We start from the raw sequence: 121896 nt of genomic DNA, 5'->3' as shown, positions 1-121896 counted from the left end.
ACACTCATGGATCCCATGGACAGGGTCCATTTCTGGAAGCAGGTAGGGGCTGAGCTCAAACAGGTGCCTATGTTCTCCAGGACCAAAGCTCAAACTGTGTTTTAGTAAAAGCCTCTCATTTATTGGGTTTGAAGAATGAGATATGATAGTATTCCTCTTAAAATCAACATTTGCAGCGGTTACCTTATTGCTATAGATTAGGAACATAAGCAATTACATGATATTAGTCTACATCCCAAAACTGTAAGGAAGCTTGTGTTCTATTTGCTGTTGACTACGTTTTCCATTGGAAGTTACTGAACCAGATTAAAAGAAACACACAAACTTCGTTCTGTTTACTGCAGTCTAAATTAAACCCATTGTTTTTGTTACTCAGGAAATTTTCCTTTTTTTTTTTTCAATACAGAGAAAAGAGTGTTTGTTAACTGGTTATTTATGATTCCTTACCAGAATCTTAACATTTCAGCAGAATGGTTTTGGAGAACACCTGTACAACATAAAATTTAGTATTATCAATAACTTGATGACTCTGTTCAAGAATTCAGCGCATGTACTTCCTCTGGGGTAAGGAAATAGGAATTTAATCTAGTCTGAATCACAGAGATGCGTCTTGCCTTTGGTGCTGGAAAATCTGTATATATAAATTCATGTGTTATGTGGGCAGTATTCATATTCAAAAGCATAGCTAATTTCCCTACTATAACTTTCTTAAATTTATGAAGAGGTATAACAAGGTTTACAAAAATGATTACCTGTAGATGTTTACAAATATTAATTCATATTTGGTATCTTATGCATTTAAATGCTTTTACTTCATGTCCTCTGGCCTAGGAATGAGTCAAATTTGTTTTACTTTTTTTTTTTTTCCATTATAGTTTCTTATCAGCTACTTAAATTTTGCATGGTAACAGCATTCTTGCTGCAATAGGACCAGAAAGTGTAACGGTGGTTTTGCTCATAGCGTTTCTGGTATTTTTAACACAAAGCCGGGGTTTTAATGGAAATACCATAGTGCGTTCAATTGAGACACTGACACAAAATGACACATGTATAATGACAATGCTGGTTCTCTAAGCAACAACATATGGAAAACCCAGTGAATCTTATTTCCTCTTGATTGAGGTGGAGAACTTTCAGTGAAGCTTGCTTTCCTCTTGTTCTTTCTTTCCCAGTGAAATGTCTTCATTTCCCTTGTGTGACCCGAACTGAAAAGATATTTTAATTTATGGAGCTCCAATCAAAGGACCCAACAATTCTTAGTAGCAATTTCCTGTAGTTAATACTCCCTTTCTCTTCTTGGTCTGGGGGTAGGGGTGGGGGGGGCCAAGTAAGCTCTGACCTGGAGGGACACTTAGGCAGACCCTCAAGGTGTACAAGGGCTCCCACACGCGTTCGCTGTCAATCTAACACAGAGGACGGGGCAGGGCGGACACAGCAGTTGGGGCGTCGGAAGTTCTGCAGCATGGACTGGAAAACGCCGTGCTGCCTGCCCTTGAGCTTCTTATTCGAAGAAGTCTCCGAGGAAATGGATCTCCGGGCCTGGCTGCTCTGCGCTTTGATGGATTTCTCGTGTTCCCGGATTTGTCTCTGCAGATGGTTCTGGATGGCGACGCCCAGCGACTCCGGGTCCAGGGAAGCGCCGTACACCTCCCAGGTCATGCCCTGCTCGTCCCACACCACGTCCCTGACCCGCTTGGACTGTTTCAACGGCAGCTTGGAGTCGGCGCCGAGCTGCTTTTTCTTCTCTCCTGGCGTGAGTCCCACCTGGGCGGTCACGTTGAACTCCTTGAGGAACTCGCTGACCCGGCTGGCCCGGCGCGGGCTGGCTTTGACCGAGCGAGAAGGGGTCTTCTTGCCCGAACCAGGGCTGGAGTCTCCCATGGATTCAGACGGCAGGCTCAGGCTGGTGGCCGGTTTGGCCGGCCTGTTTTCTTCCCCGGCGCCCTCCTGGTTATTTCTAACTGGGGAGGGTATGGGACTGGCTGCTGACCCTGAGCCTCCACTTTCTTGAGATTTAGGATTGAGCAGTAGGGATTTGGCCTCTGCCCTTGCTTTCCCATCCAGGAGACTCGTGCCTTTAGATTCTTGTTCTTTTCCTATCGGAAGAGATGCAGGCTTCTTCTCTCTTGCATCTCCTTTATCCGTTGGGTCCAAGCCCCCGAACTGCTCAGTTTTGCTGGCAGGGCCACAGGAGTCGGAGAGTTTGCCATCAGGGTCTGTTTTGTGGCCACTTGTGGTTTTCACTGCAAGCTCCGATGGCCTGCTTTCCAATGTCCCCAATCCGTGACTGGTTTTATCTTGACTTCCTGCACTGGTGGAAATCTGGTCAGTGAGGCTAGCTTTCAGGGAGCTGGAATTAGTAGAAAGCTGTTGAGAGGTGGGCTCCGCCCTCCCTGGGGTCATCCCTGCTGACCTCCCATCCTCAGTACATGTATCCTGAACATTGCTGGATGCCTCATTGATTGATGAGGTCTGGAGGACCTCCCCTGGCAGGCTCACCAATCTACTGTCCCCTTGGGACGCTGTGGAGACAGCTGCAGCTGCCTGGATGTGCACCTCTGGCATGATGCCCGGGCACTGCCCTGACTCCTGGGGGGATAGCTTGTTGACTGACAGCTCCAACGTGGGGCTCCCACTGCCGTGGCAAACGACACGCAGCTGCTCTTGTTCCAAACGCTCAGGAGCAGGGGTTCCCTTTAAGAACGCAGTGAGGATGCTGGGGCTGGTGGAGACGGATCTGCTCTCGACACTGGCCACGGCCTGCACCTCCGCATCTTGCTGAGCCCTGTTGGGAACTTCCTTGATCTCATTTTCAGCCTGATTGGTCATCGTACTTGCTTCTTTGAACCTTGATACCTGATGCTGTGCTGCTAGCAGCGTCTTCTCTGGCTCTGGAGGCAACGCCGAACCTTTGCTAGTGAGGTGGGATGGTTGAGGTGTCACAGAACTCACAGCCTGGGTGTCTGAGGTGGTGGCAGAGGGCTGTGTGTTCCCTGAACATCCGTCTTCTCGTGCTGGAGAGTCACAGGCCCTCGTCTTGGAGTCGGAAATGGCTCCCTGCCTTTGCCCTTCAGGCCCGCCTGCAGGAGGGGAGGCGTGACTGAGCATCCTGGGCGCTGGGTTTGCAGTCTGCACGATTCCCGGGATAGTGTCTTGAGAAGGAAAATCACAGGGCACTTGATCTTGGCTGCTGCTACAAGTGCCTCCCACAGGACAACTCGGCGTCTCAGATTGTTCTCCATCTGAGGTTCTCTGTGATTTCCCCAGGGCATCTTCAGATCCTGAGGCGGCGCTGGCATTGGGCTGGTCCCCTGGGATGGCCTGGTGGGTGTGCTGACTGGCTGGCATGGTACATGCTGTGTGTATGAGATCCTTGACTGCTGCAGAACACGGGGTTGGTGCTGTGGGCTTGCTGTTTCCTGGCTGCTGGGTATTGCCAGGGGAGTTGAGTGTGGGAGATGCTTTCTCCACCTCATTGAAGATGCCAGGAGAAGACATGTCTGGCCGAGTGGCCTCATGCTCACAGACCTGCATCAGGGCCTCAGAAGCTGCCCTGGGGCTGAGGGCGGGTTCCGGAGGCTTGCTGGAAAGGCCATCGGTGTTCTTACACAGGAGGGCTGGTTGAGGCGGAGGTGAGGCAGCCGGTACCTCTCCTAGGTCGTCTTCTTTTCCAGAAGCTGTGATCAGGGAAGTTTTAGCTATTATTAGAGGGTCAGGTACAGTCCCCATGGAATTTCTCTTCAGGGAAACCTCAGAGCTCTCCCCTGAGCAGTGGTCCCACTGGGAAGCTGTTGTAGGTCAGAGTGAAAACACGATCAGGGATGATTCCTCTGAAGGACTGATCTGTGAATCAAGGAAACAGAACTATTAATATGACATAGAATTTAAGGATTGAAGACACACCTGTTACTTGTATAAGGACTCATAAGTGCATTAAAAATCTTTCCTCTCCAAATCTGTTCGTATAAAAATACATAGATCATGGAAAGTAGATTTTGGAATTTTTTTTAAACTATACAGGTGTTATTTTGATATATTAGTTTGATTTTGCATTCCACTGCTGTCTAGCAAATATGTTTTTAATGTATTTGCCTAAGCATTTGATAACTACCTTAAAATCATTTGTGTAATCTGATTTACCAGATATCAGAAAATTTGAAAATCCTGTAAAGCTACTGTGATCAAATCAATAAGTATTGAGTATAGGGCCTAAACAGACGTGTGAAATAGAATATCTAGAAATAGATCCACATATAAATGAGGATTTGATGTAGAACAAGAGAGGCATTTCAATTTAGTGGCAAACGGATGGATTACTTAATATTAAAGGACTGTCAAACTATTTATTCATCTAAAAGAAAAGAAAACTAGGTCTTTATCTTACACCAATTCCAAAAAGAAATCCTAGGTGGATTTAGATGGATTAAAGGTTAAAATAGAAAATAAACAAAAAACAAAAAGATAGATCAATCAATAAATAAATGTCTTATAAAAGAATCTAGGAACCATAAAATAATCTAGGGACAGGGATGGTAAACTTCCTTTGGAAGGCAGAAAATACAGCAACTATAAGAAAAATATAAGCATAGTTATCTAAATAAAATAAAAAAATTTTGTGTGGCAAAGATACTATGAACAAATACAATAGATTTGAAAAAAAAATGCTTGTAGCTCTAGGAGACAGGAAAAAATATAATACAGTAGAAGCTCTTAAAAATTTATAAGGAGACAAAATAGCTCATTGCAAAAATGAGTAAAGAATATGAAAATGCAATCTACAAAATTGGAAGTACAACAACCAACAAGCTTATGAAAAGATGATCACATTCATTTGTAGTCAAAGAAATGCAAAAAAGTGACAATTAGATTTTACTTTGTACCAACTGCACTTAAAAAAAATTTAAAAAACAGTTATAACACTATAGCCTGGGGAGACACCTAGCTAAAGAAAGTATTTTTATTAACTGTAGGTATGAATGTGTATTGTTACAACTTTCTTAGGAAAGCAGTTTAATGTTTATAACTAAAAATAAACATATCATTGACCCAGTGATCCCAATCGAAACAAAATACCAGGATATATATATTTAGGTACAAGTATGTTTACTATTTGTAGAGGCAAAAACTGGAAACAAGTTGATCTCCATGAATGGGGGAATAGCAAAAATAATCAAGACATATATCTACTGTAGAACAGTATGCAACCATTAAAAGAAACCATTGCCCTGACCGGTGTAGTTCAGGGGGTCGGAGCATTGTTCCTTACACCAAAAAGTTTGGGTTTGTTTCCTGGTCAGGGCACATACCCAGATTGTGGGTTCAATCTCCGGTTGGGGTGTGTACAGGAGGCAACTGATCAATGTTTCACTCTCACATCAATGTTTCTCTCTTTCTCCTCCTCTATCTTCCTCTCCCTAAAATCAATAAAAACATACCCCTAGATGGGGATTTAAAAAAAAAATAAAGCTAACCTTCCCCCCCCAAAAAAAATATTAATTAGGCTATAACTTTTCACTTGAGATTTCCCCAAGTATGGTTGAATGAGAAAAGCAAGGTACAGAGAAGAGTATATAAGTTTTTATTTTTGTAAAGCAGTGACCTAAAACACTACATATGTATGTGCTATTTGTATGTGTGTGTGTGTACAGATATGTTTGTATGTGATTATATTAATTCTAAAAATATTCAGAAGAAGACATATTAGGTATTAAATAGAAGGAGTGTGATGAGTTGGAGACAGAGAGAGTTGGAGGTACCCAGAGGTGGGAAAATACTAAATTTTAAAAAGTATATCTAAAAATTTATTTGTGTGCCTTTATGCATAAACATTTTTTTTTATTTAAGAAAAAGATAACCAGGTAATGTGAATAAAGCAGTTTCAGAAACTAGTGGATGACTATGTTTTGGTATTACCTCTATTTCTCATAGAGTCTATGACCTCAGGCTAATCACTTAATCTTTCTGGACTCCCAATTAACTCATTGGAAAAATAAATTATATTATTTCAGAGGACCTCTGTTGTATCGAAATTCAAGAACCTTACATATTTGCATGTGATAGATAATAAATCAAATAGCACACTATTGACTCATGCTATAAAGGGTCAAAATAAGGCAAAGGCAAATTTTGTTGGGCCCAGATTTCGAAAATACATAATTTTATCTCTTAGTTTAATGTTATTTGTTTGACCGATAATCATATGAAATCTAGCAGTGAATCCAACTTATCTTCTCCCCTAAATCAGCTCTTCCTGCTAACTTTATTACTAATGATAATGGGTTGAATATTTCCCCATCTTTGGTTTTTACTACTTCCTGCTCATTCAGGCCACGTCTTCAGTTTTTGTTTGTTTATTTATTTTATTTATATTTAAATGTATCTTGTTGAAAGTATGACAGTCCCCCCACCTGAGGTTTATATTCCATTTCTTCCTTACTGCAATTCTCTATTCACTTGCTGTGCCCCAACCACATCTTTCTCTCTCCTTCTTTTTTATCTGTCTTTATTATACCCTTCCTTCCACTCTCTGCCCTCCCTCTCCTGAAAAAGCTTATTTATTCTTCATGGTCCCACTTAAACCCCACTTACTTTACTTTCTGAAGGCCTCTAAAGCCTTCAAATCATAAAGTCTCTCTCTCTATTTTTTGTTGTTAATCCTCACCTGAGGATATTTTTTTTCACTGATTTTCAGAGAGAGAAGATGGGAGGAAAAGAGAAGGAGAGAGAGAGAAAGAAACATTGATGTGACAGAGACACATAGATTGGTTGCCTACTGCACCCAACCCAACGGGGGTGGTGGTGGTGGGAGGGGGAGCGTGGGGGATCAGAGTGGGGATCAACCTGCAACGTAGGTACATGCCCTTGACCAGGAATTGAACTCATGGGTGCACAGGCCGACACTCTTAACTATTGAGGCATGCAAGTATCTCTCTCTTTTAAAAAGCCTATAGCTATGCTAATATGTGTCCTTTGTATTATGCTTTTACTGCAGTTTTTGTACTGTTGTTCCTTGTATAAATGCCTTATTTATCCCAAAGTACTTTAAGCCTCAGGAGGGAACGGGACAAGCTTATTGATTATTTTCCATTCACAGGACACTGCAGGATCTTGTGCATAAAAAGGTATTAATTGACCGAGCTGGTGTGGCTCAGTGGTTGAGCGTCGACCCATGAACCAGGAGGTTGCTGTTCAGTTCCTGGTCAGGGCACATGCCCGGGTTGCAGACTTGATCCCTAGTAGGGGGTGTGCAGGAGGTAGCCAAACAATTATTCTCTCTCATCATTGATGTTTCTATCTCTCTCTCCCTCTCCCTTGCTCTCTCTGAAATCAATAAAAATGTATTTTAAAGAGGTATTAATGGATCCCATTTCTTTCCAAAATAGCCACTATTAATGTCCTACCAAACTTCAAAATAATAGTAAATTTAAATCTATGGCATGAAATAGAAATGAAAACACAATAAAAGAGTACTGTGTTTGGAAGTAAGAAAATAGTTGTATCTTATTTATTAAATTTTATGTATCTGCAATGTAGGTTTAGACAATTAAAGATAAGTACATTGGACACCTGCTACAAAAAGCTGGAAGGTCTCATAAAGCCAGGAATACAGAATGCCTCCTATATCATACCTTGGCCTAGAGCCAAGAAACCTGGTTTGCCAAGAGGACTATAAATTTTGAATTGCTCAAAGTTCAGCAACTGAAAGTTGAAAGATTTAGAAAAAGATGAGGGATTTCATAAAACTCAGTCCTTGAACTTACTACCATTATCCTACAGATAGCTAATTGTACTCGTTTAACTTTGAAAGGGTGTTTTCCTTTGGTTGCTTTGTTAATTGAGGTTAATTTATCCATCATTTAAGGAATAAAGATGGAAAGCCCAGATTAACACCTGTAATTAAGAATCTCTTGATTTATGAGCAGATAGGAAGTTAACAGCACTGGATTACATAGACGCTGGTGTAATTTCCACAGCATCTCCACGTGCTTGGGAGAGACTGCCTACGTTTTGAGACAATCTTCCCTCCACAACCCTCCCCCTCCTCACCCCACCCTGAGCATTTTCCCCTCCCTCACCCACCAAATAGCAGAAATCCTTAGCCTCCAATAAATTAGACACATAAGACATTTAAAAAGTGTAATTACTCAGTAGTTTAGAATGAGAATACGTCTTAAAATCAACCAGAGTAAAAAATAAATATCAACCAGAGTCCAATAAAAGATTTAACTTCTAAAAATTTAGAGGTTGAAAACAGGTGGCCCACATACTGACTGAATTCCTCCTGCAGGTGTCTGAGTGTGTGTGTGTGTGTGTGTGTGTGTGTGTGTGTGTGTGTGTGTGTAGGAGAGTGTCCTGCATGGTTTTAACTTCCATTCCCTTTCTTCCCTTTTCTTTTCTTTCTTTGTCTTTTTGAATTGAAGAGAACTTTCATAAAAATCCAGATTTCTCTCTTTAAAAACTTGGAAGGTATGCATTTCCAGAAAGTAACACTAGATGGCGTTGATAAGGGCTGTTCCCCTGGAAGGCCCATTCCCCACCTGCCCTGTTCCACTCCTTCACATTACTTACCTGGGCTCCTGTGGACAGCTGAGTTTGAGAGCTTTGCTCCAAAAGCACTGACAGAGAGAATTCCCAACCTAACCTCTGGTCCTCTGAAGGCAGTTTGGCATTGCATTTAAGAACATGGAAGCAGGGGCCAGAATCCCTGGGTTAGAGTATCAGTTCCACTCCCTAACTCTAACTCTACGTATTTTGGCAAATAACCTCTCAGAGCCTCAGTTTAATCTATAAATAGGGGATAACAGTCATAGGACTGCCTCACTGAAATGTTGTAGGGAACAGGTTTAGCCTTTAGAACAAATAGCGTCTTGTCATATTAAGCACCTGGTAAGTGTTAGTCTCCTTAAAAGTCTCAATATTTAAGCACTGATCTGTGTTAAAGATTGATTCTGACACTTCTTAAAATGGTAAGGAAGACTTTAGTTAGAACTAATGTGATAGGTGTCAAGACGATCTCAGGAGGTGAGTATGTTTAGTATTTCATTTTATGGCGGACTATAATTTCACGACTTTATACCCTCATAATTGAACTGTTGTACTAAGGCATATGTATTTATTTTAGATGAGAAATTGATCAGATATTTAAACTGTTTTAAATAGTATATCAAATAGATAAATAAACGACCATGTTCATTACAGTCTTATTTACAATTGCCAAGCTATAGAAACAATCTCTGTGCCCATCAACAGATGAATGGATAAAGAAAAGATGACATATACACACAATGGGATATTATCCAGCCATGAAAAAGAAGGAAATTCTGCTATTTTTGACAACATGGATGAATCTTGAGAGCATTATGCTAGGTGAGATAAGTCAAACAAGGACAAATACTGTGTAACATCATTTACATGTGGAATCTAAAAAAGCCAAGCTCATAAAAACAGTAAAATGGTAGTTATATGGGGATGGGAGGACTCGGGGGGATAGGAGAGATGATGTTTAAGGGTACAAACTTGGAATGAGCAGTAAATAATCCTACATATCTAATGCACAGTATAACCCTAGGGCCCCCCCCCCCCCCCACACACACACCAAAGGATGGCGGGTTTGATTCCCAGTCAAGGGCACATATCTGGGTTGCAGATTCATTCCCTGGCCCTGGTCAGGGTATGTGTGGGAGGCAACCAATTGATGTGTCTCTCTCACATCAATGTTTCTCTCTCTCTCTCTCTCCCTCTCCCACCCTCCCTCCTTTTCACTCTTTCTAAAAATCAATGGAAGAAATATCCTTGGGTGAGGATTAACAAAACAAAAAATACATGGTGGGCAAAAGTAGGCTTACAGTTCCAAGTATGCAAAACAGTTTATTCTTGTAATATTATTTATTAATTATTAAAATATTTTCCATATGAACACCTGTAAACCTACTTTTGCCTACCCGTGTGTGTGTGTGTGTGTGTGTGTGTGTGTGTGTGTGTGTGTGTGAGTACGCATGCAGGGCAGCCTGGATGGCATTAACACCGACGATGATGACATTCACAACTGGTCACTTTATGAAAGGCCCGGCTTGTTGAAGGCTGACACCACCAGGGCTCATTCTGAAAACAGTGGGTTCCACTACTATGCCACACTGCCTGTTTTCCTAACAGACACCCACGCTTAATAAGACAGGCAGCAGGGAATCCCATCCCTTTGTGACTGCACCAAAGCTGCTCTGGTGGGAAGAGCGATGGACAGAAGGGCTGGAGAGAGGCTTGGCAGTCCTGGACTGGCAGGATGCTGATCCCTGCAGGTCATGGCAGTAGTCCTGTGGGCAGCAATTACCTCTGCCCACTTCAGGCCTGCCACCTTGCTAGGACAAGGGCTCCCAGATGTCATCATATTCTTAGTAATGTTACGCAAGTGTTACAGGCACCTAGGCGTCTCCAGCCATCTGACAGCAGCGTTTAGCCTTCAGATGGATGGTGCAAAGACCCTGAGAGAACAGTGAGGCAAGAGAAGAGACTATTAAAAAACGTTGTCTGCCATCCCGTTCCATTCCATTTTATTTGCTCCCTTTAACTGGGAACTGTTGCCTAGATCATTTGCATTCTGAACCCAGCAGGTCCTGGCAGTGTAGTTTTAAGGAGAGGCGATTCAACCCTAGGAAGCACCCACAGGCTACAAAAAGCAGTTCCTACTTTCTTAAAAAAATCACACCCTCACACTAATAGCTGCCTCAAATGCACTTTTCAAAGTTGTTAGCAGAAAAATTGGTTCTTCCTCTCAAACTGAGTGTAACGCAAATCAGAATGGCTGGAGAGAAAAGAAGGCTGCTTTGCTGAGTGCCAGGAACAGTGTCCTGCGGACGTTCAGTTATAATGGTTACTTTAATGAGGGCTCATGAGACAGGATCGGCGTCCCTTCTCCTTATCCTGTTCTTCTTTTGTTCAACACTGTTCTAGAGAAATGAATGCATGGCCTGTTATCTCATTGAATTCCATTGTAAGCAGGACTGGACAAAAACCAAGAAATAGAAAAGGGCTTTGAGAAGCACGAAGACCCCAAATATATCCTCCCTCTTTTGTAAAATACAAGTTGAACAGACGGCTTCTAAATTCACAACAGATTGGAATCATATGGTACAGCAAGCACTTATTTATTACTTTCTAAGTTCCAGACGCTGTTCTCCATGTAAACTTATTTAATCCTCAGAATAACTCGATGAGGATGTACCTCCCTGAGTTCCACTTGGCAGATCTGGAAACCGAGGCAGGTCACGCAAGCAGGAAGTGGTAGAGACCAGATACTCTGGCTCCAGAGTCCATATTATTAACCAATTTTACACGAGGGAGAGGCAGGGGCATTTCTGTGTGTGTGTGTGGGGCGGGGGGGGGGGGGGCGGGGGGACAAGCTTCATGACCTGGCAAGAAGCATAATCAGACAATAAGGAAAACAACAAAAAACTAAAAAAACATAGCTTTGCCTTTACAAATTCAAGCTAATACAGATAATCCAGACAGAAGTGGCTGCTCTTCATAATGATGAATCCAGTGTGGATGTTTAAAGGGTCCCAGATGCTTCTGAGAAGCTGATGGAAACTATGAACCTTCTTTCTAGAAACGCAGAAGTGCACACACCTATGTGCTTGCAGTTAATTTTAGGGAGTTCATGCTTGGAAACCTTTCCATGACCACACATGAATATCCTGCCTCGAAATGTTGGTATAAAGCTTAAATGAAATAAATTAGATACTTACTATGGTTTTTGGAAGATAACAAATACACAATCATGAATTATTATTTTGACATCACTTATCTAAGAAGGCAGGATCTATGCAATAGGTTTTATAGAGAGCCCATCTTTACACCGTCCAACACTTAAATAAGTTTACATTCTCCCACACCCACCTAAAGACTATCATTTATATGACAGAAGAAACTTCTAGCTAACTTGAAGATTAACACAATAATGAGCTCTATTTATTTTGGATCAGGTGGGAAATGTGGACTTTTGTTTTTTTCTCTCAGCAAAATAAAGACTCAGGTTTTAGTAAGGGTAAAAAATAACCCTTCAATAGCTCCATTTGCCTACCTGTGGAGATAATTCATGGCTAAATATCAAAGCTGCTGTTTAAAAGTGCCTAAATAAGTTATTTTCTTAAAAAAATTGAACTCTTCTAGAGAAGAAATGATTAATATAGTTTTGTTATTTTTAACCTTCTCCAATCAAGCTGGCTCTTATCAATTACCTGGTCTACCTGACAGATATTAGAATGTTTTGCTTCTTTTGCAACTGAGGCTTGAAGGACAACTGTAAGCTTATCCTAATTGCAAAGAAATGCACAAGGATCTCAGGGCTAATCAGTGATTTAAAAAGCCATTAGAAATAGACTAAGCATTTCTACACTGGCAATTTTTTTTTTTTGCATTTGCATTTTACAACCCTGTGTTAAATATGATCAAAGCTGCCCTGCATCCCAATTTTCTGCAGAATATATTTAGCGCCACTCAACCTTAGAAAAAGTATTCTTGACCTTGCTTCATTCCTCTCTGACCTTGCTGATCTGCTGCTCTTTTCCCTGGCTGCCACACTCCACCCCACACCATGGGGCTCTCAGCAAAATTAGGTCTCTGCTCCACCTGCCTTTCTTCCAGCAAAGGTGGCTCCGAAGTAGAGAGGTGGGCACCTAAGCGGAGACGCCTGCTACCTGGCCTCAGGTGAAAGCTTGTTAGTCATTTCTGCTTTTCACTCATGTCAGGCACCAGCCAGTCCCTGCTCCGGTTCCCACACTTGGGTCCTTAATCGTGTTGAATGCTGGGAAGGTGTCTGGTGTCGGTACTTGCAGTGATGGATGTGATGGATATAAATGTACACAGGGAGCTGGTCAGTTGGGGTTCTTTCACTTCGAGAGAACTCAGGGAAACCTAGAGAAGGCAAAGTTATGAAGCAGATAGATTCCTCAGAGCTTGGTCTGGACCCTCTGCGGGGTTACTATTTTGCTCCTTGTAAGGAGGACCTGAGTGTCTGAGAGAAAAGGGGGGAGGGCTCTGCTCTTGAGAATGAATAGTTTCTTTGTGAGGTCCAGATCTTTGGGTTTGGCCTATGAATTGTGATTTAAAAAAGAAACGAAAAGAAAGAGAATTAAACAACCTATCACTCTCCTTGCTTTATAGTCTGTAAAACACTAAGTCGTCAGGAAATACTTAAAAGTTTTGATTTTTTGCATGTAAGGAGATTGCAATCCATTGGATGAGACAAGACAAATTCAATCTGAAGCTCCCCATGAGCAAGATAGTATACAATTAAGTGACTGATACTGTGTAATAAACTACAGTTTATTATAGAAGTTCAAATATTTCTTATTCATTTGACATTTCCAAAAGAATAGTCTCTGATTAAAAAATAAATAAATCCCCTAAGTCGTCACACTGAGACACTTACGAAGCACTGTTAACCTCTATTCATTCATTTAATAATTAAGTGCATTCTTTGTGCCCGATATTCAGGATACAAATATAAATTAATACACATTCATGTTTTGGAGGAGCTCACAGTTCCTGCAAATATTTAATTTCAGTACAATATAAATGTGGTAAAAGAAACAAAATACAAATGTGCTATGAAACACAGAGAGAGGACTTGTTATTTTACTTGAGAATCTTAAGCTTTGTAAGATGTTATTTAATGTGATCAAGAGGAATCTTAAGCTTTGTAAGATGTTATTTAATGTGATCAAGAGGTTTTCTAGGGCAGATTTTCTCACCTCCACACTACTGACATTTGGACCAGACAATGCTTTGTGGAGAGAAAGAGGGGTGTACATTTCACAGCACCACGGCCCCTGCCCACTAGATGTCCACCCCAGGTGTGACAATGGAAGATGTCTCCGAATAGACTGTCAAAACTCAGAGGGCTGGCAGGGACGGGGGCGCGGGTGGGAGGGAAGAGATCAACCAATGAACTTATATGTATATATACATAACCCATGGACACAGACAATAGAGTGGTGAAGGCCTGGGGTGGGGGGTGGGGGTAGGCTGGGAGAGGTCGGGGGGGGGAGGGAAAGGGGACATATGTAATACTTTCAACAATAAAGACTTAAAAGAGAAAGAAAAATGTCTCCTAACATTGCCAAATATCTTCTGGGAGACAAAATTGTCCCCAGGCGACAACTGATCTAGGAGATGAGTATATTCACTTTTGATAGAAAGAAAAACCCTTAGAATGACAACTTGTGAGTTGATGTAAGAGAGTTTGAACTTACTCCACCTAGATAGCAACTGATGATACAGTTTTCAGCTCTCAAGTCAAAGATAGTGCTCTTCATAATCTATATGTGAGAATGCAAATTAGTACAGCTTTTATAGAGAACAATTTGGCAGTATTTGTCAGATAGATGGTCACACACAGCTTGACTCAGCAACTCTACTTAAGACTATTCATTGTATGAAATAAAAAAATGTTAGAAGCAATCTAAATATCTATTAATAGGGAGAGGGTTAGCTACAAAAATACAAAGCCTATTAATAGGGAGGGGTTTGTTACTTCCATAAATACTAATAATATACTATGCAGCTGTATTTAATAATGAGGAAACTCTCTATGTACTGATATGTAACAATCTCCAAAATATATTAAGTAAAACAACAACTAAAAAAAAAAAAAAAAAAAAAAAAACAACCACAGAAACCAATGATAATGATAAAAAAAACCCTAAGATACAAAGCAGTATGTTTAATAGGTTACCATTTGTATTAAAAAGGGAAAAATGAATACCTTTTGCTTGTATACACATAAAATATCTCTGGGAGGATAAATAAGAAATTGCTCTCAGAGGAGGGAACTGGGAGTGTGGGGGATAGGATACATGGAAGACTTTTCACTCTACATCTTTTTGTGCTTTCTGAATGTTAAACTATATGAATATATTGCCAATTCAAAAATAATAAAAATTTGGGAGAAACCAAGATGGCGGCATAGGTAAGCACCTAAACTAGTGCCTTGCACAACAATTTCAAAACTACAACTAAAAGACAGAACGGACATCTTCCAGAACCACAGGAAGGCTGGCTGAGTGGAAATTCTACAACTAGAAGGAAAGAGAAAAGCTCACAGAGAATCAGAGGAGCAGCAAAGGAGGGCTGAGGTACGGAGACGCGCGCAGAGAGGAAGGGTGGCTGAGTGCCTGGCTGACTTTCTCTGGCGGGAGGGGGAAGGAAGCCCCCGACTGCACTGAACCCCAGTTCTGACTGCACTGAAACCCAGTTGCGGGCGAAACCCCGTGGACCCAGGCTCATACAGGGCGAGTCTGGACTGTCAGGTAGAGAGAAAGGCACATGGAGACTCGGAGACCCGGGGGAGACCCGGGGGAGCAGCGGCGGGTCTGAAGGCACGTGCAGGCGAGTCCTCGCAGAGAAAGCTGAATGCAGAGGCTACTGCAGGCATTCCCTAGCGAAAGGGAGTCGGAAGCTCCTGACTGCACTGAACCCTAGTTCTGACTGCATTGAACCCCAGTTCCGGGCGAGCCCCTGGGGACCCACGCTCTTACAGGGGGAATCTGGAGTGTCAGGTGGAAACTCAGGGGAGTCGCAGAAGGCAGAGGTCTGGAGGCGCGCGCGCAAGGGCAGGGCTGACGGGAAGCCAAGACTGTCTGCTCCGCCCTGAGACTCTGCCCCATCCAAGCTGAGCACAGAGGCTTTTGCAATTTTGCAAGTCTGATCCTATAAGGCTGTCTCCAGCACCGAACTTCTCCCAGCATAGACACAGCTGATCCTCACAGCCAACTGGCCTGGAGGTCTATTCCTCCCAGTGATACCAAAAACAATCAAGACTTAACTACAACAAGGCTGTACACACAGTCCACAAAGGGGTGCACCAAGAGTGTCCACCTCAGGTTAACTGGGGAGGCCGACCCACTGGGCCATATAGGAAACCTAGCACACAAAGCTACCCTACCAACTCAGGGAAGCAGTGAAACTGCGGAGGCAAAGAAACAGATCACAAACAAAAGAAATGGAGGAAAACAAATGACTGGATATAGAATTCAAAACCACAGTTATAAGGCTTTTCAAGAATATCCTAGAAAAGGCCGATAAATTTAGTGAGACCCTCAAGGATATGAAAAAGGACCAACTAGAAATTAAACATACACTGACTGAAATAAAAAATATTATACAGAGACCCAACAACAGACTAGAGGAACACAAGAATCAAGTCAAAGATTTGAAAAACCAAGAAGCAAAAAACACTCAACCGGAAAAGCAAAAAGAAAAAAGAATCCAAAAAGTTGAAGATAGTGTAAGAAGCCTCTAGGACAACTTCAAGCGTACCAACATCAGAATTATGGGGGTGCCAGAAGAAGACAGAGAGCAAGATATTGAAAACCTATTTGAAGAAATAATGACTGAAAACTTCCCCCACCTGGTGAAAGAAATAGACTTACAAGTCCAGGAAGCACACAGAACCCCAAACAAGAGGAATCAAAAGAGGACCACACCAAGACACATAATAATTAAAATGCCAAGGGCAAAAGAGAGAATATTAAAAGCAGCAAGAGAAAAACAGTTAATTACCTACAAGGGAGCACCCATACAACTGTCAGCTGATTTCTCAACAGAAACTATGCAGGCCAGAAGGGAGTGGCAAGAAATATTCAAAGTGATGAATAGCAAGAACCTACAACCAAGATTACTCTACCCAGCAAAGCTATCATTCAGAATTGAAGGTCAGATAAAGAGCTTCACAGATAAGAAAAAGCTAAAGGAGTTCATCACCACCAAACCAGTATTATATGAAATGCTGAAAGGTATTCTTTAAGAAGAGGAAGAAGAAAAAAGTAAACATAAAAATTATGAACAACAAATACATATCTATCAACAAGTGAACCTAAAAATCAAGTGAATTAAAAATCTAAGGAACAAAATAAACTGGTGAATATAATAGAATCAGGGGCATAGAAAGGGAGTGGACTGATAATTCTCATGGGGAAAGGGTATGGGGGTGCAGGAAGAGAGTGGACAAAAATCATACATCTATGGATGAGGACAGTGGAAGGGGAGGTAAGGGCAGAGGATGGGGTGGGAACCGGGTGGAGGGGAGCTATGGGGGGAAAAAGGAGAAATAATTGTAATAATCTGAACAATAAAGATTTATTAAATTAAAAAAATAAAAATTTAAAAGCTGGTGGTCCTCACTCTGGCAAAACTGAATATGTGTGCACCTTCAAGCTCTTCTAGCAATGGTGATGGATTTATGCTGGTTTCTCCTTCCACACCCTTCCCCTCTGCTCTTTGCTATGCAAGGGAGTCAGCCTAGCCATTCGACTAGTAAAAGGGAACCATGATTTTCTTATCCGTCTAGGTCAGTGGTCGGCAACCCGCTGCTCGTGAGCCACTTGCGGCTCTTTGGCCCCTTGAGTGTGGCTCTTCCACAAAATACCATGTGCAGGCGTGCACGTACAGTGCGATTGAAACTTCGTGGCCCATGCGCAGAAGTCGGTTTTCGGCTCTCAAAAGAAATTTCAATTATTGTACTGTTGATATTTGGCTCTGTTGACTAATGAGTTTGCCGACCACTGGTCTAGGTTATCTACAAGCTAAAAGCTAGGCACTGCAATTATTTTTCAAAGTCAACAGCTGAGAAATTCTTTTTAAAGTGATATCTGTTGGGTCACAAAATAGTTTACTTAAATTGCTTTTTCCTAGACTCTCTGACTCCTGTTTATCAGTTGATTTCTCTCCCCCGCTTTCTATTCTTGGCAATTCTAGAAGTTGGTCCTCAAATCATACACCCCTCAACTAGTAAATCTAAGGAAAAGCCAAGCTCTATGAAATTGGGGTAAGACATCAATAAAAATGATTAAGAATAATTTATTTATTTTGTCTATATTTTGAGAATTGACTGAATGTCTAGATATAAAGTTTAGAAACATATTTTAATTGCTAGTTATCAAATCTACCCTTTCTGTCACCACCAGGCTTAACTGAATTGATCATAACACGGCAATATCATACCACTTGGTCTTGCAAGGTCAATTCTGAAGAGTTGTTGCTAATGTCATCTTTCTAAAACACACTAATATGTCCCTTATCTGTGCAAAATAATTGTTATGGTTCTCTATTACATTCTCCTTAGCATGGTCTAAAAAATGTCTTTCACTATCTGATCCATTACTTTTTCAAGACTGGTATCCTCCCTCATTGTCATTTGCCTGGTCTTGTATGTTACTGTTTTTTCTTACAAGCTTCAAAGAAGAATTACTGTCTTGTTTTATAGATGAGAAAACCGAGGCTCAAAGAAATCCAGTTTGCCAAAGTTGCACATGAAAAGTTGAAATTCAAAACCAGGTGAGTCTGATTCCCAAACTCTACTGCTTCCAAGAGGACAGAATGGGAGGTTAAAAGGAATTCATGATGTAGGCAGATAAAAGACAAGCCAGCAAGTGGGGTAAATCTGAAAAGCATTTTTGAAAGAGAATTCTTTCCTCAGCCTTTTCTGTTTACATCAACAACAAGCAATTGTCCTATCTCTCATCTCCAACAGCAGTTTTTTTTTTTTTAATTGTTTTACCAACATCAGGGTGCTTCTCACATTTTGCGGTATGCTTTGTTCTCCAGGCAGATAGCATAGTTAGGGCAAAGGCAGGAACTTGTGGGCAGAGTGAAGAGTTCAGCATGGCAGCAGGAGCTGAGCAGCAGGGGAGGGTAGAGAAACAAGGTGGAGGCATCTCACAGGGCTTCTGTAGGTCTTCACTCAAGTGTCACTTCCTCAATGAGGTCCTTCCAGATCAAGCTACTATTAAATTGGATGTCCTCTGACTTCACTCTCTGTCACTTCTTTTTCATAACACTAATCAGCTTCTAAAATACCAAAACATTTACCCACTTACTGTGAGTATTGTACATTGACGTCATCCCCTGCTGGAAGGCAGGCTCCGAGAGGGCAACATTTGTCTACTTGTGCTCATAGATGTACCGGAAGTGCCTAGACACTGAATGGCTCCTACTAAGCTCTGAGGAAACTTGTGTTGAATATTGCCTTATTCATTTTAGCCTGCTTTCACAGTATGCCATGGTTTCTATGATTTCATTTAGCTTTTGCTGATTGCATTTAAGGATAGGTTTTTCCTTGAGGACTTGTATAGGCAAGGTAACCATACATTCTGGATGTTTTATGGATAAGTGTAGTTCAAACTACTGAATTATATATAAATAAGCCAGTCAGAGAAAGATCAGTATCATGATCTCCCTCATATGTGGAATCTAATGAATAAAATAAACTGATGAACAAAATAGATCCAGAAACTTAGAAGCATGGAACAGACTGATGAATTTTAGAGGGAAGGCATGAGAGGGTGGGTGGGTGGGTGGGGAGAGATTAACTGGGGAACTTATGCATACTAGAGGCCTGTTGCATGAAATTCATGCACGAATAGGGTCCCTAGGTATGACTGGTGATCAGGGCCAATCTGTGGGGCGACCAGTGGGGCGATTGGGGCCCCTGCTCACACCTGTCTTGGCCTGGTGCCATCCACTCATCTGCTCCACCATCCCACCGTGGTCCCAGTCTCGTCGGGGCCCATCCAGGCTGGCAACACCTCCACTGCCACCCACTGCCAGCACCACATCACTGATGCCTGCCATGTTCAGTGCCGCCCCCTGGTGGTCAGCGCACATCTAACTCCTAGTAGGTTGAACTCCAGCCCATAGGGACAATTTGCATATTAGCCTTTTATTATATAGGATATGTATAGCCCATGGACACAGACAATAGTGTGGTGAAGGCCTGGGAAGGGAGGGCTCAGGGTCGTGGGGGTCAATGGGAATACTTTCAACAATAAAGATAAATGAAAAGACAACAACAAAAACAAACAAAAAACCCCTCCAAAAACTGAGTTATATTCACACCATAAATATTCTTATATTTTCCTCAATTTAATTAAAGATTTGGTTATATTAATATATATAAATATATAAGTAAATATATATAAATAATATATAAAAATAATATATATTTATTATTATATATATAAATAATAATAGTGGCTAGGAAATTATGCTGAGACTAAAATTTCAGCTTGCTATAATTTCGTAAAAGGCAAAACATTAAAATGTTCCCAATAACATTTCAGCTAATGCTTATTTTCTATACTATTGTTGGACTTACCTTGCTTTCTTCCTTCCCTTTTTTCCTCTTTCTCTTCTCCCCTCTCCCCCCACCACATATTTTTGTTGGTATAGGCCTAATATCATTTATCAATATTTTATAATAGAGTATAAAGCAAGAATACAAATCAATGCCATTTTTTTGTAATATACTTTGTAGCTAAAATTATAAGATACAAAAATTTTTAAGAATCTCCCCAGGTGAAGCTTACAAGCCTGCAGAGTTGAAAACCACCCTATTATATAATACCATATTCAGGTGTATTAACACAAAACACCAGATTTTTGCTTATTTAATCGGCAAAGATTAAAAATAATGTTCAACAGTTGCAAGGTTGGAGTGAAAATGGCATCCTCAGGCTTGCTTATGGGAGCACAAATCGATGAACAATTCCAGAACATTACAAATATCTATAGCCTTTGAACCAATAATTCTACTTCTGGGAATTGAGCCTAAGGAAGTCAACAAAATAACTGGTAGGTTTGTGAACAATAAAGTTCATCATAGGGTTATAGAGTAGATGCTCTCTAAATAACTTCCACCTGACGACTGAGCTTCCCATTCCCAATGGAAGATTTACTGCTGAAGCCCAGGACTTGGTGGCTGATAGATCCCTCTCAGATGGGCCTGCCCAGTTCTGCTCCTACCACTTATGCTGTATGGAAACCAAGAGTCAGTGGCTCTTGCTGAACTTGTTCATGCCAGTTGTCCTTGTTCTTGTGACCACATAATTTGACTACAACTCCATTACCTTCAAAGGATGCAACAAGGGAAATGCGATTTTGTTGCTTGAAAATACGTTGAATGCTTTGGTAAGACTTGACAAAGATGGGTTGCTAAAAAAAATTGTAGCTATTGTATTAGGAGTGAGTCAGACAGCTGTAGAAGGGGAAATAATTATAAACAATTGACAGTTTAATTCTTAATTAGGAATGTTTTGTTTCACTGTAAAAAAAAACAAGCAGAAAAATATTGAGAGTCCATTATGAGTTTTTGAAAGAAAGGGGATGTTAAATGTCAACCAGTGGTTTTAGTCTCAAGAAAGCATCTGCCCTGTATCAAAAGGCTAGCAAATAATGCAAATACAAATATTTTAAGTTGAAAGAAGAATCTTAGGAATATATGTATAATTTTTATAATTCCTTATTTTTCTCTAATTTTTTATAAATTGTATCAATGAGTTATGATGCCATGGGCTGCAAGAAATAGTTATCTGAAATAATATGTAGAGAAAATATATATGTAGAAACATATTAGAAGGAAGTATACTAAAATATTGGTGAGTTAATATATGGTGGGATTATGGGTGATTTTTAAAACTTTATTCCTTTGAATTTTTAAAAACCCAGTAAACATAGTTTTATTTCAACTGTGTAAAATAGAGCAAAAACAAAACAAAACACTTAACACATAAAGAAGAGTAAGAATGAAGAAACAAGGTTCCTACCAAATTGAACCTTAGAGCCCCGAGATTTCCCATTTTATAATCCACTAGGGGCCCGGTGCATGAAATTCATGCACTGGGGAGGGGTCCCTCAGCCCAGCCAGCCCCCTCTCATGTACTGGGAGCCCTCAAGGGATGTCCTACTGATGGCTTAGGCCCGCTCCCCGTTAAAAGCAGACCTAAGCTGCTGTCTGGCCTCCCTTTGCGGGAGGTGACTGAGCTGATCAGGGGAAGGCACCAGCCCCATCACTCCGTTGCTACAGCCACTGCCAGTCACCGCAGCCGCCAAGGTATTTTCATCAACACGGACTCCAGTCCCTTCACCTGAGGATATGTTTCCATTGATTTTTTCACCTTCCCTCCAATCCCAGGTTTAGCCCCTGCCCAAGCCTAACGCCTCCGCCCCAGGCTTTAAGCTTGGGAAGGGGTTCCCTCCCGGCACCTCTGATGGCAGGCTCAGCCCCTTCCCAAGCCTAAAGCCTCCGCCCCAGGCTTTAAGCTTGGGAAGGGGTTCCCTCCCGGCACCTCTGATGGCAGGCTCAGCCCCTTCCCAAGCCTAAAGCCTCCGCCCCAGGCTTTAGGCTTGGGAAGGGGTTTCCCCTTGTCCCTCCGATCTCAGGCTCGGCCCCTTCCCAAGTCTAAAGCCTCCACCCGATGGCCGGCTGGGAGTGACCTGGGTGCTGAAGAGGTTCCCGGGACCCAGGTATGTATGCAAATTAACTTCCATCTTTGTTGGGTTAATTTGCATACTCATTCTGATTGGCTGTGGACGTAGCGGAGGTACGGTCAATTTACATGTTTCTCTATTATTAGGTAAGATGTTAAAACCTGCGTTTCCCATTGCTAAGAATATTCAGACTGCATAAATGGGAACGGTGTTCCTCTCTGAAGCTGCACTTGCAGATCTTGTTTTACCTTGATGCACTCTCTGCGTTTTCAGATATTACATTAGCTCTTTACATTGTCTAAACCAGTTCTGCACGTGGGTCCCAAGCATACAGTTAGACTCACTAGATATCTGGGAAGATATCTGGGGTTAATCCTGCCCAGCGGAGGTAGTCTTATATGTTGCTGCTCTAGAGTACTTAACCAACTTTAGAAGGTTTATAACCACCCCGACTTTGAGCTGTGAGACGGCGCTGGTTCAGTGGCATTCACATGCCTTTCCTAGGAGTTCTTATCATTGCTCCTCATTGGTCCCGGACATACTTCCCTCCTGGGGCCACAGTCAATCTCTGGTTTCTGGTTTGAGCCATTTAGATGCTAGTCACTTCTCTTTTACTTCTGGTTTTAAGAAGTATTATCTCCTCTTGCTGGTTTTTAATGTCTATAAGTGCTACATGCATTTGAACCCAACCCTGAATAATAGGAATGATTTCAAGTGCACAGGAGGAGGAATTCACTGGAATCCACAAAGAGAATGGTGCAGTGGGAGTGGAACATAACACTTACTCAGGGGAGGGTGGGTTGTCCTGAAAATTTAAACATAATGTGCTCATGAGCATGAAAATATTTTAAAATTAAGTCATAAGAAATACTTATCAGTTAGTACACGCCTGTATGTGCCTGACTTTTCAGACTGGATGCTATTTGTACAATAACTGATATTGGCATGTAGTTACATAAAAGTGGCTACCGGGAACTAAAAGCTGAGATGTTAGATTGGGTGAAACAGAAAAGCCTTAACGGCTTTGTTTAAAATTTGGGCCTTTTTGTTAGGCAGTAAGAAGCTACTAGAGGTTTGCCAACAGGCCAATGAAACTATTAGGAAGTTTACAAAAGAAGTAGATTTCAAATGTCACTGACTCGCAGGGAAGAATCCAGAGGTAGGGAAGAATCCTTCAGCGCTGTTAGATTAAGAATATAAAAAGAAAAGAAATATGAAAACCATGGCAGTGGTGGCATTGGCAGCATTTAACGACTGGTGGCATGTAGGAAGCAAGGCTAGGGAAGGAATCAAAGATGATCCCAATATTTCAAATCACAGTGATTCAGAGAATGTTGGGGACGTTTCCAAATGACTCAACATCAGGGAACAAGGCTAAACTAGAGGATTTCTAATGGGTCGCTGTGCTCAGGGTGGCTGAATGGCATGGGCCTAGGAGCTGCAGCTACTTTTACCACTGCTAATTCCCTTTTATATGGAGATTCTGGAGCCACTACTAAGGATCATACATGGTGAAAGATAGGGAATAGCATGCCTACAACCAGTAGTGTGCTGGAGCTGGCTCACAACTGATTGTGATCTTCCAGCTCCGTAATCAGTAACATCATATAAGTAACTTGCAATTGGCCTTGGCGGGAATATTTACACCACAGAAATTGGCAAACTCAGATGTTGTTCTCCCAGAGAGTCAGTTTTTAAATACTTATACCTCTTTTGAAAAATTGGCTATTAATGTAAGAAAAATAGTGAAGTTGTTTAAGTCCTTAAATGATCGTAAGGTAAAGTTTAAGACTATCAGTGAGAAGGAGAAAAAGGAAAAGCACATGTGATTTTGAGGTCTGCTCGATATATATACATGGCCATCAAGGTTCACGAAAAATGTAATGGCAGGATTTATTCCCACCCTGAAGGGATCTCTAACAATTTCTAGGTTAGTCACTGGTTCCTTGAGGGAAACATTTCTTCTGATTTTCAAAACAATATTGCACACTCTGGTACAAATTACATTTTTCAAAGATGACAGTTGTAAGTGGTTCTTGCTTCTCATTTCTCCTGTTATAATAGTTCTGTTGGATTTCCTCTACAAATTAGATTAGCACTTCAACTAAACAACAATGACTTTTTTTTCAGGCCAGTGTGCTGAATGTGTGGAGCAGCTATCAAAGAGCTAGAAAGCACCTCAATAGTACATCACTAACCTTCTCTTTCAGGGCACCTTTCTAGAACTAGGTCTGTGTTAAAATGTCTAACCCCACCCCACAACAACCCCATCTGCCCAGTCTTTCTCCTTTTTCCTCCAAAAGGCTAGTGTGGTTTGTATTCATTCTTTTCATAATGAATCATCTCTAAGGCTTAATATCCAAACGGTGAAATATATTTCAGAAATTGTTAATCAGAGCAGGCAGGATACAAGAGATGATTATGCCTAAATAACATTTTAGTCAGATTAAGGTTAAGATACCCATTATTTAGGACCATATTCTCCTATAGAGGACAAAATGCCTATTCAAGCCTATTCAAGTGTTGGGAAAAACAAAATACTGTCGATTATTTAATGGGGATTCTCATTTTATCCTCAAGAAAATTATTAGGCATTACAGGAGAATCCAGTCTCCCATTATGTAGTTTAACATATAATTGGTCCTAAAAAATGTTTTCAGAAAGACAGGAGTATTTTTCTGTAGTAGAAGAGTGCCATTGTACCCAGCCTTCAATAAAATATTTGAACAAGTAAGGGAATAAATGTCCCTTTCATTTAAAATTTATTTTAGAAATGTTGGATTAATTTACTAAATAGCATGTAAATCTTGCGTATTCATTCACTTAGTTTGAGTAACTTCAATTCTCATTTAGGTAGAAAATATTTCACCACATGTGTTGATTAATTACCATTTTAAAGTCACCGAAACAGAATACAAAGTGACAAAAAAAAAAAAAAAACTATAAAGGAAGTGAGGGGAGAAATGTGGTAACTTTATTTACCATAAAACAGATAAGAGGTGGGAGTGAGAAAAACAGAGACGAAGCTATCTGGTAGTGGGATGAAGCTATCTCTCAGGGATGAAGAAGGATTAACACTGATAACTCCGAGGTCCACATAAAATCCAGTTATTAAGTGTCTTCCTGCAATTTGCTTTTTCGCTAAGAAAACAAAGGTCAGTTACCTAGAATCAAATTAACTTATAAAAGTTGCCAAACACAGTACCTCACTGAGTCTGGAAACAGCAATGGGTCACTTCTTTCTTATTATTTCAAATATATATATATATATATATATATATATATATATATATATATATATATATTTTTTTTTTTTTAAATATATTTTATTGATATTTTACAGAGAGGAAGGGAGAGGGATAGAGAGCTAGAAACATCGATGAGAGAGAAACATCGATCAGCTGCCTCCTGCACACCTCCCACTGGGGATGTGCCCGCAACCAAGGTACATGCCCTTGACCGGAATCGAACCCGGGACCCTTCAGTCCGCAGGCCGACGCTCTATCCACTGAGCCAAACTGGTTTCGGCTCAAATATATTTTTCCTGTATGTATTGTACTATATTTGGCACTTACACTTTTATGTTTGCTATGGCATCTCTCCTATAAATTTCATGCATCAAAATACACATAGGAGAAACAATAATCACATATATTGCTAAGGGCCACGTGGATGAAAGAAGACAAGAAGTACAATGTAGAAGTTGGAATCTGATACAGCCAAAAAGGATGAGTATGCATTAGAGAAGTAGCAACTGAGGGAGAGGACAAACATTTCAGAGGCTACAATGCTTAGGGATGGGTCAGACTGTGAATCAGAAGGCTTTCACTAATATTACAAATACATTATTTTAGACTAAGGAAAATTAAGTAGTGTCTTGAAGAGGGTATACTGCATCATATAGGTTAATGATGTGTTATGATGTAGAAACATTTTATTGAGCACTTACTAAGCTCTACATGTTCTTATGTCCTAGGATTTCATATACATTATCTTATTTAAAACCCACAATAACGCTATGGGGTAATACTCATTTAACTCACATTTCATAGTTGATAAAACAGGAGCTCAGAAAATTTCATTTGCCCAAAGTCAATAACTAATAATAAAGTTGACTTCAAAATATTTCTGTTTGGGAAGGGCTAGGATAGAAATGAAATGCATAGGATAGGAATGGCAGTATCAAAGACCAGCTGGCAGTACATGAGATATATGGGATATATAGGGAGAGCAAAGTAACAGAGATGGACAGGTGTTTAAAGTAATAGTCTGGACAAGCAGTGAGAAGGGCAGTAGAAAGAGAAAGACATGGATGCAATATATTTTTTTGATAAAAGAATTACTAGAACTTGGATTCTAACTGGTTAGGGAAGATGATGGAGAAAACAAAGTCTATATCTTGGTGAGAAGGCTGTAAAAATTAGGTTTCTAACAAAAGACTATGGGAGGTGGGTAGAAAGGGGGAGGCATAGTCACGGATGGCAATTTCTGGTTTCAGTTATTGAGATGGGTCACAATATACCATACCACACACACCTTGGCTAATCCCATAAGGAATTTCCATTGGGAATTTCAAGGTTACTCATACCATTATGGCAATCATGATTATCATAGCACTTTTACCATATTAAAGTTTATGAAAATAAAATTTTCTTTTCACATTCTCATCTGCTCTTTGGGTATTCAACTCAAACTTCCATTTCCCCCAATTTTGTTGGTACTTTTCTGATGTGATGTTTCTAATTGTTTTAAACAATTATGATTCATGGGATTTTTGCTTCCATAAAATATTTAAGATATCAGAAGTTTTCTCTGTCAATATAATATCTAAACCAGTGAATTTCAAGCACTTTGGACACAATTCAATGTACAAAAATTGTAACCCAGTACACACCACTCATATCCAACTGTTTATCTAGTCCACTAAAATAAAATGTTACTAAAACAATACTTATCCCCTGATGCTTTCTATTCCATTTAATTCCATTTTAAAATGGTGACTGAAATCCACCAAATTAATAACCATGGTGACTCACAGATTGAAAAACAGGGTGCTTGCCTCGGAGCTCCATATGTGAGGTAACCACGTATCACCTTGGGTCCTCTGGTCCCTAGCACATGGGGCTTTGGAAACGTTGAAAACAAGAAAGCGGGAGAAAATCACATCTTTGATAAATCATTTATTTTTCTTAATTTAAAAACGATTCAGTAAAATCATTATGTGGCAATCTATGAATTTTCACCATCTATCAATTTAGTGAATTTGTTCCCAAGTCCCAAATTCAAGTTAATGGGTAATTCCCATTGTAACATTAATCCAATAATCACTATAAATTGGGATTTAAATCTCCAGAAAGTCATATTCATATCTAATCAGAATATTACAATGATTTAGAGAATTTTAGCAAGTGGTGAGAAAAGTTAACTAAGAGTAAAATAGACTTATAGCAACAGAGCTATAATGGTCAGAATATATATTAATTTAAAAAAATGAGCCTAGTGATTATAGAAGCACTTTTTTTTAAACAAACTCTCCATTCTTTTCGCATATTAAGGTGAAGCATGTTTTATTTTAATTTTACTTATTTTTAAAAAATGTTTTTATTGATTTTTAGAGAGAGAGGAAGACAGAGGGAGAGAGAAACATCGATGTGAGACACATTGATTGTGATGCTTAACCAACTGAGCCACACCAGCCAGGACAATGCATGTTTACTTTTGTGTGTTGATGCTGCTCTTCTTACTAAGGTGTGGGATAACAGCTAGGAAAGTGATTGTCCACTTCAGAAGTTCTTCAAGGATAGTCTGGCGGCGGGGGGGGGGGGGGGGGGGTGTCTCTTTCTGAGGGTCTATGAGGTCCTAACAGCACTAAGAAGTTACTTGCCTTTTTGGCTATGTTGATATTTGCACAGAGGATTAATTATTTGATGGTAATCATGTTCAGTTTCATAGGGTCCTTGAAGACATTTCCAAAGGGAAATGTGCAGGAACGTGGCATGAGGCACTAGGAAGAACTCTGCTACTTAGAAGATCCAAGGCTTGAAGTTTTAAAGCCTCAGTATCTTCTTATGGCAAACGAGAGGCTTGGCCTGGATTAGTGGATCCCAAACTTAGCTGGGCATCAGAATTATCTGGGAAGCTTTATAGAAGTTACATGTTATTATTGTGCTTCCTTCTTCCTAGCTCTATTGAATCAATCTGTGTTAATTAGGAATGGCTCCATATAAAAGCCAGCCAAGATGGAGTGGGTATTTACATCCTATTGTGAAATATCAGGTGGTCTTGGTGAGCCTTTTGCCTGGATAATAGGCCATCTCAGCTGCCAAAGGGACTTCTATTCACAGGGCCAAAATTTTCTTGAGAAAACGATTCTGGCTCTACTCCAAAATGTCTGGACCATAAAGCATGGCTGCAAACACATCTTAAAGAGGGTATTATCAACACCCACTGCAGACATACTCTCAATAAAACACACACGGAGAATCTAACATCATGTAGCTCCTTGGTGATCACAGCCACAGGTAACTCAGTGAGTTGGCTTCCTGTGGTAAGGAGCTCTTGAAGAAACACACTCCCTCTCTCACCTGGCAAGCAATCTAGACCAGCACTCCCTTAACACCCAACCACGGGCACCATGCTGGTTGCCTGGATGGGAATTGGAGAGTGGGCAGTGAGTCAGGGAACAGAGGTGTAAGGAGCTGGGGTGGGCAACAGCTCATGAGGAATCCAAGTCAGGTATTTATAGGACCAGGCAGGCACTGGGACCTCCTGAGCTGATGCTATGAGGTAGGGAAGGGGGAGGGTAAAAAGGTGCTACTCTTGTCCCTAGTTATATCTCTCTCAATTCCCTCTTTCCAGGGCTGCCCTCCTTCCTGATCACCTTTCACAGCTAAAGAGATCAGCACTGAGATGGGAGAGTGCAGACCAGCAGGCTGACCTGGGAAAAGTCAGTTACTGACAGACAAATGAAGCAGGTATGGGCGGCTGGGGTTGGCACTGAATACAACCACTGAAGCAGGACAGGCATAGGAGCCACAGATGTGGCCAGAGGAGCTTCACTGTCTTTGGCAAGTACTGTGTCCTGGTGACGTCTACATTTTCCAGTAAGGGGCCAGGCAAACGCTGTGCGCGTGTGTGCGTGTGTGCACGTGTGTGCGTGCGTGTGCGTGTGTGTGTGCGTGTGTGTGTGTGTGTGTGTGTGTGCGTGTGTGCGTGTGTGTGTGTGTGTGTGTGTGGTGCACTGGCCGGTGTGTGTATCCACACATGGGGGTGGGGTGGAAGGCACTAACTTAAGTAAAGCAGTGTCTTTGAGAAGACAGCTCAAATACAAGACAGGGTTGACCTTGTGATCTGCAACAGAACAAAAGCTGAATATCTAATTTAAATTGTTTTACTGATGATGTCTGTATTTTGCTATTCAAGATAGTCTAATCTGTACTAATAAAAGGGTAATATGCTAATTAGACCGGGCAGACCAGACGTCTTCTGGACATCATTCCGGACATCCTTCCTGACAAAGCCAGGGGCATGGCCAGCCTGCAAACCACCCGAGGTCCCTTGCCCAGGTCCCTTGCCCAGGCTGGCCCCGCCCCCCAGCGGGGACACCCCCATCCTGATCTGGGGCCCCCTTCAGGGCAGGCCAGCTGGCCCCTCCCTCCCCGCCCCGGGTGCACCAGGCCTCTATCCTATATAATAAGAGGGTAATATGCAAATTGACCCTAATGGCAGAACAACCAGAACGACCGCTGGACCAGTCACTATGAGGTGCATTGAATACCTCTTGGTCCCTTTCCCCAGCAGGCAGGCTCCGATCACCTGATGGCCACCCACGGCAGGGGCGGGGCTGGCGAGCGGGCAGGAACAGCCGACTTCTCGGTCCCTTCCCCTGGCTGTCAGGCACCGATCACCTGACGGTGAATGGGCAGCCGAGGCTGGGTGGTGACAGGGGGCAGGGCTGGCTGCAAGCAGCTGGGGCAGATGGCCCTGATTGCAGGTCAGGCCTAGGGACCATACCCGTGCACGAATTTCATGTGCTGGGCCTCTAGTCAATCCTATCTAATAAAAGAGTAATATGCAAATTAACCATCACTCCGCTATACCCACAAGCCATGCCCACTAACCACGCCCACTAGCCAATCAGGAGCGAGTATGCAAATTAACCCCAACCAAGATGGCTGCAGCCACAGAGAGAGCAGGAGGAAGGCTTGGGTTTCCCCAGCGATGGAGGAAGCCAAGCTTTCCACACACCCTGGCCGGCCCAGGCCTCTGCTTAAGGCTACAAAGTTTCAATTATAGAAGTTAAATAAATTCCAACAGAAATGGCTGCTGCCACAGAGGGAGCAGAAGGCTTGGCTCTGCTCCAGGCTACAAAGTTTCAATTGTAGAAAATAAATAAACCTCAGATACCAGGGCCTCTGCTTGGGTTGCCGGGGGGCGTGGCTTGCCTGCAAACCACCACAGACCCCTCGTCCAGGCCATCCCACGCCCCAAGGGAACCCCCACCCTGATCCGGGACACCCTTCAGGGCAAACCAGCTGGCCCCCACCCATGCACCAGGCCTCTATCCTATCTAATTAAAGAGTAATATGCAGATTGACCATCACTCCAACACACAAGATGGCTGCCCCCATGTGGTCAAAGATCCTGCCCCCATGTGGACACAAGATGGCCACCACAAGATGGCTAGCAAGGGAGGGCAGTTGGGAGGGACCAGGCCTGCAAGGGAGGGCAGTTGTGGGCGATCAGGCCAACAGGGGAGGGCAGTTGGGAGGGACCAGGCCTGCAAGGGAGGACAGTTAGGGGTGACCAGGCCTGCAGGGGAGGGCAGTTAGGGGCAAACAGGCTGGCAGGGGAGCAGTTAGGCGTCAATCAGGCTGGCAGGGGAGTGGTTAAGGGGTGATCAGGCTGGCAGGCAGAAGCAGTTAGGGGCAATCAGGAAGGCAGGCAGGCGAGCAGTTGGGAGCCAGCAGTCCTGGATTGTGAGAGGGATGTCCGACTGCCCATTTAGACCTGATCCCGGTGGGCAGTCGGACATCCCTTGAGGGGTCCCAGATTGGAGAGGGTGCAGGTTGGGCTGAGAGACCTGCCTGCCCCTGCCCCTGCACGAATTTTGTGCACCGGGCCTCTAGTAATAAAATAATAGCATCCTGCCTAGAGCCAGCAGCCACTCAATGCTAGACAGAATTAACACATTCTTTGACCTTAGGTTTAGTTGAGTGTTTTGGAATCTGTAGAAAAAAAGGGATAAATACAGAGGCAAAAGGCAAAAGGATAGTTTTCCTCTTTCTTCTTCAGAATGACTCCCTGACAGTTGGATAAGATTTGCTCTGGCAGGTCTGTGCCCTGGCAACACAATAATAAATTGCATCCATTCTTGGAGGAGGAGCAGAATGCCAATCTCCTGCCTCCTCACTCATTTCCTACCAGCCCAGCACAGAGCAGCAGGAAAAATGATTGAGCAACCCCTTTCTCGGTTGTTCTTTATTCCTTCCTTAGTGAAACAGACCTTTGTGTGCCTCCTTGTCCACGTCACCAGTAATGACGAACTGTAACATCGTCACTGTAATGCAATCTGGGATCTTAATCAGACTGGTTAATATTTGCTGACATATTTCATAAAGAAAAACAAAACCCCAATCTGCCTCTCTGATCTTAACAGTGGCTCACTTTTATGTGGAGCTCTCCGGTCCATAATGAATAATGTCTACAGTTGAGCTAGGCCAGGCAGAGTATTTTCAGAGAAGATTCTGAGAGCTTACCCCGCCTGAAGAGAATTGCATTCCAGGAAATTCTTGCTTAAATTAGTAGAAAAGAGATAAACAGTCTGACCTGTCTTGGAGCTCAGAGCTATTTTGTCTTTCTGCCTCACAGCAAATAAGTATCAGGTATTTTTTAATACTAAAAAAAGACTTTGAATATACCATTCATCTTTCACAAAATACAAAGCAGCACATCTATTCAATCACATGGTAATAGTCTGCCAAAGTGGCTGTACCATTTTGCATTCCTACAAGCAATACATGAGAGTTCCTGTTGTTCCACACTTGCCAGCATTTGGTGTTACGATTGCTTTGGATTTTAGCCATTCTAATTGGCATATAATGATGTATCATTGTTTTAATTTGTATTTTCCTTATGAGATATGATGTGAAGCATATTCTCATATGCTTATTTGCTATCTGTATACCTTCTTTGGTGAAATATCTGTTAAGATCTTTGGGCCATTTTTTAAAAAATTGGGTTGCTTGTTTTCATGGTGTTGAGAGTTTTTTGTATACTATGAATAATAGCCTTTTATTAGATATGTCTTTTGCAAATATTTTTCTTCTAGTCTGTGGCTTGTCTTCAAATTCTCTTGAAAGCCAAAGTCTTTAATTTTAATGAAGTCGAGCTTATTGATTCTTTACTTGATGGATTATGTCTTTGGTGTTGTATCTAAAAGATCCTTGTCATACCACAGGTCATCTAGGTTTTCTTCTATCTTATCTTCTGGGAGTTTTATAGTTTTGCATTTTATATTTAGGTCTATATTGCATTTTTAATTAATTTTTGTGAAATGTGTAAGGTCAGTGTCTAGATTCTCTTTTTTTTTTGGCATGTGGATGTCCAGTTGTTCCAGCACATTTGCTAAAAAGACTATCTTTGCTTCCTTGCATTGCCTCTGCTCTTTTGTCAAAGATCAGTTGACTGTACTTATGTGGGCCTATTTCCAGACTCTGATGACATATAAGTTTTCCATTGATCTATTTGTCTATTCTTTCACCAATATAAGACTCTTGAGTATTGCAACTTTATAATAAGTCTTGAACTCTTAAACTTGAGTAGCATCAATCGTCCAACATTGTTGTCCTTCAGTATCGTGTTGGTTGGAATCTGTTGATACCCACAGAATAACTTTCTGGGATTTTGATTGGGATTATATTGTGTCTATAGATAAAGTTGGGATGAACTTTGAGTCTTAACAATATTAACAATGTTGAGTCTTCCTAGCCATGAATATGGAATATCTCTCCATTTATTTAGTTTTTTGATGTAGTCTGTAATTGACTGAAATGTTGTCATGTGACAAATGACTATATGTAGGCACTGTTACAAATCACATTTTATAGATATGGAAACCAAGAACATGGAAGTTAACTAACTTGCTCGAGATTGCACAGTTAGTATGTGTCCAAACCTGAATTTGAACCCAAGTTTTGTGGTTCCAGAATCTAAGATACCACAGTCAAGAATATGGGTTGCCATAGAATTGAGGGGTAGGTTATAGATAGAAGCAGGGCATAGAAAAGAACTGCCACTGGGATAAATGAACTCTAATAACCCCACCACATTCTGAAGCCCCAGTATCAGTTAAGGTCTCCAGATTCAATATCTTGGGAGAGAGGCTCAGTTGGCCCTTGCCTAGGTGAGGGCAAGACACCTTGACTGAGAATTCTACTAAGGCTGCACACTGAGGGGAAGAATCAGTTTTCCAAGAGGAGATAAATGTGCTGTTGTAAAAGGAAGGGGAATGAAAATGGAAAGGGTGGGCAACAAAAACAATTCCATTACATAAAGCATGAAGAAAATATGTTTTTTCTTTATCGATTAAGGTATTACATATGTGTCCTTATTTTTATTCATATTAAAAAAAGTTCACAATGGCAACTGTGTGAAAAATCCCTTAACTGCCTTAAGAATATGTTCTCGGTAGACTCCTTTATTTGGAAGAAGTGTCCCTACTTCTTTCCCCTCCTATACCCTACCCCGAGGCCACTATGTAGAGCCCATGTTTCCCACTTGAATTGGCTCACAGCATGCTCAAACCTCTCATCATGTAGCTATTGATTCCTATATATCTCTGATTTGCCTCACAATCCAACTTCCTAGAAAGACAATCTACATTCTCTACACCCCTTCTTTCCTGCACAGTCACTCCCAAATCTATTATCACCTTGTTTCTTCCTCTGTCCCTCCTGCCATTCCACTAACTGCCCTTACTAAAGTCATCGATGATTGGATTTTGCCAAAACAAGTAAAGTCATGCATTGCATAACAGCGTTTTAGTCAACAATGAACCACATATACAACAGTAAGTCCGTAAGATTATAATGGAGCTGAAAAGTTCCTACTGCCTAGTCATAGCCATCAAAATGTCATAGCACAATGCATTACTCAAGTGTTTGTGGTAATGGTGTAAACAAACCTACTGTGCTGTCAGTTGTATAAAAGGATAGTACATTAATTCTGTACACTACAGATAATGATAAATGACTATGTTAATATTTTATGTATTTACTATACTCTACTTTAAATAGTTACATTAGAGTGTACTCTTTCTACTTATTAAAAAAGGTTACTGTAAAATGGTATGCCGTTTTATGCTGGCAGGAGCCTTATACATCTTGTGCTTACTGCGTCTCTTGATTGCATCATTTTCTTTCACGGTTGATTTAAACTCGTGTTGTATTGTTCATCATGGCCCCTAAGTGTACAAAATTCACTGCTAATGTTGCCAGTAAGTGGATAAATTAAGTATTTAACCTGGAAATGAAATTAACAGTGATTAGGACTACGAAGATGGAAAATCAGTGATGGTTATTGCTTGTCTGTCAAACATGTCCCATTTCACCATAGCTTTGATCTTGTAGAATGAGAACAAAGTGATAGAAGCTGTTAAAAGGATCTACTCCATTGAAGGCAACAAGAATAATAAAAATTCGAGAAGGGCCTATATGAGATGTGGAGAAACTTCTAATGGCCTGTATTGAAGACCAGACACAGAAGTTTATCTCTCTTAGCACCATGATGATCATAGTCAAAGCAAAAGTTTGTTTGCAATGTTAGAAGACCACACTCAATTATGACATTAAATTTACTGCTAGCTCTGGGTGATTTAAATTATTCCCAGAATCGTTATTCATTACATAAAGTGAAAGTGAGTGTTGAGTCCCCAAGTGCTGATGTGAAGGCAGCTGAAGAATTTTAGAAAACTCTAGATAAGTTGATTATGGAGGAAAATCACTTGCCAGAGCAAATGTTCAATACGGATGAGACCTCTCTATTCTGGAAATGGATGCCTGGAAGGGCTTTCACCCATAATGAGACCAAGTCAGTGCTAGGTTTCAAGGCATTTAAGAACAGAATAAGTCTTGCTTGGGGGCAATGTTGCAGGCTACAAATGGAAAACTTTGTGATCTGGCACCGTGAGAACCCCAGGGTCTTCAAGCATTCCATTAAGCCAGTATACTACAGAAGCAATAAGAAGTCATGGGTGACTCAGCTCCTCCTCCAAGATGCCCTCCTCAATGGCTATGCCAATGAAATGGAGAATTACTGTTTGGTGAACAACATACCTGCTTATTGTTGATAATGCTTCTGGAAACCCTCTTTTTATTGGTGATCTTTATCCCAACATCAAAGTGGCTTTTCTCCCTCCAGATACCACCTATTTGAACCAATGGATCAAGGAGCTATATCAACTTTTAAGGCCTACAACATGAGGAGGACCTTTGCCAAGGCTATGGTTGCAACCCAGGAGGACACCCAGAGGACTCTGATGGAATTCTGGAAATATTACAATATCTATGACTGCCTCAGGAACCTTGCTAAGGCTTTGGGTGATGTTGCCAAGGAGTGCAGGAATGGCAACTGGAAGATACTCAAGAGGTTTGTCTATAACTACAAAGGATTTGCAGAGAATGAGGAGTTTGCAAAAATCAACAAGGCTGTGTTTAAGATGGCAAACAACTTTAACCTAGGGGTAGATGAGGATGAAGTTTATGAGCTCCTACAGGTGGTTTCTGAGTATTTGACTAATGAGGAGTTGCTGGAACTGGAATAAGAATGCATAACTGAAGAAGAGGCAGGAGAAGCTAAAGAAGAACTCCCCCTAAGAAAATTTACAGTGAAGGGGTTAGCAGAAGCTTTTGCAGACCTCAAAAAGCTCCTTAAAAGTTTAAAAACATAAGATCCAACACTGAAATTTTTTCATGAATAGAGAAGAATGTTCATAGTTTATTATCTGCTTATAAACAAATCTATAATGAAAAACAAAACAAAACACACAAACCAAGCAAGGCACCACAGACATAGTTCTGAAGAGTGACACCTCTTCAAGAAGAGCCTCAGGCAGGTCCTCCAGGAAGTGTTCCAGAAGAAGACACTGCTATTGTAGGAGAAGACAGCTCCATTGTGTTCCTGCTCCCAAAGCCCTTCCCTGGGACAAGAGTGGAGGTGGAAGGGAGTGGTATTGATCATTCTGACCCTGTGTAGGCCTAGGCTAATGTTTGTGAATGTGTCTTAGTGTTTTTTTAATTTTTAATTTTTTTTATTGATTAAGGTATTACATATGTGTCCTTATCCCCCCATGTGTCTTAGTTTTTAACAAAAATGTTTAAAAAGTATATATATATATACTTTTTATCCTATCTAATAAAAGAGTAATAAGCAAATTGACCGTACCTCCGCTATACTCACAAGCCATGCCCACAAGGCATGCCCACCAGCCAATCAGGAGCAAATATGCAAATAAACCCAACCAAGATGGCTACAGCCACAGAGAGCAGGAGGGAAGCTTGGGTTTCCCCAGTAATGGAGGAAGCCAAGCTTTCCTTCTGCCCTTGCTGGCCTAGGCCTCCACTCAAGGCTACAAAGTTTCAATGATAGAAGATACATAAATCCAAACAGAAATGGTGGCAGCCACGGAGCTGGAAAGAGCAGGAGGCTAGGGTTGCCCCCGGCAATGGAGGAAGCCAAGTTTCTGCAGCCCTGGCCGCCCCAGGCCTCTGCTTAAGGCTACAAAGTTTCAATTATAGAAGATATATAAATCCCAACAGAAATGGCTGCCACCACAGAGCAAGCAGAAGGCTTGGCTCCGCTCCAGGCTACAAAGTTTCAATTGTAGAAGATAAATAAACCCCAGATCCCAGGGTCTCTGCTTGAGTTGCCAGGGGGCGTGGCTGGCCTGCAAACCACCACAGGCCCCTCGCCCAGGCCGCACCACGCCCCAAGGGAACCCCCACCCTGATCTGGGACACCCTTCAGGGCAAACCAGCTGGCCCCAGGCCTCTATCCTATCTAATAAAAGAATAATATGCAGATTGACCATCACTCCAACACACAAGATGGCTGCCCTCATGTGGTCAAAGATCCTGCCCCCATGTGGACACAAGATGGCCACCACAAGATGGCCAGCAAGGGAGGGCAGTTGGGAGGGACCAGGCCTGCAAGGGTGGGCAGTTGGGGGCAACCAGGCCTGTAGGAAAAGGCAGTTGGGAGGGACCCAGGCCTGCAAAGGAGAGCAGTTGGAGGGGACCATCCCTCAGGGGAGGGCAGTTAGGGGTGACCAGACCTGCAGGGGAGGGCAGTTAGGGGCAAACAGGCTGACAGGGGAGCAGTTAGGCATCAATCAGACTGGCAGGGGAATGGTTAGGGGGTGATCAGGCTGGCAGGCAGGTGAGCAGTTGGGAGCCAGCAGTCCTGGATTGTGAGAGGGATGTCCTACTGCCCGTTTAAGCCCCATCCCAGTGGGATTGGGCCTAAATGGGCAGTCGGACATCCATCGAGGGGTCCCAGATTGGAGAGGGTGCAGGCTGGGCTGAGGGACACCCCCCCCCCATTTACGAATTTTGTGCACCAGGCCTCTAGTATATATATATAGTTATAGTTATAGTTATAGTTATAGTTATAGTTATAGTTATTGAATAAGGATGTCAAAAAGAAAATATTTTTGTACAGCTAAGTGAGTTTTAAGCTAAATGTCATTAAAAGAGTTAAAAAATTAAAAAGTTTATAAAGTAAAAAGTTATAGTAAGCTAAGTTTATTTTATTATAAAAGAAAAATATTTTTTATAAATTTGGTGTGACCTAAGTGTTATAACTACTGTTTATAAAGTCTACAGTAGTGCACATCATGTCCTAGGTCTTTGCATTCACTCACCACTCACTCACTGACTCATTCAGAGCAACTTGCAGTCCTGCAAGCTCTATTCATAGCAAGTGCCCTGTCTTTTATACTGTATTGTTACGGTAACTTTTCTATTATTAGATATGCTTAGGTAAACAAATATTTACCATTTTATTACAATTACCTACAGTATTCATACAGTAGTATACTATAGCATTTTGTATCATAGGTGACTAGTAGGCTATACCAGAAGCTTACTTAAGTACTTTCTGTAATGTTCTATAACAATAAAATCATCCTATTTCTCAGACCATATCCCCATTGTGAAGTGATACTAGTACATGATTGTAAACACTTTCCTCTTCTCATATTTGTTGACTTCTCTCCAGCATTTGACATTCTGAGCACTCTGTCTTTGAGGAAGTTCTCTTATCTCTGATGTGCTCTCACTTGGTTTTCCTCTTTTCTCAACAAGTCTCCTCCTTATTGCCATATTTTGGTTCTTTTTCCTCAGATCATTTCCTAAACATTGGCATTTCCCAGACTTGTTCCTCTCACTTTATACTCATCCTGGGGAATACAATTACTTATACGTCGTGAATTTGAAATCCATCTCCAGCCAGAACTGTCTATCAGTCTTCAAAATAGCAGCTTCCCGCTTATGTGTTAGTGATACCTCACATTAAATATGTCCAAAAACTCATCCACTTACCTCTAAACATGTCCTTTCTTCGTAATCTCAGAGCCTATCACCTCCATACCCTCACATAAGCCAGAAACCTCAAAGCCACTCTTTCCTCTCTCTTCTAATCCCTAATATCTAACTAACTACCAAGTCTTATACATCTTTCCTTTTTATTTTTTATCTTTTCATTTTTGTTAATCCTCACCTGAGGATATTTTTCCATTGATCTTTTAGAGAGTGGAAGAGAGAGGGAAAGGCAGAGAGAAACATTGATGTGAGAGAAACACATTGATTGGTTGCCTCCTGTACGTGCCCCAACCAGGGCCTGGGCCAGGGAGAAGCCTGCAACCAAGGTACGTGCCTTTGATCAGAATCAAACCTGGGACCCTTTGGTCCACAGGCCGAGGCTCTATCCATTGAGCCAATCCGGCTACGGCTACATCTTTCCTCTTTAATATCTCAATCTACCACCTCCTCTCTAGTCTTCCTACTGCTGATATAATATGGGTACTTACCATTTCTTGCCATAATTATTTCAAGAACTTTCTATATAATCTCTCTGCCTCCAATCTGTACCTTCTTCAATTCTCCACACTGCTTTTGGAGGGTTTTCTAAAATGCAAATATGATCATGGAACTCTCAGAATCAAAATCCTTCAGTAACACCCACAGATTTCCTGAGGAAGCTCAAATTCCTGAGCTTGGCACACAAGCTCTTTGTGATGAGGCTCCTGTTACCTCTTAAGCCTCCTAACTCTTTTGGATCCCCATTGCCTTTCAATCCAACCACTGAGAAGGACCTGTGGTTGATCCACCTCCATCCAGGATGCTTCCTGTTCCTTGAATGCCCTCTGTACTGGTTATATACTGTTCCCTAAAATTCAGGCCCATCCAGAACCTGTGAATGTGTGAGCTTAACTGCAAATAGGGTCTTTGTAGATATAATCAAGAGCAGATTGGGTTAGGGTGGGCCCTACCTCCAATATGACTGGTATAAGAAGAGAAAAATTTAGACATAGACACAGACAGGGGAAAAGGTCCTGTGAAGACAGAAGCAGAGACTGGAGTGACACATCTACAAACCAAGGAACACCAAGGGTTGCTGGCAGCCATCAAAGCTAGGAGAAGGACATGGATCAAATTCTCCCTCAGAGCCACTGGAAGAAATCAACCCTACCAACACCTTGATCTTAAACTTCCAGCCTACAGAACAATGAGAAAATAAATTATTGTTGTGGTAAGCCCGCCACCCAGTTTGTGTATTTTGTTATGGCAGATCTAGGAAACTAATGTACCCTTTCTCTCTTTATTCCCTTGCTAACCTCAATTCAGCTCAGCATCTCCTCTGGGAAACCTTCCTTATGCTTTTCCACTCCCATGCCTTGCCTTTCCTAACCCCTAATTCAGATGCCTCTTCCACTCTAACTATGCATATCTCTATTATAATGCATGCGATGCTGTCATCATTGTTTTTTCTTTGTTAGACGGTAAGCTTCAAGAGAGTAGAATGAATGCCTACCTGGCAACCCCAGTATCCTGCACAAAAATGGCAAGAAAAAAAAAGATGTGCAGTTAACATTTGGTGAATGTTAACATGCCTCAAAAGGAGTGTGATTTTTATTTCCTTCAAATGGAGTATTGCAAATCATCAAGTAGAGTAGATATAAGTTAATGGGAAAATAAGATCTCACATTAGACCAATAATGCCCAAGGCATTGCCAACAAAATTACTTTAACATAAAAGATGTTTCCATTACTGAAGTTCATTTTATTCACTAGCAATGAAGAGAATTGTGTTCGTGTTATTTCAAATCATGAACTGTTTGCTTTGTATTTTTTTACTGCTTTGACTAGCAGTTTATAACAGAAGTAAATATTATATGAATCTCTAAGTAATAAAATATACCATGTAAAATAACTGGAAGTCAGGAAAGTTTACATCATGGCTTGTTAACCTGACCATGGAGCAGCTGTGATTTCTCACTTGCTTTAGTGGTCTAAATCCTTTATACACCCACAGGTTTACAAGAGCTCATTAAAAAAGGATCAATCCTAAGTGTGTAGAATGTTAGCCTGAGAAGTCACTTGTCAGAAGTATCAGCACTTTACTCACTAGAAATGATCTCCTCATGACCTGAAGTGGCTTAATGGGCTAGTTCCATGTTGTTATCATGGGAATTATGAATCAGTCTCAGAGTTTATGTTAAAATCCTCCCAAAGTCCTTGGAAATTCACCTAATAAAGATATAACAAGCTGGACTTGTTTACTTTTAAGAATTCATTAATCTGATTATTTGCCACACATGCAACTATATTACCCTCAGATGGTAATGGGGGATATTTTTTCTAATAGTGATAAGAACATCATCTACGTATGTTCAGACGAGCTAAGGACTTTTGTGTTTTGATTATAAGACCTCATGCTTAAATGAAGGCTATGAGATGAGATTAAAGCAGGCCATCACAGTCATTATTTTTCTTAGTCACTCAACTCTTATGTAACTAAATAAAGAACCTGAAGTACTAAACATGCAACATATTATTTTTTGGCTATCCCAAATTTTTAAACATATACTAGAGCCAGGCCTATGGTAGTTTCTAGAGAGCCACAAAAATGAGCATGACTCAATCCTTGCCTTCAGCATCTGGCATCTTTGGGGGAGAAAGACAATTTCAGTGCCAGAGATTTCAACAGTAACACAGGAGAAAGACTCATTCCAACTTGTGCAACCTGGGAAGCCTTCCTGGAGACCAGTAGAGAACCGGTACAATACTGGGAAGGAAAAAGCATCAGGAACAGTGTGTAAGTAATCTCACAGATATTGGTACATACAAGGTGGGCTTCAGGAACAGCTCCAAGCTTAATGAGGAATAAGGGGAAGGAGAGATTGTAAAGCATCAGGCCTGAAAAGTGGAAATAACATACTTACACACATGACATTTTAACATGTATATTTACTCATTAATTCATTCATCAAACATTTGAGTAGTTGCTATGTCTGAGACACTGAGAATATCATGGTGGATATACTAGTCCTCACCATCAGGAAGTTTCTATCTAGGGGGTGAGGCAGAGTCATAAAAGAATGATTAGAAGACAAGGTGGTGAGCCCCTTGGGAGAGCGAGGTGCAGGCTTTATGAGAGCGCACTGTTGATGCATCCAAGAGAGGGGTCACCCAGGGCCTCTGAGTGGAAGTGAAGCAAAGCTGCGACGAGAAGGACCCCACCTCTTGAGGAGGGTTCTGGAAAGCTGTGCAGAGCAGGATGACCCCGGGGCTGAGGCCTGAAGGATGAAGAGTTAGCCATGTGGAATGAGACCATCAAGACAAGGGAAACAGAATGAGCAGAGGAAGGAGAATGAAAACAACACATTCGAGTACACACTAGCCATTCAGAATGACCACGTCCCTTACCTTCTGAAAACACTTGTTTGCAGGAGAGGCTGTATAAGCATGGTGGTTAGAGTGTGCTTCTGGGATCAGATTTGGACTCAAACCCAGCTGGTCATTTAGAACTGTGTGGCCTCAGGTAAATTACTTAATTCCTTACTTCCGGGGACTTACAACACTTTTAACACAGGGATGAACATAGCATCAACCTCATACGGTTGCAGTGAATTCTTGGAAGATAGCTTGGCACAGAGTTAGCAACAGCAGTACTATTAGTAATAGTGATAGTAGAATTACTTGGGCTTTCTTACTAATACAAACTCACCACTAGGTGTATTTTCTACTCAAGAACACTGCCCATTCCCTAGTGCAGTGGTCGGCAAACTGCGGCTCGCGAGCCACATGCAGCTCGCGAGCCACTGTTTGCTGCTCTGTTGACTAATGAGTTTGCCAACCACTGGACTAGACTAAATGTTACCATGTAGTTGGAAGCTGTGAGGATTAGGCAATTGAGGCATATTGTGTGCAAAGAGGTAAAGGGTAGTATATGACAGTGGTCAGCAAACTCATTAGTCAACAGAGCAGCAAACCGCGGCTCGCGAGCCACAGTTTGCCAACCACTGACCTAGTGTCTTTTCCTCACCCATCCACTCCGTAATCACAGAATAAACAGGATCCTGGTCCATAACTTGACATTTTAATTCTGAAAATGTGTTGGAAATCTCAGGCTGCCCTGCAAAAAAATCTCAATTCTCTACTGTTATCCATCACTTTTTATTTTCACAAATGTCCTCATTTATGTCTCTTACTCTGTCCTTTTTCTATAATTATTCCTAAAGGAAATTACTAATGGCCCACCTGTACATAAACTGAAATTGACACTGATGGGGAAAGTATATAAAGTAAATCAGTGTAATTATGCCAAGTGAAATAAGTCAGAGAAAGACAAATGCCATATGATCACATATATGTGCAATCCAAAAACAGAAACAAACTCATATTCAGAGAACAAATTGAGAGTTTTCAGAGGGGATGGGGTGGGGGCATTAGGTGAAAAAGATGAAGGGATTAATTACAAATTGGTAGTTACAGAATAGTCAGGAGATGTAAAGTACAGCATAGGGAATATTGTTAATAATATTGTAATAATTATGTGTCAGGTGGGTACTAGAGTTACAGGGGGAATTGCTTCACAAGTTACATAAATATCTAAACACTGTCCTGTACACCCAAAACTAATATAATATTGAATGTCAACTATAATTAAAACACAAAAAATAAATAAATAATAAAAATAAATTTAAAAAATAAAGTAAATCTGTCTATTCAAGAAGAATGATGGATGAACTGGTGTTTAGGAGGGAATCGCCATGGACAAATAGCTTGTTAGAATGTTCATTCTTTGCCTAAATCTATAATCTGCTGCTCCAGCTGCTTCATTTATCTTCAGTGGAGAAAGAAGGGATACATGAGTTTTTCACTTAGATTAATCACTTTTAGCTTGACTTCATCAGCTGCTTATAGCCTCAGCTCTATCCCTTTTTCTTTTGCAGAACACATATTTTTCCTTAACTTTTTGACATTTTCTTTTCTTCTCAATCGCACTATTTTTTTTGAATAGAAAGAGTATGTTTTCCTCATGTATACAGGGTATGCCAAAAAACGTATACACACTTTTTTTCCCGACAGCTCAATTGATGTTTCTTTCTTTTCAGATTTAACCCATTGGAATGAACAATTTTTCAAAGTGTGTACACATTTTTTTGGGATACCCTATCTTTACATAAAAATTAAAGAGGACAGGATGCTTGAGTAGTTACATTCTCTGAATGTTTTAACAAGAGCCGTGAAAGGGAGAAGTCAGAAGGAGCACCAATTTACAAAATATGAAAAATGTTCATTTCAAAAGCCCACCTTGCTTCAATGAAACTGTGGTTTTTGCTGATCATCTTGTTAAAGCTGTGCAGATGATAGTATCAGGTGAATGATGCTCATTATAGCCACTGTGCGATGATGACCCCCCAAATCTGTACTCAGCTTTTTGATTTTCTTATTCTCTGTCTGGGGTTTGCATCAGAACAGCTTTGATATTTTCCTTTCAGCCAAATTCACCTTTTATGGGTGCTTTCCTATATTCTGTCATTATCACATCAGATATACTTTCTTTTTATCTGCGTATCCACCCCATATTCAAAAGTTCTTTTGTCTTTATTCTTCATGTTTTAAAAATGAGACTCCATTTTCAATATATTTCCATTTCATCTGTACATCTCCTTTTAAACATCAATTTCCCATTTTTCTTTTATTCCTTGTTATTTGTTCCAGGAACTTCTTGACTTTTGAAATGATTAGGAAACAAAAATATCACCAAGTACTGAGATGGAAGATAAGTGCTTTCTCTCATGTTAAATACAGTAAGTACCTTAGATACAACACACACACACACACACACACACACACACACACACACACACACACACAAAACTCCAACTGTTAATCTCACAAAGATTTGGAAGGTAGAACCACAAAAATACTTACAAAATAAACTTAAAAATTTTTTTTTCTTTAGTCTCAGTTTCTTAAAGAATTCACTATTGAATTCAATGGGAAATTGAACTATGTGCAGTAAACATTTATTTAGAATTCCTATGTATTGGGCATTGTGCTAAGTTTTTTTGGGGGGTGGCTATACAATATGAAGATAAATAAAAGCTGTTGATATACTCCAAAATTGAACATTTAGAAAAATTAAAAAATATATATATTTTTATTGATTTCAGAGAGGATGGGAGAGGGAGAGAGAGATTGAAACATCAATCATGAGAGAGAATCATTGATCAGATGCCTCCTGCATGCCCCCTACTGGGGATGGAGCCAATACCTGGGCATGTGCCCTGATCAGGAATTGAACAGTGACTCCTAGTTCATAGGTCAAGGCTCAACCACTGAGCCACACTAGCTGGGCCAAAATTGAACATTTTAGGAAAGATACACACCTGAAAACAATTCTCATACTAGACACATACAGGAAAGTGCTCTGGGAGTACAAGAGGGCAAATATGCAATGAACACTAGAGGGACCTTAAGTAGCTTTTCAAAGGTAAAGGTTTTTAAAAATATAAACATGTAATTCTATTTCCTTCAGCTATTGAAATTTTAGGACTATAGGTTACTAGAGGTTAGTTTGCTGTGGTTAATACATCTAAAGTGATCAAATTAGGCTGGGTGCTATTTCCTAGTGCAGGGTAAAGATTTGAGTTGGGTTTTAAAAGCTGAGTCTTTGCAAATGGTAAGAATTCCTTCTTTTTTACAGCAGAGTAGTATTCCATTGTGTAGATGTACCACACTGGAGAGCATTATGCTAAGCGAAATAAGCCAGTCAGTGAAAGATAAATACCACATGATCTCACTCATTTGTGGAATATAAAGAACATTATAAACTGATGAACAAAAATAGATACAGAGGCAAAGAAGCATTGAACAAACTGTCAAACTACAGTGGGAAGACATGGGAGGGTGGGGGTGGTAAGAGATCAACTGAAGGACTTGTGTGCATGCATATAAGCATAACCAATGGACACAAGACACTGGGGGGAGTGAGGGCGTGTGCCGGGGAGTAGGGGAGACCAGGGGGAGGTCAATGGGGAAAAAAGGAGACATATGTACTACTATTTGTAATATTTTAAACAAAACAAAACAAAAAACAAAACAAAAAAAGCTGAGCCTTTGGGGCAGAGGGGAGAGCCCAATCAAAGGTTCAAAGACAGGAGATTATTTAAAGGGAAAGAGCTGGGAGTGGGGTGTGAGTGGGGTGTGGGATGGGATACTCATCGGGAAACATGTTTCTAGACCCAAGTCTATTATGAATAGGCTTCAATGCCAGGTTCAGAAATTGTATTTTATTGCATAAATGATTTCAAAGTTCTATACTTTGAAATGAGTGACGAATGACTTTATTAACTGAAACATGGAATGAAAGAGTACAAATGTATGTATAGAAGCATTTTTTAATATTAAGAAAACTATACTAAATCCTAAAGTTAAGAGAGATTACTTGGCTGCTCCCATGATAATTTTGATTTTTACTGATTGCTACAAATACAGAAGAAAATCTGTTCTGGTTTCAGTGTTGAGCCGGCAAGCTTATATCACATGATGACAAAAAAGTTTATCAATTTCTTTGGAAGTTCCCACACATTTTTCGTTTGTTTGTTTGTTTTGTTAATTCTCACCCGAGGATATTTTTCCATTGACTTTTAGAGAGTGGAAGAGAGAGGGAAAGAAACAGAGAAACTTCACCGTGAGAAAAACACATTGATTGGCTGCCTCCTGCAGGAACCCTGACCAGGGCCCAAGCCCGGGAGGAGCCTGCAACCAAGGTACATGCCCTTGACCGGAATCAAACCTGGGACCCTTTGGTCTGAAAGCCAACGCTCTATCCACTGAGCCAAACCAGCGAGGGCCCACATGTTTTGATTAATCATTTAAACACATGGAATAATGTGTCATCAAATTTTAGAGCCACAAGATCACGAACCTGCCCCTTGCTTTGGATAGTTTCCCCCAGAGTAACTGCAGATACCCCTAGCCTTTCCGCCTTTCCTCTGTTTCCTTAATTGCAAGCATTTTCAAGGTGGCCAATTTGAGATGAAACACAAGATGTGATCCTGGAAGGGAGGTTGTTTTTTCTTTTCCTCTTTGAAAAGCAAACTGGCTGTTAGATGAATCCAAGCAGAGATGCTCAGCCTCTTAGATAAAATATTTAAAAATAACCAATGTGACACAAGTAGATTAGGTGATTATTCTATGATGTCTTGGTCACTTATCATCAGATAATGAAAAAGGGTGCTTACAAACCCATATTCTTTTAAGTTCCTTTTCCCTTAACTAATGATTTTCTGGGTCCACTAAGCTTTCACTGCCACCTTCAGGACTGAACTTTAGCATTAATTTCATGTAACTGATACATTCCACATGAGAGCAGAGGGAAGCAGATGAGCAAGTTCCTATCCTGTGTACCTTGCTATCATTCAGCTTTGGCCTAGATGGGAAAAATTTGTTTTTCCACACAGGGAAGCCTCATGAGAGTTACCAAAAAATAATAAGCTCCTGTCAGAACAGTATGGAGATCTTCTAAAACCGGGGTGGAAATACATTTTACCCTTTAAAGGTCAGGAGATGTTATTATGCAGCAAATTGAGCCCATTATTTATCTTTTAAAAAGGCAACATCACACGCATACAAAACTTACAAGGTCTGGGTTACAACTTAAAATGAGAATTAATTTTCAACAATATGAATAATAACTCCTATTTTTAAAAAATTATTTTTATTGATTTCAGAGAGGAAGGGAGAGGTACAGAGAGACAGTAACATTAATGATGAGAGAGAATCATCGATTGGCTGCCTCCTGCATGCACCCTAAAGGGGATTGAGCCTGTAACCCTGGGCATGTGCCCTGACGGGGAATTGAACCGAGACCTCCTGGCTCATAGGTCGACCCTCAACCACTAAGCCACACCTGCTGGGAAATAGCTCCTATTTTTAACCTGCTATGTATAAAATATTGCACTAAGTACTGTCTCTTAGTGACTCTCCACAACAAGCCAGCAAGGAGGTATACTGTAATGATCTCAATTTTAAAATGAGGAAACTGAATTTTATTCCTTATCCACCTTTAATGCCTGGCACTGTTTTCACCATTGATCCCCTCTCCTCTTCTGTTGATTTTTCTTTCTGCTTTTGGATGGTCCCTGTGTAGCCTTAGATCAAATTTATTTCTTTTCTGACACCTACATACGGGTTTTACCAGGAGTTCTTCTCTTGGGTTCTCTCCTTTCCTGTCCTTGGAGATCTCTTTCACATGCTGTCTAATGGTGCTGTAATTCCAGGCATCACCTTGTCCCCACATTCCCATTCTGCTCCATGTTGTAACTGCAGGCCTGATGTCTGACCTGGGTACCATGCCAGGATCCCAAACTCAGTGTCCAGGCCAGGATTCAACATCATTCTGCCAAAATGAACTTTCCCTCCAGACATCCCCACTTCTGTTCATGGCACCAACGCTCTGCCAGTCAGGTCTGACTTAAAATTCTGGGGTTGGTTTGACAGCTTTGGCTCCCTTGCTCCTATAATCATGTAGTCACCAATTCCTGTCACACCTCTGCCAGAAATATTTGCAACTTCCTTTCCAATAACCAGGACTCAAATGACAATACCTCTTACATTTATGTAGCTCTTTAAAACATAAAAAGCTCCTGCAAATACTATCAATATATATAAAACCCTAATATATGCAAATACTATCTCTATACATAAAACCCTAATATACAAATAGACCGAATGGCGGGACAACCAAACAACCAAACAACCAGTTGCTATGACATGCGCTGACCACCAGGGTGTGTGTGCAGAACATGGTGGGCTTTGGCAGCAGGCGGCAGAGTGCAGAACATGGCAGGTGTCAGCCGCGGCGGGATGGTGGAGCATGTGAGTGGGGGTGCCAGACCAAGGTGGGGTGCCGGTCGCTGTCATTGGAGCGAGCCTCTGGTGGTTACTGAAAATTCTTTGCTCCTGCGCACCGCGGTCCCGCCCACTGCTTGCACCCAATGCCAGTACCCAGTGCCGGCCCCGATCGCCCCTCAGGGCTTCCCCACATCCCTCTGCTTCTGAGGGGCTATCAGGGCTGGCAGCCACCTCTCGCACCCACCGCCGGCGACAGCCCTGCTCGCATCTGCAGCCGGTGCTGAAGCCACCACTCGCACCTGCTGCAGGTGCCCAGCGCTGATCCTGATCGCTTGTCGCCATCAGTGTGAGTGGCAGCTGCCAGCCCTGATTGCCCCTGAGGGCTTCTGCACTTCTCCCTACTTCTGAGGGGCAATCAGGGCAGCAGCCGCCGCTCGTACCAACTGACGGCGCCGGCCCATTCACACCTGGTGTTGGTGCCAGTCCCAATCACTCCGCGCCATCAGTGGGTGCGATTGGGGTGGCACCATCAGCGTGTGGGAACAGTGGTGGTGGTGGGAGCGGGGCTGCCAGCAGACGGGACCGGGGGGCTGCGGTGGGAGGGGCCGGGCGGGGGCACAGAGGATGGGCTGAGACCTGCCCCTGTGCCCACTGCAGCCTCACAGCCCACAGTTCCTTTCAAGGTGCACAAGTTCGTGCACTGGGCCCCTAGTCTATATCTATATATATAAAAGCCCAGCAACCCTTAAGGCGGAACAACCAGAATGACCACTCGCTATGATGCGCACTGACCACCAGGGGGCAGATGCTCAGTGCAGGAGCTGCCCCCTGGTGATCAGTGCACTCCCACAGCAGGAGTGCCACTCAGCCAGAAGCCAGGCTCACGGCAGGTGAGCACAGTGGCAGTGGTGGGAGCCTCTCCCGCCTCTGTGGCAGCACTAAGGAGCGGTGAGCCAAGCGATAAGGAGCTAGCAGGCAGGCGGTTAGGAGTGAGGGGTCCGGGATTGTGAGAGGGATGTCAGACTGGGCTGAGGGCCCCCCTTCCACTCCCCTGTGCATGAATTTTGTGCATCGGGCCTCTAGTTTCTTATAATTTCCACATTAACCTCATTGATACAAAGACTGGGGCTTTAGAAACTTAGGTGATACATCCCACAGTTTAGAAGCAGAATTAGGACTTGATCCCAGGGTTTCTGACTCCTGTCTTCCATGTGCAATATTCCAACAACTGCCTTCCCCAAGTCATGCTGGAACTAGCACAGTGCTTTGGGCACAGTCTGTCTACTTTGCTCCAATACTGCTCATAAAATCCCCGATAGGCACTGTTTCATAATCACTGCCAAACTGACATTGTTTTAAAACACAGATCTGATCACATCACTGTCAGCTCCAAATCCTTCAGTGGCTTCCTTTCTATAATGAAAATGTTCAAATTACTTAACCTGGCACTGAAGACCTCCTACAGTTTGATTTCAACAGTTTTGGAACATTGCTTCCCACAACACTCCAAAACTCCAGCCAAAGTGCACTGTCCTCACTCAGTTGTGTCTCAAACATTTGCCTGCATTCCTCTGCTCTGCCTTTGAAAATGCCATCTGTGCTTTCTTTCTTTCATTAATTAATTTCAAAACATTAATATATCAAAAGTGTGTTGGGAATTGGGCTAGATCTGGGGAAAATCAGTGAATAAAGACAGAAAGGATCATTTCTCAAAGAGCTTAGGATCTACTGGATTCTTAACGCTTTGGAAAAAAGGCCACACTCTGCAAAATAAGCCTTCCCTGATGCTCCCTGTGGAAAGTGACAACTTCCTTCTCTCAACAACCACAGCATAGTGAGAAACCTCTATTGCAGATGTCATCAGAACATGATTGAATTATAGGTATTGAGTCACATGTCTTATCTCTCACCCTAGGTTGTAATCTCCATTTTTGGTAGAGACTCTAAATATTCAATATTTAGCTCTCACAGTACTATGTACCGTACCTCTCATATAATAAGACCTCAATAAATAATATTGAAATAAACAATTTCTCTCAGAGTCTCTGAATATGAGATTGGGGCGAGAGAGAGCAGCATGTTCCTCCCCCGCACCCCCATTCACACACAGAGAGTGGAGGACAAAGGGAGCACATACTACACACACGCACATACACACACACATACACACACATACACACATATACACACATATACACACATACACACACATACACACATACATACACACACATACACACATATACACACATATACACACACATACAAACACACACACACACACATACACACACACACACCAGATGGTTAACATAACATTATTTTAGGCAATAGCACTCTCAGCTTATATCCAGGGTCCCCTGATACTTGCCTCCGTCCATTTAAAGAGAGTTTCAAGGTCAAAACTAGCCCAAGATCTCTGGACATCAGAGTACAAATCTGTTCAATTTGCACATTTTTCTGTGTCAATAAACAGGAAATAGAATTAGCATCTTCTCCATATGGCCTACTTTTCTGACCCCAGAACCAGGAGAAGGCTGAATTCTGGACCATGAATCTAGGTTGGGTTGAATTTTTTTTAAGAATTAAGAAAATTTATGAACAGTTTTATTTACTCTTTTTGGTATACAGTTGTATTAGTTTGACAAATTCATAGTTGTAGAACCACAATCACGATAACAGAACGGTCCAATCACCCCCCAAAGAAATTCCCTTTGACTATTCTTTTGCAGTCATACTCTCCCCCACTCTTAACCAGTCATCTGCTTTCCACCTCTAGTTTTACTTTTTCTGGAATGTCCTATAAATATGAAAGTATTTGTTTCAGCCTGGCTTCTTTATTTAGTGTAATGTATAATGTATATGAGAGTCATCTGTGTTTTTGTATGTGTCAATAGTATATTCCTTTTTCTAGCTGGGTAGTATTCCATGCATAAATGTGCCATTGTTTATTCATTTCCTATTTGAGGAACATCTGGAGTATTTCCTGTTTTTGGCGATTATGATTAAAGCTGCCATACATAGGTTTTTGTGTTACCATAGGTTTCTATTTTACTCAGGCAAACAGAAGTGGAATTGCCAGGATACCTGGTAAGTGAATTTTTAACTTTATAAGAAACTACCAAAATATTTTCCATGATGGCTATTCCATTTTGTATACCCACTACTAACATATGAGAACTCCAGTTGCTTCACATCCTTGCCAACACTTGGTATTGTCAGTTTAAAAAAAAAACTATTATTATGATTTTTTTTTGGTCTTTGACATTCTAGATAGTCAGTGTGGGATAGAATTTTGAAACTTTATTTTTTAGAACCATAGTATTTCCATTTCCATATTAAGCCCACTCCACACTTCCTCCTCCTGTTTTTTTTCCACTTGGATCTTCATATTATCTTTCCCACTAGATTACAGAGTCATTCGTGGAAAGAAATCTTTGCCATCTTTGTATGTATAGACATATTGCCATTCCACCCCAAGTGCAGAAATTTGTAACAGGCAAATAATACATGCTACTGGAATAAATGCTTCTGCACTTGACACTAATGCATCCAAAACATAATAGAGCATTGTCTAGTTGTATCAATTGTTGTATATCAAATAAATTTTAATAAAACTATGTACTTTCTCATTTTCAGGGATATTTCCATTTTTATTTGCCTTTGTGGCTATTTATTTAAATTGTAGATTTTGCTGTTCTTGCTTTACCAAGGAGTAAATTATAAAAATATGGTTTGGATGTTGAAAAATTTGAGTACCGGATTTCCTGTGTTTATATGAAAGATAATATTTTTTCTTATTAGTACTTGAGTAAGAGATTATAACTTATTTATTTTACAAATTAGAATACTAACTTGTATTTTTTATTGAGCTATAAATAACATATAATATTTATTAGTTTCAGGTATACAACATAGTGATTTATTTGATAGTTATAATACACTGCAAAATGATCTCGACAGTAAGTCCAATTAACATTTGTAACCACACAGAGTTACACATTATTTTTATACTAGAGGCCCGGTGAATGAAAATTCATGCACTGGACGGGGGCTTCCTCAGCCCAGCCTGCCCCCTCTCACAGTCTGGTACCCCTCAGGGATGGGAGGCGACCCAGTGATCAGGGGAAGGTGATGCTCCATCACACCTCTGCTGCTGCCACTGCCGGCAGCACAAATCTTGGCCTGCCCTGGTTACCTGCACCTCAGCCGGCCCTGGGTGGCTGGGCAGCTGCCATCTGAGGCTTGCCTGCACCTCAGGCATCGGCTGGGCAGCCGCCATTCGAGGCTTGCCAGTGCCTTGGGCTGGCCCTGGGTAGCTGGGAGGCAGAGTGGACTGGGGGACTCCGGAGGCAGGCACGCGGAGCAGCCACATGTCTGCCACTCCAGCCAGGCTGAGGGGACTGGGCGCCACCAACTTGTGGCTGTGGGCACTGCCATCTTTGAGGGCATGGCAGTCAATTAGCATATTCCTTCTTTATTAGATAGGATCATGAGAACTTTTAAGATCTACTTTCTTAGCAACTTTCAAATATGCAATAGAACATTATGAACTATAGTCACCATGCTGTACATTACACTTCCAGGACTTATTTTATATTTGGAAGTTTGTACCTTTCAACCCTCTTCACCCATTTTGCACCCCAAACATTCTGGTAATCACCAATCTATATCTATGAGTTCTCTATATCTATGAGCTCTCTCTCTCTCTCTCTCTCTCTCTCTCTCTCTCTCTCTCTCTCTCTCTCTCTCTCTCTCTTTTTAGATTCCACATATAAGTGAGATCATTCAGTGTTTGTCTTTCTTTACCTGACTATTTCTCTCAGCATAATGCCCTCAGGTCTATCCCTGTTGTCACAAATGGCAAGACTTCCTTCTTTTTTGTGGCTGAATAACATTCCAATATATAGACCACATTTTATTTATTAATTCATACGTTGCTAGACACTTAGGATGCTTCCATGTCTTGGCTATTGTAAATCATGCTGTAGTACATATGGGAATGTAGGTATCTTTTTGAGTTAATGTTTTTGTGTCCTTCCGATTAATGCCCAGAAATAGACTTACTGAATCATATAGTAGTTCTATTAAAATTTTTTTGAAGAACCTCCATACTATTTCCATAGTAGATGCACCAATTTATATTTATAACAACCAGGGTACCCTTCACATCCTTGTCAACACTTGTTAGCTCTCATTTTTTTTTTATAATAGCCATTCTAATAGGCATGAAATGATATCTCATTATAATTTTGATTTGCATTTCCCTTATGACTAGTGCAATTGAACACATTTTCATGCACCTTTTGGCCACCTGTATGTCTTCTTTGGAAAAATGTCTATTCAGTTCTTCTGACCAGTTTTAAAATGGAATTATTTGTTTTTTTGCCACTTACTTGCATTTCAATGTGCTTATAGAGGTAAGAGACAGAAAGTGGGGATTACAGGAGGACCCTCCTGTAAACATCATTTATCAAGTGAGCTGGGCAAAAAAAGGAGGCTGAGAGTCACTGACAAAGACTCAGAGAACAAATGAAAGGAGTTTTGGAAGCTCTGTCGGCCAACCTCCCAGTCATTGCAGGACTTCTGGTTACAATGCTGGTTGAATGCTTCCACCCCTGGAAGCTCACCAGTTCATACAGGACCACCGCATACATCCTGGTAAGCCAGAGTCTCAAACAAAATAAATAAACAAAAGAAACACTGTGAAGGTAGCTGCTTTCTAACTGAGCTCTTGCTTTTCTCTAACGTTATATGAACCTTCTGTAGCACCTACAGAAGTCTAAAAATGGAGTTTGGAATCTATTGTGGCAGAAAATATGTTCATCGTTACAACACCCAGCCCTGTGTTGAGTTAATCTCATTAATTTTTATACCTCAAGATGATATATATTTTGAAGAGATGAGTTCAGTGGCTTAAATGACATGAATCTTGGAACTTTCAAAAATAGATATTCCTTCTGAATTTTTAGTTCTGAAATGGAAGTGAACAGACAACTTAAAGTTGTGTACAGGAGAAAAATCTGTATAAATCTATAGAAGAAAACGTCTTAAACATAACCAATAGGCAGACTGGATTCTGAGTCCTGTGGCAGAAAGGAATCTTGCAGAATTCCAAAACAAGGGGCTTTCTGGCCTTAGACATTTCTCTTTCTATTGGCTAGTTTCTGTGGTGATTTTGTACTAGGTGTCAATTTAGCTCAGGTGGAAACCCATTCCCAGAATTCCCTTCCTTAGATGGTTCTTCATTACAGTTTTCTATCAGGGAAATTTGTGTGAGATGTGGAAGGCAGAGGAAGGAGCTGTGTTACTAGGCTCAGAAGGGTAGTGTGGTGCAGCAGGTGCTGTGTGCTGATCTCCCAGCTCACCTTGGTGATGGCAGTCAGGCTGTAGTCCTTTGCCTCCCACCAGATCCCCATCTCCAGCTTCTGGCCTGGTGCATGAATAGTGTTCCAGTGAATAGTGCCAGCTCCTCCTATGGTTCTCCCAGGTCACTGGGGTTGGAGGAGGTAGGAATCCAACACAGTCTCTGGTTTGTCTTGCAGGTTCTGGTTAGTCCCTGCTCAGCTCCATTTCACATTCAGCTTTTCTTCCCATTGCCAGCTCTGCTAACCTACGATGATTTCAGGCCCAACATCAGATACAAAAGCAACTGCTTTCCATATACTTCTTTACGAGCTCCCACAATTATGAGAGGTTTAAAACTTATCCTATATAATAAAAGGGTAATATGCAAATTGACCCTAATGGCAGAACGGCTGCTTGCTATGACGCGCACTGACCACCAGGGGGAAGATGCTCAATGCAGGAGCTGCCCCTTGGTGGTTAGTGTGTTTCCACAGGGGGAGCACCACTCAGCCAGAAACCATCAGTCGGAATCCCCCAAAGGGTCCCAGACTGCAAGAGGGTGCAGGCTGGGCTGAGGGACACCCCCCTCCCCAACCAGTGCACAAATTTTCGTGCATCAGGCCTCTAGTAAATAATCATAGTGGTTCTGTTTTCCAAACTGATGTGGCTTACATTAAGTCTTTTGCATAAGTCTATGATCAGAATATGTACTTGGTTATAAATATTATTTTTGTGTGTGCATGGTTTCCTTTTTGAAAAAAATATGATAGTCTCAAATGTAATAGTCATTTTACTTTACCTTGTTTTTGAGAAAGGGATTTGGAATATGCTCTTTTGCCCAATTCTCGTAACTAGTGGGTTGGGAAATTAGGAGTTTGGTCCATAATTAGAGAAAAACTAACAAGTTAATTTGAACTTTGGTGCAATTACTAGAGCTCAAAACCCCTGGAGCTAACTAGCTGTTTTTTCAAAATGTTTGAATGTGACACTTAGAAAGTTCTATCTACTCATGGAAAAACACAGACATTAAAAATTTGAAAACAACTTTAGTTAATAAATTTTTATCATAATGTATGTGCATTGAAAATAGATAAATACTGCCATGAGTGCTTACACCTCTTTAATGCTTCTTAATATAAAGATTTTATGGTCCTTAAAATCAAGGATACATCTTTTCATCTTTACATCCTCCCATAGTGGCACACAGATAAGTCCTTATTAAACATCAATTGAACTAAGTAAAGAACAAATTTCAGCTTCCTGTTTTTTACAAAAGAGAAAAGAGCAGCAGTGTGTGAGCAAACAACCACAACCAACTGCATCCTCTGATGCTTTTCTCACTGTTGTATGGAAACTCCAGCAGGAAACCACAGCTATATCCTTTTTACTGCTATAGAAAATTATTATGAATTACTGGCAAGCATAAAACAGCTCTATTAACATTACATAGATGATTGTGACAATTCATACTCACCACACTCAGTCGCTTTACAAAATTTTTGCTGTTTCTAAAGAACAAATTCCCAAGAAAAAATATTCATAATAATAGTTATACCTTAACCACTTGTGGGCAGTAGATTACATAAAAAACAATAAAGGCCATTGAAATGTAATTCCTCCTTCAATGTAACTGATTTTTAAAAACCCTGTAAGTGTTAAAATTCCCCATTTGACTCAGACCTGTTAAAACTTCTAATTGACCTACAGAGGCATTACCCTCTACTCAAAAATAATGACAGCGCTAATTTTCCCCCCTTTATATTCAAAATGGCCCAAGAATTAGACCTTTCTAGTTACAAAACATAGAAACCCCTTTGTCCATTCTCATGTATAATCCCATTCAGGATTTGTACCACATATGTTTTAAATTTGTAATATAAGCCTTGAATGTGTTTTTATCAATGGAGGGACTTTCCATTGGAGATCTCTTAGTCATTCAGGAAGTACAAAGAAAAGATTATGGCAGCAGTCCAGGGCTTTCAAGGACTTTAGCTTCAATGGGAATCACAGACATTTAACACAGAAGTCAGAGGTACAAAACTCTGTAATCTTTCCTGCATGCCCATCTTTCTTGGTATATAAGTTCAACATAGGATGCTTGTGTCATGAGTACATGTGTGAATGAATGAATGCATAAATGCTTGGCAGTGATGAAGGTAAAGGGGAGATAAGAAGGTTCTCTCTAAGTTAGGAAAAGGCCAAAGAGACCTAATATTCAGAAAATAGGCCTAAGATAGAAGGAATAAAATGCAGAACTGTTAAAAAATTTTTGACCATTAGAGCTAGAATTGATCTGAGGGATTTTTGGACTAACCCTCTCATTTCTAGAGATGCTGAGGTGCCTAGGGCAATGACACAATTTCCTGTGTCACTTCCACAGATTGTGACATTGTGTACCTCTTTCATGATTTTTGCCTAATGTGCTTCTTATCTAAACCATCTTTTACTTAATATTTTTCATTCAATTGGCTGTAACTGGTGCACTAGTTAAAAATGCTAGCCTCGTCTTAAGAAATGTTATCTGTAAAATTAGGTTTGACATGACAGTAATATATTTTTTATAAAGAATATTTTTAAATAGACTTTTAAATTTATTCTTATGTTATATTAAAATAAAATCATAACTATTAAAATAAAAAATAAATCTATATACTAAAATCATCTCACAGATCACTGATGAGAATTTCCTACATTTTTGAAAAGCAGTGAATTCTACTGTGCCACCCACTGTAACAAAGAGTTCAGATTGTGGAACAAGACAAAGAGGTAAAAATATTCCAGATTGATGACAAGAGTCCAGAATAAGACTAGTGCCCTAGCCAGTTTGGCTCAGTGGATAAAGCGTTGACCTGGGTACTGAAGGGTCCTGGGTTTGATTCTGGTCAAGGGCACATGCCCAGGTTGTGGGCTTGATCCTCAGTGGGAGGCAGGCAGGAGGCTGCCGATCAATGATTCTCTCTCATCATTGATATTTCTATCTCTTGCTCCCTCTCCCTTCTTCTCTGAAATCAATAAAAATGTATTAAAAAAATAAGACTAGTGCTTCTTTTGTCAGTTTTTTTTACTAGAATAAAAGCAATTGCTTATCAAAAAACTAAAAAAAATCACAACAGAAGTCATAGCTTTAAAAACAATTAGTGGATTTTCATTTTCAAAATGGACAGAGCTATGTATATTCATCCTCCTTCCAAGTACCATTAGTTTATTAGAAACTAGTTTTAAGAAGGAATGTGATTCAAACGGGCCTCCTGTTCATAGATTACCTTTTATTTAGCCTTCAATTTGTAACTAGGACACTTAGCTGTGAGCTATAATAAGGAATTGCTCAACTTTCATAAGTAAATGAAAGTCCATGATTAAAACATCAATCCGGAAACACTAGTTCTATAAATAGTTTCTAAGTCCAAAGTCCACAGGTTAAACACAGACCCATGCCTGGTTTTTCTTGTTATATGTGTGTATGTACATGTGTAAGTGCATGTGACTTTGTGATATGTAGTTGGTTTTTCTTTTGAGAAAGAAATACTTTTTGCTGAACATATGTGTCATCTGGATATTTTGATAAAATGTTTTGTTTTCAATTGCACTGCCTATACAATGATTTATAAAGTTTTAACCTAAATTGTCCTTGAACTTACCTTTTGTTTAAAAAATGACTTATCACTGAATCAGAAGCTTTCACATTTGGTTTTTAAGCAACACAATAAGAAATCCAAGATAGGATAAATCAGTCTATAAAATCCTGACTATTTTGACCCAGTGTTCATAGTATTAATTTAAAATTTTTATTTGTTGATTGATTTTGAGCGAGAGCGAGAGGGTGAGAGAGCGAGAGAGTGAGAGAGCAAGAGAGAGAGAGACATCGATTTGTTGTTCTACTTATTTATGCATTCATTGGTTGATTCTTGTATGTGCATTGACTGGGGATCAAATCCACAACCATGGTGTATAGGGTCTACGCTCTAACCAACTGAGCTACTCAGCCAGGGCTTCATAGCACTAATTTTAATAATATTGTACTATAGTACAATGGTGAAGCATGTGGCCTTTCAAGTTGGCCAACTCTGAATTTGCACAGCTTAGACAATAACTATGTTTGGGACCTTGGTCAAGTTATTTAATATGCTTCCTAATCTCTAATATTGGGAAAATAATAGCACAAACCACATAGATTTGTTAACAGGGACATGGCTTGTTTTAGTATGAAGCCATTGCAAGAGAAGTCTAAAGAATGAAATTTTTGAAAGTGGAGATTGTTAACTCTACAGATCTACAGTCTCTCCATTACCCATTTCCTTACAATGGGAGGCAGATGGATAAAGAGAAATGTATTCTAGTTCTCTCGTGCCCTAGAACCCGGATGGCAAAGCACCATGATTGGCTCCTTTATTTCTTGTTCCCCCTTTACTCCACTTTACTTCCTCTTTCTCCAAGTGTTTGGCTGTCATTTGTTCATTTCTACTCATCATCATTAGTTCTGTAATCTAAATATCCTTATGTTCTCACATTTCCCCTGTGCTGCTACCTTCTGGGCAGCAAGGCAAGGAAGTTCACCTCTGAGTTGGAATAAATACACAGAGATGCAATCATTCACCAGTCATTCCAGAGACACGGATTACCACTTGAACTTCGAGGGCCCTAATCCTGGAGAGGAAGACTAGGAAAAAGTGATGAGAACCACCTTAGAAAAGATAGCATGAGGGCTTGGAATATTTCACTGAGCACCTATGAAAACAGCTGGGTATTTTCAGTACTTTGAAATGGGTACATTACTCAATAATGATCTGATTCAAGATTATCTCTCAAGGTTGGAGGTGATCCCTGAGAATCTAAGCAATAATCTAAAAGTAGCCTTTAAACCATCTTCAAATACACTAGTGTGTCACAAATCATATATGAGCAATGATAAAGTACCAATGACAAGTGATTTATTAAGAGAGTAATGTAGAGCAGTTTCTCTATCGATTATGCTAATCTAGATCATAAAGTAATTTCTATAATAATGTTACCCTCATTCACCTCACTTATATTGGTAGATGTTTTCTTTGAATAGAAAAAGGAGGAAGGATGAAGTTACACTGAGGAAGTATACGCCTGGGGTAGAAATTTCCTATAGTAAATCACCAACCCATCAGCAGAAATTTAGAAGACTTTTTAATCTGAAATCTGCCCCATCTTGGTAATTTTTACTACCCTCTGTTTCTTAGTTGTTTTCAGCAGAATAAAGTAGAAAATACATGTGTCCATATTTTTATTTCAATGACACTAAGGAAGTGTAGTGTGAGAAAGGCTCTTCTCATTTTCAAGGTGGCCTGGCTGGGAAGGAAGGAGCCCAGGTGTGGCGAGCAGGTGGTGAAGCTGTGAAGAGAAACTGAAATTACGCTGAACTGCTCGAGCCTACAGGAAGGAAGAGAAAGGTACAGGGGTGCCTGGTTGGGACAGAGAGAGGAGTCTGGTGCTTAGGCCGCCAGGGGAATTCCCAAGGATCCCCACCAGTAAAGGAGCACCCCCCCCCCCCCCCCCCCCCCCGCCATGGCTGCGCTGTATTTATTCATAAGTACACCTAGTACTGTGTCTGGGAATTACTGGAGAGTTCAGACTCTCCAATAACTTTTTTCAACTTTAAATCCCTGGCACACAGTATAGGATCTAAACATATACAAGGTGGGGCAAAAGTAGGTTTACAGTTGTTCATCTGACAAATGATACAATAATTAATAAATAACAATGCAAGAGTAAACTCTGTGTTTTGTGTATTCACAACTGTGAACTCCTTTTGCCCACCCCTGTATATCAAGTACTCAAAGTACCTACAAATTTAGTCAATGATCCAAGCACGCATCTTCCCTAAATCAGGGCCTTCTGCCAACCACCTTTCCCATTCTCTACTTCATCTCCTAAATAAATGTCTACTTCCATTTTGAGGCATGCTCTTCCTTGATCTGCAAAGCAGAAGTACTGATGTACTCTCAATCCAGCTCGGGTTATTAACTTTTATCATCCCTTCACGAGGCTTAGACTCACCGCTCACAAAAGCCACAAACCCCAGAGGGGCGATCTTTTAGAAACCCACCATTGCAATTCTAAGCATCAGAATAACCCCCAGGGGAATAGGAGAACAGTGTCTTCATAAGAGAGCATGAAAGTTGCAGTGTAACTAAATAGATGCGTGTTATTTAAAATCACTAAGAAAAAATTTGCTTTATCCCTAAAGAATTTTTTAACGCCTATGGTGCTTTATGTATTATCAATCCATTTCAGGTGATGTGACCTGACTTGGGCGCACGCTCTCTGAAGGCGGCGTCGTCACTGACGGAGCACTGTGTCCTCTGCCGGCCTCCCCTGACACTGCTCTCAGTACTGTCTTTTTTGGAGCGAAGCTGCTGACGCAGCGACACCTTAGGATTAATAATTAGATGTGAGGATGTTTTTAGAAGTAAAGTAGGCGGTACGATGTGGGGGTGGTGTGCAGCGGGAAGGGTGCATGAAAAGGAAAGTGGCAGCAGAAGTTGAGAAAGAAGGAGAGATTTCAGAGAGCTATGAAGACTTTTCTCTGCTTTAGAGATCTGCCTGAGTTTCCCATCTTGTTCTCTCCGAAGGGCATCTGCCTTCATTTACAACATGCGTACCTCGGCCCTGACCCAGTCACCTCACTTTTGGCCATTTGAACCGTTCCACACAATAGGCCGGACTGTGGGGCGCAGTGATCTGACGAGCTTCCATGATGGGTTGAAAGCACAGCTAACTGCCATCGTTAGATGTGCATTTCTCAGCTGTACGGACACAGCCACAGACTGGGATGTGAATCAATACTACTTCTGACAGGTTGTTTCAACTGCCAGGCCTGTCAAATAGAATGCACCATTACCTGGAAGACTGAGGTATGCTTTGGGTTCTCAGGAGGCAATTGCAAGCTTGATGTATACCTGAAGAGTTGTACATAAAATAAAGACATGGTGCACTTAAAAATTCACAAAACAACAACAACAACAACAACAACAAATTCATAAAGCAATCCAGTGTAAAATTGTAGTCATTGGTCAAATTAAAGAATAAATAATTATTGTTAAAACTGTTCTGCCTTGGGAGAGGAGAACCAAGATGGCGGCATAGGTAAACACCTAAACTGCTGCCTCGCACAACAATTTCAAAACTACAACTAAAAGACAAAACGTCTATCACCCAGAACCACGGGAAAGCTGGCTGAGTGGAAGTTCTACAGCTAGAAGGAAAGAGAAAAGAGCATTGAGACGTGCACAAGTGCTGAAAAGCTGAGGTACGGAGGCACACGAATCAGGCTGGCGGCGGGTGACTGGGTGCGCTGCTTTTTTCAACCCGAAGGGAGACAAGCTCCTGATTACTCCGAACTCCAGTCTCTGGGGAGACGCTGGGGACCCAAACTCCTGCAGGGAGAAGCTGGACTGTCTGCCATTGGGTCGGAAAGTGAGGGTGGCTTTCTTGCAGAGGTGTGCCCAACAATCATTGTTTACTGCGCTGGGGCACAGGATGCGGGGACTTGGAAACGTGGAGACGCAGAGACGGCTGACTGACAGCCATCGCTCTTTGCCATGCCCTAGCCTAGTGACTCCCTGAGACCCCACCCCGCACAATCTACAAACCCACCCAAGCTCCACACAGCGGCTTTTGCATATAAATGGCCTGCCCTATTGCAGCTTAACCTAACAAACTGCAGCTCTGGTCAGACAGCTCCAAAACCTCCAAACCCCAAGCAAAGAGGAGAAAACTGTAATTCTCGCTGTAGCTCCTGCTGGGTGGCCTCAGACAGTAGCTGACCTGCACCCCATTGGAGATCCAGAAGCTAGTGTATCTAGTGGTCAGTGTGAGACGACACCAGATGTCAACTACTCACATCCATAAGTGACACATTCAAGAGGCAGACTCAGTGAGCACCAAAGCCCCACTGAAACAAGTCCTGCACCATAAGCGTGTCTCCAGCACAGCAGTTCTTCCATTATAGACACAGCGAGTCCTCACAGCCAATTGGCCTGGAGGTCAATTCCTCCCAGTGTACCAACAGCAATCAAGGCTTAATTACACCAAGACTTTGCACTCAGCCCACAAAGGGGTGCACCAAGAATGTCCACCTCAGGTGATAGGAGAGGCTGAACCACTGATCACTTACCACAGAAAACCACTCCATCAACACAGGGAAGCAGCAAAATGTGGAGACAAAGAAACATGTCACAAATGAAAGAAATGGAGGAAAGCAAACTACTGGACATGGAGTTCAAAACCACATTTATAAGGTTACTCAAGAATCTTCTAAAAACTGCCGAGAAACTTGATGAGACCTCCGAGGAGCTTAGTGAGACCTTCAAGGACCTTAATGAGAATGCCAAAAAAATGGAAAAGGACCAGTCAGAAATTAAGCATACACTGTCTGAAATAAAGAATATACAGAAACTCAACTGTAGATCAAAGGACCCCAAGAATCAAACCAAAGATCTGAAATATGAGGAAACAAAAAACACCCAACCAGAAAAACAAAAAGAAAAAAGAATCCAAAAATACCAAGATAGTGTATGGAGCCTCTGGGACAACTTTAAGCGTACCAACATCCGAATTATTGGGGTGCCAGAAGAAGAGAGAGAGCAAAATATTGAAAACCTATTAGAAGAAATAATGACAGAAAACTTTCCCTACCTGGTGAAAGAAATAGACTTACAAGTCCAGGAAGCACAGAGAACCCCAAACAAGAGGAATCCAAAGAGGACCACACCAAGACACATCATAATTAAAATGCCAAGGGCAAAAGACAAAGAGAAAATCTTGAAAGCAGCAAGAGAAAAACAGTTAGTTACCTACAAGGGAGTACCCATATGACTGTCAGCTGATTTATCAACAGAAACTATGCAGGCCAGTAGGGAGTGGCAAGAAATATTCAAAGTGATGAACAGCAAGAACCTACAACCAAGATTACTCTACCCAGCAAAGCTATCATTCAGAATTGAAGGGCAGATAAAGAGCTTCACAGACAAGAAAAAGCTAAAGGAGTTAATCACCACCAAACCAGGATTATATGAAATGCTGAAAGGTATTCTTTAAGAAGAGGAAGAAGAAGAAAAAGGTAAAGATAAAAATTATGAACAACATAATGACAACAAATACATACCTACCACCAAGTGAATCTAAAAATCAAGTGAATAAAAAATCTGATGAACAGAATGGACTGATGAATATAATAGAATCAGGGACTTAGAAAAGGAGTGGACTGGCAATTCTCAGGAGGAAGTGGGTGTGAGGGGTGTGGGAAGAGATTGGACAAAAATCTTACACCTATGGATGAAGACAGTGGCTGGGGGTAAGGGCATGGGATGGGGTGGGGAATCAGGTGGAGGGTAGCTATGGGGGGAAAAAAAGAGGAACACCTGTAATAATATGAACAATAAAGATTTATTTAAAAAGAAACAAAAAACTGTTCTGCCTTTATATTTTTTGGCCACATGTAAGCAAGCATGCAAATACGCAAAACATCCCACCATTCTCTTACTAATAGACCCGGTCAACTCAGTTTGTATTCATTTAACCTTTCACAGAATCTATATTATTTTGATGATGAAAAGTTTTATACTCTCACCATAGTTTATGGAAGTTAACGACATTCAGTACAATGATCTCTCTACTTTGTACAGTAAGGTCAATTTCAAGAACACAGTCAGAGCATTGTAGAGCTCAATGAAACTGAGAAAGCATCTAGTCCTGATTCACGAATTCAATACCTATGGGTTCTAGGTAGCTAACACAAGTAAGTGAAGCTGTTGGGTACAAGTGACTTATATGAAGCCTCAATGTCAGAGAGACAGTAGGGAGTAGTGGAGACTGTAATGTAATAAAGAGGTAGCACACAGTATTATTCATCTCCGGCCTAACGAATATGGGTTGGTGTTTCATTTCTTTTAATAATAGATATTATGATTTTTAACTATTGGCTTAATTAAAAATAACTATCTGCAGGCCAAATAAAACACGATCTTCCTGCTGGGCTTATAGATGGCCAGTTTCCAATTTCTGATCTCATACCTACATCGTCAAACTTGAGCTCCTGGCAGGTTAAGTAAAGTGCACCAGGTCTCTGAGATGCTCATGGCAAAGCCTCTTCTGCTCTGACTACATATATATATATATATATATATATATATATATATATATATATATATGCAAGAAATCATCCCCAATGTGAAAGGAGGTTTCACAGGCATTTTTCACTCCCTTAATCAGGGTTTAGCCCCTGACCTGACATTGACAGATTTCTGTTCTCTGACTGCTTTCAGAATATGTCCAACATGAAAACAAGACCAATCCTCCACACCCATTTGTCATAAGCAATTTTCACTCATTCAAGGATGCAGGGAAAATGCACATCCATTTATTAACCTCCACTCTGATTTAAATTCTTGTTAGGATAAAAATTCTAGTTACTACATTTTTACCTGCATTTTTTTCCAGAAGAAGTAATTTATAGGATTTAAAGAAAGGCATGCTTAGAGAACAATATAACTAAGTATACATTAAAAATTCATACTATATATAAAACAGTAGTTGGAAACAGCTTGTAAGAATCTTAGAAATAATTGAGCTTTAAACCATGTTTGGAGAGGCTTGAGAACGTAGGGTGAAGAAATGAGCATTCCGAAATGATACAATGGCAAAGGCAAAGACCAAAGTCAACAAAGCGGAACCCTCAATGAATCAAATGTCCTTTGCATTTTTGAACAACAGCACATTTTTTACAAAGTGTATCATAAGAAAGCATATTCATATCAGTATAAAATAGAAGAAAAATAATAAAAATTCCTATATTACATTCAGCAGCCCTGTCCTGCACAGACATAATTCAGAATAAGAACCCGGAGGCAATGCAAAATTCTGAACCCTGATGATATCTGCCATATTATACTTATTAAGGCAGACACATAGGCACAGGCTATTACATTTTAGAAAAATTGATGACACGAATTGAAACAAAAAAGATGCTCTGATTACTCAGAAAATATAGTGAACACAGACACTGAACTCGCTCAAGAATTTTATTTACCCAAAGTTGTACATTATAATGAAAGAGAAGAGTGTCTCATAGATATAGTAATGGTTGTTTTAATTTTAGGCTATTTAAAAATCAATATCCTGAAAAAAAATCAAGAATCTACCCACAGAAAACATCTTGATGATTCCCCCTCAACTGGATTTCCCACTTTGCTAAACCATTTGTAATTCAGGATTTAAAAAAAGATTCTCTGAAACTCCTTCCCCCCAGAAATCAGTAGATGCAAATGTGATTTTTTTAAGGAGCTCTGGAGCTCTCTGTCCAGCTGTCCACTGAATTAGCAATGACATTGAGGTCCCTGGAGGTGCCTGTGACTATAGATTTTTACTGTCTCACCTTGAGGGTTTTTTTCTTTTCTAGGGTTTGCTTAGTTCTGCAAGTGTCACAGGCCATGATTACATACTAAAGCAATCTTCCTAGGGGAGATTTGGGTAGTCACTGGGTTTAGGATCCAAGAATTACCATTTTAAAATGGAATTTGGCATGTAAAGCCGAGAAAGTTCTTTGCCTCAGATCACACAGCTGATCCCCACAATTTTTCTGCCACATCAGACCCTGGGGACAGAGATCACTGCATTGTCATTTAGAAAGAGTCACTGCATTTACTCTCAGTTTTGGAAGAAGGGCTGCATGAACCTTTTGATTTCCTTCCCCATCACTCACAAGATGCTCCACCTCTCTGCAGGTCCTGCTCTTCCTCCCCTGAGCTGATAATCAGCTAAGAGGTCTGGATTTTAGCCCCAGCTCTAACGGTTATTTAGGACAAGTTAATTAACGTGCCTGGTTCTCATCTGTTACCTTTTTATTCCCTTGTAAATAAAGGCAGGAGTAAACAGTGATATCCACCTCTGACTATTGCAATGCTTTTGGGATCATTGCAAAATATACATTTTTAAGCCCCACTTTCTAGATTGGAACTTAGATTTAATAGGTCATAACACTTAACCTTCCAGTGAAGGTCATAGCATTTAACCTTCAAAATAAAAACAACAATCTAACTACAGACATAGAAAAGTTAGAAAGCTGTTACTTTGTTGCCAACTTCAATATACCTGGCTACAAAGCTCTGAGAAAAATTTCCTCACCGACATTCAAGACAGTAAGTAATCTAAATCATAAAGCATTTGCATTTTCCCCATGAAATTTAATAAACATCTTTTCAATTTAAATGCAGTCTCGAGATGTTTTTATTATTTCAGTCTTGATTCTTATGCAAAAAAGTTAGATTATCACTAATCCAAACATTCAGATGTGGAGAAGGAAGATGAAAGATGAGTAGGACATCTTCATAAAAAAGTGAATTTCCATATTTGACTGCACTTCAACTAATTTAAGCATGTGAGTTTCTATTTTAACTGGCACTGTTTTTCAGTAAAGGTATAGCTTTATTTAAAAGGATATAAATATCATAACATTTTATTTCATAGGAGAGACAGAAGCACTGAAAGAGGCTCAACAAAGGTTTTCAAAAACACAGGTAAAGCCTTTCTTCTCTGATTTGGTCTCTGCAAAATATCTATTAGGCTACAGCTAAACACTGATGTTAATTACTTATTTAAATACACATGTTGCTCGATTTAAGATGGGGTTACGTCCAGATAAACCCATAGTAAGTTGAAAATATCACAAGTTGAAAATGCATTTAATATACCTTACCCATGAGACATCATAGCTTAGCTCAGCCTACCTTCAACATGCTCAGAGCACCTACCTTAGCTTACAGTTGGTCAAACCCCTCTAACACAATGAATCCATTGTAGAGTACCCGTAGTTTACCCTTGTGATCTGGGAGCTGAGCTCACTGCCACCGCCCAGCGTCATGAGAGAGCATCACACTGTGCAATAGGTGTCGAAGAAATGATCAAAATTCAAAGTATAGTTTCTACCGAATGCATCTGGCTTTTGCACCATCATAAAGTAGAAAAATCGTAAGTCAAATCATTGAAAGTCGGGACCGTTTGTCCTTAACTAAAATGATGGACCAGTACCGCAAACAACCCAAAAGAGAAAATGCAATCTGGTGTTCCTTTTGTTATTATGGGTAAGAAGGGGTCTAGTTCATCTTAAGAAGGCAGTGAGTGCCTAGCACTGGGCTTTGTACCAGAGAGGCACTCAAAAAAGGAGATTCCATCAACAAATCGACAAACGACAAGTGCTGGAGAGGATGGGGAGAAAAAGGAACCCTCGTGCACTGCTGGTGGGAATGCAGTCTGGTGCAGCCTCTGTGGAAAACAGTATGGAGTTTCCTCAAAAAAATTAAAAATGGAACTCCCATTTAACCCAGTGATCCCAATTCTAGGACTATATCCCAAGAAATCAGAAACACCAATCAGAAAGGATATATGCGCCCCTATGTTCATAGCAGCACAATTTACCATAGCTAAGATTTGGAAACAGCCTAAGTGCCCATCAGCAGATGAGTGGATTAAAAAACTGTGGTACATCTACACAATGGAATACTATGCTGCTGTAAAAAAAGAAGGAACTCCTACCATTTGCAACAGCATGGATGGACCTGGAGAGCATTATGCTAAGTGAAATAAGGCAGTCGGAGAAAGATAAATATCACATGATCTCACTCTTTTGTGGAATATAATGAACAACATAAACTGATGAACAAAAACAGATCCAGAGACAGAGAAGCATTGAACAAACCATGCAACTTCAGAGGGAAGCAGGGGAAGTGGGGGTAAGAGATCAACCAAATGACTTATATGCATGCATATAAGCATAACCCATGGACACAGACAGTAGTGGGGTGAGGGCATGTGCTGGGGGGTGGGAACAGCCAGGGAGAGGTCAATGGGGGAAAAAGGAGGCATATGTAATAATTTAAACAATAAAGAATTTAAATTAAAAAAAGAAATGCATGCCCAACTGAATTGAAAAAAAAATTACCTTTTGTTTAAAAACACAGTTCAAACCTTTAGGTTTGAAATAAAAAAATGATTTTCACACAAAAAAAGGAGACTTGTTGAAGGATTCACTCAATTTAAAACTTGATCACCCTTGCCTCCTGTGCTAAAGACTGTACTTGTGTTCTAAGAAATGAACTAATCAATATGGTGCCTCATGTAATTTCAATAGTCCAACCATTAAATTCAGCTGAAACAGGCCAAGCCTGGAAATTATTGTGAAAGAAATAAAAAGATGGCAGGAAATGACAGATTTATGATGTTATGGCCATTCTGTCCAGATTTTCTTAGAGTAGATGTATTAGGAAAAGAAATCTTAGATATAAAATAAATAGCAACTCTTGAGTAATATTTTAGTCTGAACAAAAATTCTGCTGCGATTCTCTCCCCATAATTTGATATTCATTTTTTTATTTTCTAAATGATTTTTTCAAAAAATTTTAGAGAGAGAGTGACATTGATTTGTTGTTCCACTTACTTATGCATTCACTGCTTGATTCTTCTATGTGCCCTGACCAGAAATCGAACCTGCGATGTTGGTGTATCCAGACAACTCTCTAACCAACTGAGCTACCTGGCCATGGCCCTAGATCTGTGGTCGGCAAACTGCGGCTCGCGAGCCACATGTGGCTCTTTGGCCCCTTGAGTGTGGCTCTTCCACAAAATACCATGGCCTGGGTGAGTCTATTTTGAAGAAATGGCGTTAGAAGAAGTTTAAGTTTAAAAAATTTGGCTCTCAAAAGAAATTTCAATCGTTGTACTGTTGATATTTGGCTCTGTTGACTAATGAGTTTGCCGACCACTGCCCTAGATGATTCTTTTAAACAAGCCTCACATTATGCCACCTCATTCTTTACTTCCTTCTTCTATATCATCAATTCTTCCTCACTGCCCACCCATATCTGTCCATCTTCCATAAACTAGCTCAAGTTGTACCTTCTCCTTAAAGCTTTGTAGACTAATTCAGTCCCTAAGGTTCTCAGTCTCCTCTAACTTTACTGCCATGAATTTACTGGTAAGTCATAATGTCTTGCCTTTATCCCGATAATTCTACTATTCAGAATTTTGTATAAATGCTTATGTATTTAATCTTCTAGTTGACTCTTGGGGTCTTGAAAACTGGAAGCATCTGTTTTTTAATTCACTGAAAGCAGTAGCTTTTAGATTTTGGGGAACATGATGCAAAATAAGATATACATTTTTGCATCGTGGTCTAGTGTGTTCATACATATAAATATATATTTAATTTAAACGCTCAGAGAACTTTATCCTTCTATTCTGTTTTACTTTATTTATTTTTTTAAAATGAAATGCTATCATACACAGTAAACTGACGTCACAATGGGTTGTGACTCTTTCTAGAAGGGCACTTATTGATTACTAGGGGAGTACTGTACATGTTTCCTCACTTTAAAAAATAACTTTAAATTGCATGTGGCCTTTGGGCTTTTTTTTGCCTCTGTTTCTAAGCTACATTTTTCTTCATTCAGTTTCTCTTTTGGAATCATCTGGGACAATGAAATGGTTGGAATATACAGGTATTATTTTATCCTTTTGCCCTGAGCACTGCTGTTATAAAAATAAAATCCCCTGCATTTCTATAAAATTCACTTCTATAAAAATCAAAACTCCATTCTCTCATTCTTTTTCATTGTTAAAGTGTGCAAAATAGGTAGTAGACATTTTATAGATGAAAAAATTGAGGCACAGAAAATTGTGATTTTCTTAAGGACACATTTCCCTTTTAATCAGACTTTTATAAATTAAGGTAAATATAGTTTCTAGACATTTGAAGCATATAAACCTGGGTAATGTGAACAACATAGAGCCTTGATATGAATGCATTTACCTAACTTCTCCAGATCAAACGATTGGCTGAACCGATGAGTTAGCGGCTCTTCTGGACTTCACCCTGAAGATGGATCTGCTCCCTTCTCTATCTGCATCTTCCCATCTTTACCTACTCACAGCTTTTCAACTACCTAGAGCTACTTGTTCTTCCTGGCGCTCTGCATATTTGGTCATTGTACCAGGACTGCCCTTCTCTCTCCTCTTTACCAGACGAGCTCCTCTGATTCTTCAGGTCCTTGGGAACTGTCCTTGTCCTCTCCACCTCCACAACTCGCTCCCAAGCACCCTGTGCTCGCCCTGACACAGCACTTAACTAGCAACTAGCTTTACTCCCTCTCTCCCAAGGCTTGCTGGCTGAGACTGTGTCTTGTTCACTCTTCAATCCCACAATTTAGGACCATGTTTTGTTCAGGAGAAATGTATGTTGAATGCATGAATGAATCAATGAATGAGCATATAAATCAATGTCGGCTGCCACTGAACAAGCTCAAGTGTGAGCTGGGACTGGAATTGCATGTCTGGACTCTCTGAGGCCAATCTTGTTATGATTTTGTGATTCCATGAACGATATTCCCCATAAGCTGCAGGTTTCATGACTGAAAGTCCATACAGTGAAGGATAGCTGTATCTAATATATTCTTTTATGTATTTTCGAGGCACAATCAAAGAAATGTTGCAGTGACAAATAATTAAGTGCAATGGGTAAGTATATTGAGGTAATTAAAAAATATCCAAGTTTTAAAAACAGCTTGTTGGAACCCACCTGACCTCCATCACAGATTGATCTGATTCATATCTTGCTTCAATCCTACACTTCCCATATGAAGCTATGCACCTCAGATTTCTGTCCTTGTCATTTTTATGAAAGGCTAGTTAGTGATTAGGTAAAGCCTCACCACACCACAACACACTCTACCTGGGTCTCTACGACTTCCTCTGCACTGTTTCCAAAATAAATTCCAATGAAATAACATCTAGATTTGCAATGGCACTTACTACTTATTTTTCTGTTTATGAATCAACAACCTATCCCCCCTACTAAAAACCCACAAACCTTAAAACAATGTTCTTCATGGTTCTACTTCAAAAGCACATTCTATAATACAAACTACTGTCATTTGCAGATAGCAACAGAAAATATTTTTTGCCTTTATGCTGTGACTCATGTATCTTTATCTCCACAGTTGTTACTCAGGGCAGGCCAATGGTGAACACAATGGAAAAGAAACAATAGTTTATAACTGGAAAATAAGCACATTGGGAGAAGTACACTCAAATCATTATCCAAGTGAAATATGCAGCAGCACCAACAAGAGCAAACAAAAGCCCACGTAACAGATGTGTAAATATTTCATGGAGCTAAGCCTTAATCAACTCTCTCTCCAAATCTTGCTGGTGTTGTAAACACTTCAGTTACTTCCAGTCCCACCATGACCCAGATTCCTTGCAAAAACAAAATGCAAACATGGACCAAGGGATCTTTAATGTCTTGTGAAAAATTTTTAGATGGAACATATCCAAGGTATTGATTTAATATGAAGAAAGAGATGCCTTAATAAATGGTGGTTGCTTCTAGGTGACTCTCAGAGCTTCAGTTCTCCCCTCCTCCTCCAAACCCTTTCCTTTTCCCCACCGCCTCTGCTGCTTGCTGGACATTCACATCATCCTAACCTTGAACTGCCTACATTCGATCAGAGATTTCTCCGAGTGCCCCTCTAGAAGGCCCTTTAAACCTGCCAGGGTCTTGCTGCCTTCCCACCACCCAAACAAAATTCACTTTCCAGTGTCTAAGTACCCCTCTTTCCCCACTCCCCTTTCACTGTCCATTGTTGAGTCTGAAATTTTACCAGTGTCTTTCAGATCTGCCTGGATAACATGAAGATCTGTTGTGTGGACTGCTGACAGTTGTTCTTTAGCTCTTTTCTAACATTCATCTCCAAAGAACCATTTATAGCCTCTAGTCTCAACCCTGATTTAATCTGGTTCCAAAGTTCACCTCTAGACACTGAACAGGTCTCTACAGAGATTTCCCTTTATCAACCTCTGCCCGCCCTTCTTCTCTCTCAGCCTATCTCAAGAGAGACTATATACATGTAAAGGTGTCTGTATACACACACACACAAACGCATATATTTTATGTACAACAATAGTGTTTTGACCTTAAAGAGAATAAGCACAGGAAAATAAGAAACATACCAGTGTAGTATACACACACACACACACACACACACACACACACACACACACACACACACCACATCTACCTATTGGGATATTCACAGTGTGCAGACCCATTGATTATAAAACCCCCCACCCAAGAACAAGAACTGCAGCGCCTTTTCCCATTTACCTTCAGAGACAGAGCCTAAGGGAGCAATGACCTTGCAAGAGAAATTCATCACCTGGGAGAAAGACAGACCCTCCTGGAGCGCAGAATGGGATGGGGACAAGAGCAACAGGCAAAAGATCACCAGGTAATGTGGGACCGAATCAATCCCCCATCAGTACCAAGCACAACTCTGCTCCGGTCTCCCGGGGGTTGGACACTGGGCGGAGGAGGTGCAGGGTGGGGGGCGGCTCCTCCCGCGGCCCGGGTCGGTCACCTACCTGCCTCTCGCCTGGCTCTTCTCAGCGCGGCTGGGCCACTGCCTTGGCTGAGGTGGGGGCTCCCATCGCATTTCCCAAGCAGCGGCTCTCCGCGCTACACGGATGGCTGGATGGCTCCGGTGTGCTCGGAGCGGCGGTTCTTCTGAGACCTGTTCCGGGAGCGGGAGCGAGCAGGGTGCTTGCAGGAACTGAAATTACTATGCAAAGAGCAGAGGCGGCGCGCAGAAGCCGGCGGAGACCACGCAGAAACCTGCGGAGACGGCGGGGCCGCCCCCACCGCCAGGCTGCAGTCGCCACCACCCGGCACAGAGCCAAACGGGGAGGTGGCAGTTCAGGGGCCGGGCTGCTCATCCGTCAGGTCCGGTGTGCACCCGTCTGTCCACGCAGGGCAGTGCAGCGGGGCCTGAGCATCCGAGCCAGGGGCGGCAGCTTCACAGGAGGCGGCCAAGGCAGCAACAGCAGGACGCCGAGCTCCGCCCCACCGCACCCCCCGCCCAGTCCTCCGACCCCGGGAAGGGGTTGCCACCACGGCTGCAGCTGCGCGCCAGGGGGCAGCTGGGCAGGGGCTGGCTGGTTAAGGCTCTGCTGCATGGAAACCAGCGGCAGACGGAAAGTTCAGAAGGAAATTAAGATAGAGGCATGGGCCCAGAGCGACTCAGCAGGAATTTTGGCCCTTGCTCTCTCCCACGGGTCACCAGACTCCATGGCTGTCTAGACTCTAGCAGGTTTCTCATAAAGCCAAGTTCAGCGAAGATCTGAAAGTAAGGAGACCACCTGGCATTTGATACGTGTTGCAAAAAGTACAGTATCCTGGGTATTTGGGGACAGGCATTTCTGACCGTGTTTCTGTTCCTCTCCCCACACTCCTCCTGCCTTTTGTGGGCGTGGATGGCTTTGGAAATCCGCCCTGTTGAGAGGCTCAAGCAATGCTGAATGAATGTGTAGTCTGGTTAGCAGCTGTAGATGGTGCAAAATGGCACAATGAAAAGAACTATTATTAACTGAGCATTTGTTGGCAGGCACTGTGCAAAATGCCTTACATGTGCAGCCTCTCTAATTCTCACAACAAACCAACGTGGTGGGTATTATTCTCCACTTTACTGATGAGAAAACAGGCTTTGATGCTTTAGACACTGCTTGAGGTCACACAATAGTAACTTGTACAGCAGGAGTTCAAACCACCCCAAAATATATCCTCTCAACTAGTACAGGGGACACACACCCAGGGATCTTGTCAAGATGCAGATTCTGATTCAGTGGCTCCAGGACGGGCCTGAGGATCTGTATTTCAAAATGAGCTCACAGGTGATGTCCATGCTGCTGGCCAAGGGACCAAACTTTCTAAGTTTCTTCTTGCCAGCCAGCTCTAGTTGATTGATAGCAGCCTCCTGCCGGTAGGTTCAGAAGGTCTCCCAGGCTGTGTCTTGACTCTTGAGCAAAGGATTCTGCAACCAATTAGCCATGTTCACTTTGGTTGCTGCGGGGAAGTCTGAGACAAGTGTGCCAGATGTCCATCCCTGCAGTAGGCCACTCGGAAAACAGCATGTTTGTTACAGGAGAGGTGCAGGAGTGGGCAAACTTTTTGACTCGAGGGCCACAATGGGTTCTTAAACTGGACCGGAGAGCCGGAACAAAAGCATGGATGGAGTGTTTGTGTGAACTAATATAAATTCAAAGTAAAGGAGCGGAGGGGAGAGCAAGAGAACCCTCCACTCTTTTGGCTCCACAGGCCGGATAGAACAGCCGAACGGGCCGGATCCAGCCTGTGGGCCGTGGTTGGCCCACGGCTGGGTTAGAGTGTAAATTTAAGGTATTAATACACTAAAGACAAATGTCTTCATTCCTGTTCTTCCCCTCATTAAGAAAACCTTAAGTCAAAGTACACCTAACATTTGTATAACACAAAACACTTTACAAAGTGCTCACATGAATAATGATAACTTCATAACAACACTGTAAGGCAGGTCTAATTTCACTTTACAGGAAAGGAAACTGAAGTAGAGTGATTTTCCTGAGATTACACAATTACTATGCCTGCAGCAGAGGCCAGATTGTGACAAATCTCTAGTTCAGGGCTGTTTTTATTTTACCACTGTATTCATTTCCTACTGATGCTGTAGCAAATTACCACAAATCTAGTGGCTTAATACAACATAAATTTATTATCTTACTATTCTGGAGTTTCAAACCCTGAAAATAGGTCTTACAGGACTAAAATCAGAGTCAGCAAGGCCATGCATTCCTTCTGGAGGCTCTGAGGGAAGAATCTGTTTCTTCCTTATTTGTGTGTGTGTGTGTGTGTGTGTGTGTGTGTGTGTGTGTGTGTGTGTTTCTTCCCAGCTTCTAGAGGCAGCCTGCACTCCTTGGCTTGTGACCACATCACTCCATCACTCTAACCTCTATTTTTATCATCTCATCTCCATAAGTCCCAGTGACTAGGATATAGCTATTTTTGGAAGGTCATTATTATGTTTTCCAAAACCTCTCTTAGATTTATCCTATAATTTCTACTGTGCCTTACATATTCTTCTCTTCTGCTTGATTTCTCAGACTTCTGGGAAGTTATTTCAATGGAAAAATTTACTTGAACATCATTCAAGAGATAACAACAAATGTACACTGACAAGAAATACTCCCAAGGTCACGAAAAGGCCATCAGGATGCATGGGATTATAGTCCTGAAAAGGGCACATAGGATTAGGAGCTGCTTATTGGTCTGAATGACACTGAGATAATCCATAGGGAAGTCCTAACCACAGTTAAAGGTGTTTGTTAGCAATACATAATTTTTCAAAATTTTGCTTCTCAAAGATTACATAGCTCCATGATAAGTAAGGCAATTCAAAATTCATGCAAAATTGATTATGACACCAAATTCCAGAGTGAGAGTTTCCAAAGTGATGATGAACCTAAACCAGTGTGTCAAACAAAATCCATCAATATTATTAAACAGCCTTGATGCTCAAGGTACTTATGGACTCTGTCATACAGAAGTTTATCCTCTCATTGGGGACACAGGGTTTGTGAAAAATGAAATCATGCAGGACTGAAAGAGAAGAAACAATAGGAGAAGCAACATGGGATGGTACATGATTTATTGCCAAATGAATTATATAAAGTGAAATTTTTATTTGCAAGTTAAATTTATATGGGGGAGTGGGGATAAAATTGAAAAGATAGGTTGAAAGGTCATGTTATGAAGCATCTTAAATGTCAAGCTAAGGAATTTAGACTTAATTCTCAATAATAATGATGATGATACCTTAGGTTCACATAGTGGTGAGTAATTTAATAAGCGCTTTCTAGAACCAAGATGGTGGCATAGGTAAACACCTATATTTGCTGCCTCCCACAACCATATCAAAATTACACCTAAAATACATAACAACCATCATCCAGAACCACGGAAAGCTGGCTGAGTGGAAGTACTACAACTAGAGAGGTAAAGAAGAAAATACATTGAGACTGGTAGGAGGTGCAGAGGCACAGAATGGGCTGGCACCCAGGTTGCTGCTTTTTTAATTGGGAGGGAGATACAAGCTCCTGCTTGCTTTGAGCTCCAGTGCTGGGCGAGACTTTGGGGGACCCAGACACATACAGGGAAAAACTGGATTATCTGGCATCGGGGCAGGAACGTGGCAGGGAAGCAGCTTTCTTCCAGATGGAGGTGCTCACAACGGTCATTGTTCCTGTGCTGGGACCTCCCCGGTGCAGGGCTGACTGGCAGCCATTGCTGTTTGCTCCGCCCTGGAGATTCCCTGAGACCTCACCCTACCCTATTTACAACCCCACCCAAGCTGTGCGCAGTGGCTTTTGTATATGAATGGCCTGTCCTTTTCTCAGCCTAAAAGCTGTCAAACAAGCTGCAGCTGGGTCAGGGAGCCCCAAAGCTATCAAAAGAAGGCCCAAGGCTGGCACCACCAGCAGCCTGCCCTGCTTCACAGCTGGGCCTCAACTGGGCAATTCCAAACCTGATACAAAGAGGAAGAATCTGAAGATCTCTCTGTAGCTCCTGCTGGGTGGCCCCAGGCACTGGCTGACTTTGCACCTCCTTGGAGATCCAAGAGCCAGTGTACCCAGTGGTCAGTGTGAAACTATACCAGATTACAACTCTTCACATCCATAAATGACACAATCAAGGGGCAGACTCAGTGAGCACCAAAGCCCCAATGAAACAAGTCCTGTCCCATAAGTGTGTCTCCTGCACAGCAGCTCTTCCATTGTAGACACAGCTGGTCCTCACAGCCAATTGGCCTGGAGGTCAATTCCTCCCAGTGATACCAACAGCAATCAAAGCTCAACTACAACAAGACTGTGCACACAGCCCACAAAGGGGTGCACCAAGAGTGTCCACCTCAGGTGATTGGGGAACTAAGCCACTGGGCCCTATAGGACACCTACTATACAAGGCCACTCTATCACTCAAGGAGACTTAGCAGTTACCCAAAACATAGAAACAAACACAGGGAAGCAGCCAAAATGTGGAGACAAAGAAACACGTCACAAACGAAAGAAATGGAAGAAAGCAAACTACTGGATATAGAGCTCAAAACCACAGTTATAAGGTTACTCAAGAATCTTCTAGAAACCTCTGAGGAACTTAGTGAGACCTTCAAGGATCTTAGTGAGAATGCCAAAAAAAAAAAAAAAAAAAAGGGAAAGGACCAGTCAAAAATTAAGCATACACTGATGGACTGAAATAAAGAATAATATACAGAGATTCAACAGTAGACTAGAGGATCCCAGGAATCAAGTCAAAGATTTGAAATATGAGGAATCAAAAAACGCCCAACTGGAAAAACAAAAAGAAAAAAAAATCCAAAAATATGAAGACAGTGTAAGGAGCCTCTGGGACAACTTCAAGCGTACCAACATCTGAATTATGGGGATGCCAGAAGAAGAGAGAGAGCAAGATATTGAAAAACTATTAGAAGAAATAATGACAGAAAACTTCCCCTACCTGATGAAAGAAATAGACTTACAAGTCCAGGAAGCACAGAGAACCCCAAACAAGAGAAATCCAAATAGGACCACACCAAGACACATCATAATTAAAATGCCAAGGGCAAAAGACAAAGAGAGAATATTAAAAGTAGCAAGAGAAAAACAGTTAGTTACTACAAGGGAGTACCCATATGATTGTCAGCTGAATACTCAATAGAAACTATGCAGGCCAGAAAGGAGTGGCAAGAAATATTCAAAGTGATGAATAGCAAGAACCTACAACCAAGATTACTCTACCCAGAAAAGCTATCATTTAGAACTGAAGGTCAGATAAAGAGCTTCACAGACAAGAAAAAGCTAAAGGAGATCATCACAACCAAACCAGTTTTATATGAAATGCTGACGGGTATTCTTTAAGAAGAGGAAAAAGAAGAAAAAGATAACGATAAATTATGAACAACAAAGTGACAAGAAATACATATCTATCAACAAGTGAAACTAAAAATCAAATGAATAAAAAATCTGATGAACAGAATAAACTGGTGAATATAATAGAATCAGAGGCATGGAAATAGAGCAGACTGACAGTTCTTGGGGCAAAGGGGGTATGGGGGGGTGTGGGAAGAGATTGGACAAAGATCTTATATGCATGTATGCAGTACCTATGGATGTGGACAGTGGGGTGGTGAGGGCCTGGGGTGGGGTGGGAACTGGGTGGAGGGGAGCTATGGGGGGAAAAAAGAGGGACATCGGTAATAATCTGAACAATAAAGATTAAAACAAAACAAAACAAACAAATAAAAAAAACAAGTGCTTTCTACTTGTTTTCAGTCATTTGACTTCCTCTCTTCTGCCGACAGACAAGCAGGCAAGTGCAAATACGTGGGGAAGGAAGTGCAAGGCACTTCGCAAAGAGATTGTCTTGACCACTACTTGTAAAATAGCAAATCTCCTCCCCACTTACCTGCTATTCCTTCCATCTTCCTTATCCCACTTTACATTTTTCCCACTGGATTTACTACTACCTCTTGATAGAATATATGTTTATTGTATGTCTACTGTCTATAAGCCGGACTTTGTTCACTTTTGTATCCCATTGTCTAAAGCAGTGCCCAACACTTGTTAAGTGCTCAGTAAATATTTGTTGAATGAACCATTATCCCAATTTACAAATCAGGAACCAAAATGCCAAATGTTTAAATGACCACCACTATGTCCTACCAAGACTAAAACCCAATGCCTTTTTGATACTGTTTCCTTTCTGAGTGAAGTCTTGTTTAAACAAGGGCAGAAGTGTATTTTAAAAAGATAAGAATTTGAGTCTAGAATCTGCTCTAAATGTCACATCTTTTCTGAAAGCTTCATCAGTTTAGCTGCATTGGCAAGAAGCATTGGCAGCATGGAGTTACCAATAGGAGATTCTGGAGGGCCGCCATCAGTTCTACGTTAGTTGGCACTGAGTGTTTTTTGTAATTGTTCTCCAATTATTTCATTGTGTGACACTCTGTATTATAGGACTTTTAGACTCAGAAACCATAACTTCCATTTCTTTTATATCCCTGCATTCTGCCCAATACTGGACTCTAAATAGACAATCTGGGCATAGTTACAAGATGGTGGCCATCTCTCTAAAAATCATGCCCTTACAAACCACAGTCAAGACAGTATAGGAAATCTGAATATGCCGTCACAAAATATGTCACCTTGGCATGATGATTATTTTGAGATGGAGGCAAATGAGATTTAACAGATGCAGAAAGAAGCTTTCTTAGAGCTTCCCTTATCTGACTAAAAGCAGGAACTTCTGAGAAAAACGAGGCCAGCCACAATCCTCTCTTCCGGGGAAGATGGGAAGTCGGCATGAAGAGGGGTCTAGAAAGAAATCTTGCTCAAATAACCCATGTCTTCCAGGAGGTTCCCCTTCCCACAATTTGCCAACCCTCAAAGCCTATACCTCCTTTCCTTCATCTTATCACTTCTCTACAAGTTTACTGTTCTCTGTTAAGATGCTATAGAAGCTCAAATTCTGACCACCCTTTTGAGTTACTCATTACTTAGTTTCTCCTGCATCTAGGCAGGCTGCACATGTTAATAAACTCTGTTTCCTTTTCTTTTGTTATCCTGTCTTTTGTCTAATTTGTTATGCCCTGATCAGTAACCTAGGAAGGTAGAGGGAAAAGGTTTTTGTTTGTTTGTTTATCCTCTACAATAGGGAGAAAATAATTCCAGTGGAAAAGGGAATCTCTATTTTTTTGTTGTTGTTGTTCATGAAAGAAAAAACATTTCCCAGAACTCACTCTCCTACTTCCAAGTCATTGGCCAGAATTTGGTCACCAAATCACCCAGGGAGGCTGTAAACCTGAGCACCTAGCAAGGAGGAATGGACTTGCCATGATTTTTCTAGGCTAGATATCTTGGTGCCCCAATCAAGAGTAAGGTTCTATTAATAAGAGAGAAGAAAGGTAGGCTCTAGAATCATCTCTTTTCATGGAGAATCAGTATAGAGAGAGTGAAGACTCACATTAAGGTTCCATTTTGATGTTTTCTGACTGCATCTGGATTTCTGGAAGACCACAGCAAGCCATATTAGGTTTCTGTGTACTTTCCGCCCTCCTCTTCTCTCTCCCTCTCTCCTTCCCTGCCTCTTTTCTTTCTTTCTTCCTTTCCCTCCTCCTCCTTTTCCCCTCCCTCTTTCCTCACACTACATAATCTTCTGCATCATCATTATTTTGTCATATTTAATATTCTGTAGGTACTTAATCAATGCCCTAATGTCAAATGTTTAGATTCTTCCCTTCTGAAATACTTTTAAAGTTGGCTTGTTCAATTGATTAGATAAGAGACCCTCAATTTACTGCTTCTCCTACTCATGCCATCTTTTATTACTCCCTAAATTCACATTTCCCATTCTTACAATAGTAACTTCTATGACACACTAATATATTGTTCCACAACACCATGACTTTGCTTTTATTTGAGCCCTCCTCTATCTTTCGCCTAAAACGCCCTTTCCTTATAGCCACTTATAAAATTCCCATTCATCTGTCAAAATCCAGTTTAGCTATCACTTCCTCCAGGAATCCTTGCCCACACAACCCATCCCCATACTTAATTACTTCTCCCTCTGTGATACATCTATATTTGGTAGTGATCTTTGTTATAGTTAAAATGCTATGCCATAATTTGTGTTTTTATTTATTTGTCTCCTTTAATAAACTCTGAGTTCCATGAGAACCAAATCTTTGTATTATATTATTTTCTAATATCAAACTGGGCACATTGCCTTCTCTTGGCCTTCTATATGTCCTCTTTCAAAAAGTGTCTATTTAGGTCCTTTGCCCATTTTTTGATTGAATTGTTTATCTTCCTTTTGTTAAATTGTATGAGTTTCCTATAAATTTTGGAGCTTAAACCCTTATTTGTTGTAACATTGGCAAATATGTTCTCCCATGCAGTGGGCTTTCTTGTTGTTTTGTTGATGGTTTCTTTTGCTGTACAGAAGCTTTTTATTTTGATGTAGTCCCATTTATTTTCTCCTTAGTTTCCATTGTCCTAGGTACAGTGGTTGGCAAACTCATTAGTCAACAAAGCCAAATATCAACGATTGAAATTTCTTTTGAGAGCCAAATTTTTTAAACTTAAACTTCTTCTAATGCCACTTCTTCAAAATAGACTCGCCCAGGCCGTGGTATTTTGTGGAAGAGCCACACTCAAGGGGCCAAAGAGCCGCATGTGGCTCGCGAGCCGCAGTTTGCCGACCACGGTCCTAAGAGATGTATCAGTAAAGATATTGCTACTACATATGTCTGATATTTTGCTGCCTATAGATTCTTCTAAGATTTTTATGGTTTCCCGTCTTACTTGTCTTTTATCCATTTTGAATTTATTTTTGTGTATGGTGTAGTAAGTTGGCGATCTAGTTTCATTTATTTGCATGTATCTGTCCAACTTTCCCAACACCATTTACTGAAGATACCGTCTTGACTCCACTGTATGCTCTTGCCTCCTTTGTCAAATATTACCTTGTCCTTTTTTTAAAGATTCATGTGATTTTATTGTGCCCACCAGGATAATCCAGGGCAATGTCACCATCACAAGGTTATTCACTTAGTCACATCTACAAAGTCCCTTTTACTATGTAAAGTAACGTATGCATAGGTTCTGAGGATTAGGACTTGGATATCTTTGGGGAGAAACAGCACACTTTTCAGCCTACCACGTTTTTTCAACATTTAAGAGTCAAAAAGTTATTTCCTTTTTGGTAAAGCTTCAGTTGGAATGTCATAGAATTTGTTTATAAAAGAACAATTTTGTTTTCTTTCTCAACAATTTGCAGATAGGCTGCAGCAGCATGAAGGCACATGTAAGTTCAATTACACTAGTGAGCAGGGTGTGCAGACACTCAGCTTCACCACTTTCTAGCCTGTGATCTGAAACAAACTCCTTAGCCTCTGTGATCCTTAGTTTCTTTATGTCTCTAAAATGGTAACAATAGGACCCTAGTCAACTGCTGTTTTCAGTTGTCTGAGGACCAACTAAGACAACTATGAAAATGATTTGGCGTATTGTAGGCAGGATTTCTTAACTTTTTGTGCACAGACTTCTGTGGAACCCATGCATAAGAGTCAGTGAATTTTTGATCCTCTATATTTACATAAATTTTTTTTGTATATATAAACACACATTCTTCGGGGAATGTTATCTCTATTTTTCATTACATTTTGTAAGGGTTTGTAAACTCGTTAAATCCTAAAAAAATCATTGGATTAGATCATCATAATGATATTTCTCTTTTTCTTTCAATTTCATCAGGAGTGGGATTGGTACTGCCTTCCTTCATCAAAACCACAGATGTGACATGTAGGCAAACTCTATGGCAACATCAGTGATACATCCTTTTCTCTTTCTATAAAGGTGGTTTTGGGCACACAGAACACATCCTGTTTAAAGTAGAAGATATGCTTACCTAAAATATCAATATCCTTATGCTATTTCTGCATTTAAAGTTTCATGTCCCATTCCAACTTCCGTTGTTCCTCTTAGAGGAATAAGCATGATTTCAACTGCCAGTAACAATTTAGCCTTGATCTGCCTCGATTTTAAAATTACATTTCCATCCACATGATTCAAACTCATCAAGCGCTCTTACCTTCACATTGCCAAGACTCACTGGCAGTTTTGCAGCTTGCCATCTCAGCTCAGCTCACTGAACCATGAGTGTGCTTTGTGGACTAAAGTGATTTGAATGGAGGTACTTTACTGAGCCCATGTGCGTGACTTGCTTATTCCAGGACACAATATTTCCCTAAAGCTGTGACTCCAGAGTGTAATCTTATTACATTGTATGACAGACTATGAGTACCTTGAGGCAGAGTTCATATATTATCCATTTTCTTATCCATTACATCTAATGCCATGCCTATAACAGTACATGCTTAGAAAATATTTGTCATATTAATCAAATGTTTATTAACATCAAATTTGTTTTTTTCTAATAAAATCTACATATCCTTCTATTTCCTTCTCTATTATATGATGTCAGTTTAAAACCATAATAATTTATATCAGAGGCAGCAAAGTTTGGCCCTTGGGCTTAATCTGCCTGCCACTTGTTTTTGTAAATGAAGTTTAATTGGAACATGGCAGAATTGAATAATTGTGACGGAGACTGTATGGACTGGAAAGCCCAAGGTATTTCCTATCTTGCTCTTTACAGAAAGTGTTTGCCAACTGCTGACTTATGTGATGAGGCCCAGCAGAGTTTTCTCATGGGGTTGAAAAGATTTGTCCACATTGCTTTTTAACTATGACTCTTGCCACTGATTCTTTCCTAGTTCATCCTTAATCTCTACTTATAACAAGTGCTAATTTGTTTTTGAACTCTTCATAAGACAATATTAATACACTTGACCCACAGAAGGCAGGAATTGTATCATATTTATCTTGCATCCTCAACTGAACTCAGTAACTGTTGCTTGTGTGATGTGTGTTCTTCTCCAAATATCTGACCAAATGGCTTACTGTTTGTGATCCTCTGCAGGCTTTCTTATAGGTATTTCATGTACAGAATAATGTTCTTTAAAAGTTACTTACCTGTACCTTACTGCAGCTTCTGCACAAGTAGATGCTTCAGGGCTCATTAAGGAAGAATCTTGGTAGTAGGCAAAAAGCCCAGAAATGGCATTGTGTAAAACACAGTTATGGAAGGGAGAAGAATAAAATACACATTGATTTCCTATAGCACTTTTAATGATGTTAGAGTGTATTGCTTAGCAACAAAATAACCAATATGCAGTATGGAATGATAACTTATATTTCATGTGTTATCTTTAAAAAATTCTGAGTAACAGTATAAATTATGTCCCATTCCCTTGCTAAGATGATTCTGGGACATTCTGTTAATATAAAAATGAGTAAAGAACAACCTTACATAGTAATGGTATTCTGGACTGTTTGAGTAATATTACTAACTACAGAGGTTAAGGTAGATGAGATCAAATGTTTTAAAACATTTTTCTTTTAGGACCCTCCCCAGATTCAAACCATGGGAAGGGTTAGACTCCTCATCCTCTATGTTGGCCTTATAACCGATGAACTATTTCCTTAGATGTTCTACTGATCTGATGTCAGAGAAATCTAAGCTTTCATAGGGATTCTGAAAATATAGACATCTCTTTGATAGAAAATTTTAGAACTTTATGCACACACAAAAGCCTCGGGACATGTGGCACACATTTCGATCTCCCGATGGCTACAAAATAGCATTAAAAACTATTAGGTGCATTGAGATTACAGAACTCAATCTAAACCTGAGCTGAACACCACACAAAGGCGAAAAGACAATGAAAGTTACCTCAGAGTAGGCATGCTCTGTGAGAATAAAGAGAGACAGGGCAAGGGTATTTGTTTGCGTCTCTGTCTTTCACTCTCATATTTTTCTTCTCTTTCTGGCAACATAGGTTAATTTTGTAACTTCAAGATATTTTAATACCAAAAAACCCAGATTACAGATAGTCGTATATGAGCCTGGTAATGGATATTTAAAAACTCTTAAGTCTAGAAATACTTCAATTAACCAAAATTTGATCAAAATAATAAAGTATACAAACATCACATAGATACAGACATATTTATATCTTTGCCTGCCTATATCTACCTATGGATCCATCCATCCATCCATCCATCCATCCATCCATCCATCCATCCATCCATCATCTACCTATCTATCGCTCTACAGCAAACAGGAATTTTCAGTGTAGTTGTTACCAATATAATTACAATAGTGATGAGGCCTATAAAGGTTAGCGTGAATAGTAACAAGATTTCCTCTTTTATATGTTGCTTCACAGCTGAGTCCTAGGAAACAGATCTAATACACTTCTTACTTCTGGGTTACAGGCATGTATTCTTTATTTATCTTTAGTCCATTCTAATCCATTACTGTCTTTGAGAAAAAAATATGCTACTCTTATCAGGATTAGGATGAGAATTAAGTTCATCACTAGAGTAGGAGGAAGACACTGGATTCAGAAACCCTGATTTTGCATTTATTGAATATATAAACCAACTCAATCATTAATCTCACTAACAACATAAAGCTTAAGTCTACTTGGTTAATATCTCAGTGTTACAAGATTGTTGAATAACCCTAGACAAGATTTAACTTCCACATTAATGGTAAGGGTAGGTCAGTTTTTATTGCTGGGCGAGTCAACATAATTCTGTAATATTTTACAAGAAGCTAAGAGACAGTAATAAATTTCTGATCCTATTGAGTCTTTATATATACCTTGCTCTAACCTAGAAACTAGTTCTCTGACAGCTCATGTTTAAATCTTATTAGGTATACACTTAAAATTATGCTAAAACTCCACCCCTGCCAACCACACTATCACCCTCATCACCTCCTACATTCCTTCTATCTTACTTAGTATTTCTAAAACGTTTTTAATCTTATTGTTTCCTTCTCCCACTCTATCCCAGAGTTAGTATGTATTTTTGCTTCACTTTTTGGATTTGAATATTATTCTGATTAAGAAGTGTCAAGCTTCCATCTTCAAGTTTTCCTTTGCTCAAACATCTTAAACCCACTCAAATGCTTATCTCACCAGGGTCCCCAAATGCTCTGCTGAGTTTGAAAGTCTAGTAATGGAATGTAGACTATAGGTGTTTTAGTTTGTTCAGGTTGCTATAACAGAAATACCATACACTAGGTGGCTTACACAATAAACATTTATTTCTCACAGTTCTCAAAGCTGGGGATTCCTACCAAGATCAAGGCTCTGGGAGATTCAATGTCTGGTGAAGGCCCACTTTTTTGGTCATTGACAATTGCCTTCTTACTGTAGCCTCATAGGGGACAAGAAGGCAAACAAGTTCTCTGGGGTCCCTTGTATACGGGAACTAATCCCACCTGTGAGAGATGCACCTTCATGACCAATTAACTCCCTAAAGGCACTATCTCTAAATATCATCATGTTAGGGCTTAGGATATCAGTGTATGAATTTAGGAGAAAAACAAACATTCAGTTCATTGCAATAGCTTAAGTAAAAAGTACAACTGTAAGCAAGTCTTTTCTTGATCCATTAAGTACTGCTTCTCCTCTAGGACCTGTTTTCTTTTGTAGATTAAAAAAATGACATACTGGAACTCCAATGGCACCTGATAATTTCAATTTTTTATTGGAGTATCTAGAATGTAATTCTAACATTCAACCCCAAGTTAGGAGAGAACATGGCTCTGTTCTTGATGTATAACAAGGAGGAAGAAGTGAGAGGCAGGTGAATGTGTTTCCTTTCAAAGGCCAATTGTCTGCCATCATTAATTCAAGGAATTTAGGAATGTTTTGAGCAACTTCCTTATTTGGACCTTTGAAATATAGGGTGTCCCAAAAAATGTATACACACACTTTGAAGAATTATAAAGGCAGTGTTTATTGAAATACATTTCATGTTCAAAATTGAGCTATCAGCTGTTAAAGTGTATATACATTTCTTGGGGACACTCTGTAGTTTAACTCACTCCATTTTGGAAGAAAGTCACCTACACAGAACTCATCTATGAGAGAGAGTGATGAAAGAGCCACTTATGTCCCAGGATTTGGCCTCACTTTTCCAGGTCCCACTACAGAGAGTGTTGATTTCTGGTGGTGATGATGGGGCAAGCAACACCATTGGGTTCAGTTTTTCCTCCGGCAATGCAAATGGCTTCACACAAATAAAAATCTATCTAATTATCATATTTTTTATCTAGAAAATATTGGAGTTTGATGAGATGACTACATTTCTTCTAGCCTTAACATCTTATTATATCATTATTTGGATTATTGTTCTGACCCTTCTCATCCTCCAGGGACCTTGGGTGAAAACTGGACGGGAAGTTAGGAGGCCTATGCTCTTAATGGCTGATCAAGTGATAACTGTCATCATTCTCTGAGCCTCAATTTCCTCTTTTGCAATGGGGTTCAGTGGAGAGGAAACCAGGCATATTCCTTGCCCAGAGAGCAGGGCTCTGGGGTGTGGGGGAAAGACTATAAAACAGATAATGTCAAGGTTCTTTCCACTTCTCAATTCTCTGAGTCACCTTAGATACTTCATCTACCATTACTCAAGCAAAGATAAAATGAGAGGATTTGATGGAATCCAAATTCCTGTGTGTTTTTATTTGTTTGTTTGTGTTCTGTATTAGGGTTTCAATTTTAATTTTTATTTTTGTCAAATGGAGAGAGTGGCTGACTAGTAAGGAGATGAACACAATTTCTAAAAATGTTTTAAATATCCAGTCTCCTGCTATATAGAAAAACTTACTGTAAACCCAGGAATCAGAACAATTCATGGAAAAACAGGATTTAGCCACATAATCGTTGTTTGTTTGAAAGTGTTAAGAGTCTGAGTTTAATGAGCAATATTGCTGAATATATCTTTAAACTCTTGCCTTTATTTGCTAAGAAAAGCAAAGGGCAGAAAAACCCACATTGTGCTACCTATATTATTAACTTTACAGATTGCTATTTCTGGGAATTACAAAAAACAACAACAACAAAAAAAACAATTGCTCTGAATGTTCAAAGGAAAGAAGTTCTTTACAACTGGGAATAATTTGAATGCAATTAACTGCCCTTCCTAGATCAGAGAACCCTAGAGGTTAGAAAGGACATCCCGTTGTTTTCTGTTTAGCAGATGTAGATTGGTAAACTAGAAATCATGTTATTCTATGTTTACATTTCAATTAAGCAGCAAGGAAGATAAACAAATAAAAACTAAATATAGCTCTACAGCAAAAACTATTTCCAGTTGTCTTCTTTAAAATTTCCCAAGCTCAGAGTCCTAGAACAAATGTGAACTAGAACCCTTTCCTCCAAGTTGTGTATATTGAGAGGCCACTAGCTCCCATTTTTTAGATTACATGAGATTAGCTCAACTGAGTCATCAATGGATAAAGACATTGTAGCTATGTATGAATAATAATAAAAGAATACATGGATAAACTTAGAGGCTATGACTTTTTAAAAAATGTTATTATCCCTTATAAATTCCTTGTGATTCCGCAGCATACTAGTACAGTAAGCATAGGCCTTAATGAATTCTTGTTTTTATTGTTATTGTTCTGTCTTTTTTGACCCCATGTAATATCAAATAGCTGGAATTGTCTATACATAGGGCCCTGGTATTTTTAAATAGTTTAATGAGTAATTCAAATATTCTTTGGATTTTTCAAACATAGGATAATCTTTCATATGATATAACCTTTCATTTAAAGAGTGTAATCCTAGCGTATTACAAAAAAAAAAAAAAAAGAAAGAAAGAAAATGGTGATTTACTTAAGACAGAAGGTTAGCTTGGCTGCTTTAGTAATAAATGCCACTTTCCTTGAATGAAGAAAATATTTCTTAAGATTTCTACTTTATAAGCTTTGTGTCTTTCTCTCAATTCTATCTCAAGAGGTTTATGACTAAATAACTCCCTGATTCATTCTTTTCAGAAGACATCTGAAGCCAGGTGAACAGAGAATGGAAGGCACCAGCTTTCTCTTCCTTGAGTCAAATCAGCACCAGTGAGTCGTACGTTTGAAACCTTGGTGTCATGCCATCTCAGCACAAAACTATTATTAATATACTCAATAGCCTTGAAAAATGGACCTTGAGATGCCTCCAAGGCATTATCTTGAAGGCAGCAACATTCTTGAAAATATGGACATGAGCTCATTTGGAATGTTCTGAGAAGGTTCTGTAAATATAAAACCAGTGTGCACGGTAACCCTTACATTGCCAGGCTATGGGGCACTGAGGACCTGTATCATGATTGCAGTAGTATTCTTTTTATTCCTCTGCCCCTCCCTGGCATACTCATGGGGACCATGGCACTTTCTTTCCTCTCTTACTTGGAGGCTTCTGGGACTTCGTGTTTTTTTCCTCAGTGGCTGCTATAACTTTGCTGCTGCAGAAGCCTAGATCATTCCAGGCCTGTAAGGGCTGCTGCTGTTATTCTCATTCATATCACTTTTTTCCCCCTTGCTGTCAATACCTCTGCTGTTTTTACTAACCATGATGGAGAAAAGTTTCTCTGTCACTGATTTGTGGTTTCTAGGCCTCTAGGGTTCAACCATGCTACTTTGTTCTTATTAATGCTGTATAAGGAATTTTGAACATGATTGCCAAAACCCAAAGGGTAGCATAGCAAATATATGCCTCATCAATGATTGCTCAGTGACGCAAAATGAGGCACATGTTTTATCACCCTAAGATCTGATCTTTTCCTTCGGTTATATTTGTGAGGCCTCTCCTCCTACTCCCATCTCTGTGTGGGTGTGTTCATATTATGGACCTGCAGATTAGGCCCAAAGCATCCCCTCAGCCTCAAACCCCAGGGAATCCTGCTAATATAAATGTTGGTGTTATGGTCTGATTCCCCAGACTCTCCAAGGCAAATATAGTGACCAGAATTCAGATTAGTTTTCTATTGCTGCTGTAACAATTAACATAAACATAGTGAACTTGAAGAAAACAAATTTATTACTTTACAGTTTGTAGGTGAGAGGTCTGGTGTGGGGTCTCATTAGACTAAAATCAAGATGCCAGCAGGCTCTGTTCCTTTTGGGAGTGCTGTAGAGGAGAATACATTTCCTACTTATTCAGGTTGTTGGCAGAATTCAGTTCCTTGGGGTTGTAGGATAGAGGTACTTGTTTTCTTGTTGCCTGCTGAGGGCCATTCCCAGCTTTTGGAGAACATCACATCCTTTGGATCATGGCCTGCTTCCTCCAGCTTCCAAACTAATAATGGCAAGTAGAGTCCCTCTTATGATTAGAATATTTTCTCATCTTCTTACATCTCATTTCTTGACCTGTTTCTGCTTACCATTTCTGGTTTTAAAGGTTTATGTGATTAGATTGGGCCATCTACTATCAAAGTCCTTATCCTTAATTATAACTGTCAAGTCTTTTTCCATGTAAAATAACTTATTCTCAGGTTCAGGGGATTAGGACATGCATATCTGGGGCGGGGGTGGGGGGAGGGAAGTCATTATTCTGCCGACCACAGAATCTGCTAAGTAATTCTTATTGTCTTAGTGTTTCCAAAAACATGACCAACAATAGAAATTACAGAATGAGATTATGCTCTATATTAGAAGTGTTTTGATTGATTTAAAGAAATTCAGATAAGGGAAAAAAAGATATTCATTTGATAATTAAATGGAGAAACCCAGATGGCTTCAGACACTGGTGGACCCAGGAATTTGCCTTTCTTCAACACGTAACATTCCATTCCCCTGTGCTAATTACAAATTCAGACAGGTTGTTTCTTTGTCTCTAGGCTTTGGTCCTATTATGCTAACAACTCCAGTGAAAGGAAGGTTTTCTCTCTCAAAAATTCCAACAGAAGTTTGGGGGAGAATTCCCATTTGCCCTGCTTGGCACTGGTTACTCAGAGTTAGGATAATGCAGTGCTCTTATTGGCTAGGCATGACTCATATGCTCAGCTCTGGAGCCAAGAGATGGGGTCAGGCCCACCTTATTCACATGGACTGAGGGCTGATAGAGGTGGTATTACTCAAAGTGGGTGTGAATGCTTGGCAGCAGAAACAATACATGTCTACCATTATTTCTCAGAACTTAGAGGAAATACTACATAGAGATTTGATATTTAAAGATAGATACGCTGCAGGAATAGGAGAAAACAAAAGTAGGTGTTATTTAAATAATGTTACATTATAAAACATTCATGCAAATAAAGCAAAGTGACTTTTATCTTTCATGTAAATATTACACATTTATGTGCATACTTCCATACATTATCTGTGTAAGTTTAAGCAAATCACTCCACGTTTCTCCTACGTAAAAGAAATAGTCCCTGTTTTTCAGAGTGGTTGCTAGGACTAGAGATAATGCATGTGAGGGACGCACCAGTGTTTGGCATATAGTTGATGCTCAGTGAATGGCAGATATCATTATGGTCATCATCATTTTAATAAATCTCCACCTTTCTCACTGTCAGAAGAACAGTTGAAGTTACAGCACGTCTACATCTAAGTTTTCCTTAAGGGCCAATAAGCTACTTGTAACTCTCTGCTTTAAATGTCAGACTTGAAATGAAAATTTGATCAATTTGTTCTAAAGCCATTAGGCCTTTTTATCAATTTAGTTCTGAGGAAGACCCCAAAAGCTTTAAATATACAGGTGCTAGTTGAAATTAATTTTAATTTAACATAAACCAAAGCAAAGTGAAGTCAGACTAACAATGTTGCCAACATTAAATTTGCACCCTTTCAAGATATTCTTTCACTGATGTTCTCCATTAAGTCCAGTTTCATGTTATTAGCCATGGTGGATAAGATTCTGAACCTATATATCTCTCTTCTCAATCCCCCTTTTATAGGACTGATAAATAGGACTGTCTATAAGCTTATGAATGACAGGGAATGTTTCTTACTGTTTTATCTGTGCAGTAATCCTGTGCTGAGCCTATAATTAGCTGCTCACTAAGAATTTCTTGGGTTGATATTTGGTTAGAAATCAAGATGCAGAATGCATATGTACGTGCTTGTATGTGGTTGTTAAAATTAGGATTTAAGTGTGAATGAATTGGGGAGGTAGAAAAATGCAGGCAAAATTAAAGATGATAATACAAAGGAAAATGCTTTGTAACTGACAATTAGGAATTAACTTGGGGTCCACAGCCAGTTTCAGGGGTGCTGTGAACCTTCTGTGATTATGGGCAAAATTTCAAGCACATGCCTATCTGTATGTTTTCTGGGAGAGATTTTTATGAGCATCTAAGCTACTTGGGAGCTTTTATTTTTCCAGTGTTAGTAGGCAGAGTGCAAGGACCTTATGTCCCAAAATCATCTTAGCAAGGGCACGAGATAATGTGTACTATTATTCAGATTGTTTTTTAATGCTGAAGGACAGGGAAATTCTCCTGCACATGGGCACCCTTCCTCTCCAAGAGTTTCTAAAGTGATAGGTAAATCCATGTTCCCTGAGGTTTGTTGGGATGTCTTAGCACATTCTATAACCATGAAATGTGAAGCAGTCCAGAGTTTGCACTTTGTCAAATCCTTGGCTCAAGTTTCCCAAATCCGAGAGTTGAGATCAGTTCTGTTATCCAGGACCAGCCTTAGTTAATGAGGAGTCTGGAGGAGAGTGCTACCTAAGTGAGATGTGTGAGCACAGATGTTTGGAATCTGAGGGAACCTGAGGCGGGGTGAGGGGGATAAATTGAACCTGATCCTGCCTGCTGCACCTGTTGGTAAAGGAAATTCCACATGTAAATGAGGGGTTGGCAGGGTGTAAGAAACTTTCCAAGGGGCAGGGGAGAACAACTATTATATAATGCAAGTTTATTATGTCCTATACACAGTTGTAAACATTTTACAGTACACGTATTTTCCCATTTAGGTTCTATTATTATCCCTATTTTGCAGTAAGGAAACCAAGGCCAGAGAGATTAAGTACTACTGTAGTCAGCAACAGGGAGAACTGGAGCCCACACAGAGGGGCTACTGTAGCCAGCAACAGGGAGAACTGGAGCCCACACAGAGGGGCTCCATTGCCCATCATCATCGCCACTCTACCACATACCTCATTATCAACCTTGGTACTCCATCCAGCCCTTTCCTGTGCCAGTAAAAGTGGCCTAACACCCAAAGCTTCAGCCCCTCTTGCATCCCAAGTCAATGAAAACCAGTACTGAACTATAGTGGAGACTTCCTTCTTTGTTGTCAGTGAAGTCTGAGGAAGTTGGCTGCCAACCCCAACCCACCCCACCCCTCCAACGTCCTGGGGAGGAACTTAGTTTACCTGGGTTCCCTGGTGAGCGGAGGGCTGCAGTTTCATTCTGCGCCAGGTCCTATTGTGGATGATCTTCTGCCTTCATTCTTTGCTTCTCTGGGGCTGGGGACCTGCCCAGAACTCCATCCCTATTATCTGGGGCACTAACACTCTTACTTAGCTTCCTAACGCTTCCTTCACCCAGGAGGTGGTAAGTGCTGACTCTATTACTCCTGTAGCCTTAAAATACTTCCATGCATGACCTCAATGCATGAAGTCTGCAGATGCTCTGAGTTAGACTACCTGGGGCTCAAGTCCCAGGTGTGTAACGTTAGGCAAACTAATTATCTTTCTGAATCCTCAGTTTCCTCATTTGTAAAATGGAGATACTAAAATACCCCCTCATAGGTGTTGTCTGAGGATTAAAATATAATGTGCATAAAGTTCCTGGCACAAATTTGGGCACTCAGAAAAATGTTAGCTATAATTTATGTCCTTCCACTCGACTAGACCTTAAGAACTTGCAATCAGCCCTGTGGCTTAGGATGTTGATTTTTTTTTTCTAAAGTGGTTTAGCATCTCTGTTCCACGTTGTTAAGACCCTGCTCTGTGTCAGTATGGGATCCTTCTTCCTAGTGTGCCTTGTGGCTGGGTTTACAAGAGTTAGGTGGTCAGGGTTCTGAAAGCCAGGGGCCTTGGTCAAGACAGGACAGTGGGGGTCAAGACAGGAGCTCAGTGCTCAAGAGGTCCACATAGACTGGGGAAGGAGGAGCAGACAGGAAGTGCTATGAATTCAAGGGCTACAAAATCATCACATTTTTCCCCATGAGCTAGTTATTGGGCCAGACTTATGGCATATTTTATTTCAGTTCCAATAGTGAGTGGAACTGAGGGTCTTTTCCTAATGTTTTCAGTACCAGGAAAGGGCTTGGGCTTGCAGAAAGGTTCTGCAGTTCACACTGAGCATTAGTTTCCTATTACTGGTGTATCAAATCACCAAGAACTTAGTAGCTTAACACAACCCAAATTTATTCTTTTAGGGTTCAGGAGGTCAGGAGGCTAAATTGGGTTGACAAGGCTGTGTTTCTTCTGGAGGCTCTAGGGGCAAATCCAGTTCCTTGTCTTTTCCAGCTGTGTTTTTGGCTTGTTGTCCCTTCCTCCATCTTCAAAGTGTAGCATTTTACTTAGTCGGACCCTTGCGATCACATCACACCACCTGGTAATCCAGGACAATTTCCCATCTGAAGATCTTTCACTTAATCACACCTGCAAGGTCCCTTTTACCATTCTGGAGGCATATTCCCAGCTCTGGGGGTTAGGATGTGGGCTTCTCTGGGAGGCCATTCTTCAGCCTACCACACTCTGCTTTGTGGAGCAGAAGCTCATGCAGGGGAAACACAGCAGACCTGACACACCCCGGCCTTCCAGGTGCTTTCCAAGGAGAATCTTCACCGTTGCCATGGCACTTGTACACACCTCAACAGGGAACCATGACGGACTCTGCTTAAATGGTGACTCTCTACTAGAAAAAGAGACTTCATTTTACACAAAAGCTTGTAAAATATAGAACATGAGTTAACTCCCCCCCCACCATTATTTAATATATAAAACATGTGCCCATCCTCAAATGCTGACAACTCTTTTCAGCACTAAAAGGAAGTGTTGATATTTTATATAACAAACAAATGCATGTGCACACGTATATTTTACAGAAATAATAGGAGAAAAAAAATGATAGGACACAATCCCAACTCAAATATAGGTTCAGCAATTTACCTCAAAGGTAAAAATGTTAAATTCCCAGAGAAATGTTAAATTGCCAGAGAAAGCAAGAGAAATCACAGAGAAAGAGACATTTTTTACATGGGCATTGTCACTAGTCCCAGGACTCACACTGTGTGCTTAAGATACCCAACAGGAAGGATATAGGTCCTACTACAATATCAATTTTTAAGACATTTCCCTGTAAGAATGGCCTAGTAGTGCCCAGAGGAGAAAAATTGGTAAAGATGGTAGATACAGATGTGAAAGTATTAAAACTTTTTTTTTCATGAATATCAAGGTTATTTATGAACAGAAAGGGAACCTTCCATTCTGCCCAGACCTCAGTCGGGGATTGTATTAGTTTGCCATAACGAAGGACCACAGATTAGGTGGTTTAAACAACAGAGATTTATTTCCTCACTGCTTGAGGCCAGATCAAGATCGAGGTGTTGGCAGGGTTGGTTTCTTCTGAAGATTCTCTTCTTGGCTCAAAGATGGCTATCTTTTCACTGTGTCCTCACGTGGTCTTCCCTCTGTCTATGTTATCTGTGTCTCAGTTTTATCTTTTTATAAGAACACCGGTCATTTTGGTTTAGGGCCCACCCATGTGACTTCATTTTAACATGATTACCTTTTAAAAGTCCCCATCTCTAAAGACAGGCACATTGTATGGCACTGGTGGTTAGGACATCAACATGTGAATTTGGGGTGGAGAGACACAATTCAGTCCATAGCAGGGATCACTGAAGTTATTTCTTTGCATTGTTTTTTGATGAACTACTCTGTTTCAGCTGTGTCTATCACTTTCTGGTGAGAGAAGGATAAAAGTAGAGGTAAGTGTCCCTGCCAATTACCAGGTAGTGTTTCCAAACCTGTCCCAATCAGTAGTTCATGTCATATTCAACCCAAGACAAGATAAGCTCATTCTGGGTCCGTGTCTTGGTCAAAATTTCTAGAACCTTGGGGATTTAGAGGTTACCACGGAAAGTTATTTAAAGATATCCAATTTGTTATCTGTTCCTTTTTTAGCATTTTATAATCCCTTACACTCCTTTTAGGACAGAGGGTTAAATTCCTTGGCTTTTCTCTGTTTCACTCATTTCCTTTTCCTATGTCGTGGGTTTTATATTTAAAGTCACTGCTTAGAAACACAGAAATGTAATTTTATTTTCTGGAACTGAACTCAACTTGCCCATGAGCCCCCAAATTCTGGTCAGGAATGGGGAAGAACTAGAAGTTGCCCATTCAAGTTTTCTTATCACTTTCAATTTAAGTCTTCATTTTTTTTTCCAGGCTAAGTCAGTGTTTCTGCTCCCTCTCCTGTTCCCAGGATGACAACCAGAGCCCTGGGAAAGGTCACTGGTCCTTGTTCTGTCTTCCTGTCCTCCTTGGTCTTCCTGAGGTGTTTCCTACCCAGAGTGGAATTCACAGTTCATGAAGCTCAGACTTCAGGGCTTCTCATTTATAGGGCTTCTTCTGAGCCCTTGGAAGGGGCCACAGTGATGGATTCAGATGATCAGATTTCATAATACTTACAGAAGTAAAAGATGTTAACAGAGTTAAGACCACTGTTGCTTGCCACTTGATTTTCACTCCATCAAAACTGTTCCTTGGGTAAAGTGGCTTTGGAGTGGCTGTAGTAATTTTGGAGCTCTGACTAAGTGGAAGTTGACATGGGGATACATTCAATTTGTATTTAGTGTGATACTTACTTTTCCAATCACTTTTGTGAATAGTTAAGTTATATGCTGGCCAGCCTTCTAGAAATATACCTGTCACCTGCTGCACCACCTCAGAAATGTGCAGGGCTGGGCGTTGTTAGGATCCAGGGCCCACAATGCCTAGCACTGGAACGTGTGGGAATGCAGGAGAAAATGGCCTGGGAAAAAGCCTACAGAAGAGTCTTCAGTTACCACAAGGTGCAATTGTAAACAGAGGATTTAGTTCTCATTGACAACTTGATACAGAGACTTTTCAGGCCAGGGATACATGCAATAATGCAGCATATACAATTATAAATGCTTCCTATATTTTCTTTCTGATGGAAATTATGCAAAATAGAACTTGGAATTCTTGTGTTTGTAGGGCACAGGCAAAAAAGCAGGCACATCTGTATGAGGCCACTTGATTTATGCTTTCCAACTATCAATTACAGAAAATAAATGTCAATCAACTCTCCTTGAGGAAATTATCTACCTTTTTATTTTCACTACTAGAGGCCCAGTGCATGAAATTCATGCACAGGGGTTTGTGTCCCTCAGCCCAGCCTGTACCCTCTCCAATCTGGGACCCCTCAAGGGATGTCCGACTGCCTGTTTAGGCCCGATCCTAGGATCCTTATTATCCTTATTATCCTTATTATCCTTATTATCCTTATTATCCTTATTATCCTAGGATCGGGCCTAAAGGGGCAGTCGGATATCCCTCTCACAATCCAGGACTGCTGGCTCCCAACTGCTCACCTGCCTGCCTTCCTGATTGCCTCTAACCACTTCTGCCTGCCAGCCTGATCACCCCCTAACCACTCCCCTGCCAGCCTGATTGATGCCTAACTGCTCCCCTGCCAGCCTGTTTGCCCCTAACTGCCCTCCCCTGCAGGCCTGGTCACCCCCAACTGCCCTCCCCTGCAGGCCTGGTCACCCCTAACTGCCCTTCCCTGCAGGCTTGATCGCCCTTAACTGCCCTCCTTTGCAGGCCTGGTCCCTCCCAACTGCCATTCTCTGCTGGCCTGATCGCCCACAACTGCCTTCCCTTGCAGACCTGGTCCCTCCAAACTGCCGTCCCCTGCTGGCCATCTTGTGGTGGCCATCTTGTGTCCACATGGGGGCAACCATCTTGTGTGTTGGAGTGATGGTCAATTTGCATATTACTCTTTTATTAGATAGGATAGAATGTATTACAAAATAATTGCCATATCAAGAGGTGATCAAAGAGTCTGCAGCCCAAAATGTAGAAAAATATGTTATTGAGGTATAAACAAATAATTAAATTGTAAAACTTGTTATTATCTAGATTTAATGATACTTGTATTTAGCTTTTGTATATATGTTGTTTTCTTTTCTCAGTTTAAAGAAACATTCACTTTCATTCTTAGCATTGCATTTATCATGTTGTATTCTTTTTTCGCGCCGGGCTCCCTAAAGCATCAGGACCTATGAAACCCATTTTGCCCTCCTTATGCCCTGTGACTGGTGAACAGTGTATGTTGACATGATGGGGGCTTGGACTCCAGTCCCAAAGGAGCATCTCTGCATTCTCCTGGTCCAGACCCCATCCACCTTCTGGGCCAGTGTTTCCCGAGCATGCACATTTCAGCACACCTCCCCACTTGTGAATTCCAGGAGCACCTGATGATACCCCAGTGACATGCAGGGTACCCTGCTGGCATGCAGGTCATGGAGGGCATGGGAAGCAGAGAGCATGCTACTGCACGTCCTCTTTCTGAACAACTGCTCCATGTCACTGTGTCTACTGCTCCCATGCCATGGTAGGGTACAGGGGTCGGGGGATGGGTGAGGCCATTTTTCCATTGCTTCCTCTGCTTTGGAATTTCTAAAAATGACCAGAGACTGTTGTTATCTACCCCCTCTAATTATTTGGATTTAAAATTGTTCCTGCCAGTGTTCTCCAAGCACCTCCTCTCAAGCCCAGGACCAACTTTTATAGCTCTAAGATGCAACAGGTAAGATCACAGACTGGAGCCAGTTCACATAAAATGGAATACCAGAGACATCAGTTATGAGCTGTGCAAATCTGGATAAGTTTCTCAACCTCTCTGAGCATCAGGTTCCTTATCTGTACAAATGTTGTTATAAAGATGAGTGGGTTAACATATCTAAAGTACTTGGAATACAAAATGCATATGTTCCAGTGATTATAATCTCCTGGATGTCAGGGATGCACTTGTGTCATATCCTGCACATTCCTGTCATATGGCTTATAGTGAAAACACTATGTTCTGACCTCCAAGCTTTGTTCCTTGATGTTTAAAGAGAAACTTTTGGGATTTACAACACCTTTTTTCTTTAATCACAAATGCCCAGAAGTTACAATGAAAAGCCAAGAGTTGAGGACTATTGATTAAAAAATGGACTTCAAATGCCTTTATGGAAATCCAGAAATGAACATAAATTTTTTGTTTATGCTCTCATCCCAGCATAAAGATACTAAACTTCTTTGAGGCAATGGACACTCCTTACTGCTAAGAAGGTCGTGAACAAAGGCTTAAAAAGTACAAATATTGAAGTTACAACATATTTCAAAATGCTATATAGATAACAATAAAGGAGAACCAACACTTTTAATTTACTTTAAGGGTGCTAGTTATTCTCAAATGATAAAATTTATATACTTTACTTAATCTTTACACTACCCTATTATATGGATAATTTTATTTCTATTTTACTGATGAGTAAACTGAGGCTTGCAGAATTTCAAATTACTTGGCCAAACTATTAAGTGTGATAAGGGCAGATTTATGCTATTTTGCTTCCAAAAGACATGTTCTTTCCACTCATTGCTCTTGCTGTCCTAACCCTGCCCCCTAAAATTAAATTCTCTGATAGAAAAGTAACTGACTGGAAAAGAACATTTTCCTATAAAGAAGAGGTTCACAATTGACAATTGTGGGCAGCATCTTTCTGAATCTTTCCTTTCAAGAAGAATAACCTCAACTTAAAAAAAAAAATCTAGAGTCAGAGGTTCTACCTGCAAGTTCAACATATATATATATATATATATATATATATATATATATATATATATAACCCTAATATACAAATAGACTGAACGGCGGAACAACTGGTTGCTATGATGTGCGCTGAACACCAGGGGACGCGCATGGAACATGGCAGGCATCGGCCGTGGTGGGATGGTGGAGCAGGTGAGCCAACCAAGGCTGGTCGCTGTCACCGGGCGAGCCTCTGGTGGTTACTAAAAATTCTTTGCTCCCACGTGCTGAGGTTCCACCAGGCTCTTGCACCTGTTGCCAGTGCTGGCCACACTGGCACCTGCTGCGGGCCCTGGAGCCACCTCTCACACCCGCTGCCGGCACCCGGCACTGGTCCCGATCGCTCAGTGCCTTCAGCAGGTGCGAGTGGCAGCTGACAGCCCCGATCACCCCTGAGGGCTTCTTCACTTCCCCCTGCTCCTGAGGGGCGATTGGGACAGCAGCTGCAGCTTGCACTGGCTGATGGCACCTGCCCCACTCGCACCTGCTCCTGGTACCGCCCCAATCACTCCAAGCCCTCATAGGGTGCGAGTGGGGCCAGCGCTGTCAGCACGTGGGAGCAGTGGCTGCAGGAGCGGGGCTGCCAGCAGACAGGGGACCTGGGACCATGGCAGGAGGGGCCAGGCAGGGGCGTGGAGGATGAGCCAAGACCTGTCCTGTGCCCACCCGCAGCCTTGCAGCCCACAATTCCTTTCAAGGTACACGAATTCGTGCACTGGGCCCCTAGTTTATTATGAAAGTGTATCTCAGTGTGACTGTGTAGTCAATTCTAATGACCTCCCCTCCCCTCTTCCAGTAAATTCTGCCAATACATTGATTACATTTTAAAAATTTAAACTTTCCTTATGGAAAAACCTCATTCTATCTCTCTCAATTATTTGTTGCTTTGACTCTAAGCCTCCTCATTAGTCTTATCACAAATTCCTCAGAAAAACTGTTCCTTCCATTCCCTTAATGAATTAAATTGATCATGCCTAAGATAGTGACAACAAAATGTTGCTTCTACTTCAAAATAGGAATTCAGAGATCAAAATGTGAACTCAATACTCTTACACAAATGAAATCATGAGGAAGACAAAAATTGTTTTATATGATCCACTCTTTCCTTTCTTTAGCACCTGCCACCCTACCTTTATATTCCACTCAGGAGACTATAGTTAATTTTCTCATGCATCTTTACTTCTCTCTTTCTCAAGGTCTGGTTTCAGGGAAGGGTCTGGAATCCTCATTCATGTGCAACAGTTAGGAGCACAGACTGGACCCAATAACTCATTTAGGATCAAATTTTATCAGACCCCAGATTTTCCAATTGCATCTTCTTTCTCAGTTTTCCATACGCTGATTCCTATATATGCTTGTCTCTCTCCCATCTTTCATCCTTCCTTTAGGATTATTTCTCCTCTGATTTTCAATTTAATTGTAAGTGAGCTAGGAAGCGTTTAAATAATTGCCATTTTGCCACATGGAAGGGTTTAAAAATAGATATTTCTGCTGACAGTGACATTATTTAACAACTTTCTGTAAGTTCTGTTTAAAGTGTTAAGACTGAAATAGAAAGAAGTTTTACATACATTTTGGAAGAGTGAAGGCAACATTATTATTTGCTGTTGTAAAGCAATACCTAGAAAATGTATATGTAATAAATAAATTTCACTAAAATCTCATATGAAAAACATTTAACAATAATGGTGTATTATTCCATTTGTAAAATCTAATGAAATAAGAGCTTATCCACAGTACAGGTATCCCCTGCTTTCTGAAAGTTTGCCTTAGGCTATACTTCACTTTTCTAAAAGACCTACATTAATTAGTACGGTGGTGACATTTTTATAAAAGTAAAAATACTCTTTGGATTTCATGTGTTTAGTAAAAATGATACTAATGCAGGTCTTTTTTTTTTTAGTTAAGTATAGTTTATTTTTATAAATAATAAATCATATATATACATATATACTTTCGTTGTTGTTGTTAATCCTCAGCCGAGGATATTTTCCCATTGATTTTTATTTTTTATTTTTAAAACATTTATCTTTGATTAAAGTATTATAGATGTCCCCTTTGTTTTGTTTTGTTTTTCCCATTGACCCCCGAGGCCCTGCACCCTCTCCTCCCAAGCCTTCACCACACTATTGCCTGTGTCCTGGGCTATGCATATATGCATATAAATTCCCCCGTTAATCTCTCAGCCCTCCATCCCTGCCTTCCCTCTGAAAATCGTCAGTCTATTCCATGCTTCTATGTCTTTGAATCTATTTTTTTTAAAAATATTTTTATTGATTTCAGAGAGGAAGGGAGAGGAAGAGAGAGATAGAAACATCAATGATGAGAGAGAATCATTGATTGGCTGCCTCTTGCACACCCCTCACTGGGGATCGAGCCATAACCCTGGCATGTACCCTGACAGGGAATCGAACCATGACCTCCTGGTTCATAGATCGAAGCTCAACCACTGCGCCATGCTGGCTGGGCATGTGTTGAACACTCTTATAGGTGGGCCACCCTCAGACCTGCATGAAGGTGGTTCAAGCCAGAATTTCTGTAATTTTGGTCAATACCATGTTGCAACAGGCTTAGGTACATGTTTTTAAGAAGAGAAACCAGTTTTTAAATGGCAAAATCCTAATAAATATGCAGATAATTTTATGAAAATCCCCACGAAAACAAATGACTTTGTTAATATTAAAAAACTTAAGTCATTTTGTAGTTAATTGATAACTCAGCTCTCTCATTTCTCCTCTGTACTCTTACTTAGGACAAAGAACTTAGATGATCCATGAACAAAAAAGGAAATATACCTAGAAAGGTGGAGACATCCAGGTTGGAAAATTTGTGTAGAAATGGGTCTAAGACCCTGTTTCAGTACCACCATTGAATCAGTAGCCAGAGTTTATTTTTTCAAGAATAGGAATTTTGACATAGTACTGGAAGTACTAGCCATTGCTATCAGACAAGAAGAAGAAATAAAAGGCATCCAAATTGGAAAAGAAGAAGTAAAACTGTCCTTATTCACAGATGATATTATATTGTACATAGAAAACCCTAAAGACTCCATCAAAAAATTATTAGACTTAATAAATGAATTCGGCAAGGTAACAAGATACAAAATTAACGCCAAGAAATCTATGGCATTTCTATACACTAATAGTGAACTTACAGAAAGAGAGACTAAAAAAGCAATCCCATTTACCATTGTACCAAAAAAATTAGGATACCTAGGAATAAACTTAACTAAGGAGGTAAAAGACCTATACTCGGAAAACTACAGGACACTGAAAAAAGAGATAGAGGAAGACATAAACATATGGAAGAACATACCATGTTCATGGATTGGTAGAATCAACATCATCAAAATGTCCATACTACCCAAAGCAATCTATAGATTCAATGCAATCCCCATTAAAATACCAATGGCATATTTCACAGACCTAGACGAACTCTCCAAAAATTCATCTGGAATAAAAAAAAGATCCCGAATAGCCACAGCAATCCTGAGAAAGAAGAACAAAATAGGTGGGATCTCAATACCAGATATCAAGCTGTATTACAAAGCCATTGTTCTCAAAACAGCCTGGTACTGGCACAAGAACAGACATATAGATCAATGGAATAGAATAGAGAACCTAGAAATCGACCCAAACAACTATGCCCATTTAATATTTGACAAAGGAGGCATGAACATACAATGGAATCAAGACAGTCTCTTCAATAAATGGTGCTGGGAAAATTGGACAGATGCATGCAAAAAAATGAAACTAGACCACCAACTTACACCATACACAAAAATAAACTCAAAATGGATAAAAGACTTAAACATAAGACTGGAAACCATAAAAATACTAGAGGAATCCACAGGCAGAAAAATCTCAGACATATGCCGAAGGAACTTCTTCACTAATACTGCTCCTAGGGCAATGGAAAATGAAGAGAAAATAAACAAATGGGACTACATCAAAATAAAAGCTTTTGCACAGCAAAAGAAACCATCAACAAAACAACAAGAAAGACCACTACATGGGAGAACATATTTGCCAATGTTATCTCCGATAAGGGTTTAATCTCCAACATTTACACGGAACTCATACAACTCAACAAAAGGAAGATAAACAATCCAATCAAGAAATGATCAATGGACCTAAATAGAAACTTTTCGAAAGAAGACCGAAGGAAGGCCAAGAGACATATGAAAACCTGCTCAAAGTCACTAATTATCTGAGAGATGCAAATCAAAATGACAATGTGGTACCATCTCACACCTATCAGAATGGCTATCATCAACAAATCAATAAATGACAAATGTTGGCGAGGATGCTGAGAAAAAGGAACCCTGGTGCACTGCTGGTGGGAATGCAGATTGGTGCAGCCACTGTGGAGAACAGTATGGAGTTTCCTCAAAAAACTAAAAATGGAACTCCCATTTGACCCAGTGATCCCACTTCTAGGAATATATCCCAAGAAACTAGAAACACCAATCAGAAAGGATATATGCACCCCTATGTTCATAGCAGCACAATTTACCATAGCTAAGATTTGGAAACAGCCTAATGCCCATCAGCAGATGAGTGGATTAAAAAACTGTGGTACATCTACCAGGCGTCCTCAAACTATGGCCCGCGGGCCACATGCGGCCCGCTGAGGACATTTATCCGGCTCGCCGGGTGCCACTGCCTGTCCTGCTTAGTAGCCAACTCGTCTTGGGCCCACAGTGCGTATAGGAATTTGTTCATAGTTGTTTTTTTTAAACTATAGTCCGGCCCTCCAACGGTCTGAGGGACAGTGAACTGCCCCCCTGTTTAAAAAGTTTGAGGACCCCTGATCTACACAATGGAATAATACACTGCACTAAAAAAGAAGGAATTCCTACCATTTGCAACAACATGGATGGAACTGGAGAGCATTATGTTAAGTGAAATAAGCCAGTCAGAGAAAGATAAATATCACATGATCTCACTCTTTTGTGTAATATAATGAACAACATTAACTGATGAACAAAAATAATTCCAGAGGCAGAGAAACATTGATCAGACCATCAAACCTCAGAGGGAAGGTAGGGGAGGGTGGGGGTAAGGGGAAAAGATCAACCAAAGGACTTGTATGCATGCATATGGTCCTAACCAATGGACACAGACAACAGGGGGGTGAGTGCATGAGTGGGGAGGACAGGGGGGTAATGGGGGAATAAGGATACCTATGTAACACCTTAATCAATAAAGAAATTAAAAAAAAAATAGGAATTTCAGACTGCCAGTGCTGAGTAGTCCAGCTCCTGTTCTCAGCTGAAAGAATCAAGTTCAAGGCTGAAGAAGCGAAGTGATGGGTGTAACAATTCCTTCCTTCCATGCAGGCAGGAAATATCCTGGCATATGTCCAGGTCCCCAGGAGATTCAGTGGGATGATAGCTTCACTAGCCCCATCCCACCCCACTTCTCAGGCCATGCTTTCTTGGCTATGGGCAACAGATGGTCTCTGTTTGCATTGGCTCCATTTTAAATGTTATAGTGGGAAGCTTGGACCCTCGACCCTATAGGCTATTAAGATATATTGTTGCCCAGCTTGTCCCACAGGTGTAGACAATATGCCACAGTTTGGCCTGGCTCTCTGCCTGTGGCATCCAGATCTAGTAGTGACACAGGAAACTTGCCAAGCCCTCTTGAAGCCATATGTTTAAGGCAACGTTTTTAGACCACATCTCATGACAGTGTGTGGAATTCTGCAGTGAACCCCATGCTCAGCTCTCTTTTTTCTGGGGTTTGACTCTCTGCTACCACAGTTGCAGAATGAAGTGGGTACAGTTCTAAAGTGGCCCTTGAGTGCATATGCAAAGTGGCTTTTTTGGTGTGTCTCCCTTCAGAATTATAAAAAGATCAGAAAAGTCAGCTTGTGTATCTCATGAGAAGGAAAAACTGGGGAGAGTCCAAATGCTCATTATCTACAGTAGCTTCTGTGTGTATTTCTGAAAGAGAGATGCAAAAGCCGGAACCAAAGAACTGTAACCCTGAGTGATGAGATTTGTAGTGACTCAAGGAGGAGAAGCCAGAGCTTAGGCAGCAATGACGACTGTAATCACAGTTGTGGAGGGAACTGGGACAAGGATGGAAGCGTGAAAGTCATGGGGCAGGTTAGCAAACTGAGTCACTGAATAAATGAGTTGCTTTAATTCGATGCACTGCTTAAAGCAATGGGTCAGCAGAAACCGACTACTATTTACTATTTGAGAGTATTTATACACTGTGTCTCTGTCTTTTTCTTTTAAAGGAAGATCTGAAAACTTTCACCAGGGATCCAGTTCTCATCGAGGGTCCAGTTGTTTTTTGGACAGAGCACCTTGACCAAACCCTGCTGCGTTCCTCTAATGGTGAGTGGGGTTGGTCAACCTAAAAATCTTTTAACCCTTTTCTCTTAAACTTGAAATGATCACCACATCAAAGTGAAGTGTAGGGCACTTAGATCTGAATCATCTGGGGTAATTGTTCAAATTTCAAACTCCTGGTTCCACACAAGGCCCCTGAATCAGTATCTCTTAGGAGCAGGCCTCAGAATCTGTATTTTAAACAAGTGCTCTTGGTAATCCTTAAGAATTCTAAACTTGTAAGGAACTCTTCTTCGTGGCCTTTCTTAGCTCTTCTTTCTTCCTGGGTGTTGGCCTTACTTCTTTATGTCTCTAGAGCTTAAGATACTTTTATAGGCAAAAGTTAAAGCACCAACAGGAAAAACAAAATGAAACAACTAATATAATCTTTGAAATGTCAGGCTGTATCGCTTTCCTGCTTTACAATGTTCAATGGCTTCCCAATGAACTGGGAAAACAATATTTCCATGGCTGCATTCCCTTCCTTTCTGTTCTCACCCCACCTATTTCATTCCTCCTGGCTTGCTATCCTCTGCTGACTCTGGCAGAAGATCTGATCCTCCAACCCGCCAAGATTATTTCTGTCTGGGAGCCTTTGCAGTTACTCTCCCTCTGCATGGAAAACATTTCCCATATCTTCCCCCTCCGGAGTCTATCTCATCACTCAGATCTCAGTTCTTGCAGTACCAAGAAGCTCTCCCTGCCTTGCCTTTCTCATATGTGTATGCACCCCACCTGTCACTCTCTACACATCAGTCTATTCCATGTAAAGCTTACTCTCTGGCAGTTATCACCATTTGAAATCACAAATCAATTAATCATTCTTTATATTCTTCTATGTTTTTTCTTATTGGTCTCTGTCCCATCCATCTCAATTGAATGGAAGAAGAATCTTCATCTACGTTAATCATTGCTATATTTTCAGTGCCTAAAAGTGTGCTTGGCACACACTCAGTATTCCATAATTATTTAGTGAGTATTGAATTAAAATCATCAAAAGTACAAGACACAGAGGATTTTAAAGTCCCCAAATCAACCCCTCAAGTCCACAGTGCCCCCAATTCTTCCAATTTTATTATTGCTTCTTCTTCTATTCAAGGAACAACCTATTGTGATATCTGTCTCTAATTGTATGTGAGGGCAGAAGAAGGACAAAGGCCTAGATATAATATAATTTAATTATTCTACAAATAGGACCTTACTCCTTAGTATGGCAGTGGAATGGCAAATCATTTCAGTTTCATTCTCTTCATATAAATACAAAATTTTGATCTTTAATTAATTAATTAAAGCATTCAACAAGTAGTTGTTGCTAATTAACTCAGGCCTATCTTAGACGCTTGGACTATCAGCAAGCAAAAGAGTGATTCCTGCCCTTATGGAGCTTACTCTTATGCCTATCCACAAATTAGGCCATTTGATTCAATCAGGAGAATCTTCAAGTTGTGGAGAATTTGTTCTCCATCCTGAATTATCTTATTCTTGATTTTTAAAATAATAGTGACATGCTTAGAAACCTCAACTCTTCTTAAACATGCAAATAAGTTGTTCTAAATACACATTTCTAATCATCTCCTAAATTAACCATGTGTTATAAATAACTGTCAATACCATTTCCAAGGAAATCGTCTGTGTAATAATAAAGCTAAGAAAGTAGATGAATTCAGAGGGAAGAGAGGATGACAGAGGTTATTCTATTAGAAACTACAAACATCTCTTTCTTTAGAAAGAGATGCAATTTGGTTATGAGGTCATTATTCTATTTTCTTTGAAAATATCAACCTGTTCAACATGTAAGGAAAGAAATTACTTGAGCGAAGCTCATAATTTAACTTACATTCCGTAGAGAAGTAGTTGTTTATATAAAACTATAGGCCTGGTGCATGAAAATTCATGCACTGGAGCGGGGGGTCCCTCAGCCAAGCCTACCCCCTCTCACAGTCCGGGAGCCCTGAGGGGCAGGAGGAAACCTGGCGATCAGGGGAAGACAACAGCCCCTTCACACCTCTGCTGCTGCCACTGCTGGCAGCGCAAGCCTTGGGTGGCCTGGGCGTCTGGGCAGCCGCCATCAGGAGCTTGCCTGTGCCTTGGGCATCGGCTGGGCATCCAACATCCGAGGCTTGCTGGCACCTTGGGCTGGCCCTGGGCAGCTGGGCAGCAGACATCCGAGGCTTGCCTGTGCCTCGGGCTAGTCCTGGGCAGCTGAGGGGCTGAGGGGACTGGGAGACTTGGAGGCAGGTGCCCCGGTGGGGCTGAGGGGACTGGGTGCTGCCATCTTTGTGAGGGAATGACGGTCAATTAGCATATTCCCTCTTTATTAGATAGGATGGTCTTTTGGAAATTTATCCTAATTCTATACTATTTGTAAATCTGAGGAATTAGTTAAAAAACAAACACCTTGAGATCATTCAAGATTAAAAAATTATTAAAGAATTGTATAAATATATCCAAGAACAGAAAACATCAGTCTTTAAAACAAACCAAAACACATGTCGGTTACACACTAGAAAGACATGATACAGCCATCTTTATTTCTCTATTTAGAAGAAAGGACCACTCGCCATCTTGCCATCCTGGGTGTTCTCAGGAGACATAAGTATTTAATCCTCATTCTGTTACAGAGACTAGCATGCCAATGTGAATATGTATACGGTATAGAGAAGTGGAAAGTGTCAACGTTTCTTTTTCTAGGGACCAATGACTGAATGGCTTGGAGTTGTGTTTTTTAATAAACAAGCCAAAAGTAGAGAATCAGTGTTGGACAGGGCTGGAATTCTTTTCAATAGTGGAAAGCCAGACTTCTATTGTGTTTTGGGCCTGCGCAGAATATGTTGCTCTTAGGAAATTGCTTTTAGTCCTAAATATGGAACTAGATTCTACTCTGTTTAAGAATGAATGCTTATCTTTGGAAGAGCTGCATGTGTCTGATTACACTGATGCTTCCAGAATACCAGGAAAATCTTTGACTGCTCATTTTACATAAAGTGACCGAAAGCCCTCTGGACTGTCTGGAACCATCTCTGGCCACCCCGGAGATTAGTCTGGACCAAATGATCGTGGTTCTGGGAAATGTGTTGGTGGGGAATATCTATTATCCATAAGTTTTTTGATGATAGGGGCATGTTTAAAAGCAAAACCAACCTTGAGGTAGAGAGTGAATTTCCTCACAAGATTTGGAGACTTGAGTGTTATTCTACTGCTGTGAACCTGAGGCTAGGGGAGCATGACTCAATTTTCAAAAGACCAAATGGAGAAGGCCTGTGCTTTTTAATGCTTATTTTTTGGACTCTCCTATGTAATGAAAGCCTAATATGCAAATTGACCGAATGGCAGAACGACTGGTCGGCAGGCAGCGGGGCCGGCAAGTGGGCAGCACCAGCCAACCAAGGCGGGTGCCAGCGGGCAGAGGGAGGGGACGGCGATCGGGGGGCGGCAGTGGTGACCAGCGATGGTGGAGGGGCGATCAAGGGGCAGGGCGGCAGCTCATAGCTGGCGCCATCCCCCAGTTCGGCCTGCAAGTCACCTCCTGCAGAGGGAGGCCATTGGCAGATGTGGGACAATGGGGGGCAGGGCCAACCACTTGCCAGCCAGCATTGTCTCTTGATCAGCCCATGGATCACCTCCCACAGAGGGAGGCCAGACTGCAGGGAACAGGCCTAAGCCACAGTCAGACATCCCCTGAGGGCTCCTGGTCTGGGAGAGGGAGCAGGCCGGACTGAGGGACCCCCCCCCCCAAAGTGCACAAATTTTCATGCATTGGGCCTCTAGTTAAAAAATAAAATCACATGTATAGTTAAAATTTTTTTTTCTGTATTTATATTCAATGTATTTATCTGAATCCTTCAGTAAATTCTGATACACCATTATAATCTGATAATGATGTGGACAATAAAGGGATATGTCGGTAACTAAACACGAGGCACATCTCTTAGTTATCTCTCCACTGATGTCCAGAGAGAAGATCCAATTATAGTCCAGGATTCAGGGTAGGCCCCAAATGATCTGTGACCCCAACAAGCTAAAAGAGGTGACTAGAGAATGTAATTCTCTATCTATATCTATCTATCTATCTATCTATCTATCTACCTATCTATCTATCTATCTATCTATGCATCTAGCTGGCCAAAAAACTAATTCAGAAACATATACTAGATAAAACTCTTTCCCCCCCAATTAAAGTAGAAGAGAATAACAATGTAACAATGGAAAAGAGAGGAAACTGATGCTTGGATCAATTTAATGGAGGGAAAGAAAAACCCCTTAAAATAATATTCTTTAAATTTAATGAGTTTTTTTTTTGTATTTTCAAAAATTTGTGACTTTCTAGAATTTGATATCTTATCATTTATCATGCTTTCAGTCAAGGCTAGCAGTAGGTATTCAATCACATTGAGATGTGGGGCTAGGGAAAGGAGCAATATTGATGCTCTGTAACAAAAGAGATAAGTAAGGTAGTACTTACTGTCACTTGAATGAAGTATGGCTACCGGAGTAGTCAATAAAAGAAAAGAATACCAAAACAACATTTGACAGGGTGTCTTAACTCAATACCATACAGTCTATTTGAAGGAATAATTATTACTGGTCAGTGAGTAAATTAGTAATGTGGTGCATGGCCAGTTCATTTTTAATTTTGTTGGAGTCTATTAAACTTGAGGGTTTAAGTGATTTGATAGCACACTGATTTGATCCTGACTATATCCCACTGCTCCAGAGGCAGCAAGCATAACAGAGAAAAGATGAAAAGAATTGGATGTGATTTTGGAGTCTGGGAGCTGCAGTAAACAGTGGTTACAAAAGCAAGTCCTAGTGCCAGATGGCCTGGGTTTGAATCTGGACTTCACTTACCTCCCTAAGCTTAGTGTTTGTGTCTATAAAATGGGAATGAAATTTGCATCTATTACAAAAGGTTATTGTAACAAATGAGATAATTTATGTAATGCACTTAAATGGTATATTGCAAGGGTTAATAAGTTTTAGAGATGATCCATACTGTCCTGGAAGGCATTTATTTGCCTAGATAATTATATCCAAGGAAAGAAAAATAAAAAGTGAACAGGTCACAGAGCCACACACATAATATTCTCCCACTAATCTTCTGCTAAGCTTATCGCTGCACAGGCAAAGTCAAATGCTGTCCCAAGCATGTGTATTAGTTTACTAGGGCAGCCATAAAACAATTGCACAGACTGGGTGGCTTAACCAACAGAAAGTTATTTCTCACAGTTCTGGAAGCAAGAATCCAACATCAAGGTGTCAGCAGGCTTGATTCCTTCTGAGGCCTCTCTCTTGGGTTGTAGATGTCTGCCTTCTTATGTGACCTCCTATGGTCTTTCATCTGGGTTCTCACAGCCCCAGTGTCTCTTCCTTTCCCCATAAGAACACTAGTCATATTGGATTAGGGCCTCACTTTAACTTAATCACCTCTTTAAACATCTTATCTCTGAATACAGTTATGTTTTGAGGTGCTGAGTGTTGGGACTTCAAAATAGGAATTTTGAGAGACACATTTCAACCCCTGAATATTTCATAATTTTTTATTACAAAGTAATTCAAACTCATATGTTCACATTGTAAAAAATGGAGACACACAGAGTAAAATGTTGAAGTTTCTTTGACTATTTACCCTTTCACCACTCTAGATCACGGCATCTCTGGTGGCAATAGTTTGATATGTTTCTCCGAGAAAACTTTCATAGATATCCACATGTGTGGATAATCAAAACTTTAAACTTGTTTAAGTTTTCAAATTTCATTTTATTTTATTATTTTCTACATTTTACTATTTAAATAATTGATGTCTTTTTGAGAATAGATGTATGTTTTTCTAAGGGAAATATCTAGATGTAGAATTGCTGGGTTTTAGGATATGCACACTTTCAACTTAAATTGTTAGGAATACATTTTAGATAGATACTGCCAGACTGCTCTCCACTGTGGTGAAGCCAATTGCACTCAAACCACGACCTTCCATTTTTCATATCCTCATTAGCAGATCTTTCCAAATTTACTTGTACAAGTTTAAAGTTTTGATTTTCACAGTTAAGTCCTTTATCCCCATGGGAATGATTTTATCTTTGTAAGAAGTGAGATAGGGAGCCTATTCCCACATGGCTAAATCAATAGTCCCAGCACCATTTACTGAGCAGTCCATTCCTTCTTCACTGATTGTCACTGCTTTAGTTATATACAAAGTTTTCCCAAAGCGACACTCTGTGTGTTTCTGGGCCCTCTGCTAGGTTCCGCAGCACTGTTTTTCTTTCCCTGTCCTACACCACACTGCCTTAATGACCCCAGCTTATTATATCTTGTTATCTGAGATGGCAAGCCCTCTTATTTAGTTTATCTGTCAAACTGTCTTGTTCCTTTATTCTTTTATACCAATTTGGAGATGAACTTGATTTGCTTTATTGACCAGAATTGTTGAAGCCATTCAAACTATGAACTAGAGTCCTAGTATTTTTGAACAATAGGGCATTTTAGTGTCATCTCTTTATTTCTTCCTATTCTCTCCTCTCTGTGCTTCCTGTGATTCTGCACTGAAGCACTTGGCCTATGGATGTTGGAATTCTTGGATCTATATCTATGCCTTGTCTCCAAACTCTTCTATCATACTTTTCATCACTTAGCTTTTATTTCTTTACTTATTCACACTGCTTTTGGGGGTAATATCTAGGATCAGCTGCGTTTTATTTCTATTCATCCCACTTATTGTCTTAGTAAAAAATTTTTTTCTGTTAGCCTCATTCTTCATGGATGAATTATTCTTTTGAATCTTTTAGAAGTTACTAGTTGTGTTTATTTTCAAATGCTCCTTGGTTACTTGGGCATAAGTTCTTTTGTTTATAGATTTTATTAGCTTTCCTTCATGTTGATTTTACTCAAATGTTTGCTGAATATTCATTGTCTATTATATCTATAGTTGATCTTTTAGACTGCTATTGGCAAAAGGAGAATATTTCAGTGTTCAATGAAAGTTTATGTTGTCTTGGCAGCGAATACAGATTCAGATGACAAGATCTCACTCCATGTGTGTGTGTGTGTGTGTGTGTGTGTGTGTGTGTGTGTGTAGTGTGTGAATATGTGTTCATGTAGCAAAAGGTTGACTTTCCTTTAGGGAATACTTGTTACATACCATTTTTGTTCAGGGGCTTTAGGTCCTTTCCAGCTGCACTGGGCCACCTGTGCAGTCCTGCTTCTCTATCTCAGGCTGCTGTTTTTAAAGGGCTCTCCTTGTGAAAGGCAGTGCTCAGAGTCGCCTTCTGGAAGCTGGGGACTGGTATAACCAACAAGGAGACCCATAAGGCACTTTTCTAGGACTCATTCTTTGAACTTAATGTTATTTCATAATTTAGCCTTTTTGCATTAGTTGATTCTCATCAGAAATGCCTTTCTGTTCTGTTGTGCTGATGACACAGTCCCTGGATTGACAGGATTGCTGAGGATTTTTTAAGATGTCATTTTTAATGTGATTTTTTGAAGGAGGAAAGATAAAGACAGACAACTTGAAGCAGAAATGTTGAGTCAACAATTTAGAACTGAGTGATCCATCATTTATATTGTGTTGTATGCTATGATTAGAAGCAAATGAGATAAGTTTTCTGTGCTGAAAACCCTTGTCATATATCTGACTGTTTTTTCCCAAAGGACTTAGAACAATAAGTATTTTTATGCTTGAATAATTAAAACCACTTTTTCTCAAAATAAAAATTTATTCTTCAGAAGTATCTAGGTAAATATTCCAAAATTTCCACTTACTCTTTTACATTTACTTATAGAGTGCTTTTTTTTTTTGCCAGAAATTCTTCAGATAGCATCTATTTCCCAAAAGCTGAAAAAATACTTTCCACCTTTTAATTTTAATGCAGTATTTTTGTTATCCTCTTCTAACTTCTAATGTCCACATGTTAGACCACTTGTTATGGACTGAATGTTTATGTCCCACCCAAAGTCATATAATGAAGCCCTAACTCCCAGTGTGATGGTGTTAGGACATAGGGTCTTTGGGAGGTAATTAAGTTTAGATAAAGTTATGAGTGTAGAAGCCCCATAAGGGAATTAGTGTCATTATAAGACAAGGAAAAGACACCGGAATGTCTCCTCTCCACTACCTAAGGATACAGCAAAGAAGCAGCTGCCTACAAGCTGAGAGAAGAGGGTTCAGGATGAAACCAACCTTTGCAGCACCTCAAAGTTGGACCCCTAAGCCTCCAGAACTGTGAAAAATAAATTTCTATTGTTTAAGCCCATGGTTGGCAAACTGCTGCTCGTGAGCCACATGCAGCTCTTTGGCCCCTTGAGTGTGGCTCTTCCACAAAATACCACGGCCTGGGCGAGTCTATTTTGAAGAAGTGGCGTTAGAAGAAGTTTAAGTTTAAAAAATTTGGCTCTCAAAAGAAACTTCATTCGTTGTACTGTTGATATTTGGCTCTGTTGACTAATGAGTTTGCCGACCACTGGTTTAAGCCAACCAATCTATGGTATTTTGTTATGGCAGCCCAAGCTGACCAAGACATCAATAAATACTGAGAGTTCCTGGAATAATATGTCCATAGCAGCACCTCCAATGAAATGGAGACTTGGGGTAATTGGTTCCATTTTCAGCCTATCTATACTAGTATATATAAAAGTCTAAGTGACTGTTATGACCAGCTGACCGAATGACTGGTCGATTGGTCACTAAGACATGCATTGACCACCAGGGGGCAGATGTCCAACCCAGGAGCTGCCCCCTGGTGGTCAGTACGCTCCCACAGTCAACCTCCCACAGCTGGCCAACCTCCTACAGTCCCTCCCACCGAGATCGACCCCAATCGGGACTGGGCAAGACGGCCCTGATGGCCCTGATGGCCCTGATTGCCAGCCAGGCCAAGGGACCCCACCCGTGCACAAATTTGTGCACTGGGTCTCTAGTATTCAATACTTTTGTTGTAGGCAGCAGAAAGGCATGAGGTGCTAGACTGGTGGGGTTGGACCAGACCTGGGTTCAGTAACGTTGGTACTGAGTTCTGACTAGGAAAGAATTCAGAGCCAAGACTCAAACTATAAGAGATCATTCTACATAATAAAGAGCTAATATGCAAATGGTCGTCACACCCTCACATCGTCATGCCCTCACACCAACACACTGTAACTGTTCAGACACTCAACACTGGGGAGAGAGGAATGGGAACCAGCCAGGCACAAATGAGCTCTCCAGAGAGGAATGGGGACCAGCCAGGTTTCAGCCCAGGAGAGGGACAAGCTGTCGGCCCTGCAGTCCCAGGCACCAATGGCTGTGTCTGTGCCTATGGCCCAGGAGAGGAACAAGCTGCCCATCCTGTAGTCCCGGGTGCCAGTGCCTGCAGCTGCGGCTGGCCCAGGCAAAGCAGGCCTGGGTCCTGGGTGCCTGCGGCTGGCCAGAGGAGGGAATCCTGGATCCCAGGTGCAAGGCGAGGTGGAGGTGGTTAGGGGTGATCAGGCCAGCAGGGGAGCAGTTAGGGGTGATCAGGCTGGTATGGGAGCAGTTAGGGGTGATCAAACAGGCAGGCAGAGGGGTTAGCGGCAATCAGGCAGGCAGGCAGGCAGGCAGGCGAGTGGTTAGGAGCCAGCAGTCCCAGATTGAGAGAGGCAGTTGGACATCCCCCAAGGGGTCCCAGATTGGAGAGGGTGCAGGCCAGGCTGAAGGACCCCTCACCCCAGCACAAATTTTGTGCTCTGGGCCTCTAGTTTATTTATAAAATCACAGAGGTGGAAGAATTAATTCACAGAAGAAATGGGCTTAGGAGACAAGTTATAGAGGCAAAGAAAGGGCCCTTGGAGCTTGGGAGTGAGGAAGATAACACACCTGGGGAATGGGGAAGGTGCGGGAGAAGGGACAGGTGTGGGTGTGCTCCCCAGAGGGAGAGCCATGGGGTCCTTCATTCAGAGCGTTTTAAGGGTGGATAGTTTAGGGGAGGTCCCCAGGGATGATATCTATAGAATATTCAGAAGCTTTCCAGGTGTGTCCTTTCAGGGTCTAGGTTTCCATTGATTGATTGGCCAGCACCAGGCAGGGGTCATTAGTCAGTGCAGCTGCTCCTGAGGCAGCCATGCCATTGCTTGGTTTTGCTGCTTTTCTGGACCTGGAGCTGAAATACAACCTGAAGCGTAGCTGTTACCTCGAGGGAGGAAAGGTCAGGGGGCCCAAACAAACTGCATGACCAGGTGATAAACTAGGGGAGGAAAGATCACTCTGGGAGCGAGGTCACACCCTACAATTGTCCTTCACTAGGCACCTGGGGCTTTCCACCCTGGTGACCTGTACCTGACCATTTGTCCTGGCTCTGCACATATCTGTCTAACTGCCTACCACACTTTGTCTTCAACTTTATTTATAGTTTTGTGCTCCTAGAAGACAACATATATTCATCTTTTCTAGGATTTCTTATTTCTCTTGTATTTAGACTTCTGAGTCCTTCAAGGGTGCTTATATTTCCATCCTTAATACTATAAGTAGAATGATTCCTGAGAAATAGCAGTCACTCAGTAATATTCTCTAAATGAATGAGTCATATTTTTAAAAACCTATTTCTCTGCTACATCAAATATAATGGCTCAAGCACAGGGGAGGTCTTTTTAAAAAAAATCATTTTGAATCCAAACAAAAATTTAAATAGATCTAACAGTTAATATTCACATAAGAAGAATCTCTGCTACTGACAACTAAAGGTCTTGTTTCTGAGCTGGTGGTTAGCTAATGAGCTTGACCTAATCACATTATTGAATTGTGTATTCAGACCAAAGATCTGCCTCAGAGAATAGTTTAACATGTTATTTTAGATTTTGATATGTACACTGAGCTTTGAGAAAATACGTAGGTTCTTTCATTGTGCTTTGAATCAAAATAATAACAAGCAATTAAAATTTATGGTTGTGAGGGATGGGAGAGTCTCCCTTTATTATATTTTCTTCCTAAGCATAAATCATCATAATTGCTTTTGAAATAAACACAAATATGACTCAGCAGTCTTATCAGTTATCATTTCAACCCCAAAGATTTACTGTGTGGCCCTATGAGAATCATAAGTAGCTAAGGAACTCACTTAGGAAATGACGACAACAAAATAACCTTTTGTGTCCCAGTGACATGAGCCTTACTGTGGTTATTACTAGAAAGCTATAGTAACTGCTGTTGGCACTTCACTTAGGTCCAGCATTGTTTCTATGTGATAAATCATTTTGACTGAATTACTAAGGTCTAATCTTGTTTGAAATGTACTAATCAGATAATGGATGCTGTGGCTTAGCTGCTGAGTAGGGTAGGATTGATACCACAATTGTTTCATGGTGGCTGTTAAAAGCAGCATTGAGGGGGTGTCTCTATTAGGGAAATGATTCTCTATTGACAGCACTTAAAAAAAATTAGAATCAGAAAGGACTTTTGTTTAAAGTGAAAAGATCTCCAGGATATGATTCACGAATCAACATTTTTGATAAGTGTAAACTTTGTGGATGGCTTTTTACATATTTTATTTCTATCACCCGCCTTTGCCTACCACCAATTTCTTCCTCCTCATCAGCAAGGCACTGTACAATTATGTGCTAAAATAGCAAGCATGTCTTAGTGAAGAGGATTTGAGTCCCTTTCCAATTAAATGGGAACTGAGACACACAAAGAAACCCCAACAATGACTTACATTTATAACAGCTCTGAAATGTCAAAACTTTCAAATAACATTGCACCCATTTTTATAATTTTCTCTCCACCAAGCATTGTGTGGTTATATAAGCTACATTTCATCCAAGTAATAAAATGTGGATGTCAACAAAGAATATATCCCAAATTTATTATATTACTACAATGCACTATTTTTTTTTTCATTTCAAGATAATTAGGGCATTCATCACTTTTATTCTGTTATTCTGGTTTGCATTAGATGAAATTTAATCATTTCTCTGAACACCTTGATTTTATTTTTTGCCAAGACAGGTTTACTTTCAGGATCCTCCAGATGAGGTGTCTTAAAACTGGTAAATTAAAATTTATTGCCATTCTTTCCTGAGACTTTATCATTTTGGTGAGCTCTTGAAATTGGCAAATCAGGAAGCCAAACTCCCTCTTCTCCAAGCAAAGAATCCTTGTGCTGTGTAGTAGATCTGCAGACACAAATTCTAATCCCAGCCCCACTTAATACTTGCTAAGCCATGTTTATAAGTCATTAAACTACAGTGTGGCTTCATTTATTAAATGGATTGCTTCCTTACCTCAATGTGTCCTCTCTAAAATAAACCTGAAGTACTTTTTGCTTTGTAACTACCTCATGACATATTTGGCAATAAAACAGCACAGTACAAAAGAACTCCATTAAAATTGTGTTACTAGAGGCAAATAATCAAATTTTTGTAAGTGTGGGAGTAGAAAAGTACTAAAAAATGCTATTGACTGATATGACACTAATTGTTTCAAAACAAATGTGATAGAAGTAAAAAAATATATATATATACTCCAGGTTCCATTTGTAGATTTTAATAAAACAATCCAAGTATACTTAGAAACTTTATAAGTCCAGGTTCACAGAAGCATAAATTCATAAGATTGGAAACTATTTAATCCAATCTCTATCTTGCTCTTTTGGATACTTGAATCCTTTCTATATTACCATTGACAAGAGGTTATTTAGCTTCGACTAAAATATCTTTAAGGATATACACACTTCACTAACTATATTTAGTTTCCTGAAAATGCTTCCATCGTTGGCTTTCTTATAAATTCTACTAATTGATACCTGATTTGCACACTACGGAAACAGGAACAAAAAGCAAGCTAAAATAAAACAACTCTATATTCTACATTAATGGCTTTCACATATTTGAAGATAATTATCATAGTCCCATAAGTTTTATTTCTCAAAAAATTTCCCTTTTCCTTATGGCATCCCATTACATCATTCTGTTTTAGCATTCACTGCTAGTCATGATCCATTTTGTACATGTCCTTCTGAAAGCCTGGTGTCAGATTAATCGGACTCCAGAAATGGTTGGAGCAGTCTGGACTTGAACAGAATGAGCCAATAACATCCAGGCTCCATTATATTGTGAGTTAATAGTACTCTACCTGCCATGACCTACAACAGAAGTGCTATCTTTTCTTGTGTCTCTCTCAGATCTTCCAAGAGGATGGGCACCTTCATTCACTTATTCATTCATTCAAGAAATACCTTGAAAAACGACCAAAGGCTATGTAGAGAAAGAAAGGCACAGAGCCTAAGAAACAGCCTCTAAACAGAAACTCACCTGAAGCAGGTTACAGCAAACTCCATGTGACAGGAGCCCATCAGGGATTCAGGGGGGCAGGATCCCAGGAGGCAGGACCATGGGGCAGGTGATAGTCCCTCAACCCCCAGTGGAGGTTTCTGATTCCAGGAGGACAGGGTGCCACTTGATCTGGTGCCCACAGCCTGTGCTCTCCCTCAGTCTCCAGCAACTACAGCCCCATGTGACCTATTTGTCTCCAACTAACTTGGAACCCAAATAACTGCATGAAGACCAGCTGCAACAATGCCTGTCCATGGGCATGAGCAAGCAAACATGCACTGGGTCACTAGTATGTGTGTGTGTGTGTACACACACACACACACACACACATATACTAGTGACCCAGTGCACGAAATTCATGCACATTAAAAGGGGATTAATTAGAGGAAATAATTTAATATTGCTATTTGCCCTTTCTCTATAATAGAAGTATCAGAGATGAGAGAAAATTAGTAAAATGTTTATGAAAACCTTCCTCCTGTCAGAGTCTGGGGCTCACCACCAGACCCAGAGTCAAGTTCCCGCTCAACCACATGCACCTCAAAATCGCGTGAGACCCAGACCCAGCCGTGCCCGCCCCCCCCCATTGGGCTAGATCCAGACCCGGCCAGTCCCACCCTTGTCAAGCCCTGCTGGGCAGGGGGAGTAGCCTCAGGTCCCCTGGCCCAGTGCCAGGATGGGGGGTGTGGCCTGAGGTCCCCCAGCCCAGACCAGGGTGGGGGCGTGCCTTGAGGTCCTCCATCAAGCCCCTCCAGGTGGGGGACACGGCCTGAGATCCCCTGTCAAGCCCCTCTGGGTGGGGGGCATGGCCTGAGGTCCTCCATCAAGCCCCGCCAGGCAGGGGGTGCGCAGCCTCAGGTCCCCCGTCCAGCCCCGCTGGACAGGGGTGCGGCCTGAGTTCCCCTGACCCAGCACTGGGGGTGCACCTTGAGGTCCCCCATCAAGCCCCACAGGGTGGGGGGCATGGCCTGAGGTCCCCCAGCCTGGCGCTGGGGCGGGGGGAGCAACCTGAAGTCCCCTAGCCCAGCACCAGGATGGGAAGCACACCTTGAGGTCCCCTGTCAAGCCCCACCAGGTGGGGGACACAGCCTGAGGTCCCCTGTCAAGCCCCACAGGGGCGGGAAAGGGCATAGCCTTAGGTCCCTGCTGATTGCTCATTAAGGCTCCTTATGGGAACTTGGCTTCAGCTGTGGATGCAGCCATCTTTGTGACAGAGTGATGGTCAATTAGCATATTCCCTCTTTATTAGATAGTATATATATATATATATATATATATATATATATATATATATATATATATCTTTTGAGCACATACTAATTTTCAGACATTTTCCTATGTGTTGTAGATCAATAATGGACAAGACAGAGTTGACATTTGTACTTATAGAATTTAAAGTCTAAAAGAAGAGAGGGAAAGAGAAAAAATATTACAAATTGGCACTTACTAAGTAAAAAGGCAGGTGCTAAAATAGATACTAATGTGGTAAAGAAAGGAATGTAAGTTAAATTAGTTGGTCCCCAAAGTCTTCTTCGGGGAGGTGAGAAGTCAGAAGTCGTTTATCATGTATTTAAATCGTCCCCCTGTCATTTTGCAACTTTGCTGCTCCACGTTTGCTGTAGGTTTGCCCCTCTAGGGTGCCTCTCCACACTGGCTACCCCCAACTCTGGACCACACCTGCAGGGCTGCTGCCGTGCTCTGGTGATGGATCTTGTGCAGTGAGAGTCTTGTTGGTGCCACCAAGGTTCCTGTTAGACTCCCTACTTTGGAGCAGGGATTTCCTTACATTCTGTACTAGATGCCCAGGGTTGCCATAAGAAATTACCACAAACTTGGATGGCTTAAAACAACAGAAATTTATTGCCTCGCCATTCTGGAGTCTAGAAGTTAAAAATCAAGGTGCTGGTAAGACCACTTTCTCTCTGAAGGCACTAGTTTCTGCTGGTTCTTGGGAATTGTTGGCCTTCTTCTACTCTTATCTCTGCCTCTATAGTCACGTAGTGTTTTCCCTGTTTCTGCTCCACACTGTTCTCTCCTTAGGACACTGGTTATTAAATTAGGGCCCATCTTAATCCAGTATGATCTCAACTTGACTACATT

At 40.9% G+C, this 121896-nt stretch overlaps 1 protein-coding gene across 1 annotated transcript; it reads right to left on the bottom strand.

Annotated features, from left to right (window-relative positions):
• Positions 1–398: 398 nt before the first annotated feature.
• GPRIN3 (GPRIN family member 3) lies at positions 399–73892 on the bottom strand. Its single transcript, XM_080647471.1, has 2 exons — positions 73473–73892; positions 399–3843 (listed from the first exon to the last, which is right to left on the bottom strand). The coding sequence occupies exon 2, from the start codon at positions 3727–3729 to the stop codon at positions 1399–1401; it is 2331 nt and encodes a 776-aa protein (XP_080503597.1). The 5' UTR covers positions 3730–3843; positions 73473–73892; the 3' UTR covers positions 399–1398.
• Between the last annotated feature and the right edge of the window lie 48004 nt (positions 73893–121896).

Source organism: Plecotus auritus (genome assembly GCF_963455305.1).
Source record: "Plecotus auritus genome assembly, chromosome: 1".
NCBI classification, from domain to species: domain Eukaryota; kingdom Metazoa; phylum Chordata; class Mammalia; order Chiroptera; family Vespertilionidae; genus Plecotus; species Plecotus auritus.
This window is presented reverse-complemented; position numbering and strand designations above follow the sequence as displayed.

Excerpts from the sequence above, each read along its gene's own strand:
- GPRIN3 (XM_080647471.1), bottom strand. The coding sequence starts at position 3,729 with ATGGGGACTGTACCTGACCCTCTAATAATAGCTAAAACTTCCCTGATC.